General features: G+C 50.2%; 2 protein-coding genes across 4 annotated transcripts; one reads left to right on the plus strand and one right to left on the minus strand.

Moving 5' to 3' along the window:
- Positions 1 to 2,245: 2,245 nt before the first annotated feature.
- SYTL3 (synaptotagmin like 3) lies at positions 2,246 to 80,516 on the plus strand (the record flags this gene model as incomplete). 3 transcript variants are annotated; one of them, XM_080699900.1, is made up of 15 exons in its annotated part: positions 2,246 to 2,452; positions 4,577 to 4,795; positions 27,360 to 27,424; positions 47,336 to 47,387; positions 49,487 to 49,556; positions 51,100 to 51,178; positions 53,916 to 54,040; positions 59,425 to 59,559; positions 68,198 to 68,376; positions 72,287 to 72,389; positions 76,546 to 76,716; positions 77,527 to 77,632; positions 78,332 to 78,437; positions 79,291 to 79,496; positions 80,407 to 80,516. In XM_080699900.1, 15 exons carry the CDS (start codon positions 2,343 to 2,345, stop codon positions 80,514 to 80,516), a joined length of 1,836 nt encoding a protein of 611 aa, XP_080556026.1. The 3 variants fall into 3 exon arrangements, with proteins under 3 accessions (XP_080556026.1, XP_080556024.1, XP_080556025.1); XM_080699898.1 differs by having other exon boundaries at positions 2,343 to 2,452; positions 78,341 to 78,437; XM_080699899.1 differs by lacking the exons at positions 51,100 to 51,178; positions 53,916 to 54,040 and having other exon boundaries at positions 2,343 to 2,452.
- Positions 80,517 to 82,070: 1,554 nt separating this feature from the next.
- On the minus strand, positions 82,071 to 112,199 carry EZR (ezrin; the record flags this gene model as incomplete). The annotated part of the gene is made up of 15 exons (XM_080700155.1): positions 82,071 to 82,235; positions 82,332 to 82,583; positions 84,171 to 84,263; positions 84,603 to 84,763; positions 85,482 to 85,612; positions 85,870 to 86,033; positions 91,307 to 91,403; positions 97,789 to 97,935; positions 99,167 to 99,250; positions 99,989 to 100,263; positions 101,136 to 101,231; positions 103,653 to 103,736; positions 104,959 to 105,082; positions 108,335 to 108,386; positions 112,136 to 112,199. 15 exons carry the CDS (start codon positions 112,197 to 112,199, stop codon positions 82,071 to 82,073), a joined length of 1,989 nt encoding a protein of 662 aa, XP_080556281.1.
- Positions 112,200 to 142,567: the final 30,368 nt, after the last annotated feature.

Below are 142,567 nucleotides of genomic sequence, written 5' to 3' on the forward strand. Positions count from 1 at the left end.
GCCTCGTACACAAGGAAGCTCATGAAAACTATAAAAGGTCATAAATAATTGGTAGGTCGAGGTCGTGGTAATGCCACTTTACACTCCCCTAAGTGATTACAATTTTTCTTTTTTTTTTTTTTTGGTTTTGACATTACTTGTAAAAATAACAGAGAACAGTTGAGAAGATCACTTCTCCAATGTATTTTCAATTAGAATATACCGTTTGTCGTGGGCCACATAACAACGCTTCAGACACCATCACGGTCCCCTCAGATGGTACCGGAGCTGCAGCTCCATACCATGTTACTCGTGTGTTTGTGGTGAGGTTGGTAAGCACAGCTCCTGCTCTGCCAGTCATATGGAAATATAGCAGATACAAACGGGGAGTGGTGGCGCATGTTTGTAATCCCAGCATTTGGGAGGCCGAGACAGGAGGGTTGTGGTTTGCAGACAGCCTCAGCTACTTAGTGGGCACTTTGCAACTCAGTGACACCCTGCTTCAAAATGAAGAGTAAAAAAATAGGGCTGGGGTGTCGCTTGGAAGTAGAATGCCCCTAGTACTGAAAAAAAAAAAACTATATATATATATCTCAGATGCAATTCTATACAGTATGTGATACTTGATGGTAAATGACTGTTACTGACTTATGCATTCATTACACCTTTATTGTTCTTTTAGTGTTTACCTTCTGTTCATTAAAAAAAAAAAAAAAAGCTTACTATAGTGCTGGGTGTGGTGGCCCATGCCTCTAATCTCAGTACTTGGGAGGCTGAGACAGGATGATCGCAGGTTTGAGTCCAGCCTCAGCAACTTAGCAAGACCCTGTTTCAAAAGAAAAAATAAAAGGGTTAAGAGGTGGCTCGAAGGTAGAAACAAACAAACAGACAAACAAACAGACAAACAAACAGACACAGCCCCATCCATCCTTTTTTTGGTACTGGGGATTGAACTCAAGGGTATTCTACCGCTGAGCTACATCCCCAGTCCTATTTTATTTTTTATTTTGAAATGGGGTCTCACTAAATTGCTAGGACCTAGCTAAATTGCTGAGGTTGGTCTCAAACCTGCGACCTTCCAGTCTCAGCCTCCCAAGTACTAGAATTACAGGTGTGTGTCCCCACGCCCCGCCGTCCATCTTCTTTATTTTATTTTATTTTATTGTTTTTTGTGTGTGGGTCTGGGGATGGAACCCAGGGGCATTCGACCTCTGAGCTACACCTCCTGCCCTTTTTTTTTTATTTTTTATTTTGAGACAGGGTCTCACTGAGTTGCAGAGGGCCTAAGTAGCTGAGGCTGTCTGCGAACCGCGATCCTCCGGTCTCAGCCTTCCAAATGCTGGGATGACAAGCGTGCCCACCACGCGCAGCTCCGTCCATCTTCTTTACTGCACCTTTTGGTAGTATAATTTCCTCTGGTCCTTGATCTATCTGTGTGGTTTTGTTCATGATGAGCTTAGGAGCAGGAGGCCGTACCAATACACACATATTCCAGGTAGCCTAGGGCGCATGTTCCAATGGCCTAGGTGTGTAGTGGGCTAGATTGCCCTGAATTGATTAAATTGGTGAGCTCTATGGCTTGCCCCACAATATTGGCTAAGGGTGCGTTTTTCAGAACTTATCCTGTTGCTAAGTGGCATAGGACTGTAAGCAGACCTCTGTACCTCTGGCCACTGAAAACACAGAATTCATGTTAGGAAAATCCACGTTTGCTAGCTTTGGGAAGTTTTGAATATAAGAAATCTCATTTAATAAAATTTAAATTTTATTTAAAATTCACACCAACACCACTGTAAAAAAGGAAAGATCTGTGCGTAGAACATTTGGCCTTCTCTGAAGTAATGGTATAGAATTACTGAAGCTAGAAAAATAATACTTTTTTTTCCTTTTGGTCTTTCCTACAGATACTGAAGAAGCCGTACTTTTAATTGTCGTTTCTGCTGGACTGGAAACATTTAAAGGACGAGTTATCTTCTATAAATCAATGCTAGACTTCTCACTGCTATCTGTACATTTCCTCAGATCGGGGGCTGCTTCTGCTTTGCAGAAATTATCTGCTTGGAGGCATGCATAATTTATAACAATCTCTGGCAAAACCTCAGAAAAGAGATCTGCGCCCGTCTCAGGCGGATGTCAGAGGCAGGAGCGGGTGAAGACACTCCCAGGTGCCACCGCCGCCCGCCGGGAGCTGGCTTCTCCTGGGGAGTATGACCCAGTTAAGGACTCAAGAGCGGCAGCAGGGCCATCGCCAGTGAAATCCGAGAGGGGCTCTTTCTAGAACGTGGGCTTGCAGCTGGATCCCGGCGCTCTTCTTCGTGGACAGTGAAACGCTCCCAAATCGGGTGGAAGGAGAGAAAGAGGACATGGCCCAGGAAGTGACTCTGGATTTCCTCAAGGACTCGGAGTGCGAGGTGGTTCTGCAGGTTCTGTACCGCGACCAGGCTGTTCAGAGCAGGGAGGAGGAAAGGGTCAGGTGAGAGGCCGTCCGCACCGGGGCTGTGCTTGGGCGATTTGGCCTTCTGTCTGGAACCTGCTACATTGGGCTCTTTGCTACCTGCTTACCTGCTGCTAGCTCACTGCTGGGCTTCTCACTGAGGAGAGGGTCTGGATGAAGGCGAGGGGTTGGGGGAGATTGTGGTCGCTAGGAAACCAAGCTTGAAAGCTGGCCAGGGGGACGGGAGGCTGCACTTGTAGTTCATGCGAGTGCCGCCTTTGGAGACGTTTGCGGCCCGTTGACTTCAAGGGATGCTTTCGGACTTTGCGTTAAGAGTTTTCCTACTGGGTTTACTCGGTGTACCCAGAGGCGCAGAAAAGCTCGTAGAGACGGCGGATGTGATGGGGTCTGTGGCCCTCTTTTTCCTGCCACTTTTGTTTCCCTGGTGGTTGAGGAAGCAGGGAGCTTAGGACATGAACCTGCTCGGCCTGTTCCCCCAGTGCCTGTCAACACGGAGTTTCTTTCCTGTGCTGGGGCTGTTTGATAGGCAGTAACATTCAATAAGGCAGTGCTCAGTGGAATCAAAACTGTCCATTGTTAGCTAGCAAGATCCATCTTTAAACACGCTGGTGTTTGTGAATCAATGTTTATGGAGGACATAAGGTTTTGAAAATAAGCCAGCGGGCTGGGTGTGGAGCACGGTGATAGAAGAGGGCGTGCTTGGCATGCACAAGGCCCTGGGTTCAATCCCAAGCACACAGAAAAATAGAAAGGTTTTTTTTTTTTTGGTGTTGTTTTGTTTCTAATGGCAGAACTCTTAGGTAAGTCTGCCAAAAAGGAAAAATACACAGTATGAAACTGCATCACCAAGTGCTTGAGGAGTGAGGGACATGTTTTCTGGTCACTGGAAGGTCCACCGTTCTCTTCCCGTCCTCCCTTGCTCTTTCGAAGTGCTCGGCGTGTACTGGTAAGCCTTCTTCCAGTAGAAACCATAATGCACTGATGAAAATGGAATTTTCTTCAGTGATTAAAGATCTTTCAATGATTTGGAGACATCATTTTGAATATACAGTATCCAGTAACATGGACACAGCTGGAGGAAGTTTATGTTAGAAAATAGAGGGATAGCCGGGCGTGGTGGCGCACGCTTGTAATCCTCGCGCTTGGGAGGCAGAGACAGGAGGATCACGGAGGTTCAAAGCCAGCCTTAGCAACTTAGCAAGACCCTGCTTCAAAATAAAAATAAAATTGGACTGGGGTGTAGTTAAGAGGTGGAATGCCTCTGGGTTCTATCCTCAGTAACGTACACATGCACGCGCGCGCGCACACACACAGAGAAAAAAACAAACAAAAAACCAAAAATGTAGCAAGCTGGGTGTGGTTGTGTACATCCGTGATCCCGGTACTTGAGAGGCTGAGACAGGAAGATCATAAGTTTGAGGCCAGCTTCAGCAACACAGAGAGACCCTGTTTCAAAGTAAAAAGGGCTGGGGGTATAGCTTGGAGGTAGAAAGCCCCTGGGTTCAATCCCCAATACCAAAGTAAATAAAACATAAAACATAAAAAGTAAGCAAAGCACACACATATCAGTCAAATAATATTATTGGAAAACTGCGTTGGTGGCACAGGCTTGTAATCCTGGTACTTGGGAGGCTGAGACTGGACAATCACTGTTCAAGGACAGACAGCCTCAGCAACTCAGGCTGTCAGCAACCTAGTGAGATCCTAATTCCAAATAAGAAAATAAGAAATAAGATCTGGGGCTGTAGCTTGGAGGTAGGATGCCTCTGGGTTCAGTTCCCAGTAACACGCGCACACGCACTCACACACGCACACGAGTGATAAATAGATAATGTTTGTATCAGGTAACTTCCACCAACAGCGGTGAGCCGCAGCGGTGTCTGGTTGGAGACCCTTGCTGCCTCGCCTGCTAGAGTGAAAACCCTCTGCTGTTCTTGAGCACAAAAAAAGGAGAATAAACTTAGCCTCTCCCTCCTCCGCTAGGCGCTGCCTGTGCCTTGCCCTGCTGGCAAGCTTGGCCCCCCTCACAGCCCAGGACCCCTGGCCCCAAGGTGGGCGGGAGCCGCTCAGGCCGCCTGGCCGGGCCGGGCTGGGCCGCAGCCTCCTCCATCCTCTTTCGTCTCTCTCTCTTGCCTCCCCCAGGACACTGAAGACGCAGCTGCAGCAGCTGCGGTGGCGCGGGGCGAAGCGCGCCAGCCGGGAGTACGCGGAGCAGAGCTGCGCCCGCTGCCAGCGCGCCCTGGGGCTGCTGCGGGGCCGCGGCGCCGTGTGCCAGGGCTGCAGCCACCGCGTGTGCACGGACTGCCGCGTGTGCCTGCGCCGGGGCCGCGCCTGGAGGTGCACCGTGTGCTTCGAGGACAGGTGAGCGCGCCGCGACCACCGCCCCGACCTAAAGCGCAGCTGGGTGCCCAGCTTAGGAGTTACTTCTAAAACTCACTGGGTAAAGGGTTTCTTCTGAGCCGAGGCGTGGTGGCGCACGCTGCAATCCCAGCACTCGGAGGCTGAGACAGGAGGATCGCGGTTCACGGACAGCCTCAGCTACTTAGTGAGGCCCTCTGCAACTCAGTGAGACCCTGTTTCAAATTAAGGAAGAAACAATAGGGCTGGGCATGTAGCTCGGGGAATGCCCGTGGGTTCCATCCCCAGTACCACACACACAGAGAAAAAGATGGTTTCTTTTAATTTACAGAAGTTCCTAATGGCTAATGGTGGATTAACCAGGGGTTAAGGTTGGATTTCTTGTGGAGTGCCTTAGTTTTCTTTTTGTTTTCTTTTTCTTTTTAAATTTTTTATTGGTGCACTGTATTCATATATCATAATGGGATAAAAAATTTGTGTAGACATACATGCACACATCACCCAGTCAGCCCCTACCCAGTCCCCACCCCGTTCCCTCCCCATCCCTCCTTCCCATGCTTGGCTTAGTGGTTTACATCTAGTATTAGAGTAATTTATCCAAAATTAACAATGGTAATCTCACATAACATTCATTTGTCTGATAACAAGCTTTTGATGACTTAGAGGTAACATTTCAATATTTCTTTTTGCTTTCCTTCTTACCAGAGGATATTTTTTCTTTTTTTTTTTTTAAGGTGAAACTATCATACATTTATTTATTTATTTTTCGGAAAAAATCTATCCTAACATGAAATATGAACTCTATATACCCAAAACAATTTCAAAAAGAACAAAGATAGAAGATGTACATTTTCTGATTTCAAACCTTATAAAGCTACTAATTGAAACAGTGTAGTACTTTTATAAAGGCAGATATATAAACCAGTAGAGTTAAATAAAAAGCCTAGAAATAAATTATTTCATATATGGTCACTTTATTTTTCATAAGGTTTCCACGAACATTTGGTGAAGGAAATAATATTTTCACTAAATATTGTTGAAAAATAATAATTACATGAAAAAGAATAAAATTGGACCCTTACCTAACACCATATACAAATATTAACTCAAAATAGATAAAAGACCTAAATGTAAATCTTAAGACTATAAACTTTTAGAAGAAAACCTGGGTCATCAAACTTCTCAACATTGAAATTGGCAGTGATTTCTTGGATATGATTTCAAAGGCACAGACCAAAAAAAAATAATAAACAAACTTCCTAAAATATAAAATATTGTACATCCAAAGACAATGTAAACAGAGTTAAAAGTTACTGATAGAATGGGATAAAATATTTCCAAATGCTATGTCTGAGGGTATATTAGTATTCCAAATAGAAATCCTAAAAATTAGCAACAATAAAAGCAAACAATACAATTTAGAAATATGTAAAATATTAAAATAAATAATGAATCTCCAAAGATAACCAATCTTAGTTCTCTGCTGGGTGGAAAATCTTGTTTCTCTGGTTCGGGTGTGTATTACATATTTCTTCTTTGTAGTTAATTTCTTTGAGTATTTTCTCTAGCGCTGGTTTTGAAGACATAAATTCCTTCAGTTTCTGTTTGTCATGGAAGCTTCTTATTTCCCCATCTAATTTGATAGATAGGACTTCCAGGAAGATGGTGACCGAGAAAAGTGGGGCTTAAGAGCCCCGCTAACAACCAATCTCCATTACCACAAAATCAGCGCCTTTCATAGCCAGAAAACACCATCACCAGAGAAACAAAAAAATCACCAGGCTCCAGAGAGAAAGCGGACTGAGAACAGAGCTCAGAGCCACAGAGGAGATACACCGGCCTCACGCCCAAGGACACGGCAGCAGCGCCATACTGCCGGCAGCAGCGGCGAATTCACGGGACGGCTACAGCAAGCCGAGGTGAGCCGCTGCGGAACAGCCAGGCGGGATCTTTCGGCGCAGGGACCATCTAAAGCTCCCAGTGGCTGAGCTCAGCACACGCTGCTGGGACTCAGAGTGGAACTCAAAACCAAGAAGAAATACGCCAGCCTCACGGCCGAGGGCGTAGCAGCGGCGCCATATTGTCACCGGCGGCAGCAGCAGCAAATTCGCCGAGGCCAGTACAGCTACATTTGCGTACTCAAGAACAGTGAGTCAAATTGCGGGCCACAGAGAAGAAATCCCAGTACTGTACTCCCTGGGACTTGACCCAGTGGGGGAGGGGCGGTGGCAGAGATGTCACACCATAGGAGAACGTGCAACCTGGCACCCCCCATAGTCTAAAGCAGCCTCTATCGACTCCCTGGGTCAGAGACTCTGTGATACAACCCAGTAAAGGAGTAGTGGGGTCTGAGATACTACAGACTCAAGATCCAGAGCACCTTAAGTGAAGTCGTAGTGACCCAAGGGAAGAACCCAGAGAAGGCACAAACTTCCAAAATCATGGGAAAGAGGAATAACACTGGAGCAATGAATGCCCACAACCCCACAACATCAGAACCCGATAAAACAGAAAATCAGAGATTTCTAGAAGATCAAATCAGGAAAATAACTGTAGAAATAATAGAGGTGCTTCGAAAAGAATTCAGAGAGAGCCAAAAAGAGATAAAGGATGCAATTAATGAAGTAAAGGCCTCAATTCAAAGCACAACAACCGATTAGACCACATGGAGAACAGAATCTCGCTATTAGAAGATGATCATTCCAAAAATGAACGCATAGTTTCTAATCTAGAAAAAAATATCCAACAGCAGAAATCTGACATTGAAGAAATATGGGCCCATTATAAGAGAGCTAACCTAAGAATAATTGGAATAGAGGAGGGAAAAGAAAGTAAAACCAAAGGGATCAACAATCTCTTCAAGGAAGTAATAGCAGAAAATTTTACAAACATAGAGCAAGAGGTTGATACACAGATCCAGGAAACTTATAGAACTCCCTTTAGACAGGATCGGAGAAGAGGATCCCCACGCCACATAATTGTCAAAATGACCAATGTGGAAGCCAAGCAGAGAATCTTAAAGGCAACAAAAACAAAGGGCCAAGTGACATTCAGAGACAAACCAATTAGAATCACTCCAGACTTCCCAAACCAAGTCATGAGAGCCAGAAGGGCTTGGAGTAACATATTCCAAACTCTGAAAGAAAACAACTTCCAGCCAAAAATTTCCTACCCAGCAAAACTTTCTATCAAATTAGATGGAGAAATAAGAAGCTTCCATGACAAACAGAAACTGAAGGAATTTATGTCTTCAAAACCAGCGCTAGAGAAAATACTCAAAGAGATTAACTACAAAGAAGAAATAGGTAACACACACCAGAACCAGAGAAACAAGATTTTCCATCCAACAGACAACCAAGATTGGTTATCTGTGGAGATTCATTATTTATGTTAGTCTTTTACCTATCTCTATATTGTAATGTTTGCCTTTATTGTTGTTTATTTTTAGGATTTCTAGTTGGAATATTAATATACCTTCAGATATAGCATTTGGAAATATTTTATCCAATTCTATTAGTAACTTTTAACTCTGTTTACATTGTCTTTGGATATACAATTTTTTTGTTTTATTTTTTAGGGAGTTTGTATACTCTTCTGTTGCCTGTGCCATTGAAATCACATCCAAGAAATCACTGCCAATTTCAATGTTGTGAGGTTTTATGACCCAGATTTTCTTCTAAAAGTTTATAGTATTAAGATTTATATTTAGGTCTTTTATCTATTTTGAGTTAATATTTGTATATGGTGTTAGGTAAGGGTCCAATTTTATTCTTTTCCATGTAATTATTATTTTTTAACAATGTTTAGTTAAAAGATTATTATTTCCACCACCAAATGTTTGTGGAAACCTTGTCAAAAATAACTTGACAATATAGGGAAGAATTTAGCTCTAGGCTTGTATTTAACTCCAATGGTTTATATATCTGCCGTTAGAACAATACTACACTGTTTCAATTATTGTAGCTTTATATGGTTTGAAATAAGAAAATATATATCTTCTAGCTTTGTTCTTTTTCAAGATCGTTTTGGGTATCTAGAATCCATATTCCATATTAGGATAGATTTTTTTCTGAAAAATAAATATATAAATATATGATAGTTTCCCCTTAAAAAAATAGAAAAAAATATTCTCTGGTAAGAAAGAAAGCAAAAAGAAATATTGAAATGTTATCTTTAAGTCATCAAAAGCTTGGTATCAGACAAATGAAACTGTTATGTGAGACTATCAATTTTAATTTTGGATAAATTGCTATAATACTAGATGTCAACCACTAAGCCAAGCATGGGAAGGAGGGATGGGGAGAGAATGGGGTGGGGATCGGGTGGGGGCTGACTGGGCGATGTGTGCATGTATGTCTACAAAAGTTTGTATCCCACTAAGATGTATGAATACAGTGCACCAATAAAAAAAAAACAATTTGATAGATAGTTGTGCTGGGTAGAAAATTTTTGGCTGGAAGTTGTTTTCTTTCAGAGTTTGGAATATGTTACTCCCTTCTGGCTTTCATGACTTGGTTTGGGAAGTCTGGAGTGATTCTAATTGGTTTGTCTCTGAATGTCACTTGGCCCTTTGTTTTTGTTGCCTTTAAGATTCTCTGCTTGGCTTCCACATTGGTCATTTTGACAATTATGTGGCGTGGGGAACCTTTTCTCTGATTCTGTCTAAAGGGAGTTCTCTAAGTTTTCTGGACCTGTGTATAGACCTCTTGCTCTATGTTTGGAAAATTTTCTGCTATTATTTCTTTGAAGAGATTATTATTATTATTATTATTATTATTATTATTATTATTATTATTTTGTGGTACTGGGGTTCCTGGAAGCCTTTCTACCTCTGGGCTACACTCCCAGACCTATTTTATATTTTTGAAACAGGGTCTCTTATGCCAGCGCGGCTGGCTTCAAAACTGCGCGATGCTCCTGTCTCCACCTCCCAAGCACAGGGATTACAAGCATGCGCCACCATGCCCAGCTTTGAAGAGATTATTGATCCCTTTGGTTTCACCTTCTTTTCCCTCCTTTATTCCGATTATTCTTAGGTTAGCTCTGCCGTAAACCAACTCAGTCGGGGATTGGGGCGCGAGTCCACTCGCGATCGAGAATCTCAGAAAAGATGGGGAAGGATAGGGTGACGTACTGCAGATTCTTATCTGCAGCAATTCTTTCCCTTCTAGGAAATAAATTTCTATAAGTTCCTATTAGCAGCGCTTCTGAAAAGAACCTGACATGGATTAATGCTTCTTGTGCAATCGAACACTTTATTATAGACACAAGATTTTTTATATATTCCCATCTCCCAGTGATTCTCTAGTAAAAAAGTACAAAACACCCAAGGTACAATAGAGATATACACATGCAGATTACCAACCCTGAACAAGACAAAAGTAAGGCCTGTGATATCACAGGTCTTTGTGATTGAAATCAGTCCCATGACCCCAGGTGGGTCTTGTGCTCCAATTCAGCCCCTTTGGCCTTGCAGCTGCAGAAGCTTTTAGTGGGCTAATTCCAGAAGAACAAAAGTCACCCAAAATCACTTGAGGAGTCCAGTTTTTAAGAGTTTTCTTTAACCCTTTCGGAACTTTTATTCCTAGGGCTTAGTCCAATGTCCTTCTCTATCTAGAAACCTCCTTGAGCTGAATGGGGGACGAAGTGCGAGATTCCAGCTTTATTTCGATGAATGTCTGCTGGATTTTTTCTGCAATACAATCTGCTGTCTAAAAGCTTAAGCAAACTCATAACACAGTTTAGCAGGTAAACACCAAGAAATAACATGAAGTTTTTAGATTTAGTTGTCAAATATACTTCTCTAGCAGCTGAGTACTTTTCCTCAAACGATATGCTTATTAACTGGGTGGTGTCGCTCTTTCTCCAGGCAGCGCTATTACTAGGTGCAAAGGTCAAGATTCCTTTCAGCCCTTGGCTAATGAAGGTCAAAGATACTGGAATGCTGCCACTGCATCTGAATTCTAACTAAATTTTTATTACCATTTGAACAAAGCCGAGGACGTTTACCAGAAAGTTTATTTTTCACGGACTCAGTTTCTCTCACAGTCCTGATCTTACACCACCGGAGCAATTCGTGTGGAGAGTTAAAAGAATCATTACCAAAAGAATAATAGTTATGAAAGAATATCTAAGAGTAGAGGAGTTTTGGCCAGAGACGACACCCTCTCTCTCGGGGCTAATCGCCAATATGACTACGTGGGGTTTTTCACACGCAGATGCCGAGAGTAAGTGGGCGGTCTCGGCAAGCTCTCTTAAAATGGGCCCATATTTCTTCAATGTCAGATTCCTGCTGTCTGATTTTTTTTTCTAAGTCATAAATTATGCATTTGTTTTTGGAGTGATCATCTTCTAGGAGCGAGATTCTATTCTCCATGTGGTCTAATTGATTGTTTATACTTTGAATTGAGGCTTTTACCTCAATGATTACATCCTATATCTTTTAGACTCTCTCTAAATTTTTTTCGAAGGTCCTGTATTATTTCTACAGTTATATTCCTGATTTGATCTTCTGGAGATCTCTGAATTTCTGTGTTATCAGGTTCTGATAATATGGGGTTGTGGGCATTCATTGCTCTATTGTTGTTCCTCTTTCCCATGATTTCAGAAGTTTGTGCCTTCCCTGGATCACTATGACTTCACTTAGGGTGCTCTGTATCTCGAGTCTGTGGTAATCTCTGCCACTGCTACTCCTTCACTGGGTTGTATCACAAAGTCTCAGACCCAGGGAGTTAATCAAGGCTGCGCGAGACCGTGGGGGTGCCAGGCTGAGCGTTTTCCCACGGGGAGCTGCGACTAGGGTGTGGTATCTCTGCCACTGCTACTTCTTCACTGGTTTGGACTGCAAAATCTCAGACCCAAGAAGATTATCAAAAATGTACAATTCCCTGGGAGTTCAGTACAGGGATTTTTCCTTTAGGGGCTGCAATTTCACTCACGGTTATTGTGCGCGCTGATCAGGAGCTGTCATAGGGCGCGGTGAATTTGCTGTCACTGCTGGCAATATGGCGCCACTGCCATGCCCTCAGCCGTGAGGCTGGTGCTGCTGGCAATATGGTACTGCTGCCACACCCTTGGCTGTGAGGCTGGCATATTTCTTTTCTGGTTTTGAGCTCCGTTCTGAGTCCCTGGAAGGCATGATGAGCTTGACCACTGGGAGTTTTAGGCGTTCTTTGCGCTGAAAGAACTGCTGAATTACACCCAAATGCTCACTTCAGCTCCTTGTTTACCTTTCCTCTCTGGATCCTGGTGCTGTGAAGGAAGATGGTGCCGGCGTGGCTCCACTGCCTCATTGCAGGCTTGATTTCTTTTCTGGTCTCTGATTGTTCTAGTCTATTTTTATCTGTCCCTTGTGTTTACATTTTTTATTTTTCTGTTGCTAGTGTTTTCTGGCTATGAAAAGTGCTGATTTTGTGGGAATAGAGATTGAGTTTTAGCAGGGCTCGTAAACGCTGCTTTTCTTGGTCGCCATCTTCCCGGAAGTTGCCTTAGTTTTCTTAAAGCTTAATTTATAATTTATCCTCTTCAGTCAAAGTGAACAATGATGTAGAGACGGTTCCAGTCACCCTGTGCAGCGTCTAAGGAGAGTGTGCGTGTGTGTGTGTGTGTGTGTGTGTGTGTGTGTGTGTGTTACTGGGGGTCTTATTCTATCTCCAAGCTATACTCTCAGCCCTTTTAATTTTTATTTTTTATTTTGAGACAGGATCTTGCTAAGTTGCTGAGACTGGCTTTGAACCTGCAATCTTTCTGTCTTGGCCTCTCAGTATTAGGATTACTGATATGTGCCTCCATGTCTACTCCAATGAGGCCTTTTGGAAGGAGGCAAGCAGGCCTATATTTGCTATTCAAAAAAATTAATTTGCGTTGGGCATGGTGCTACACACCTGTAATCCTGGCTTCTTTGAAGGCAGAGGCAGGAGGATGGCAGGTTAGAGGCAAGCGTGGGCAACTTAGTGAATTCCTGTCTCAAAACCAAAAATAAAAAGGGCTGGGAGTGTCGCCAGTCCTTTTATTCCCCAGTATTTTGAAGAAACAAAAAAGCGTGATAGCACGAAGCATGATAGCATAATAGTTTATACCTATAATCCCAAATATTTGGGAGGCTGAGGCAGCAACTTAGTGAGACTCATAACCTAGTGAAAGAACAAAAATTAAAGAGGGCCAGAGGTGTGGCTCAGAGGTAGAATGCCTCTGCGTTCAATTCCTAGTAAAACACAAAAATCCAAAGCCAGGCATGATGGCACACGCTGTAATCCTCATGCTTGGGAGGCTGAGACAGGAGGATCTCACAGGTTCGAAGCCAGCCTCACCTACTTAGTGAGGCTCTCAGCAACTTAGTGAGACCCTGTTTCCAAATAAAATGTAAAATAGGTCTGGGGCAAAGCCTGGAGGTAGAGGCCCCTGGGTTCCATCCCCAGGACCACACACACAAAAAAAGAAAGAAAACCCAAACTCACATTCTCTTTCTCTCTGTGTCTCTCTCTGTGTCTGTCTGTCTGTCTGTCTGTCTGTCTGTCTGTCTCTCTCTCTCTCTCTCTCTCTCTCACACACACACACACACACACACACGTACCATAAAGGGGAAAAAAAAAGAAATGGATTTGCTTTCTCTTAGTGATACACCGAATCTACTTTTACTTTAACCTTTGGGTGGTGAGGTTCTTAAAGAAAACTTAACACAGCATTGATATTTTGAACTACCCATTTTGAAAATGTTGATGTATTTGCCTTGGACTCCTATTGTTCAAAGCAAGAATGGGCAAGTCAGGTCCTGGGTTCCTTGGAAACACAAGAAGGGCATCTGTCAGTCAGGGGATAGTCCATGCACAAGGACATCACAGAACCTATGAGAAGGGAGGAGAGGGAGGCAGGTGTAATCAGAGGCCTGTAAATGGCTTCTAAATATTGCTACAGATGCCAAGCATGGTGCACACGCCTGTAATCCCAGCACTTGGGAGGCTGAGACAAGAGGATCACAGGGTCAAGGCCAGCCTCTGCAACTTAGTGAGGCCCTCAGCAACTCAGTGAGACCCTATATAAAAAAATAAAATAGGTCTGGGGTATAGCTCAGAAGTAGAATATGCCTAGTTTCAACTTCCAGTACCACACACACAAAAAATTGCTACAGATAAGTGAGAGCCCCAGGGACAGAGATTTCTAGACGCATCTATGCGGTGTGAGGATGGTGGCCAGGGTTTCTTTCTTCCCAAATCAGGCGGGCTGTCTTCCCTGGAAACCCGGCATGAATCGACTTACTTTCCTGCCCCTTCACAAGCCTTAATGTATGTCAGTCGTTCAGCCGAAGGGGGCAGTGGTTTGGTGGATTCTTTACTCATGCGTCGCACGCCTCCCTCCCATAACAGGGTTGCCGCGGCTGCAACCAGTCACCTCGTTTGTTTGGCTGGCTGGAGCCTGCACCGTTCAGGTTTTCTTGCCTTGAATGGAAAGCAAAGCAAGGTTTTCATTCAGCGCAGGTGTTGGTGCAGACCTGGGCCCTCGGGACAGCAGAGAGGGATTCCAAGCCATCTCTAGAAAGATCCAACAGCCTTCTTGCTATAGACTTGAGATCTAATGATAAGCCTTGCCTGGTAAGGCACGGGGTCTCTCAGCAGTTCTTCTTCCTCTAATGATTCGCTGTAAGCTAAAAATCAAAGCATGGCGACGGGACTGGGCAGTCTCCCGGGAAGCTGCCCTCGTGTAGAAGCCTCCACCCCAGAGGGCACGGTGCCAGGTATTGTAACTTGACCCTCTGAGAACACAGTGTCGCTTCCAAAACCTCAGCTTCCTTATTTTGAAATAAGGATGTTTTTCAAAATACCAAAGAGAATTGCATTACTCCGCGTGCATTAACACGGGCAGTGTTGCGGGAGAGCTAATGTACGGGGCCGCTGGCTCGCAGCTTCCGTCCTCTCCCCAGCTCCGTCCACGATGGGCCGCCACCCTATTTAAGGACTAAATCAAGCAGAAGGCTCTGTGAAACTTTAGAATACTTGACATTCTTACAGTCTCACATGCTGGGACCTGGGAAAGGTGTGTGTGTGTGTGTGTGTGTGTGTGTGTGTGTGTGTGGCTGTTACTAGGGATTGAACTCAATGGCATTCTACTGCTGAGCTATACCACCAGACCTATTTTATTTCTCATTTTGAAGCAGGGTCTCCCTAGGTTGCTGAGAGTCTAACTAAGTTTCTGAGGCCGTCCTAATTCTGTGATCCGCCTGTCTCAGCCTCCCGCATACTGGGATTACAGGTGTGCGCCACCAGCTTCCACACTGATTTTTTATGAAGCAGGGAAGATTCTTTTGAACAGATTGTCCAGCCCTTTGAGTTTGCCTGTTTTTTTTTTAACCCAGTTAACAATTTCTTCCATGACATCTGGTTATTTCGTTTATTCTTCTATGCCATCTGCCCTAGCTTCTTTGAGAATAACTTTAAAAACACCTCTTTGTGCCTTGTGCTTTTATCTTTGCCTTTTGTGCTTATGAACCTCAGCACACAGGACGCTGCCCTGCGTCTGCACTCTCTACTGTTACTGCGCCACAAGATCCATCGCAGTGAGATCAGGAGCGATTCGCTCACCACGCGGCACCTGTCACTCTAAATCCCACCCCCTCCCCGTGCACAGTAGACCACTACTAGTACATCCGTACACGACCACGATGCCCTTTGCACTGGTCCCTCCCTCCAGCCTCGCTCCCCTCCCCGCCCTCCCACAATGCTCCTGGCCGTCCTCCTCATTGACCGAAGCCTCTTTTGTCTCCTATTTTCATTGTAGCCTCCACATGTGAGAGAAAACACAGGCCCTTTGGCCTTCTAAGGCGGCCGATCTTACCTAGCGTAATATCCTCTAGTTCCATCCGTTTTTCTGAAATGACATATTTTGTTCTTTATGGCCAAGTCAGATTCCACTGTGGCCTCGCACCACGTTTTCTTCATTGGTTCGTCTGTTGACAGACACCTGGCTGGGCCCACACCGTGGCTACTGAAGTCCGTTCTGGTGAGTCGCGGCTTCGCGCCTGGGCCCGGCCTCGCCCACCTTCATCTTCCTCAGCCTTTCATGTCTTCCTTTTGTGGAAAGCATCTCTACCCAGTCAGCCTCGCCACACTTTGGTTGTTAATTTCCTACATCTAGCCAGGAGCCCTGCACAGGCCTGCGATCCCAGTACCCGGGAGGCTAATAGGGAAGGATCACAGGTTCAGGGCCTCAGCAACTTAACAAGACCCTGTTTCAAAATAAAAAACAGCCGGTCGTGGTGGTGCACGCTTGTGGTCCCAGCATTTGGGAGGCTGATACAGGAGGATCATGGTTCGAGGACAGCCTCAGCTACTTTAGTGAGGCCCTTCACAACTTAGTGAGACCTGGTTTCAAAATAAAGAATCAAAAAACAGAGCTGGTGTGGTGGCGCACACTTGTAATCCCTGTGCCTGGGAGGCAGAGACAGGAGGATTGCGCAGGTTTGAAGCCAGCCGTGCTGGCTTAAGAGACCCTGTTTCCAAATAAAAATATAAAAAATAGGTGTCTGGGAGTATAGCCCGGAGGTAGAATGGTTTCCAGGAACCCCAGTACCACAAAAAACAAACAAAAACAAAACAGGGCTGGGGTGTAGCTCAGAGGTAGAATACCCCTGGGTTCCATCTCCAGTACTGCAAAAACAAAAAAGGGGGTGTAGCTTGAAGGTAGAAGGCTCTTGAATTCTAACCCTTGTGTCAAAAAAAAAAAAAAAAAATAGGGATGGGCTGCCGCTCAGAGAGAGAATGTCCCTGGGTTCAGTCCACACTTCCATATACACAGAGAAAATTATTTTTTCCTACATCTTCTTCTATTCTGCCCGTATCCCTTCCTGCCAACCTGCATCTTCCTTGCCTAACTCAGGGCCTTTCTTGTGGAGGTGGGTCTGGGGTTTTGGAAGGCCGGCTACTTTTTGAGTGTCACTCTGTCCCCACAGCGATGCTCGTGGGCCTGGCTGTTTCTCTGGCCTTCCAGATCCTGGGTGTCCGGCCTGTGGCACTTCACAAGCTGCTCTTACAGCCTCCTCCGTAGACCCCCAGGCTGAGGCCAGGCTACAGACAAGTGCTTGTCGCTGTGCCCTCTCGCGGTCCTGGGATAACGTGCGTCCTTTTCTTAGATCTGTGCGGGAGGCTGGGTTGATCCACAGCGGTGTCTACACACCTCCTGGAGCAGAGGCCTTAGGGACAGCTCCGTCAGCCACTGTGGAATCTCATCACATTGACTAGTGAGCCATAATGAACCAGGCGTCACGGCCATGGCTTTGGGGCATGCACAGTGTTTAATATTTATTATTTTAATGCCTGAAAATGGGCCATGGGCCAGATGTGGTGCTGCACACCTGTAATCTTAGTACTTGGGAGTCTGAGCTAGGAGGATCACAGGTCCAAGGCCAGCCTCAGCAATGTAGCAAGACTCCCAGCAACCTAGTGAGACCCTGTTTCTAAACAAAAGTCAAGGATTGGGTGTGGCTTAGAGGTAGAAGGCGCCTGGGCTCAATTCCCAGTACCAAAAGAAAAATTTAAAAAGGGTCATGGAAGCCAGGCGTGGTGGCGCACGCTTGTAATCCCCATGCTTGGGAGGCAGAGACAGGAGGATCACGCGGGTTCGAAGCCAGCCGCACTGGCTTAAGAGACCCTGTTTCCAAATAAAAATATAAAAATAGGTCTGGGAGTGTAGCCCGGAAGTAGAAGGGCTTCCAGGAACCCCAGTACCACCAAAAAATAAAAAAAAAGGGTCATGGGTTCACCACGGTGCCCACCCCGCCCTGACATTGCGGACCCAGCCCCCCTCTTGCAGTCTCTGCTCAGGGCCTGAGCACACCCCCATGTTTAGAGGACACAACTCACATTAAACTTCAGAGCACACTGCTGCAGGCTCTTCTCATTTGGGGTCACCAAACTCAGGTGCACCTGTAGAGCTGGAAACACCCATGCACCTGCCGCATGTTTCACCCAGCGCGGGCCTGCGACGGGCCCTGCTGTGACACAGAGGGCCTTCTCTGAGGTTAGGAAAGGAACGGTTGGCCGTGTTTTGCAAGAGGTGCTGCTGGCAGCCCGATGAAGCCATTTCTTTGTCTTCATCTTGATTCTCTGGCTCCTCTCATAGTTACCGAGGATTAATCACCGCGATCAGGCTTTTTTTCCTGTGAGGATATTGCAATCAGATCAGCTGAGTCGCGGGCACCCTCTCTCCCCTGCTGTTTTGCTTTGTAACTGCAGAGCATCTTAGATGTAAGATTATTTGAAGCCGAAGGTGTGTGTGTGTGTGTGTGTGTGTGTGTGTGTGTGTGTGTGTGTTACTGAGAATTGAACCCAGAGGCAGTCTACCTCCGAGTTAAACCCCAGGACCGATTTTTTAAATTTGGAAACGGGGTCTCGCTAGGTTGGTGAGAGTCTTTCTACTTGCTGAGGCTGTCCTTGGACCTGTGATCCTCCTGTCTCCGTCTCTCAAGTACTGTGATTACACGCGTGAGCCACCACGCCCGGCTGCCAAAGGAGTTCCAGCTGCACGCTGGTGCAGGACGGTTCCTCTGGGAAGTCCCGAGAGCCGGCCCCGCTTAGCACAAGGCAGCCAGGCCGCTCTCAGGCCTACAACAGTCAGCTCCTCTGAAGGTTTCGCAGCTCTGGAGCCACCAGGGGCCTCTGGAGGCTTCTTGCCATCAGGGCCCTGGTTGGCGAGAGCCGGGCACAGATGTGCTTGTTCAGGTAGTCCAAGGCTGTGACCAGGCAGATCGCCTTGCCACGTCTTGCCGGTTGGATGTGACCGTACCTTAAGCAACGGCAGCGAGGTCATGCTGATTTTCTGGGAGCATAAAGCGCAGGTGCCTTAGCTTGCCCACCTGCAGGTGCTGGTGCTAAGGATGCCCAACACGGTGCAGCCCAACTTGCCTGCTTGGCTCGCTGCTTGGTGATAGCAATGAAGTCGAAATATCTTTCTGGAGCCGAATGTGGCGGCGCCTGCCTGGAATCCCAGTACTTGGTAGGCTGAGTCAAGAGAATCGTAAGTTTGAGGACAGCCTCCGCAGCTTAGTGACACTCTCAGCAACCTACTAGATTCTGTTTCAAAATTTAAAAATAAAAATAGGGCTAGGAGTGTGGCTCCAAGGTGGAATGCCCCTGGGTCCGGTCTCTAGTAACACACACACACACACACACACACACACACACACACACACACACACACAATCTTTCTGGTAGGATCCTCCATTCACAGTATTACATTATTATTATTATTATTTTTATTATTATTATTATTTGTGGTACTGGAGATTGAACCCAGGGGTATTCTACCTCTGAGCTACAACCCCAACCCTATTTTAGTTTTAATTTTTAAAAATATTTTTTGCGGTACTGGGGATGCAACACAGGGGCATTCTACCTCCGAGAGGCACCACCAGCCCTATTTTTATTTTTTTATTTATTTTTTATTTATTTATTTTTTTTGGTGGTACTGGGGTTCCTGGAAGCCCTTCTACCTCCGGGCTACACTCCCAGACCTATTTTTACATTTTTATATGGAAACAGGGTCTCCTAAGCCAGCGTGTGCGCGGCTGGCTTCGAACCTGCGCGATCCTCCTGTCTCTGCCTCCCAAGCGCGGGGATGACGAGCGTGCGCCACCACGCCCGGCTGATTTTTTTATTTTGTTTTTTTTTATTTTTTATTTTTTTTGAGATACAACCTCATGCCTTTTATTATTTTTTTTAATTAATTTATTTTTTAAATTGGTGCATTGTAGTCATATATCAATCACATTGGAGTACAAGACTTGAGAGGATATACAAGCACACATCATCCAATTAGCCCTCCTCCAGCCCCCGTCCCATTCCCTCCCCCTCCCTCCGTCCCACACTTCTTTGGTGATTTACTTTGATACATTTGTTTATGTACCTCCTGCGTTTTAAAGAGGCTCCGTCCTCCAGTATTACATACCCTCTGATTGGTCACATTAGTTGCTTCACTATAGGGCCCTTTCTATAGCTCAACCTCTTCCTGTTGCCCTTTTCCTCCTAGTTATTGCTGATTAAGAGAAGCGTCTGATTTATATTTTCTGCGATATTTCTCTGTGCATGCTGCGTTGCAAGTACCAATCCCACTCTTGATGGTCCCAGTAGTGGCCTGGCTACTCAGTGGACTGATCCAGACCTCGCTGGCTCAAGCAGCGGCCTTGCCTCATGGGAGAACCCAGTTCTGGTCTCGCTGGCCCCTGAACCGGTCAAACCCCTAAGCTGGCTTTGGTCCCAACCTTGGAGGCCCCAACACTGGTAATGTCTCACAGCAGGCTCCGATGACGGCCTCACTGGCCCCAGCACCGACTTAACCCCTTGGCAGGCTCTTATCCTGGCCTCAGAGGCCCCAGTACCGGCCTTGCCTCAAGGCAAGCTCCGATGCCGGCCTAGCTGGCCCCAGCACCGGCCTAATCCCTCGGCAGGCTCCGATCCCGGCCTCGGAGGCCCCAGCACTGGTCATGCCTCAAGGCAGGCTCCGATGCCGGCCTCGCTGGCCCCAGCACCGGCCTAACCCCTAGGCAGGCTCATATCCTGGCCTCGGAGGCCCCAGTACCGGCCTTGCCTCACGGCAGGCTCCGATGCCGGCCTCGCTGGCCCCAGCACCGGCCTAACCCCTTGGCATGCTCCGATCCCGGCCACGGAGGCCCCAGCACTGGTCATGCCTCACGGCAGGCTCCGATGCCGGCCTCGCTGGCCCCAGCACCGGCCTAACCCCTCGGCAGGCTCTTATCCTGGCCTCGGAGGCCCCAGTACCGGCCTTGCCTCAAGGCAGGCTCCGATGCCGGCCTCACTGGCCCCAGCACTGGCCTAACCCCTCGGCAGGCTCTTATCCTGGCCTCGGAGACCCCAGTACCGGCCTTGCCTCACGGCAGGCTCCGATGCCGGCCTCGCTGGCCCCAGCACCGGCCTAACCCCTTGGCAGGCTCCGATCCCGGCCTCGGAGGCCCCAGCACTGGTCATGCCTCAAGGCAGGCTCCAATGCCGGCCTCGCTGGCCCCAGCACCGGCCTAACCCCTCAGCAGGCTCTTATCCTGGCCTCGGAGGCCCCAGTACCGGCCTTGCCTCACGGCAGGCTCCGATGCCGGCCTCGCTGGCCCCAGCACCGGCCTAACCCCTCGGCAAGCTCTTATCCTGGCCTTGGCGGCCCCAGTACCGGCCTTGCCTCACGGCAGGCTACGATGCCGGCCTCGCTGGCCCCAGCAGCAGCCTAACCCCTCGGCAGGCTCTTATCCTGGCCTCGAGGCCCCAGTACCAGCCTTGCCTCAAGGCAGGCTCCGATGCCGGCCTCGCTGGCCCCAGCACCGGCCTAACCCCTCGGCAGGCTCTTATCCTGGCCTCGGAGGCCCCAGTACCGGCCTTGCCTCACGGCAGGCTCCGATGCCGGCCTCACTGGCCCCAGCAGCGGCCTAACCCCTCGGCAGGCTCTTATCCTGGCCTCGAGGCGCCAGTACCGGCCTTGCCTCAAGGCAGGCTCCGATGCCGGCCTCGCTGGCCCCAGCACCGGCCTAACCCCTCGGCAGGCTCCGATGCCGGCCTCGCTGGCCCCAGCACCGGCCTAACCCCTTGGCAGGCTCTTATCCCGGCCTCGGAGGTCCCAGTACCGGCCTTGCCTCATGGCAGGCTCCGATGCCGGCCTCGCTAGCCCCAGCACCAGCCTAACCCCTCGGCAGGCTCTTATCCTGGCCTCGGAGGCCCCAGTACCGGCCTTGCCTCAAGGCAGGCTCCGATGCCGGCCTTGGTGGCCCCAGCACCGGCCTAACCCCTCAGCAGGCTCTGGTCCCGTCCTCGGGGGCCCCAACACTGGCCTTGCCTCACGGCAGGCTCCGATGCCGGCCTCGCTGACCCCAGCACCGGCCTAACCCCTCAGCAAGTTCCGGACCCGACCTCGGAGGCCCTAGCACAAGCCTTGCATCATGGCAGGCTCCAATGCCGGCCTCGCTGGCCCCAGCATCGGTCTAACCCCTCTGCAGGTTCCAATCCCGGCCACGGAGGCCTCAGTAGTGGCCTTGCCTCACAGCAAGCTCCGATGTCGGCCACTGGCCCCGGCGCCCGCCTAACCCCTCAGCAGGTTCCGATCACTGTCTCTGTGGTTATTATTTCAAAGGTTCCAGTTGTAATGTATCAGATCTCTGCCTCCCCCGAATATTGGCCACTGGCATTGCCACTGCCTCCACCGTTTCAAATCCTTCCCAGGCTCTTTTTCCACTCTGAATGTTGTCCAGTGTTCCTAAGCATGCGTGATGGTAGCATTCGACATTTGGTGTAATTTCTCCAAAAAAATAAAGTTGGTAAGATCCGGTTTCTGCTTCTCCTGAATACAAGTCTCCACCACCATAGCGAAGAACTCTTTCAACACCGCATTTCTCCTTGGTCTCCGCTAAACTCTCTCCTTATATGTGATGTCTGAGATTCTTAACAATATAGAGAAATAGCAGTCCTCTTTCACGGCGAATTTTTCCATAAGTTCCAGTGCATTTAGATAAGTTTTTTCTGCATCTCCAGTGTCCTGGCATCCATGATGGCTTTCTTACCACCTCTCCGATGTTTTTCTTTATCTTTTTCTGTTCTGGGCCCGGTTTCTCCAGGGGTCTGACGTGCTACTCGCAGTTCGGCCGGGACCCAGAGTCCCGCGATCCGGGCCCCTGGGTCCCAGCTGGCGTGCCCTGTGCTCGACCCCCGCCCAGAACCCAGCATCTTACTGGGCCTGGTTTCTCCAGGGGTCTGGCGTGCTACTCGCAGTTCTGCCTGGGGCCCAGAGTCCCACGACCCGGGCCCCATCTGGCGTGCCCAGCCCGTGACCCCCGCCCAGAACCCAGCGTCTTACTGGGTCTGGTTTCTCCAGGGGTCTGGCGTGCTATGCGCAGTTCGGCCAGAGCCCAGAGTCCCGCAACCCGGGCCCCATCTGGCGTGCCCAGCCCGCGACCCCCGCCCAGAACCCAGCGTCTTACTGGGTCCGGTTTCTCCAGGGGTCTGGCGTGCTACGCGCAGTTCGGCCGGGGCCCAGAGTCCCGCGACCCGGGCCCCATCTGGCGTGCCCCGCCCGCGACCCCCGCCCAGAACCCAGCGTCTTACTGGGCCTGGTTTCTCCAGGGGTCTGGCGTGCTACTCGCAGTTCTGCCTGGGGCCCAGAGTCCGATTTTTTTATTTTGAAACAGGATCTCACTGAGCTGCAGAGAGCCTCACTAAGCAGCGGAGATTGTCTGTGACCCGCAATCCTCCTGTCTCAGCCTCCCAAATGCTGGTATTACAAGTATGCGCCACCACACCGAGCATTAGTTTTCAAAGAGCGTCTCACTAAGCTGCTGAGGCTGGCTTTGAACCTGCGATCCTCCTGTCTCAACCTCCCAGGTACTAGGATTACAGGTGAGTGCCACCACACGCGACCCTACATTCCCTTTATCACTGAACACGTGTGTGCTGGAGTTTGCAAAGTGCTTCTCAACAATTATTTTTCTTCTCGGTGCTAGCACTGGTGGGGTTCAAGGCCCTGCGGTGGAGGCGGGAACCGGGCATGCCCAGGTGCTTGGCACTGACCATTCCAGCTGGTGGGGCGGCCGGGGGAGGCCAGGCCTCCTGACTCTGCAGCGCCAGCTCTCTCCACCAACCCGGGCTTCCCCTTTTGAGATGCATTTATGTTTCATCCATCGAAAAGCTTGAAAGGAGCAAGTCATAATTCTACCTGAGAACTTAAGAACGGTAGCCCACTGAGCTCATGCGATGTTCCAAGAAGCTTTGTATCCGGTTCTGACGTGCTCATCCGAGAAGTGCTGAGGCTTCCTTTGGTTGCTACGAGCCATGCGCCCTGCGTGGACCCTACAGGGGACAGAGCTTCAGGATCCACTTGCCTCTGTCGTCGGCAGCGAGAGCAGTCGGCCGTTTTCCATCTTCACCCCGGGATTGCGGTAGACAGAAGCTCTCGTGGAATTATCGCTTATGTAACATCTGATTCTGCAGGAGGAGGCGATGGACGGAGCTCCAGCTCAGAGGAAACAGGATTCCGTGCAAAGAGCCTTGGTCCTCACGTGGTTTAGGGTGGAGGCGTTTTATCCTTCTAATCTTTTAAAATCACAGATAGCCCAACAGCTCCTCAAGTGTGTGCTAGCACTGTGTGTGTGTGTGTGTGTGTGGTACTGGGGATTGAACCCAGGGGCATTCTACCTTCTAGCTCCACCTCCATTCCTACTTTTTAAAATTCTTTATTTTTAAAGAGGGCCTCGCTGAGTTGCAGAGCCTCACTAAGTAGCTGAGGCTGGTCGCAAACCTGCGATCCTCCTGTCTCGGCCTCCCAAGTCCTGGGATGACAAGCGTGCACCTCCATGCCCAGCTTGTGCCCACGTTTCTACGTGCTGAATTAGCTCTGCTTAAATGTCTCAGGACTCAGTTGGGGATTCAATAAAATGATTCGACAGTTCTATTAGGCTAAGGGATTCTTTCGGGTACAGTTTTTAAACATTTTTATTTATTTATTTTTGTGGTACTGGGGATTGAACCCAGGAGATTTCTACATCTGAGCTACACCCAGCCCTATTTTGTGCACGCACCTATGGTTCTTTGAATTGAACCTAGGGCATTCTACTGCCAAGCTACTCCCCCCAGCCCTGTTTTTTTTTTAAACAGAGTCTCAGCCAAGTGTGGTGGTGCACACTTGTAATCCCAGTACTTGGGAGGCTGAGACAGGAGGATCGCACAGATTCGAAGCCAGCCTCAGCTACTTAGTGAGGCTCTCAGCAATTTAGTGAGACCTTGTTTCCAAATAAAATATGAAATAGGTCTGGGAGTGTATCCTGGAGGCAGAAAGCCCCTGGGTTCCATCCCCAGCACCAAAAAAAAAAAAATAATAATAATAATAAATTAAAATAAAACAAGGTCTCAGTAAGAGGTTGAGGTTGGTTCTGAACCTGCGATACTCCAGTCTCAGTCTCCCATGTATGGGGATTATAGGCATGCACCACCACGGACAGGCATTCGCCACGTTGATTTGCTCAGGCACACCTGCTGTCGTCTCCTCTTCTCGTTGACGGTTTTTCTACCATTAGGACCGTGTACCTGTCTGTGTTCGCTCATCAGGGCTGGCCTGCGTCTGGCTGGCTCAGTTGATGACAGCAGGGCCTCGGGTGTGCAGGCTGTGGTTGCAGGATAATGAATCTGAGAGTGTGAGAGTGCATAGCTCAGTGCCCCCACCGCAGACAATCCAGGAAGTGCCGTACGTTGTCAGCTGGCGAGTGTGTCCCTGCCACCCTGCTGATGACCGGACCAGGAGGACCAGGTGTGTGGCCTGGGTGGCATCCTCAGAGACTGAGATATTGCTGGGGATGGCACTCCAGAGGATGCAAATTCACCACACAGCTCTCTGATCTCTCCGTGTGTGTGTGTGTGTGTGTGTATGTGTGTGTGTGTGTGTGTGTGTACTGGGGATAGAACCAAGGGCATTCTACCTCTGAGCTACAGCCCTTTATTTATATTTATATTTTTATTTGTTGAAACGGGGTCTTGCTAGGTTGCTGGGAATCTCGATAATTTGCTCAGGCTGTTCTAGAACTTGTAATCCTCTTGTCTCGGCCTCCCAAATACTGAGCACACAGGTGTGCGCCACCACACCTGGGTACTAAGGGCTGGGGGTGTAGCTCAGAGGTACAATGCCCCTGGGTTCAATCCCCAGTGCCCAAAAGAAAATACAAATCAAAAGACCTTCTTTTCTATTTCTCTAGGAACATTTAACAGTTAAATGTTTTATATATTCCTGGCTCTGAATGATAGTGCTGATTATCAAAATTCTGTCATAAAATTCTTAATATTCTGTGTTTTCCTTGTTCTAGCCACTAAACATTGGCAGTAATTATTTATGTAAAAACAAGAGAGTAATCGTTTCTAGTAAGATGTAAGGAAGTTGGTTGATGTCTTCTCGTGATAACTAGTGATCCACAGGGAAAGAGAGACCTTAAAAAAAAAATAGATGGATTGGAGCCAGGTGTGGTGGCGCAGGCCTGCAATCCTAGCACTTGGGAGGCTGAGGCAGGAGGATCACAGGTTTGAGACCAGCCTCAGCAACTTGGTGAGACTCAGCAACCTAGCAAGATTCTAACTTAAAAAATGAATAAATAAGTAAATAAATAAGGCTGGGGTGTAGATGTAGCTTAGAGGTGGAAAGCCCGAGTTCAATCCCCAGTATCATCCTCCCCCCCAAAAAATGTGTATTGGCACATACGTTTGATTTCATATTAAAAGCACTCCAAGCATTAACTTAACAGAAGTCCTTTTAAGGGCTAGAGGATTAATTCAAGTGGTAAACAGTAGTGAGAGGCACTAGGTTTGATACCCTGCTCCTAAAAAACGTTTTTTTTTTTCCTATTTAAGTCCAGATCAACCCACACCTAATGGGACTTTTATCAGTAAGTAATTTATTTTTAAAAAATTGTCAGCTAGGTGTGGTGGCACACGCCTATAATCTCAGTACTTGGGAGGCTGAGGTAGGAGGATCGCAGGTTTAAGGCCAGCCTCAGCAATTTAGCAAGACCCTGTTTCAAAATAAAAAATAAAATAGGACTGGGGGTGTAACTCAGAGGTAGAATGCCTTAGGTTCAATACCCAACATACAAATATTGTCATTAGTTGAGGTTTTAATTTTTCTTAAACCTGCATAACCAAGGAATTGACAAGTTTTATGACACATTATTATTAATAATAATTGTAGTGCTGAGGCTCAAACCCAGGGCCTCCTACATCCCTAGCGTGAGCTCTGCCACTGAGCTGCATCCCCAGCCCACCTGGCATATTATTTAAAATGTGTGAACAATTTATACTATCTCTGTATTTACCTCTTGGCTTCCTTTTTCTAATTCTACCTTTCTGAGGTTCTTTGACGTTGAGTTGGTTTCTGTAGAAACTTGGACAATACCAAGGTGGGACGGTGGGGCTCCCGTTTCGAGCAGTCAGCCCACACTACTCTGTGCTGTTCTGTGTGTGAATGCGACCTCAGGAGGTACCTGGGGAGCTGCCCAAGGCCCCGCTGGCCAGGAAGAGGCCGTTTCCGCCATCTTGAGTGGTCCACTCGGCCCCGGGCCCCAGATGCTCACTGAGGCACCTCGATTTCATATTCCAGACTCCGGCTCCACCCAGGAGCCTTCTCAGGCCACTGTGTTCTGTTGACTCTTAGTAAATACCCGGTAAACACAAACTGATGCCAACCCGAGGGTGACCTTTCTCTCAGCCCAAGGGGAACGTCAGATTTTCCTGAAGCTCATCCCTCGTGCCGTTGCTTCCCGCCACTGGACGGGCTCCACGGCAGATCGTCAGAGAGTGCCTGATATGTGTCGGGCACAAGCACATGTACACATAGCGTGTATACTATGTTGCGTGCTGGGTGAAATGTACCAGAGTGGAAGCTGAGGTTTGCTGTTAGCTGTCATGTCGCTTCTCCCCGATGGGAAATGGGAAACGGAGGTGCTTAGGACGAACGTTTTGTGACATCACCTCTCTACCGCCCCACCTCTCGTGGACCAGACACAGCGCTGCTCCTCTCCACCCTGTCTCAGATGTCTTTTCTGCTTGTTTTGCAGAAATGTGAAAATAAAAACAGGAGACTGGTTCTTTGAGGAACGAGCCAAGAAATTTCCAGCTGAAGGTAAATGCTCTTAAAATCTTTACTCAAATCAAACGACATATTTCTAGTTTTAAAATACTTGGTGCTGCTGGGCGTGGTGGCGCACACTTGTAATCCCCGCGCTTGGGAGGCGGAGGCAGGAGGATCGCACAGGTTTGAAGCCAGCCGCACACACTGGCTTAAGAGACCCTGTTTCCAAATAAAAATATAAAATAGGTCTGGGAGTGTAGCCCAGAGGTAGAAGGGCTTCCAGGAACCCCAGTACCTCCAAAAAATAAAATTAAAAAATAAATAAATAAAAATACTTGGTGCTAAGGCTTTTGTTGATGGACTTCGAGTTGTGAAGAGACAGGACCACAACACATTTCGTTGTAGATCTGCCTGGCTTGTATTCGCAGTTGATGCATGGATCAGCCTCCACCGTCTCAGACAGGACACCTCACCAGGCAGGGTAGGGCAGCGGGGTTGGGGTTGGTCTGGTTTTTGTTTTGTTGAGATGGGGGGTGTTGTAAGGTGAGAACAAAGAAACCAGCTGATTGGCTAACATTGGGTTACTCCAGGTTACTTTTTTGTAAGGGTTAAAGAAGAGCAGATGTCCGTATTACAGCATCTCAGGTAGACTTCCATTACCTGTTTGCAGGAAAACCGGCTCCGCTTTGGTAGCCGTCTGCTTCTTAGTGTTTCGGTTTGTGGGGTGTTTAGCACGAGTGCCCTGCTCTGGTTTGGCCGGGTCTGTGGGGGGCCTAGTGCAGGAGTGCAGTCCCGAACAACGCCTCCTGTGGTTTGGTTACCAGCATGAAGTCCCTGATGTCTGGTGCTCCCGTTCCTTGACTGGGCTTTGCCCCCTGGCACCGTATCTCACGCCATCCCTTACCTCTGCGGCGGCGGCTCTTTCCTCTCCCCCATCTCTGCTCCTGACAGGGGCTCCCTTCTCTAGGCTCCTGCTCCAGGAAGGTGCCCTGACTTCCTGCTCCGTGGAATGTTGTCTCCCTCTGGAACACCAGCAACTTCTGGTTTATACATTTCTTCTTCATGGTTGTAAAGTGCCTTTTTTGTTTTTTGTTTTTTGGGTTTTTTTTTTTTTGTGGTACTGGGGTTCCTGGAAGCCCTTCTACCTCTGGGCTACACTCCCAGACCTATTTTTATATTTTTATTTAGAAACAGGGTCTCCTAAGCCAGCGCGCGCGGCTGGCTTCGAACCTGCGTGATTCTCCTGTCTCCGCCTCCCAAGCGCGGGGATTACAAGCGTGCGCCACCACGCCCGGCGTAAAGTGCCTTTTATTATAGAATTATTTGTACATTTCTGTTTCTCTCCATATATAGGAACTGTGCTTTTTTTTTGTTTTGTTTTGTTTTTTCGTATTTGGGGATGGAACCCAGGGGCATTTTACCTCCAAGCTACACCCCCCCCCAGCCCTATTTTTTTTATTATTTATTTGGAAACAGGGTCTCACTAAATAGCTGAGGATGGTCATGAACTGCGATCCTCCTGTCTCAGACTCCTGAATGCTGGGATTACAGGTGTGCACCGCCACACCTGGCTCAGGAACTGTGCTTTAAAAATATCATTTCTGAGGCTGGCAAGTACTTGGGAGGGAGGATCGTAGGTTCAAGGCTAGGCATAGCAACTCAACAAGACCCTATTTGAAAATTTAAAAAGGCTGAAGGTATAGTTCAGAAGTAGAATGCCCCTGGGTTCAGTCCCTAGTACCCCCCCCCCAAAAAAAAAACAAAAAAAAACCCCAAAATACAATTTTGTTCACATCTGGGGATGATAACACATGCCCGTAATTCCAGTGTTTCAGACGTTGAAACAGGAGGATTGTAGGTTTGAGGCCAGCCTTGGCAACTTAACAAGACCCTGCTCAACATAAAAAAACAATGTAACAAAATGCCTGGGGATGTAGGTTAAAGGCAGAATGTCCCAAGTTTCAGTCTCCAACACGCACACTCACACACACACTCACACACACACTCACACACACTCTCACTCACACACACAATTTTTTTTTGTTTCTATAGCACCAAACATACTTTGTTCATCATTCTCAGTTAAAAAAAAAAATACTGAAGAACTGAGTGATAAGTAAAATAAAAAATTAAATGCGAGTAAAATAAAAATAATGTGCATACGGCGGAGTGTGAAAAACACGAGAGAGGTCCGGTACACGTGGCATGTAAAGTTTTAATGGCACGGCTCTCCCGGGGATCAGGGCGAGGCACCGTGGGGCCCGCGCACCTGTCCGAAGCTAGAGGACGCGGGCTCTCCTTTTAAAGGCATGCATCTCGCGAGATGGGGGTTTACTCGCGGGAATGCCCAATTCTCGCGGGGGTTTCAGCCCCTCCCTTGCCCTGCAGAGGTCTTGTGACACAAAGTCACACGAGTGCAGGACCCAACTTAACATTCCGGCCTTTTGATGGTAGGGATAATGGATGACGATTGGACCCTCTAGCTTCTTCCTGCTGTCAAGGGGCGTCGTCAGGGGCCCCAGGCCGGGAGGAGTCGGGAGTCCAGTCCCCCAGAAGGGGGTGCAGGTGGGTGCATAGCTGCAGTGCGAATTGGAGGTTACCCTGGACAGCTTAGTGATGTGCGCTTGAGGAGGCTTGAACAGGCAAGGGCTATTAAAGAAAAAAACAAATCATGAGATTGAGCAGGCGACCAAAAAGGAGACTGGCTTACTCAGTACCTGGAGAGCTACCCTGAGCTGGCAAAGAGGATGGAGGTTGAGGGATCCAGGAGCCGTCAGTCTTCAGCCAGGCTGAGTAGGGCCAGCGGCGGGGCCTGGTCTGGAAAGGTGCTCCCCCTGTGTTGAGGCACCTGGGGCTCACCCTTTTCCAAGGGCACTGTTCCAGTGGCCCTCCTGGCCACACGCCGAGCAGTCTGATTGGTAGGCGTGGCTTTGCCCCACTTGAGGCAGGCTCCTGGAGGTAGTTGTTGTTGCAGTCCTCCACACGTAGGTGGCGCTCCAGGGGGCTGAGCCGCCACCGCCAGCCAAAGGGCAGCTACCAGGGATCTGCTTTTTGGCAAAGTCGGAGTGTATGCTCCATTTCCGCCTGTTTCTCTCTGGAATTAAAACTTAGATGCTATGTTAAGGTTCTGTCAGCTGTGACGGACCTATACTCACAAAGAGCGCGTCCCGGGGCTGGTGTCTGGCAAGAATGGCAACGCAGACTCCCCACGGGCAGAGGGTGTCGCCCCAGCCCCGGCGTTTCCCACAGCACCTAGGGCGCGCCCACGCGGGCCGCCCAGCAAAATTGCAGTCTGGCGCGGGCCAAGATGGCGACTGTGACATCACCAGGCAGTGACTACGCGCCATCACAAAATGGCAGCTGGCGGGAAAATAAATGGAAGCTGATGGGGGAGAGCATTTGGAAGGATACCAGACCGCTTATAAAAGTTCCTAACTATTCCTGGGCCACCGCAACCTATTTCCCAACTCGTATCAAGGCAGACAGGCTCTCAGGGCATCTGCTAGTATAAAGGTTCGACTCCCCATAATTGGTTCGCGGGCGGAAATGAAGAACAGGAAATGGGCGTCCCCGATTTCCCTGCTCAATCGTTCGGAAACAGAGGTTAAGAGATAGGGAAGAACGTCTTCATTCCTTCTCAAAACCGGAGGATGACCTGGTCATCCACAGCGTGGTCCCAGTGGACCGGGGGACAATGGGTCACCAAGCGCTTGGATTTTTAGGTCCCAGTGGACCGGAAGACCCAAGTCCGGAACCCGCTAACCAAGGGAAGGAGGCAGTTTACCGGAGTGAAGTGTTGCCAGCCAGCGCTGGCTGCGACAGAAGTGCTGAGAAGCTGCTGGGAGCGTGGTGGAGCTGGGGCGCGTGGATGCCGGTGGCTGGTGTGGACGGCACTGGCGACTGGCGCAGGTGGGATAAGTGGGGGTGCGCAGGCGGCATGGCTTGCCGGGCCCGCGGCGTGGAGACAAAATGGCTTCCAGGCACACGCCAGACGTTGAGGCTGGGCCCCGAGGAGCACTGCCAGTGAGCCTGGCTCGGGGCGGGTGGGGCAAACCGGCCAGAGGTCCCGGCGGTGACCGGAGAACCAAGCTGGAACGGTGCTTTAGGAGGTACAAGCGGCAGGCAGAGGTCCTGGCCCGCGCAGGCGGTTGGCAGGCAGAGCAAGTGCCAAGCTGCCTGGCTCGGGCCGGAAAGATGGCCGCCGACTCCTAGGATTGGTTAGGAGTGGAAAGTGGGAGGGATTAAAGATTGTGAGGCCTCCAGTGAGGCCATGAGGTGGGAGGGGTTAAAGATGGCGAGGCCTCCAGTGAGGCCATGAGGTGGGAGGGGTTAAGGATGGCGAGGCCTCCAGTGAGGCCATGAGGTGGGAGGGGTTAAGGATGGCGAGGCCTCCAGTGAGGCCATGAGGTGGGAGGGGTTAAGGATGGCGAGGCCTCCAGTGAGGCCATGAGGTGGGAGGGGTTAAGGATGGCGAGGCCTCCAGTGAGGCCATGAGGTGGGAGGGGTTAAGGATGGCGAGGCCTCCAGTGAGGCCATGAGGTGGGAGGGGTTAAGGATGGCGAGGCCTCCTGTGAGGCCATGAGGAGGGAGGGGTTAAAGATGGTGGGGCCAAGATGGCGGCCCCCCAGTGATTCCACGTGTCCAAGATGGCGGGCCAAAGCTGGCGACCCCCCCCCCCAGTAATCCCATGTGGCTTCTTACCGGAATGGCCAGGCCCAGGCAGCAGGGGTGGGCAGGCACAGGGTGAAGGGCGCCAGGGCGCGAGTCCGAGTGGAGGAACCAGCTGGAGCGCGGGCTGGACTTGGCGGGCTGGGGGCTGTTTAGCAGAGTGGCGGCCACCTAGATGGAGGAGGCAGGCGGCCCCGGCAGGCGGGTCTAAGCAACGTCAGGCGCGGAGAAGACATAGGTACACGGCGTGGCGCAGTCTGCGGGCGGCGCGGTCCCATTCCAGCGGCGGGCGGCGTGGGCAGGCGGGAACGGTGGTTTTAGGAGGTCCAAGCAGCAGGCAGAGGTCCTGGCCCGTGCAGGAGGTCAGCAAGTAGAACAGGTGCCAGCATCACCCAAGGAGCCTGGCTCCGGGCGGGTGGAACTAGCAGCCTGGCGGCCGGTGGAGCCTGCACGCCCCAGCGGTGGTGGCCGCGGAAGATGGCCGCCGGCGCTCCGGAAGAGAGCACATGGGCGGGAAAAGATGGCCACCGGCTCTCAGCAGAGCTTGGGGCCAGAAAGATGGCTACCGGCTCTCAGCAGAGCGCGGGGCCGAAAAGATGGCCGCGAGCTCTCAGCAGAGCTCGTGGCTGGAAAGATGGCCGCAGATTCTCAGCAGAGCGCGGGATCAGAAAGATGGAGCGCTGGTGTGGGACCTCACAGTCGAGCTGCTGGCGGGTCGGAGAGTCCGGGGCTCAAAAAGAGAGTAAAAAGAAAAAGAGAAAAAACGAAAAAAAAAGAAAAAATGGGGAGGAACCCAAGAGTTCTCCTGGTTCGGCACCAAATGATAAGTAAAATAAAAAATTAAATGCAAGTAAAATAAAAATAATGTGCATACGGCGGAGTGTGAAAAACACGAGAGAGGTCCGGTACACGTGGCATGTAAAGTTTTAATGGCACGGCTCTCCCGGGGATCAGGGCGAGGCACCGTGGGGCCCGCGCGCCTGTCCGAAGCTAGAGGACGCGGGCTCTCCTTTTAAAGGCATGCATCTCGCGAGATGGGGGTTTACTCGCGGGAACGCCCAATTCTCGCGGGGGTTTCAGCCCCTCCCTTGCCCTGCAGAGGTCATGTGACACAAAGTCACACGAGTGCAGGACCCAACTTAACACTGAGGACCCCGGGGGGCTAGCATCAAGGGGAGCTGAGAGGATGAGGGGGCACACGGGTGAACAGTCTGAATAACACGGAAGTCTTTTACTAAAAAGTAAAAGAAATCTGCAAAGTATGATGCGGAAGTGGATTTGGTCGCTAAGACTCAAAACCAAGTTTGGCTATAGGAGTGAGCACACCTGAGCACCAAAAAGACCTGACAGAGGCGCACACGCGCGGCTCTGTGCGTTTTGTCTTTTGATTTTTGTTTTTTAGGTACTGGGAATGGAACCCACGGGCATTCTACCTCCGTGCTACACTCCCAGCCCTACTTTTTATTCTTTTTTGTTTGTTTGGTGGGTTGATTTTTGGTGGTACTGGGGCTGGAACCCAGGGGCTTTCTACCTCCGGGCTGCACTCCCAGACCTATTTTCTATTTTATTTGGAAACAGGGTCTCACTAAGTTGCTGAGAGCCTCACTAAGTAGCTGAGGCTGGCTTCAAACCTGTGCGATCCTCCTTGTCTCAACCTCCCAAACGCGGGGATTACAAGTGTGCGCCACCACGCCTGGCTTATTTTTTATTTTGAAACGGTCTCACTGAGTTACAAAAGGCCTCATTGAGTAGCTGAGGCTGGCCGCCAGCCTCGATCCTCCTGTCTCAGCCTCCAGAATGCTGGGATTACAGGTGTGTGCCAACACACCCAGCTCTATGCATACTCCCGTCTGGGTGCTGACAAGGGTAGCCGCCTCCTCCGTGGCTGGGATGTTGGGGACCTGGAACGCAGACTCACTAAGAAGACACGGGTGACTTGAAGCATGTTTTCTAGAAAAAGTGGCAGTTTGAGGTAGGGAAATAAATCACTTCACCTCATCTTAGATTCTGTTGGCAAGAAGGAGAGCCAGTGATTCGAGTGTTGATAGTCAGATTTCCTAAGGCTCTGGCGGCAAGGCATAGATTCCCTCAGTATTAAATTCTCTTCTGGGAGCTGGGCGTGGTGGCGCAAGCTTTTAATCCCCGTACTTGAGAGGCTGAGATAGGAGGATCACAGGTTCCCAACCAGCCTCAGCTACTTAGCGAATAGCCCTCTGCAACTTAGTGAGACCCTGTTTCAAAATAAATAATGAAAGATAGGGCTGGGGGTGTCACTCGGAGGCGGAATGCCGCCAGTACAACAAAACAAAACAAAACAAAAAATAGGGACAGTCACTTCACTTTTTAGCCTAATGTTCAAATCAGTCTCGAGACCCACACAGCAACTCTATCCATTGCCCCCTTAACCCTTAACTTTAAGATGATGGCTACAGCCAATAAGATGATGCCTGTGATTTATTAATTTCTGGTAAAATGCCTCTGGGTTCTATCCCCAGTACTGAAGAAAGAAAGAAAGAAAGAAAGAAAGAAAGAAAGAAAGAAAGAAAGAAAGAAAGAAAGAAAGAAAGAAAGAGGAAGGAAGGAAGGAAGGAAGGAAGGAAGGAAGGAAGGAAGGAAGCAAAGTAAATTCTCCTCTGGGTTATATTGCTGGGTCTTTGTGCTCAAGAAAAAGTGCAGCGTGCACAAGAAACCTGGAGGAGACCAGTGGGCAGGCGTGTCTGAGTTTGTCCGGCTCGTGTGTCCCAGGCCGCGCCCCGATGGCCCTCACCCCAGGGAGCCGTGTCCATACTTTCCTAGCTGCTCCGGGCCGGGCCACTTTGATATCCAGTTCATATATGTGACTGTGTGCTGAGGCCTTCTGGAGCCACCGGCCACCCACTGCGATATCTAAGATGTGTGCATCCGCCGTTCTCGCCTGTACGGCACCTCATCTAGGCAAAGCTGTGGCAGCGCGGGGGTAGTCTTTGCTTCTGCTGCTTTATTTTCCCTTCTTCTTTTTGTAGTTCTGGGAATTGAACCCAGGGTTGTCCTACCTCTGAGCTATACCACTAGCCCTATTTTAATTTTTTTTTTTAAATTTGGAAACAGTGTCTCTTCATGTTGCTGAGAACCTCACTAAATCGCTGAGGCTGGCTGTGAACCTGCGATCCTCCCTTCTTAGCCTCCCAGGTACTAGGAATAAAGGTTACAGATGGTAACTAGGGAGCGGGCAGCACCCTGTCCAGCTGAGTTGCTGCTGACCAGCAAGCAGGGGCCCCTCTCGGTCTGGTGTCCGGGATCCCCAGCAGTCCCTAGTGCACCCTCATAGGGAGCCAGCCGCAAGCTCAGCTCTCTAATGTTTGCAAGATGTCGGCTTGCTGCGTATCCTGCAGTTTCCTTGTCAAGGTATAAGTTTTCTAGCCCTCTTTATCCTAAGCCAAAAAACTAGCTGATGGCTTAAAACACGGAAGAATGTGGGGCAGTTCAAACCTGTGCCTTTTTTATGCATTGGTTACCTATTGCTGTGTAACAAATCACCCCAAAACTTAGTGGCTTAAGCCAGTTAACATTATTTTATGTGTCTCTGTTTTCTGCGGAGGGCTTCCCTGAGCTGGGCACTGCTGTCCTGAGGCTCACTCATGTACCCAGCCAGGTATTGCTGGTAGGAGGATGTGGCTCCTCACCGCTTCTTAAGGGCTGCTTGAGCGTCCACGTGACATGGCAGCCGGCTTCCCCGGGCACGTGGTTCAGGAGAAAGGCCGAGCCCCACAGCATCTTGTACAGCGAGTCAGAAGCCACACCCACTAAGTCTGCCCCCTTGTTGCTCACGCAGGTCACACAGGGTGTGGGAACAGGGAGCCTGAGTGGGGGGCCACCCTGAGGCAGCTACCACACCCGGATTCCATTCCTCATCCTCCCATTCCTCATCCTGGAGAGCAGAGCACCTCTCACTGGCCGCCCAAACCACAACCTGAGAATCCCCCTCCACACCTCCTCCATTTCACTCAACGACAGGTCCCAACACTGTCCCCAGGGCCTCTCACACTTGCCCCATGCATTTCACTTCTTCCCAAGCAGCAGCGCCCAGCTGTCCCCACCTAGCCCCCGCCACTCTCCTCCTCCAAGCTAAGCTCTGCAAAGAGAAGGAGCTGTTCTCCCACGCGTGCTGGGGATGGAACCCAGGAGCATTGTACCTCTCACCTGAACCCCCAGCCCTATTTTATTTTTTATTTTGAAACAGGGCCTCACTAAGTTGCAGAGGGCATCATGAAGTTGACGTGATCCTCCTGACTCAGCCTTCCAAGTCCTGGGATTACAAGCGTGCACCACCACGCTCGGCTGTCTTTTCTCATTTGAAAGTTTTTTTTTTTTTTTTTTCTTAAGCTCTGGTTATTGCCAGGCTTGGTAGTGCACACTTGTAATCCTAGTAGTTAGAAGGGTTGCAGGTTCGCCGGGCGTGGTGGCGCACGCTTGTAATCCCCGCGCTTGGGAGGCGGAGACAGGAGGATCGCGCAGGTTCGAAGCCAGCCGTGCTGGTGTAAGAGACCCTGTTTCAAAAATATAAAATAGGTCTGGGAGTGTAGCCCGGAGGAAGAAGGGCTTCCAGGAACCCCAGTACCACCAAAAAAAAAAAAAAAAAAGAAGGGTTGCAGGTTCAAAGCCATCCTCGGCAATTTAGTGAGGCTGTCAGCAACTTAGTGAGACCTTGTTTCCAAATAATAAAACTTTTTTTAAAAAAGGGCTGGTTATGTAGCTTGGAGGTAAAATGCCCTCAGTTTAACCCCTCACTACCACACACACACACACACACACACACACACACACACACACACAAACAAACATCTGATCATAGAAGGAATACATGCCTATTGCAGAAAATTTGGGAAACAAGATAAATCCAGAAGACATACAAATAGACCACAATCCAAAACTACTGTTCAGGCGGGCGTGGTGGCACATGTTTGTAATCCCTGTGCTTGGGAGGCTGAGACAGGAGGATCGCACAGGTTCGAAGCCAGCCTCAGCTACTTAGTGAGGCGCTCAGCAACTTAGTGAGACCCTTTTTCCAAATAAAGTATAAAATAGGTCTGGGAGTAGAGCCCGGAGGTAGAAAGCCCCTGGGTTCCATCCCCAGTACCACAAAAAACAAAACAAAAACAAAACTACTGTTCATCTCAATCTCTCTCCTCCCCCTCCCCTCCCCATCTCCCTCCCCTCCATTCTCCTCCTCCTCCTCCTCCTCCTCCTTTTCTTCTTCTTCCTCCCCCTCCTTCTCCTCCTCCTCCTCCTCCTTCTCCTCCTCCTGTCTGTCTGTCTGTCTGTCTCCCTTTCCAGGAGACCCGTGTACATATGCGTGTGCATATACAGATTCATCAATATTAAATATATTTGTGACCAGATCGTGTATAGTTTTTTTGGTTTTGGTTGATTGAACCTAGGACCCCATGCATGCCAAGCATCTCTTCTACCACTGAGCTACATCCTGGTCCCTGTGTATAGTTTTTATCTTGCCTTTTTTTTGTCGCTTTGTTTTTGTGGTTCTGGGGTGTTTGACACTGAGGATTGAACCCAGGGGCATTCTACCTCAGTTTCATTTTTTATTTGGAAACAGGGTCTGTCTCACTAGTTTGATGAGACTCTCACTACTTGCTGAGGCTGTCCTCGAACCTGTGATACTTCTGCCTCAGCCTCCCAAGTACTACGATTACAGGCTTGCACCTCCACACTCAGCTTTTATCTTGCTTTTAACAGCAGCCAGATGTGGCAGCACATATCTGTTATCCCAGTACTTGGGAGGTTGAGACAGAAGGATCACAGGTTCGAGGCCAGCCTCATCAATTTAGTGAGACCCTATTTCAAAATAAAAAATAAAAAGGACTCGGGATATAGCTCGAAGGTAGCTATACACTCAATTTACATCAACATTTTCCTATGTTGTTGAGTTCTTTAAAAATGTATTGATGAGCCGGGCATGGTGGCGCTTGCTTGTAATCCCAGCATTTGGGAGACTGAGACGTAAGGATCGTGGTTTGCGGATAGCCCCAGTTACTTAGTGAGGCCCCCCCGCAACTCAGTGAGACCCGGTTTCAAAATAAAGAATAAAAAATAGGGCAGGGGGTGTAGTTCGGAGGTTGAATGCCCCTGGGTTCCATCCCCATACCCTAAAAAAAAATGTATTGCTGACCCCATAAGCCTATCAAATACCGGCACTGCAATTGATCTAACCCGTTCCCTGTTTTCAGTGACTAGCCACCTTACTGGATTCTTCATCTTGCAGATCACTGCGATGAGCATCTTGTACAGGTATCCTGGCAGTTTTGTTTATTTCCTTTGGCTGGATTCTTGGAAAAGAAATGGCCGGCCAAATGTGCGCACACTTGAAAAGCATCTGATACGTTTTGCCAAACTTCCTTCCAGGAAGGGCACCTCCGTTTACACTCTCCTGGCACAGCAGGGATGTGAGCTGCCTTCTCCCCCGCTCTAGTGGCACCCATTTCATCTTTTTCTTTGAAGTATGATTTCAAATTATACTGTGATTTTGTTTCAAATACATTTATTCTTTTTTTCTGTCGGTCTGTGGATGGAACCCAGGGGCATTTGACCTCTGAGCTATACCCCCTGCCCTATATTTTATTATTTATTTATTTATTTATTTATTTATTTATTTATTTATTTATTTATTTATTTATTTGTGGTACTGGGGGTGGAACCCAGAGGCTTTCTACCTCTGGGCTATACTCCCAGACCTATTTTTGGAAACAGGGTCTCACTAAGTTACTGAGAGCCTCACTAAGTAGCTGAGGCTTGCCTCGAACCTGTGTGATCCTCCTGTCTCAGCCTCCCAAGTGCGGTACTGGGGATTTAACCCAGGGACATTGTACCTCCAAGCTGCACTCCCGGCCCTATTTTTTTTTTTGTCTTTTTTAAATGTTTAATTAATTAATTAATTAATTTGCAGTACTGGGGATGGATCCCAGGGGCATTCTACCTCCGAGCTGCGCCCAGCCCTGTTTTTTATTCTTTATTTTGAAACCGGGTCTGACTGAGTTGCAAAGAGCCTCACAAAGTAGCTGAGGCCGGCCATGAACCCAAATCCTCCAGTCTCAGCCTCCCAAATGCTGAGATTACAAGCGTGCGCCACCATGCCTGGCCCCACCCACCCCACTACTGGGGATGGAACCCAGGGGCATTCTACCGTCAAGCTATACCCCTAGCCCTGTTTTTATCCTTTATTTTGAAACAGGGTCTCACAGAGTTGCAAAGGGCCTTGCTAAATAGTTGAGGCTGTCCGCGAACCTCAATCCTTGGGTCTCAGCCTCCCAAATGCTGGGGTTACAAGCATGTGCTATCACGCTCGGCTGGTACAAAAAAATATTTAAAATATTTTGCTTTATTAATTGTTTTCCAACTATGCCCTGGGCTCTCCCCCCCCCCCGTTTCTATAATTATAGATCATTTTATGCTCGAGGTAATTTGCGATATGCAGCCACTGAGCTTCATTCATCCGCACTGCAGCAGAATTATCAAGATGTCAGAACCTCGCAGCCGCCCTGGTGTCTGAGCCCCCGGCCACTCTGGGGTCTCTGCAGCCCTCCCACAGGCCTGCGGCATTCAAGAGGGTTCCTAGCGTGGTTTCTGAGTCCCTTCTCCAGGGTTAACTGCAAACTGTTTCAAATTCCCAAAAGGGTATGCTTAGCAGTCCTCGGCACTGACTTCATGTGCTCAGTGTGTGGGAGCCTCTGGTCAAGGAGCCGAGTTAGAACAATTAGGACCAAGGTAGAAATCCAGCCTTACTGTGTACGCACCTGCGATGCAGATGGAGATGGCGCCCTCTCCTGGCTTCTGGCTGTAAGTGCATTTGTTTAGTCGACGTTTTATTGCTTGATACTCAAACTTAAAAGCAGAAAGAATACTAGTACTTCTAATACTAACACTTTTTCCAAATTAAAAGAAGATAAATGTAATATATAAATGACATACTCAGACTCCCTCTATTGACATAAATCGGAAAAAAAATTGGGAGTTGGGCGTGTTGGTGTACACCTGTAATCCCAGTACTTGGGAGCCAGAGACCAGAGGATCACAGGGTTTGTAGCTAGCCTCAGCAACTTAGTGAGACCCTGTTTCAAAATAGAAAATAAAAGGGTTGAGAGTGTATCTCAGGATAGAATGCTTCTGGGTTCAATTCCCAATACCCCACAAAAACCAAAAGAACCCCCCAAACAACAACAACAACAACAACAACAAAATTCAGACAGCTGAATTGTAACACAGCCTCTGATAATTCTCTCAACAACCCATCACATAGTTACCCAGATAAATATAAAGAAAAATAACTTTTAGCCTCCCATTCCAGTGGCAAATGCTCTCAGTCCTCAGAGTGTGTTTCCAAAGCTTTCTATGCTTCAAGGGTGCTTGGATCTCGTCCTGCTAGGCAAGGATCGTGAGGACAGACAGAACGGGGGCGAGGCACTCAGGCTCAGGGATGCGAAGAAGTCGGTTCCGGTCAGAATGTGGGCGACTCCATTCCAACGCCCTGCGGTTCCCTCCTGTCTCTTGTATGTCAGGAAGGACCTCTCACCAGGCAGTACAGCAGGTGATTCCACAGCGTGAGTCTGTAGAGTTGTCTCTAAGTTATAAATGCACCTCTAGTTTATGTGGGTTCACTCTCCACAGAAGGTGTCTTCATGAAGTCATGCTTATTTCCCAGGTATAAAATATAGTGTATCCTGTTATCATGTGTGTGTGGGGGGGCACTGGGAATTGAACCCAGGGACATCCTACCTCAGAACTACACCCCAGCTGCTTTCTGATTTTTTATTTGGTAAAAAGATCTCACTAAATTACCACTCGCTGGCCTCAAACCTATGATCCTTCTGCTTCAGCCTCCCAAGCACTGGGATTACAGGTTTGCACCACTGCACCTGGCTCATCTTATTTAAAAGAAAAGATGGAGCTGGACATGGTGGCGCACGCTTGTAATCCCAGTGCTTGGGAGGCTGAGACAGGAGGATTGCATTCGTGGACAACCTCAGCTACTCAGTGAGGTTCTTTGCAATTCAGTGAAACTGTGTTTCAAAATAAAGAATGGAGAATGGGGCTGGGGATGTAGCTCAGAGGTAGAATGCCCCTGGGTTCCATCCTCAGTACTGCAAAAAAAAAAAAAAAAAAAAAAAAAAAGAAAGAAAGAAAGAAAGAAAGGGAGGGAGGGAAGGAGGGAAGGATGTATCCTACTTTTGAACTTTTTTTTCCTACTTGCTAGGGGAAAGGCAAAAGAAACACACCCCCATGACAGGGAGCGTGTGCTCTGGCTCCAGGGTACTTCCGGGGGTTAAGGGGCGTGGTATCACCTCTGGAAGTCTTTAGAGTGATTAATTTAAAGTGGGTAGAGAAGACACGGTCAAACCAGATTTTACAGCTAATGGAGAGAGGACATTGGTTTTAAGACCTTTTTGCTTTCACCTCGTGTTTCTAGGTAGTAATCTTCCCAAGATAGATTCTTTATTTTATTCGTGTGTGTGTGTGTGTGTGTGTGTGTGTGTGTGTGTGTGTGTGTAGGGGATACTGGGGATGGAACCCAGAGGTATTCTACCTCTGAGCTAGACTCCCCCCAGCCCCTTTTCTATTTTTTATTTTGAATTAGGCTCTCACTAGTTTGCTGGGGCTGGTCTTGAACCTGTGATCCTCCTGTCTCACCCTCCCAAATTGTGGGATTACAGATCAGAGTGATTGATATCACCTCAAACATTTATTATCTGTCTCTCTTTGGAACACTTAAAATCTTCTTTGCTAGTTGTTTAAAATATTCAATCACTAGTAGCGAGACCTCATCAACCTAGTAAGACCCTTTGTTTTAAAAAATGAAGATGAAATAGAGATAGAATGTCCTTGGTTCAATCCTAGTAACACAAACACTTATATTGTGGTGTGTGTGTGTGTGTGTGTGTGTGTGTGTGTGTGTGATCTTTTTGTGGCATATTCAATCGACTGTTGTCAACTGTCGTCCAGCTGTGCTGCAGAACATTAGAAGCTCTCTCCTGTACCCGGTCACCATCTTCTCCACCCTTCCCTCCGTACCCCAGGCCCTGGTAGCCATTACAGATTCTCTACTTAGATGAGATTAACTTTTTAAAGCTTTCTTCAATTTTTCTTTCTGCATCTGACTTACTTGTCTTGACACGAGATCCTCCAGGTTCACCCACGTTGCCGCTAATGACGGCATTTCCTTCTTTTGTGGCTGAACAATATTCCACCGTGTGGAATATTTATCCATCAGTGACACTCTAGGTTGATTCTGTACCTTGGCTTCTGTGAAGAGTGTTACACTAAACACGAGAGTGTAGGTATCTCTTTGATAGACTAATTTTCTTTCCTTTGGATAGATACCCAGATCATATGGCATTTCTATTTTTAATTTTTGTAAGTACTTGGGGTCAAGGCTCACAGGAAATTGTTGCTGGCATGAGATTGCGGGCAGGCACCCGGCCTGGAGCCATTTAAAAGTATCCTTAGAGGTTCTGAGGTAAGATGGCGCCGGGCAGCCTATGGCCTGAGAGGGGAGACAGGCACTGCAAGGTGTGGTCTCCTACATAATGCGGTTCCCAGGCCACAGGCCCCAGCAGGCGTGGGGCTGGTCCCCGTCTCCCGACTGCCCACCGATCCTACTGACCCCCGTCTGTGTAGATGTGTGTGGCATTCCTTAATGAAGGGCCGGATACAGCCGTGCCATGTGGGAGGGGAAGTTAGTGGTCAAGTCTTGAATGAGGTCAGACCCATGCAGCTTTCAGGGTTCAGATGTGAACCCCTGGCCACCTTGGAGCAGCTGGTGCTTGGTGGTAAGTTGAGTAACACTGGGGCATTCCAGGACTATGGCCCTCTTTCCCTGTGAACCCAGAGATCCCAGAGGGAAGTGCTGGGGCCACGGGCCCTGGCATCTGTCGCAGGAGCTTGCGGTCAGGTGCAGTGAGGCTAGCCTCGAACCTGTGATCCTCCTGTCTCCGCCTCCCAAGTACTGAGATTACAGGCATGCGGCACCACGCCCAGCTCATGCCACTCTTTAATACCACCCACAGCTGCGTTCTCCGGGAGAGCTGAGGGGCAGTGACAGAGACGCTGTGGTCAGCAGAGTCTAAAATGCTTCCCACCTGGCCCTTGCAGAAACAGCCTGTCCCAGCTGAGGGGAGTGGGGCCGCCTGAAACCCCAGGCACTCAGGAGTCAGACAGGGGAAAACAAGTTCAAAGCCAGGCTAGGGAACTTCAGGAGACACTGTCTCAAAAATGAAAAGGTCTGGGCTGGTGGTATACGCTGTAATCCCAGTACTTGGGAGATAGAGCAGGAGGATCACAGGTTCAAGGCTAGCCTTAGCAATTTAGTGAGACTCTGTTTCAAAATTTAAAGGGGGGGGGGAATGGGCATGGTGGCACACACTTGTAATCCCATGCTTGTAAGGAGGCTGAGACAGGAGGATCATGGTTTGAGGACAGCCTCAGCTACTTAGTGAGGCCCTTTGCAATTCAGTGAGACCCTGTTTCAAAATAAAGAATAAAAGGGCTGGGGTTTAGCTCTGAGGTAGAAGGTCCCTGGCTTCCCTCCCCAGTACTGAAAAGAAAAAAAAAAAAAAAAAGGACCGGAGGTACAATGCCCCTGGCTTCAATCCTCAGTTCTACCTTTTCTTTTAGTTAATTAATTTAAAAGGGGGCCTGGGGATGTAAACTCAGTGGTAGAATGCCTGCCTAGTATGTGTAAGGCCCTGGTTCAATCCTCCATACTGCAAAAAAGGAAGGAAGGAAGGAAGGAAGGAATGGAAAGAACCAGGAGGGAGGACAGACAGACAGACAGACCACACACACACACACACACACACACACACACACACACACACACACACGCGCGCGCTGGCCCACGGTTGCCACAACCAGCAGGGGGCAGCAGAGGGCCGCGCGTGGGTGCCCCTGCAGCAAGACCATCCAGGGGGTTGCAGGGGGAACCTGAAGAAGGTGTCAGAGGACCCACAGCTGGAGTCTTCTGGGGGAGGGCCTGAGATACGGGGAGCAGCCTGAGAGAAGAGGTGGGGTGTCCGCAGGTGGAGGCAGCCCAGGTAAGTCGGGCTTGGAGAAGACTTGAGAGCTGCTGGCGTGGTAAGGGCCAGGAAGGACTGCAGAGGGGCCTGGGGCCTGAGGCCTGGGGCCTGGCCTTGAAGCAGGAGGCATCCTCGAGAGGGCTCTGGCTGGGGAGAGGGCATGGCTGGGTGGGGGGACTGTGCCGCAGGGGTGCTGAGGAGCAGAGGACAGGGGCTGGGGAGGCTAAATAAGGCCTGGCGCTGTTCCTGTGGCCAGCCTCGGGGGCTCAGAGTTCCTGGTGTTTCTGCACCAGGACTGGCTCCTGGATAAAGCCCCTGGGGCTTCCTGTCTTCTCTGCTGGGTGCTCACTGGGGGGCCGGGGCATGGCTCCCCTGCGGGCGTGGCTCCCCTTTGCCTCTGTGGTGCGTCAGAGTTGGGTTGCATCCCTGGGAGCTGGGATCCCACTGGTCTAGCTCGCTCTTTGAGCATCCTCTTTGGTTCTGCCTTAGAGAGATATCTCTTAATGGGCAGGGTCACAGCGCCCAGGCTCCTTTAGAACCTAGCGAACACCCCGAGGAAGCTTTGGAAACGCACACAGGAAGGTCAAATCAAAACTCCACATGCGATTTCCAGGGTCCCCGCCCTCCAGGAGGCCAGCCCAGCCAAGGACCAGCCTGGGCTCCTCCTGCTTTGAGGTTTGAGGCTTGGTGTCAAGGGCTCCAAGCTAGACGCCATCCACCTGCTCCCAAGGGCTTCCCACCCATCCCGATCTTCTGACAATCCCTGTTTGTGCATCCTTTGGAAGTAAAGTCAATTAATTCCTTCCTTCCTTTTTATTTTCTGGTAGTACTAGAGACTGAACCCATTCTGCCTCCAAGCTATACCCCCAACCCTTTTTGTTTTTTGAAACAGGGTCTTGCTAGGTTGCTAAGAACTTTGCTGTGTTGCCGAGACTGGCCTTATACTGTGATCCTCCTGTCTCAGCCTCTCAAGCACTGGGACTGCAGGTGTGTGCCACCAGGCCTACCTAATAATACCTGTTATCTTTCTTTGGCATGGATTAAACTTTTCAAACAGACCTCCCAGGGTGGCGACCCATTGGCCTGGACAAGGTAGAAGCCCCTGGAAACCTCTCTGCTCCAGGGGCCTGTTCCTGCCCCAGCAGACCTCTTCCTCTGCTTGTGGCCAGGAAATATTGTGGTCACAGAACTGCACCCATGCAGAGCTTCAAGGAGTCTTAATACATCATGAAAACCTCTTTTCTTGAAGCAAAAAAGGTAATACATTAGATGTAGTCAGAGTTTGGAAATCATTAGGCACAATAATTAGAAATAAGTAGATTGCATTTTTAAAGAGATTAACTTAATCTTCATCACAAGGAACATTTAGAGGAATGTATCCATTCAATTATGGGGAAAGTGGAAGTCTGGGCGCTTGAGCTATTTTTCAAATTATCTGGATTTAGAAAATCTAATACAACATCAACTTTGAACAAAAACGGTCATTCTCAACCATCATGGTCTCTGACTTGGTGTCTGAGTGTGTCAACAACAGCTCCAGTGGACTATAATCCCTACAGTGTAAGATCACCTGTTTTTAGCCAGGTGCGGTGACATACATCTGTAATCCCAGTACCTGAGAGGTTGAGACAGGAGGATCGTGGGTTCCAGGCCAGCCTCAGCAACTTAGTGAGACCGAGTTTCAAATAAACAATTTAAATAAACAAACAAATAAATATAAATGCTTTGTAGCTCAGAGGTAGAATGCCTCTGGGTTTAATCCCCAATACCAAAACAAATAAATAAATTAAAACACTTTATTTGTTTTGGTACTGGGCATTGAACTCAGAGGCATTCTACATCCAAGCTTTATCTCCAGGCCTTTCTAATTTTTTTATTTTGAAGCAGGGTGTCACTGAGTTGCTGAGGCAGTCCTTGAACCTGTGATTCTCTTGTCTCAGCCTCTTAAGTACTAAGGTTACAGGTGTGTGCCACCACGCCCGGCTGAAAATCAGGTATAAGTCAGTATCATTAGGTATCATTAAAGGTATAAGTCAGTATCATTAGTAAATTGAGAGCTGTGCAATTATCCTCATGATCTGACTTTTAAAGTTTATTTGTTTATTTTATTATTATTATTATTATTTTTGTAGTAATAGGGATGGAACCCAGGAGCATTCTACCTCTGAGCTATACTCCCAGCTGGATTTTCTTTCCTTCTTTCTTTCTTTCTTTCTTTCTTTCTTTCTTCCTTTCTTCCTTTCTTCCTTTCTTCCTTTCTTTCTTTCTTTCTGTGGGTCTGGGTATGGAACCCAGGGGCATTCTACCTCTGAGTTACACCCGCAGCCCTATTTTTTATTCTTTATTTTGAAACAGGGTCTTACTAAGTTGCGGAGGGCCTCATCAAGTACCTGAGGCTGTCCGTGAACTGTGATCCTCCAATCTCAGCCTCCTGAAGCTGGAATGACAAGCTTGCACCACCATGCCTGGCTCTCATGATCTGATTTTTTGAACACTTCTCTCTGTCTGTCTGTCTGTCTGTCTGTCTGTCTTTCTTTCTTTCTTTCTTCTTTCTCTTTCTTTTTTTTTTTTGTGGGAGCATTCTACTGCTGAGCTATACCCCTAGCCCGATCTTTCTTTCCCTTTCTTTCTTTCTTTCTTTCTTTCTTTCTTTCGTCTGAGGATGGAACCCAGGGACACTCTACCTCCGAGCTATACCCCCTGCCCTTTTTTTAAATCTTTTTTTGGAAACAGGGTCTCACTGAGTTGCAAAGGGCAAATAGCTGAGGCTGGCTGCGAACTGCGATCCTCCTGTCTCAGCCTCCCGGATGCTGGGATTACAAGCGTGTGCCACCACGCTCAGCTTCTTCCTTCCTTCCTTCCTTCCTTCCTTCCTTCCTCCCTCCCTCCCTCCCTTCCTCCCTCCCTCTTTCTTTCTTTTCTCTTTCTTTCTTTTTTCCCTTCTTTTGTATTGGAGATCAAACCCAGGAACATCTACATGTAGACTATACCACAATCCCTATTTTATTTTTTATTTTGAAACAGGGTCTCACTAAGTCGCTGAGGGTCTCACTAAACTGCTGAGTCTGGTCTTGAACCTGTGATCCTCCTATCTCAGCTTCTCAGATACACTCCTAAGGACTAACTAATTACAAGAAGTGGTATTAGAAAAATAATTTTAATTACCGATTTCTGTATCTGCATTACCTAAGTTATGCCCTCACTACCAAGTGACCTTTACTGATCTCCCCTCCAGGCAAACGCGAGACAGCTGGGACCAAGCTCCTGCAATCTTATCAGAGACTGAGGTGAGTGCTGAAAAGGACAGACTGTCCGGCCCGGGCAGGAGCACAGAGGACGCCCTGAAAGAACTTGTAGGTCTCCCGACTTTCAGAGGCCACGGCTCTGGAATGTAACTTACTTATTTCTTTTTTTTTTTTTTTGTGGTACTGGGGTTCCTGGAAGCCCTTCTACCTCTGGGCTACACTCCCAGACCTATTTTTACATTTTTATTTAGAAACAGGGTCTCCTAAGCCAGCGTGCGGCTGGCTTCGAACCTGCGCGATCCTCCTGTCTCTGCCTCCCAAGCGCGGGGATTACAAGCGTGCCCACCACGCCCGGCTAACTTACTTATTTCTTAGTGGTAACATGGTAACTTACTTATTTCTTAGTGGGCAAGGCTGAGTCCCAAGACATTTCTGGATTCTCAGGAGAACCCTCTGGTTGTCACAGTATTTCCTCACTCCGCGTTTTGTTTTTTAAATCCTCCTGAAAGCAAAGTGAAGTGTCTTTTTTCTTTTTTTTTTTTTTTTTTTTGGTGGTACTGGGGTTCCTGGAAACCCTTCTACCTCTGGGCTACACTCCCAGACATATTTTATAATTTTATTTGGAAACAGGGTCTCTTAAGCCAGCAAGGCTGGCTTCGAACCTGCGCGATCCTCCTGCCTCTGCCTCCCAAGCGCGGGGATTACAAGCGTGCCCACCACGTCCGGCTGAAGTGTCATTTTTCATTGCACTCTCTCTGGCGTTCTGAACCAAGCATTTGCTTTCAGCACGTCTTCCTCTCTCTAGCCCCTTACCCAGGGCCGGGCACCTTAGCAATGCTTGTGGGGTAACCTTCGGTGGCATTGCCCAATGGCCAAGGGACATTAGCGTCTCTGTACAAAGTTCTAGACCCCTCGCAGCCTCTAAGCCAGCAATGATTCACACGCCTGATTATGTTACAGTTGGAACGGCACTTTGGACTCTTCCTCCATTCAACTAGAATTTGTTGAATAGGGAAATTAAAACTAATAGACAGCTTGGTGCAGCTTTAACAATTCTTCTTATGATATCGGTAAGAAAATAGAAAAAGAAGAGAGGAAAAGCAGTATGCCTGGCAGGCACACCGGAGAGCCCCAGAATGGAACTCTGCTCCACTCTCCGCCCCTTTAAGTCCAGATTTTGTATCGGTATGTTCTTATCAGCGTTACCAAGGCAACCGGCTAGTAACGTACTTTTTTTGCCAGGTGGTGCCCACTGAGTGCAGGGGTCAGTAGTCTACTTTGTTCCCACCCCTATTGCACTGGGCAGTGCTGGCTGCTCTTCAAGTTCAGGTGCTCTGAAGCAGCACAGGGTTTACCTTTCTATACCCAGGCCCGTCACAAAGAAGAGGAGGTAAACGGAGGCACTGATGGGCTAAAAGCTTCAATTATCCCTAGGGCTTTTAAGGTTAAAGAACTTAATTTCCTTTCCATTCTCACTATAGGTTAATCATTAGAACAAAGGGCAGAGAGACAGAGGGGGAGCTCTGCCGTGTGGCAGCCGCCGCCCCTCCTGCCTGGTGCCTGTGTAGAACCTAGACTCTGACTGCTTTTTACATTTTGGAAATCAATACTGGAGCCATTTTCCAATCCCAGCACAGATTTCTACTGAACCGATGGACGTATCAGTGAGAGCTTCCAATAGCTGCTACCTTTTTGGCCCCCAGTTTGAACTTTAAGAACTTAAAGTCTCAGAACTTCTCTCTTTTCCTTTTTCCATTTGTTCCCACTTTCTGTGGCACAGGCTTCCAGTTCCTCTCGTGGATGCTTCTACATCCACAGCGTTTGGGTCCTTCCGCTGCTGTGGTTTGCACCGAGAAGACCTGGGAGTCCACCTGGAACCCCACACGTGAGGTCGGGGCAGCCCAGCTGTTTGGAGGGCATGAGTCCCACACACTGTAGCCCTCCTGCCTCATATACGGGAAACAAAACTCCTCACAAGGAGCAGGTCCAAGAAGGACGGCCAGGGCTTTATCTAAATAGCGAGGCAGTTAAAAACAAACAAAACAAGGTGGAGATCTTGAATTACAGAGCAGCGGTGCGTCTGTGCGCTGTAAAATGAGTAGCTTGCTAGTTCATGATCTGTTTCTTATTTCCCGTCATAGCAACATATCCGTGGTTCCTCCTACCCCACCTCCTCTCAGTGAAAACCAGTGTGGCCGCAGCCCTGGCAGGGTAAGCATGGATCTGCAGATAGCTGAGAAGGCGTGTAGACAGACAGGGAGGGGAAGCAAGGAGGCCGGGCCAACAGCCTTGGAGCCAAGAGACCCAACGTGGACTGGAGCGAGTCCCAGACTGCGGTGGAGAGCCCTGGTCCCTTGGGGTTGGGAAAGGCTTCCACCCTCTTGGTTTGGGGGTCTCGGACCGTCTTTCTCACCAGTGAGGCCCTTGCTGCGCACTGGGCCTTTGAGTGCATGGAATCTAGGAATCCAAATAGGATGTGTACAGGGCCTCTGGGCGGTCCGGAGACAATGCAGTTTTAGGGGGCGTGTGAGTTTTGAGTGCCCATGCGAATGAGTGTATCTTTTGAATGTTTGCAAGCTCTAAGGTAAGGTGGACCAGTACCATTTCCATCCACAGAAATTAGCTATGTGATCCTGAGGGAGTTACTGGGGTTTTCCATCTTTGAGGTAACAATAATTCTATTTGTCTGGCTGGTCTCCCGTGGCTATGGCAAGAATATTTTTTAAAAAATGATGTCTGTGTGTGTACTTAGAAACCATAAAGTGCCACAGAGACAGATGGTTTTAATTATCTTCATTCTTATATAAATTAAGGAAGCAATTATATCTGTGTATGTGGGAGAATGTATATGTCTACTGATGAGAAATAAAAAATATGTGTACATTATTTTCCAATTTCAAACTGCGGTTTTGGGGTAAACTTCAAAAATTGGTTCAACTTTCTCCTTGGGATTTTAAATTCTCCAAAGATTTTCTAGCACCTGTGTGCTGGAGACATATTTATCAGATGTCCGGCTAGCTGACTGGATGGATGTGTGAATGGATGGATGGATGGATGGATAGATGGATGGATGAATGGATGGATAGATGGATAGATGGTTAATGGATAAATGAATGGTTGTGGTTGAGCGGATGTTGGATTAGTGGCTGATGGATAATTGGATGGATAGTTGATGGATGGTTGGATAGATAGATGGTTGGACGGATGGTTGGACGGATGGCGGATAGATGGATGTATGAGACTGGGAAGGGAGTGATTTTCCTTATTTTTTCCTTTCTCTCTTTTTCTTCTTATTTCTACTTTGGGAGGCAGACCTCCTTGGCTCCAGGCCGGTTACCTTGGGCCTTGTACCACCCTCAGTTTCCACATCACTTGCATTTTGCCAGTGTTGACACCCTTTCTTCATGGAGGTAGGGTGAGGCCATCAAAGAAAGGAGGTTAAACAAACAGTGGTTTGGTGGGGGTACAATCCTTGCGTCACTGAAATGCCAGTCATCATGTAAGAGGTAGTTGTTATCTTGTAAACAACCCACTGATACTGCTCCTTTTAAAACGGGGCTATCAAAATGTAGAGGAGAAACGCTGAGTGCAGAGGCGCCTGCGTCTTGGGAGGCCTGCTTACCCATCCTGCAGACGCACCTGCACACTTCCACACCCGCACGTGACTGCAGCGTTTGGGGCTCGCAGCCTGAAGACTGCGGGGCAGACACAGTTCGTCAGACATAAGTTATTCTCTCTCCTGTTTGTCTTCCAGTTACAGGAACTTGGTCAGTTTAAAGGATTTAATAAGTCCGTGGAAAACTTGTTTCTGTCTGTCACCACCCACGTGAAGAGTAAGTGAACGCTGGAATATGTTTTTCCTACCCCTGAGCAAGCTGGCCAGGTGGCCTCAGGTGGGACTGTCCCTGCCCCCAGGGGACGGCCACAGCACAGCCCCTCGTCTCTCAGCCCCCAGAGCAGACTTCTGGTTCCTTGTGGGAAGGGAAGACGCCATGTCAGTTCATTAGTCTGGCTCAGGTTTCTCTTTTTCATGCCCAAATCCGTCCGGCTCAGCATCATGGACCAAGGGGTGCGACCCATGTAGACTCTCTAGGGGATCAGTGGAGAAAACAAAGTTACAACCGGGAGTGGTGGCGCGTGCCTGTAATCCCAGTACATGGGAGGCCCAGACAGGAAGATTGCGGATTGGAGGCCAGCCTCGGCAACTTAGTGGGACCCTCAGCAACTTAGTGAGACTCTGCTTCAAAATAAAAAATAAAAGCTGGGCATGGTGGCACACGTTTATAATCCCTGCGCTTGGGAGGCTGAGACAGAAGGATTGCACAGGTTCGAAGCCAGCCTCAGCAACTTAGTGAGGCTCTCAGCAACTTAGTGAGACTCTGTTTCCAAATAAAATAAAAAAATAGTTGGGAGGCTGAGACAGGAGGATCACACAAGTTCAAAGCCAGCCTCAGCTACTTAGTGAGGCTCTCAGCAACCTAGTGAGACCCTGTTTCCAAATAAAAATATAAAATAGGTCTGGGAGTATAGCCCAGAGGTAGAAGGCCTCTGGGTTCCACCCCCAGTACCACCGAAATAAATAAATAAATAAATAAATAAATAAATCATAAAATAAAAAATAGGTCTGGGAGTATAGCCTGGAGGTAGAAAGCCTCTGGGTTCCACCCACAGTGCCACCAAAAAATAAAGAAGGCTCGGAGGTAGAACAATCCCAGGTTCACTCTGCAGTACCAGACACACATAAAAACCATGTCCTAGAGAATAGATGCTTTCATGCCTCCTGAGATACTCAGGGCTGGCCAGGTGTTCAGAAGATGCACTTAATGGGGTCAGGGTCCTTGGTCACCCATTTCTCTTTCTCTGTTTGGCTTCTATTCATTACCCCTTTCTTCAGATTTTACTTGGTATTAAAAAAAGTTCATAATCTGGGAGCCTCTCATCTTCAAAGCAATACATGTATTACAAGACCAACCCATGGAAAGATCAGGAGGAACGTGGGCGCCATGGGGTAGGCGCATGAGCTGTATTTTCAAAGAAGTTTAATAAAAATGTCTTTGTGTTTTTTTAAAAAAAGTTCAGCCCGGCGTAGTGGCGCACACCTGTAATCCCCGCGCTTGGGAGGCTGAGACAGGAGGATCACACAGGTTCGAAGCCAGCCTCAGCTACTTAGTGAGGCTCTCAGCAACTTAGTGAGACCCTGTTTCCAAATAAAAACATAAAATAGGTCTGGGGGTATAGCCCGGAGGTAGAAAGCTCCTGGGTTCCACCTCCAGTATTACAAAAAAAAAAGTTCATGTATCTATTCATGAATAACTTCAATATTGATTACCTGTTTTAATAATAGTTTGGATATATATTTTTTTTTTATGTTACTGGGGTTCCTGGAAGCCCTTCTACCTCCGGGCTACACTCCCAGACCTATTTTTACATTTTTATTTGGAAACAGGGTCTCCTAAGCCAGCGCGCGCGCCTGGCTTCGAACCTGCGTGATCCTCCTGTCTCTGCCTCCCAGGCGCGGGAATTACAAGCGTGCGCCACCACGCCCGGCAGTTTGGATATATTATGATAAGTGAAATACAGGATAAAAATTCATGTCATCTGCCTCTTTATACTTAATGTGGCTAGGAGAAAAATTAGAATTACATGTGAGTGGTATCTTGTTCTAAGGAGACAGAAAGGCAGCCATGAAGGTATGTTGATACCCAGAGCTGAGTGGGGCCTCCTGGGAGAGGCGGCTGCCTGAGGAGGAAGTTATCTTGAAGGTGGACCTCTCTCACACTCCTTACGTCTTTCTTCTAGATCATGATTTTTTTATTAAAACAAAGAATCCTTTAAGTTATCTTTTCAGGGTAGCATAGTATAAGGACTTCTTAAGCCAGGAATGGTGGCACATGCCTGTAATCCCAGTACTTGGGAGGCTGAGACAGGAGGATCGCAGGTTTAAGGCCAGCCCCAGAAACTTAGCAACACCTCAGCAACTCGGGGAGACTCTGTTACAAAAAAGAAGGAAAGGGCGGGGTGCTCGCTTCAGCAGCACAGATGGTAAGACTGGAAGGAGACAGAAGGCCAGCACGGCCCCGGCACACGCGAATTCATGAAGCGCTCCACATTTAAAAGGCGGGGCCTGGGGCTGCAGCTCAGAGGTAGAATATGTTTGAACTCAGTCTCTAGTCATTACCGAAAGGAAGGAAGGAAGGAAGATGGATGCAAGGGCACCTCAAATCTTTAACTTTCTTTCTAAGAGTCACAAGAAATGGTATTTAGTCATAAAATCTTTGTCAGAAAGCCCGCAAAGCCCTTGTTTGGTGGGCTGCCGTCTTTGAACCTGGACAAGTACGTGCTCGTACGAATGACCCAGAACACAGGGGCCCTCGCGTTGGCTCTGCCCACGGGGGCGTGTGGCCAGTGTGACCCAGGGGGCCCCTGGAGGAGGGCAGCGCTCCCCTGCCCTGTGTCCCTGTGGACAGGCCACCCTTGCCCATCCGTCAGCCTGGCCCGGTGAGCCGCAGGGAATGGGGGGTCTCACCAGGCTGTGTGCTCCTGCCTGTCACCCTTGTATCTGTTTTCCAGAACTCTCCAAGTCCCAGAATGACATGACTTCTGACAAGCATCTTCTAACCATGGACCCTAGACAGTGTGCAAACCGGACGGAGAGACGGAGCCAGTCAGACACGGCCGTCAATGTCGCCGCCAGGGTACCCGGGCCTGCTGCCCTCTGCACCCCCGCCCCCCGCTTGTCGTTTTTCAGAGCTTTCCAGTCCTTTTCCCTGTAGATTCACTTTCCCCTTGATAGAGAAACATTAAGCAAGCCTGGCATGGTAGCACACACTTGTAATCCCAGCATTTGGGAGGCTGAGACAGGAGGATCATGGTTGGAGGACAGCCTTAGCTACTTAGGCCCTTTGCAATTCAGTGAGACCCTGTTTCAAAAATAAAGAATAAAAACTAGGTTGGGGGTAGAATCCCCCTGGTTTTCATCCCTAGTACTGGAGAAGAAGAAGAAGGAGAAGGAGAAGGAGAAGGAGAAGGAGGAAGAGGAAGAGAAGAAGAGGAGGAGGAGGAGGAGGAGGAAAGAAGAAGGAAGAAGAAGGAAGGAGGAGGAGGAGGAGGAGGAGAAAAAAACATTAAGCAGTCAGAAAAACATGGTCACGAGCTCTTGCCTTTGGGCAGGCCTGGCTGAGGGGCAGCAGAATTTAAGGTCACGGCCAGATGCAGTGGTGCGGCTCTAGTCCATGGCACTTAGGAAGCAGGAGGTTCACTTGAGCCCAGGAGTTCCAGGCCGGCCTGGGCAGCAGAGCAAGACCCTGTCTAAAAAAAGGTTGGCCTGGCAATCCATGTAGAGCAAAAACAAAGTAACAGGCTTTAATCTGATCCTAAATCCCACACTTTCTGTTACTCCTGGGGCCTCCGAGTCCCTTGCTCACAGTTGAGAGGCCTTTCTATTCTACTTTGGGCTGACAGCCTCTGCTTAAAAATCTTCCCACGTCTGTGTTGGAAACCGTAGAAAACATAAATGCTGAGTTATCGTGTGTATGCAGGCAGGAGGGGCGGCTTGCCCCAGGTATCTAAAGTAAGCCAGGGGCCGCCCAAGGAAGGCTTGTAGGAAATAACCACTCTGCTCACCGCCAGGATTAGCATGCACATGAGAAAGTGGCCTGGCTTCTGGTCCACCGAGGTGGCTCCCGGGGCATTTGTCAGCGCCTCTCATCTGCAGGGATGACGGGGCCGCTCTGCTCAGCTGCCCAGGACACGTGCCCCTTCCCTGCCACTGTGGCTCCACGCCCCAGCTGGCTGGCTGTTAGGTGAGAGTGCAGCTTAGCCCCGCCCTCCAGCTGGAGCGTCTACGCATGCTCTCCAGATTTCAAGTCCTGCTCTATTTCCTGCCTCCCACCTGAGCCCAGGATGCCCCTCGTGGAGTGAAGATGCTAGCGATACCTGCTGCGCCCAGCACAGGGTGCTTGTGGGCATCCGGTGAGATACTGTGTTGCCGAGTTTGCCATCGAAGTCGTCGAGTCTAAATCACCAGCCTGTAGTGCGATGGCCAGACGCTCCTGGAGTGTCACCTGGCCACGCCGTTTGGTTTGCGTCGCCCTCTAGGCAGTAGGCACTCAGGTAGGGATGCAGAGGCTCACAGAGGTTGAGTCATGAGCTTGCAGTTACACAGCAAAATGGGAGAGCTGCGTCAGGCTGACATAGTCCTGGCTCGGAGGCTGAGCTCTGAGCTCCACCATCTGCAGCTTCTGCACGGGGCTGGTGGGCAGTCACTGGGCTCCGGTGCACATGCTGATTCTGTGCCAGTGGGTCCTGAGTGGGCGCCAGATGCAGAGCTCCCCAGATGGATTCTGTTGAGCTCCTGGGCCTCTGGGTGCTGATGCTGCTGGGCCTGAGATTGCCCCCTAGGAGTAAGGCGTTTTGAGCATTTCAGGCATGTTTAGCAGGTCTCTAAAATTCTAAAGTACAGACAAGTGTTAGCTCACATTGGCTTCCCAAGAACCAACTCCTGTCCTGTAAGTGAACAGAGGGAGGGGTAGTTGGTGTCCATTCGTAAGGCACGATGTCCTGGGCACGATGGCAGCCTTATTTTTTTTTTTTACATACTTTATTATGTTTGGTTCTTACAGAAACACCAAGAAGCCTATTCTTATTCTCATGATAACAATCAAGACCCTGAGTTTTAGTGAGAGCTTAACTACCTTGTCTAGCAGCTCCTTTTAACAAACGATGGGGCCAGGAGCAGAGCCCGGACCACGATCCTCCGGTCTCTGCCTCCTAAGTGCTGGGATTACAAGCACGCACCACCACGCCCAGCTTAAAATTTTAACCTCTACATTCTATGCCCCACATAAGGACAACTGAAGGCCACTTGGTAAGAACGTCTGAAAGTGTTAACAATTCCCTTACTGGGTCCAATGAAGCCACTTGGAGTCAACATTGACTATGGGTTACAGCATGCTGGACACTGTTTTCTGCAGAGATTCCTTTCTTGGCGTTCAACCTTTGTAATCTTCAAAACAACCTGTGGCTGGGCACAGTGGTGCACACCTATGATTCCAGTATTTGGGGGTTAAAACAGGAAGATCACAGGTTCAAGGCCAGCCTCATCAACTTAGCGAGAGCCTGTTGTTCAAAAGTGAAATAGGGCTAGTGCAGCTTGAGGTAGAATGCCCCTGGACTGAATCTGCAGTACCACAAAAAGCCAAAACTACCTTGTGCAGGATGTGTGATGGCTGTCCCCATTACAGATGAGGACACTGGGTTGAAATGACAGGGCCAGGTGGAGCCTGCTCCAGGACCTTGCCCATGTCACCTGCTGGGAGAGGCCGTGCATGGTTCCATCTGTGGTGTGAAGTGGCTGCGCGGGCATCCCAAGCACCCACAGGCCTCCCTGTTGGTGGAGACAGTGGGTCGAGAGCCTTCGCCCAGTGTTACTCAGTGGCATTGGTTGCTGTGCTCTTGGCAGGACGTGCCCACAGCTTCCTGCAGGCCTTCTCTCTCCCGCCTCCATGGAGGACTCGACTGTTTTACAGGCTCAATTTAGCCAAATGTTTATACTGAGCAATCATGGCATGACCTATAAATGCTCAATAACGATCGGGTTGAAGGACAAGGAGTCCCTCTTTAAACAGGACGTTCCTCACACTGCAGTTACACATGCCTTCGCCAGTGAGCTCACAGTAATCGCTCATTTTCATCAGAACACTTTGGGGCATCTTGCCAACATTAATCTATGACACAGAGCCGCCTGGAAGGAGGGGCCGTCATTGCCCACCTCGCAGGCACAAGGGTAGTGGAAGACTTTCTTCTTTGTTCTTGGAGTTGAAGTTTTGCTATGTTACCTGGGTTGGTCTCAAACTCCTGGGCCCGAGAGATCTTCCTGCCCCAGCACCCTCAATGCTGGGGCCGTAGGCAGACCCTGCAACAGCTTAGGGAACTTTCTCATAGTGACTCGGGCGATAATTGGGCAAACAGCTCAGGACCTCTCCCACGCCACTTCTCTGATGATTAAGTCTGAACTGCAGGTTCTGAGAATACTCCTGCAGAGACCCGCACGGGAACGCCTGGGCCAGGATTTGATTTGTTAACAGTGAGTTCTCCCCGCCTGTCCCCGTGTGCGTGCCAGTGGGCTTTATTGCTCACCTTGTGAGGGTGTGCCTGATCCATATTGGCCATAAACACACGCACCCCTTAAACAGGAAGCATCATAGGAGGCTGCCAGGAATGGCTGTCTCTGGGAGAGGCCTATGACAGATGTGGAGGAAGAGGACTTTATTTCATTCTCTTCTCCCTTGTGCTTTGTGAAGCTTTTCCCACATACATCTGACACATAAATAAACAACCCACCCAGCACTTACTCCTCCCTGAGCATCTTCCTACCTGCTGGCTGCACCCCAAAGGCTGAGCAAGACAAAGCAGCGGGGGAGGGGCGGACAGCAGTGTCGCGTCTCCATGGTTAAAACCGCAGGTTGAGAGGCGGTGACCCTTCCAGGGGTCCCGGGAGAGGCGGGCCACTTCCAGCGGGATTTCCCCTCGCTCAGAGCATGTATTATGGACCAGGCCAAGTGTCAGTGATTTCCTTCCCCTGAGTCGGTATTTATGTTAAGAGGCGGCCCTGAGATGGAATCTTGAAGTTAGCGACAATTGAGCTTCCTGCTTGTATTTTCTACGTTCTTAACTATTTCAGCAAGAGCCGGGCGTGGTGGCGCACGCTTGTAATCCCAGCATTCGGGAGGCTGAGACCGGAGGATCGCGGTTTGCTGACAGCCTCAGCTACTTAGTGAGGCCCTCTGCAACTCAGTGAAACCCGGTTTCAAAATAAAGAATAAAAAATAGGGCAGGAGGTGTAGCTCGGAGGTCGAATCCCCTTGGGTTCCACCCCCAGACCCGCAAAACAAAAAAAAAAAACAAAAAAAAAAAACTATTTCAGCAAGAATCCCAAATGCAGCCGGGTGTGGTGGCGCACGCTTGTACTACCAGCATTCGAGAGGCTGAGACTGGAGGATCTCAGTTCGCAGCCAGCCTCAGCTAATTAATGAGGACTTTTGCAACTCAGTGAGACCCTGTTTCAAAATAAAGAATAAAAACCAGGGTTGAGGGCTACACTCCCAGACCCTTTTAAAAATATATATATATATATATATATATTTTTTTTTTTTTTAAACAGTTGCTGAGAGCCTCACTCAGTAGCTGAGCCTGGCTTCAAAACTGTGCGATCCTCCTGTCTCAGCCTCCCAAGCATGGGGATTACAAGCGTGAGCCACCACGCCCGGCCTTTATTCTTCATTTTGAAACAGGGTCTCACTGAGTTGCGGAGGGCCTCACTAAGTAGCTGAGGCTGGCCACGAACCTATGATCCTCCGATCTCAGCCTCCCAAGTACCGGAATTACAAATGTGCACCACTGTACCCACCTCCAATGGTGTCTTTTAATGAACTGTTTTTCATTTTGATGAGTCTAATTTACCAGACTTTTCTTTCTCGGTCCTTCCTGCATCTTTTCTGTCCATGGATCTTGAAGATAGTGTCCTGCCTTCATCTAGAAGCCTAATAAAAGTTGAGCTTTTATGCTTTGGTCTTGTATGTATTAGGCAGGTGTTCTATCACTGAGCTAAATGCCCAGCCCTTTTTGTTTTGGGGGCAGGGTCTGTTGTAGTTTCCTAGGCTGACCTTGAACTTGCAATCCTCCTGCCTCAGCCTCCCAAGTAGCTGGGATCACAAGTGTAAGCATAACAGCCACCTTGGTTCGTTCCTTCTTATGAGCACTTAGGGCTAAAACTGCTCATCAGAACGAATATTCTATTTCTTGTGACTGAATATCAGGATCACTATGCCAGGCAGAATTTGGACTTCTCTGAGATTTTTCCTAATCCATAAGGTGCTCGCCCCTCAGCGTTCACAGCTCCGTAATGCTTGATGGTGTCTGCCTCGGCTGTGCGGGTGTGTGCGTGCGTTTAACCAAACCCAAGTGTGGCTTCCTGCTTAGCCACTCGAACTTTCATCGCAGTGACACGGGATAGATGCCGGCTGTACTGAGTCAAATGAGGATGTGGGCTATGGTATTAATTTTTACTTTCTTTTCCCAGAAGGCCAGCACACCCGATATTCTGAAATCTCTCCATCAAGAGGATCCTGAGCGCCCCACCAGCCCTGCTATGAAGCATAACACGCTACCATCTAGTCCAACACCTGGCGCTTCATTCTCTGGAGGCTCGAGACACGTGAGTCTTGTCCCAATTCTCTTGACACAAGATATGTGATTACCAAGACATCAAATGGGGCCAGGCGTGGTGGCGCACACTTGTAATCCCAGCATTCTAGAGGTGGAGACCGGAGGATCATCGTTCGTGGACAGCCTCAGCTACTTAATGAGGCCCTCCGCAACTCAGTGAGACCCTGTTTCAAAAACTAAGAAGACTAAAAAATAGGGCTGGGGGTACAGCTTGGAGGTAGAATGCCTGTGGGTTCCATCCCCAGTATTGGAAAAAAAAAAGACATCAAATGGGCCAGGATGCCATGCAGCAGGACCGTGTGCTTAGCACACACAAGGCCCTGAACTCAGTCCCCAGCAGTGGCACCAACACCAAGGAAATGAAAAACCCCCACAGTTGATTGGTAGGTGAGGGTATGAGCGAGCTAAACCGGAGCTCAGAACTCTGAGGGCGTAGCTGACTGAGACAAGGAACTGGGGAAAGTCTTGCCATATATTGAGGGTTAGTTTTTAGTTTTTACCAAAATCTACATTTTCATACATGTAGAGAATAAGAAATAATAAAACAATAGTGACTTTTATTTTTTCTCCTTCTCTTTTTTTGTGGTACTGGACATTGCTAAGCCACTAGAACTTTCATTGCAGTGACATCAAGAGATAGATGCAGGCTGCACTGGCCGAGTCGCCACATTTGAACAACATCAAATGAGGGTGTGGACTATGATATTAATTTTATTAATATCATAGGGCATTCTGCCTCCAAGCTCCACTCCTAGTCCTTTTTAATTAATTAATTATTTATTTATTTATTTATTCATTATGTAGTACTAGGGGTGGAACCCAGGGGCTTTTCTACCTCCAGGCTATACTCCCAAACCTATTTTATACTTTATTTGGAAACAGGGTCTCACTAAGTTGCTGAGAGCCTCACTCAGTAGCTGAGGCTGGCTTCGAACCTGTGCGATCCTCCTGTCTCAGCCTCCCAAGCCCTGAGATTATGCGCCTCCATGCCCGACTTTATTCTTTATTATTATTATTATTATTTTTTTTTTTTTTTTGGTGGTACTGGGGTTCCTGGAAGCCCTTCTACCTCCGGGCTACACTCCCAGACCTATTTTTTATACTTTTTTATTTGGAAACGGGGTCTCCTAAGCCAGCGCGCGGGCTGGCTTCAAACCTGCACGATCCTCCTGTCTCCTCCTCCCAAGCGCGGGGATTACAAGCGTGCGCCACCACGCCCGGCTTTTATTCTTTGTTTTGAAACAGGGTCTCACTGAGTTGCGGAGGGCCTCACTAAGTAGCTGAGGCTGGCTATGAACCTATGATCCTCCGATCTCAGCCTCCCAAGTACTGGAATTACAAATGTGCACCACTGCACCCCGTTCCAATGGTGTCTTCTAATGAACTGTTTTTCATTTTGATGAGTCTACTTTACCAGACTTTTCTTTCTCGGTCCTTCCTGCATCTTCTCTGTCCATGGATCTTGAAGATAGTCTCCTGCCTTCATCTAGAAGTTAATAAAAGTTGAGCTTTCATGTTTAGGTCTTGATCTTGGTAGTTCTTAAGTGAATGTTATGAGGTAGATCAAGGCTACTTTTTATATGAATATGTAGCTAACCCAGTGCCACTTACTAAAAAAGGGCTTTTATTTCCTCCATGACTTTGGCGTCTGTGTTGAACCCAGGCACGCACCGCTGGGTGTGGGTGTGGTCCTTTCCTGGGCTCTTTTTTCTGTTCCACTGATCTTGGGGTCTCTCTCTGTGCCAAAAGCACCTTACCTTGTCTTACTGCAACTTTACAGTAAGTCTTGAAGTTGGATAGTGTTTGGTTTGCGATAGTTTTTTTTTTCATTCAAGATTGCTCTGTGATAGTTAAACCTATTCTCCATTTATAGACAGACTTTTTATTCAATTATCCATTCACCCATTTAAGACCATTAATTGACTGCCTAGAACTGTAAGGCAGGCGGAGCCTCGGGAGAGGGGTCAAGAGGCCTGGGTTAGCAGTTGACTTGGCCTGTTGGTGCTGCTGTGACAAAACCCCATAGACATAATCATGTATAAACGATAGGGATTTATTTTATCATGATTCTGGAGGGTGAAGCCAAGATCAAGGCCCCGGCAGGACAGGTGTGTGGTGAAGGCCAGGTCCTCACTGGTGGCTCTGTGACAGCAGAGGGCAAGGGGCCGGCGCTGTGTGGAGTCTCTTTTCCAGAGCCTTCCTCCCAGGGGCTGCACCCTCGTGACCGAGGCAGGCCCTGAAGCCGCCTCTTCACACTGTCTCACCCGTGATTACGTCTCAGCACGGGAGTTTTGGAGGCGACCTGAGCATCAGATCAGAGCAACAGTATGGCTCTTCTCTTATGGTATGACTTTGACAGTCACAGAGACTCTAACCCGAGCCCTCAGTCCTCATCTGGGAAACGGGTGTGACTTGGTTCTGTTTCATTGTTCTGATGGTAGAAATGGAGGCGTGGACTCTGTTTAATCGAGTGTCGAGACCCTTCTAGTAACAGACTTCCGGGTCATGTGCCAGCTCGTCCAGTGGCAAGGAGTGTCACCCCGAGTCACTCTCGTGAGGTCTCGGGGTGGTGGGCGTCATTGCTGCGTTCCACAAACAGGGAGCCTGGGGCGCCAGAGGGCTGCGACCCGGTAGGGTCCTGCGGCGGTGCCACAGCGTCCATGTGTGGGCTGCTGGTACTGCCCGCGGGCTGGCGCGCTCCCAGATGGCCGGGTTTCCCTGATCGGCCCCTCCGATCTTGGTTCTGCTCCCTGTACAGGGGGCCCATCCACGCGTGGGAATCCTCCGAGAGTTAGGGGCCGCGATGCTGGCTGAGGGAGGCGCGCTTAGTAGGTCCACCTTAGTCTCTCCTCGTCTGAGGACGGTTCCTCTAACTCGGCTCAAATTCAGTAGGGCACGCTGTTTTCAGCCCTTCTTGGGTTTTCTCTGTGCGCCCTTAAAATCATGAGATTGGATTATTGAGTCTTTTCCCGGAGACTAGAGTGGTGTGTGAGAAGCTTGAATCTGCAGGCACATGACTGGTGGCTGCCTCTTCTCTTAGGCTGCGGCCTGACTTGCTCGGCTTACAATAGGCAGCCGGGATTGTGCGGCATTGTCAAAACGCTACCGGAGCCTGTGTGTCAACGAGCAGGCAGATTCTAGGTCTCCGTGCGTCCTTTACGAGGTGGAGCTCACCAGACACTGTGAAGTAGACCCACCTCCTATCGATGAGGAGGCAGAGGAAGGCAGGAAGGTGCTCAAGACCGTGCCGCTGCCCAGGGCCAGGCACGGCCGACAGCTGTCTGTCCCCCTCGCCCACCGTCCTGAACGCTCTGCGGTAATGCCCAGTGTGTTTCTGATTATCAAGATTTGTTATGATTTTAAAAATATGCCTGTGGTTTCAGTTGACTCCTAATTTTCTGCCTTTGTAATAGGAAAGGGCATGATGGGCTTTGCTTATAGCTAAGAGGGCAGCGGTGTCTCCTGGCCAGTGCTCCCTGCCCGCCTAGGGGCGTTCTCTTCTGCTTTTGCCCAGTTCAACAACAACAACATCAACTCTTCTCCCTCCTCCTCTGCCTCCCCCTCCCTCCTCCTCCTCCATTCCCTCCTCCACCCATCCTCCTCCCTCTTCTCCCTCTCCTCCTTTCCCTCCCCCCTCCTCCCTCCTCCCCCCTTCTCTCCTCCTCCTCCTCCTTTGGGATTGAACCCAGGGGAATTCTACCTCCGAGCTGCTTCATTATTCTGAGCACCAAACTGGATGAGCCTGACTGTGTCCCTTCATCATCCCTGCCCCTAACAGCCAGGTACCCAAGGAGCGAGGCACACAGTAGGGCAAGCCTGATCCTGAGCACTGGCATTCACATGTTAGGGATGAGGCCTGTCCTGCTGTGTCCCCAACACTGCCCCGCAATCCTGACGTGTGTGTCTGGGTAACTCAGTTCTCCGTGTCCCACGATAGCCATTTCCCAGTCTGTCCATGATTTACAAACTTGTTTTTCCATGTCAGTCTCAACAGTTAATCTCCTTCCCTACTGCTCCAAGAAAAGGCAAGAGGAGAGAGACGAAAAGAACAGAACCAATCTGGGTGTGGTGACTCGCACCTGTAATCCCATGTACTTGGGAGGCTGAGACCAGAGGATCACAGGCTCGAGGCCAGCCTCAGCAGTGCAGTGAGACTCAGCCACCTAGAGACCCTGTTTCAAAACAAAAACTGAAAAGGGCTGGGGGTGTGGCTTGGAGGTAGAATGCCCCTTCAGCCCCAGTGCCACCCACAAGAAACACAAACAAGCTGGGCGTACGCTTGTGATCCCAGCACTCGGGAGGCTGAGAAAGGAGGATCCAGGTTCGCGGCCAGCCTCAGCTACTTAGTGAGGCCCTTTGCAACTCAGTGAGACCCTGTTTCAAAATAAAGAATAAAAAATAAGGCTGGAGATATACTTCGGAGGTCGAATGCCCCTGGGTTCCATCCCCAGTACTGCAATAAATAAATAAATACATAAATACATACATAAACAAATAAGCTTATGAAGGGAAACAAAGTTAGCCACACTTATTTATGGAGTGGTGGAACCCAAGTCCCATCAGACGTGTATGTATTATTAATACTAACACTCCCATGATGACAGTCGTTTACCTGTTAAACCTTCTGTGCGTCAGGGGCTGTGTAGAACTTTGCCTGCACTGTTGTTTTTAATCCTTGTGAGAACTGGATTGAAGCCCTATGAGAGTCGCTCTGTGCCCTTGCTTAAAGCCAATTCTTATGGGAAAATCTATGATGCGAATCTTATGAGGAATATTTTATATATGGCATAAATAAGACTTGTTAGTTGTATTGTTTAAAGTCTTTTCTGTGGACTAGCTGCAGTGACACACACCTATAATCCCAGCACTTATGAGGCTGGGACAGGAGGGTGCAGGTTCAAGGCCAGGGTGCAGTGACTTAGCAAGACTCTGTTTCAAAATGAAAAATAACAAGGGCTGCGGGCAGAGCTCAGATGAAGAATGCCCCTGGGTTCATTCAGTACCCGATAGCACTAACACACACACACACACACACACGCACACACACAATTATATCTTTTACTAATATTTTTATCAGTTTGGTTAGTCATCAATAAGCATGGTATATTAAAATCTCTATTTCTCCTTTTAGTTGTATTAAAAATGTCTTTATTTATGTTGCCAGGCGTGGTGGGCACGCTTGTCATCCCCGCGCTTGGGAGGTGGAGACAGGAGGATCACGCAGGTTCGAAGCCAGCCGCGCGCGCTGGCTTAGGAGACCCTGTTTCCAAATAAAAATGTAAAAATAGGTCTGGGAGTGTAGCCCGGAGGTAGAAGGGCTTCCAGGAACCCCAGTACCACCAAAAAAAAAAAAAAAAAAAAAAGAGACCCTGTTTAAAAAAAAAATTAAAAAAAATATATGTGTGTGTGTGTGTATGTATGTATATATGTGTGTGTGTGTGTGTGTGTGTGTGTGTGTGTGTGTGTGTGTGTGTGTGTATAATAGGTCTGGGCATGTAGCCCGGAGGTAGAAGGGCTTCCAGGAAGCCCAGTGCCACAAAAAATATTTTTTTCTTTATTTCTGTTATTGCAGTTGCTACCTCATTCAAGCGGGTTGACCCTTGTGTCATGAAATGTTTCTCTTTGTTTGAAAATAGCGCTTTTTAGCTTAAAATCTACTTAGAAATGAACCAATACAACTTTAAAAAATCTAGTTCAATATTATGATTACGTTTCCTTTGGGGTACTGTTTGATGGCGTATCGTTTTCTGTTCCGCTGCTTTTTACCTCTTTATATATTTATGCTCAAGCTCTGTCTCATGTAGACTCTATATAGCCAGATAGTCTTTGGTGGTCTGCGGCATGCCGTCCGCTCTGCTTCACCGTGGTTGCGAATGTAGTGGGGTTAAATGTGTGACCCTGTCTGCCTCTTTCTCTACTGTCTCCATGAGGCCTGTCTTTCCTCCGCTGCGTTCCTGTCCCTGTCCTCTTCTTTTCATGACTCTTGGGATCAATCAAATCTTCTGACTTTGTCATTTCTGTTGGGACATAAGCAGATTAAGTATTCATTTTTCTTCCATCAAAGATGACCTGCCTCCCCTTCCCCTGAGATTAACATTTCCATCTCTTTCTATTCTTTTCTCTTTCCTTTTTTTCTCTTCCTTCGTGTGTGGGAATGAACTCAGAGGTGTTGTACCACTGAGCTATACCCAGACTTTTTTTTTTCTATTTTGAAACAGGATCTTACTGAGTGGCTGAGGCTGACCTTGAACCTGGGATCCCTGTGTCTCAGCCTCCCAAGCACTGGGATTACAGCGCAGCCACTGCGCCTGCTCCGTGAATGCTCCTTCAGTGGCCAGGACTCCTGCTCCTCCATCCTCCCAGCGCTGGCTCCTCCCCGCGAGGCTCAATTCTTTTGTGACCCGCCCACTGTCCTCTTTTCCTCACTCTTTGATGCTGCCTCGCCATCTTTTATTTTGAAGCAGGGTCCAAGTTGTGTGTGTGTGTGTGTGTGTGTGTGTGTGTGTGTGTGTGTGTTACTCTACTGGGGGTGGAACCCAGGGGCTTTTCTACCCCTGGGCTATACTATTTTTTTTTTATATTTTATTTGTAAACAGGTTCTCACTAAGTTGCTAAGAGCCTCACTAAGTCGCTGAGGCTGGCTTTGAACCTGTGTGATCCTCCTGTCTCAGCCTCTCAAGCACTGGGATTACAATAGTGCGCCATCACACCCAGCTAGGGTCCAAGTTGTTGAGGCTGGCTTTGAACCTGTAATTCTCCTGTCTCAGCCTCCTGAGTAGTAGGATTACAGGTGTGCCTAGCGCCCATATGTTTTGTTTTGTTTGTTTTGTTGTTGTTGTTGTTTTTGTTTTTTGTTTTGTTTTTGTTTTTGTAGTACTGGGGATGAAACCCAGGAGCATTCTACCTCTGAGTGACACCCCCAGCCCTATTTTTTATTCTTTATTTTGAAACAGGGTCTCATTGAGTTGCAAAGGGCCTCACTAAGTAGCTGAGGCTGTCTGTGAACCTGGATCCTCCTTTCTTAGCCTCCCAAGTGTTGGGATTGTAAGTGTGCACCACACCTGGCACCCATGTGTTTTTGAGGGTGTACCATTTTAAAGTTGTGTCCCAGTCCAGCGCTCATGCTATTGACAGGTGCCCTACGTTAGAGCAAGCCGCTGTGTGTGGGAATCGGGTTTTGACCTTAGTTAATTCACTTTCTAGTCCCTCTCGTCATTTGACTTTCTGCCCCAGGATTTCTTAGTGTCGGGTATTTTAGAGTGTGGAAGAGCTGGTTGGGAATTGGAGGCTGATGTCAGACTTCTCTAGGCCTATGAAGTCAGCACCAAGGTTAGTTACATGCAAACAATGGCAGGTGTTTAAGAAAATCAGAGAGTGATAAGGTGACTTATTTTATCTTTTGGACACAGGCATCCTGTGCTACTTATGTCTATCATCAAAGCTTAGAGTCTATCTAATTTATAATGATAGTTTTTTATTTTATTTAGGTACCCATAAAAATTTAAACACAAATTATCATTACGTGTGTGTGTGTGTGTGTGTGTGTGTGTGTGTGTGTGTGTGTGTGTGTGAGCAGTACTGGGGATTAAGCACAGTGGCATTCTACTTCTGAACTACACGCCCAGCCCTATTTATTTTTTATTTTTATTTTGTAACAGAGTCTTGCTAGGTTGACAAGGGTCTCAGTGCTTGATGAGGCTGTCCTCAAAGCTGTCATCCTCCGGTCTCAGCCTCCCAAGTACTGGGATTACAGGCACACACTGCCACACATAGTTTATCATTACTTTTGACTGCACACGTCATGTACCTCACCGTACTCTGTGAGGCTATTAGAATTTTTCCCAATTAAACTTTTATACAGCTGATGAGTAGCAGAGCCAGCATATGAACTCCGGTCTAAGTCCCAGCTTCAGCCCTTGACCCCCACACACTGCTCTCTCCCTCTTTTTTCCTTCTTTCCTCCTCCTCCTCCTCCTCCTCCTCCTCCTCCTCCTCCTCCTCCTCCTCCTCCTCCTCCTCCTCCTCCTCCTCCTCCTCCTTCTTCTTCTTCTTCTTTTTTGTGGCAGCAGGATTAAACCGAAGGGCATTCTACTACGGAGCTACACCTCCAGCTCCCGCCCCCCTTTTTTTGAAACAGAGCCTCAGTAGATTGCTGAGAGTCTAAGTTGCTGAGATTGGTCTCAAACCTACAATCCTCCTGTCTCAGCCTCCTGAGTGCTGGGATTCTAGGTGTGCACCACCATGCCTGGCTACACTGCTTTCTGACCCATGGTGACCCTGTGATGGTGCTATCTGCCCCCCTGAAGAGTTATCTTTGCTGAACTGCACAAGAGACAGTTCATTTCATCCTAAGTGATTTGTGTTCAAGAATGCAGTTATGTAATCTTTATTACTGGGCAAAGGTCATATCTGGACAAGATAGGACCTTCCGAGGATTCTCTGTCTCCTCAGGACAGCCCGGGTGGCAGCTGACTCTGGCAAAGTACACACTGGTGCAGTATAACCTCGTGTGAGTCAGGACGTGAGCTCTGGGAAAATTGCAACTTATTCGGTATCTTGAAATCAGAACTGCGACAAAAATTATTAGCTGTGAAGTAATCTATTATATCTGTCATTCTTGATTTCAGGGAAGTTTAATTAGCATTAACAGCACTTGCACAGAGATGGGTAATTTTGACAGTGCTAACATCACTGGGGAAATAGAATTCTCCATTCGTTACTGCTTCAGAACCCATTCTCTAGAGATACGTATCAAGACCTGTAAGAACCTTGCTTATGGAGAGGAAAAGAAGAAAAAGTGCAATCCGTAAGTTGTGGTTTTGTTTTTGCTCTTAAGTTTTAACATAAGATAATAGATTCTACTGTTCTGTACAGATTCTAAAATTCATATGAAAAAGTAAAGGTCCAGTAATAACCAAGTTCTACTGGCATTTAGCGAGCAGAGGTCACAAGTTTCAGATTCTGGAGTGGGCTCACAGTTCCTGAATATTCCCCTGCACTGACTACTCCTTAAAAAAAAACAAATACAAGTATCTGGACCCAATGACAGTTTTATTTTACATTTGAAAGATACTTTTTGTTCTTACGTACACAGAATTTTTCAGATATGTAACCATTATGTAAGCCACATGAGTACCAAGAGCATGTACTTTGTTTTGTTTAGACTTTATCCAGATGTTAATTTATTCTTCATTTGGAAAATCATGTCACCAAGAGTACTGTGCTCATGCTGAGTCACCAACAGTCTACATGCATGAGGGTACAGCCCGCCAAGCCCCTGAGCAGATACGAGCCACTGGGCACTTCACACTGACTTTTAGCATAGCTGGGATCAAGTATTTGCAAATGGAATATATGTTAGAAGATTTCAGGAATTATTACAGAGCTGTAGTAATTCAAGCAATGTGTTATTGGTGCAAGGAGAGACACATGGTTCGATACAGCAAAATAAAAAATCTAAGCTAGGCAAGGCGGTGCACACCTATAATCCCAGGACTTGGCAGGCTGAGGCAGGAAGATTGCAGGTTCAGCAACTTAATGAGATCCTGTTTTAAAATAAAATAGACTTGTACCAAAAAAAAAAATAAAACCTAGCTACAGACGTAGAGTAAATGAGGACGTCAAGGGGCATCTTACCCATTCAAGTTGCTGTAATAGAAGACTATAGACTGGTTGGTCTATAAACCACATGCATGTGTTTGTCACAGTTCTGGGTGCTAGGAAGTCCTAGGCTCCGGTCGGTTCCATGTCTGGTGAGGGCAGGCGTCCTGGTTGTAGACGGCTCCATCATTACGTGGAGGAAGCGGGCACGGCAGCTCTCTGAGGACTGTCCAGTCACTTCCTGAAGTCCCCACCTCCAAATACCAGCACAGTGAGGGTGAATATTCAACACATGAATTCTAGGGGCCTGTTCTGGTCAGCATTCTCACGGCCATCAGCTAAGGACCTGGCCACGTAGCTCAGAGGAAGGAAGATTTATTTGCTCATGGTTCAGACCATGTGAGGCCGGGGACCGTGGATCTCAGGGCATGGCGGCAGGAGGTGGAGGAAGAGCATGTGGGCTGTGCTCCTCACATCATGGAGGCTAGAAGGCAGAGAGAGAGAGAGAGAGCGAGAGAGAGAGAGAGAGAGAGAGAGAGAGAGAGAGAGAGAGAGAGAGAGAGAGGAACCATATATGATCCTAAGGCCACACCCCTAGGGACCCACCCCAGCCACACCCTACGCCCAAGTCATCACCCAGGTAAATTTATTACAGTTATCCACTGCAGGGATTACAAACCTCATGACTCAATGACATCATCTCCAAACATTAATAAATTAGCTCTTTAGGGGACATTTTTATATCTAACTATAACAGGGCCATAAACATTCAGTCCAGAGCAAGGAGCCATCACAAATCAATAAGGAAAGGGTAGACTTTAATAAATGATACTGGCAATTTTGACTTTCTACACAGGAAAAAACACTATTCAAATTTAGCTCTATGTGATTCATAAACAGATTAAGCTTTTTCCAACCTGTAGTAAAGAATAACCTATCGGTATTACTTAAATGTATGTTTCAGCCTGGTATGGTAGCACATGCCTGTAATCCCAGTTCTTGGAAGGCTGAAACGGGAGGATCACAGGCTCAAGACCAATACGTAAATTAGCTAGACCCCATTTCAAAATAAATAAATATGTGTAAAATAAAATAAGTGCTGTGGGTGTCGCTCAGAGGCAGAAGCACCCTTGTTCCAATACCCAGGACTACATTCACAAAAAGGTATGTTTCCCTGATTACTAGCAAGGATGAACAATTCTGTGTGTGTGTGTGTGTGTGTGTGTGTGTGTGTGTCAGTGTGTAGTGAGTGTGTGTCTGACTGAGGATTGACTCCAGGACCTCACACATGCAAAGTATACAACATGCTCTACCATTAATATACATCTTTAGCTTAGAAAAATGTTTTTAAAAGCCTATTTTGAATGCATTTTTAAAGTTCTTTATGGGAGCCGGGCAAGCTGGCACATGCCTGCAGCTCCAGCAGTGAGGGGCGGAGGCAGGAGGATTTCTGAAGCACTTCAGTTCTCTACAGCTCCGTTATCTTTCTGACCTATAACTTCTATTATTTTATGACTTATACCATTTGCCCCAAGGAATTTGGAATAGTTTCTACTCTAAAAATTTCCCCTGACCTTTATATTTCAAATTTTGAAGGATGCAGTTAAAACAGTGTTTATATTTAAAAAGAAAGATTCAAAATAAATTATTTAAATTTTCACCTTGAAATGCTAGAAAAAATAAAGCAAACTACTTCTAAAGGGTGGAAATAGCAAAGATTAGAAGTCAATGAAACAAAAAGCAACAGAAAAAAATTCAATGAAGCCAAATGTCAGTTATTTGAAAAAATTAGCAAAATTGATAATTCCTTAGCTAAATTTATTGAGATTAAAGAGAATATGCAAATATCAATATCAGAAATAAAAAAGAGACATCTCGACAGAACTTGTAGACATCAAAGAATAATAAGAGGAACTATGTACATTATACCAATAAATTTAATGGCTTAGATGAGGTGTACACTTTTTTGGGTACTGGGATTGGAACACAGGGCCATTTTACCCCTGCCCCTTTATTTTATTTATTTCAATACAGGGTTTTTCTAGGTTGCCAAGGGACTCACTAATTTGCTGAGGTTGGCCTCGAACCTGTGATCCTCCTGTCTCAGCCTCTCTCAAGTACTGGGATTAAGGCACACACCACCATGCCCCGCTGAAATGGACATATTTCTTTAAAAACACAAATGATCAAAACTTGACATAAGATGAAACAGAAAACTCAAATCATTTTATGTTTTAAAGAGATTAATAATTTGATATGACATAGTAGAATTGAAAATATACATTCCAACAGGCGGCACAGCTCCGTTATAGTGCGTACCTAACATGCATAAGGCTGTGGGTTCAGGCCCCAGCACCACGCACATGCGTGCACACACACACGTGCACACACAGCATATATCCTGTCATGCCTGCTTTTGTGCCTGGAGAAACTCTAGCAATGTGCACCAGGATCATAGCAGAACAGTCATGGCAGAATTGTTTATAATAACAAAAGCTTAGCTGGACAGAGTTCCTCGGGAGGATGAATGATTGTAGATCCGTACTGTGGAATCGTGTGTAGAACTATTCGTGAAGGAACTCTAGCTGCACCTAGCAGCGCAGGTGGATCTCAAGTGGTCTTCTGAGAGAGAAAAAGCAAATTGCAGAAGAATGCATCTGAACACGTGTGGATATTAAAGTTCAAAACAGGACCCTCGTCAGTGAGAAGGAGTGCAGGCTCTTCCTTCCCGTGAGGAAGAGCCGGTGTCAGCCATGAGCTTTCCATTTCTACTTTATCCTCCTGGGTTGGAGGTTACTGACAGAGGAAGGAGGAGGGAGGAGAAGCTAACACCTGACCCAGCCTCTGATGTCACAGGGGAAGAGGGCTACACATTGTAAGAGCAGGGCACAAGCAATCCAGGGAGCGCCCTGCCCGGGAATATTCCAGAAACGACGTTACCATCATTTGGCCAAAACCTTGTGGGTCGGCAGCTGTCTACCCCGCACTGATATTCTTGTCGGCTGGCGTCACTAAGCCCTTTCTGTCCACTCAAAACCCAGCAGGAAGCAGAGACTGCGCTCTCCCGCAGGGTCTGCCCCTCGGAGCGCTCATTCTGTCCTGCATTTGGTCCCTAGGTATGTAAAGACCTACCTGCTGCCTGACAGATCCTCCCAGGGGAAACGCAAGACCAGAGTCCAAAAGAACACACTGGACCCGACCTTCCAGGAGACCCTGAAGGTACGCCCTGGACAGGCTCTTCATGCTTCGAGCCCTTCCCGTCCCAGGCCAGGCACACCGGCCAGAGTCCAGCAGGTGCCTCGTTCAAACTCTTGAGTCAGTTAAATATAAGTGCAGCTGCCTATACATTTCTTTGTGGCTCTGTCAGTCAGCGGCAAGCTGGCAGCAAATAGATCTCAGCCTTTGCACAGGAAAAGTGCAGAGTCTGCTGGACTCGAGATGACTTTGGACTAATGATTCCTAAGAAAATGGAGAACAAGGACCTGGCTGCCTCTTTGTCTCAGACTCACAGCCGGGTGCAGAGTGACTTAGAAAAATCCATTTGTCTGGTTGAATTTGTGTGCCTCTTCCAGAGACATTCTCAAGCAGGAGCCCTGAAAATTAGATGTCCGAGTTGCTATCTTTGTAGAAAAGCTTCTTAAATTATAATGGCTGACAAAAACCAGGTGTCTTATTTTATGAAAAATATCATTTTTATAACAAAAATTTAAAGGGATTGTTTGGATTTTCACTGTCTTTGATGCTGAGAAGTAATATTATGGCCTGGGACAGGTCTGGGCAGCGGCGAGAGGTGTCACAGAGGCCGAGAGCCCAGTCAGAAGGGCTGTCTAGCCGCTCGCGATGCCCCAGACAGGACCGGGCAGCCCCCAATTCTGCCCTCTCATACTGGCGAGTGGAGAGGGCTTTGTTGGCCGTCCTTGGCAAGTAGGGATGTCTGTGAACTGCCAGCCAGGGCCTTCTGGGCGGCTGGCGCAGAGCCTGTGAGCTCGTTAAGTAATAATAGCCATCGTTTCCTGGGGTAGGCATTGGATCCTCGTTCACTAAGGGGGAAACTGACACTTAGGGAATATTAAAAGCCTGGCTGGAAGCCAGGGTGCAGGAGTCCTCGGGAGTCCTGTGCTCGGAATCCCCCGGGGATCTCTACAGCCTGCAGGTTCTGACTCAGCAGGTGTGGGCGGGACCGAGGCCGGGCTCCAGCCAGCCCAGTCCCACGCTGCCGCTGTGCAGAGGCCTGGGCTGCACCAGCTAGTGCCGCGGCCTCGTCTGCAGGCCGCCTGCACAGTCACGTGCCTGCCGGGGAACTGGGAAAGTATGTGCTGTCTCACCCATTTCAAGTTGGTGTCTAGAATGTCTCATTGTAAGCTTAATGAGGATTTTGTACTAGACAGAGGTTTCTGAAATGAGATGAGAACTGTTTTAGATAAACATTTAATTATATAGATCACTTCCAAAAATTTGACCTGCCTTGTTTTAGTTGCATATAGAATCTCCAAAGAATCACTTAAATTTATTTATTTATTTATTTTTATTTTTTTATTTTTTTATTTTTGGTGGTACTGGGGTTCCTGGAAACCCTTTTACCTCCGGGCTACACTCCCAGACCTATTTTATATATATATTTGGAAACAGGGTCTCTTAGGTCAGCGAGGCTGGCTTCGAACCTGCGTGATCCTTCTGTCTCCGCCTCCCAAGAGAGTGGATTACAAGCATGCGCCACCACGCCTGGCGCTTAAATTAATTTTTATCTGTAGGTTTTATTGTGAAATATTTTGTGGCCCTGGGAAATTGTCCAGATATGTTTGAAAAATCACATTTCTAATCTAAACTCAGAGCATCCCAACATAGGCCAGACTTTTCCTTAAAGGAATTCATGTAAGACAGAAAAAAGGGAGGACGAGAAACTGTCAGTCATAATGAACCTTGCGGAGCAGGTGTGGCATCACACGCTTGTAATCCCAGTACTTGGGAGGCTGAGATTGGAGGATGGCAGGTTCAAGGCCAGCCTCAATAAGTAGTGAGACTCTCATCAACCTAGCGAGACCCTGTTTCAAAATAAAGAATAAAAAATAGGGCTGGGGGTATTGCTCAGAGGTAGAATTCCCCTGAGTTCAATCCCCAGTACCACAAATAAAAATAAAATAAAACAAACCTTGTGGAAACCAGCATTTCAAGTCACCCGCAGTCCGGCAGCAGGAGGTTGGTAGAGCCCAGAGCAGGCATCGGGGAAGGCTGGGGTTGGTGACCGGCTGTGAGAACTATCTCCAGCAAAGAGTGCGTGAGAAAGCTGAGGATGCAGAAATCAGTCCTCCAAGTGTTTTGGCGAGGGCACGCTTCGCACAGCCCTTGAGCTTGAGGGAGACTTGTGCCCCTTCAAGACCCTCAGGCCAGGGGAGACCGACTGAGACACCACCCCGGGGTGTTCTTGGTCCCTGCCTGCCTCTGTTCTCTGAAGCCTCTTATATGCCGGACCTGGTCTTGGTCTCAGGGTCGCTGGCGCAGGCCTTGTGGACTAGGGAGAGTGGGAAATCGGTCTTGTCTGGCGCGGTGGGATCAGGCGCTGGGGAGCAGGCCCCTTTGTCTGATGGGGCGACCCATCAGTAAGGACCCAAGGAGAGCGGGCCGGGTGTGCGAGGGGGCGGGCGGGGCTGCCCGCTGAGTCCCGTAGCACCGTGGGGCGGGGATGGCAGCCAGGAGGGGCACATGGCAGGGCACCTGCCCGCGTCCTCACGCTGTGGCCCGTGGCTCTGCCTGAGACAGCTTCCTTCCCAGAGGGCGACAGGCGCGGCTAAGTGGCCCAGGCTTGCCTGACCGGGCGCGGGGCGCGGGGGCCTGAGCGGCTAACGCAGAGCTGGTAGCACGAGGCACCAGGGGCCTCCCACAGGCCGGGGACTCGGGGGAAGGTACGGAAAAGCGGCCAAGGCTGGCGGCCCGAGAGCGCCCGATCTCACGGCCATGGCGATCCCAGCAGGAGGGGAGGATGGCCATGACAGGCCGGGGACGGTGTGCGTCCCCTCCCTTTGAGGACGTGAGGGAGGGAAGCAGTCCCATTTTGGTTCCTGGTTTATTTCTATCTCTTCCCTTAAATGGAAAGGCGACTAAGGGTCGACGGGGGAGATGAGACCAAACAAGCCCATCTCACGTCCAAGTGGCCGCGTGTGTCCGGCCAGAGGGATGGGCCAGGGTCGTAAGGGCCGAGACTCAAGGCACTGTGGCAGGGCTGGCAGGGGCTGGCACACCGTGCAGTGAGGGTCACACATTGCGTGTCAGAGCTGGCGGAGGCCCCACAAGTCTCTAAGCTGTTTTTACAGCAAATGGTGACTAATGATACCTCACAGGGTGCGTGGGAAAGCCCAAGGTCAGCATGTCTGAGAACTTGCTGAAAACATCTTCTAACTTGTCTTCATTACTGAGAAAATCCCACTGACGGGCTTAAGACCCAGCCCTGGGCAGCTGAGGCGGGTGGGCCAGCTCTGGGGGAGACCTCGAGAAGGCTGTGTGTCCTTTGTGGCGGGGCCTTTGGCCTCTGGTCTCCCTGGGCACAGGGACCACCTCAGGTGGGGGCTTCTTGTCACTCGTGGGCGCGCTGACAGCTGTGAAGGGGGCGGGGCGGCTGAACACTGCGGTGCCTCGGGACCTGTGCACACTGTCAGGGCAAACAGACTGGGATACGACTCATGCTTACATTTTTATTTATTTATTTGCTCACTTACTCCCTTACTTATTTAATTTATTGTGATACTGGGAATGGATGAAGCCCAGGGACGCTCTACCACTGAGCTATATCCCCAGCCCTTTCTATTTTATTTTTGAGGCACGGTCTTGTTGTTTCAGGTTGGCCCTGAACCGTGATCCTCCTGCCTCAGCCCCCTGAGTACTGGAATTACAGGCAGGCACCACGGTACTTGGCTTATTTTTTTTTTTTTCAATCTTTTGCAGTGCTGAGTAGCAAAGCATCTTGGTCATATGAGACAGAGACTCTGCCCCGTGCTACACCCCGGCTCTAGCACTTTGTGCTTCTAAGAGCGAACAGTCCTATTTTTAGTGTTTCTGGACCCACTGGTTGGGGGCAGACTTGGGCCTTGCCTTGGGTTCTTGGCTCCATTTCTAGGAGCCTTGGGCTGGAAGAGGACTTTCATCCTTCTGTTGTCCTGAGAAATGGGGTAGGGGGTGAAGTATGGGAGGAGAGAGGCCTAGACTGTCGGCCAGAGCAGGCCTCAGAGCCCTGGACATTTGAGGAGAGAGGTGTGCGCCTGGCCCCAAGCAGCTCGACTCCCTCTGAACACACCAGGACCTTGTCCTGGACCAAGCCCCAGGGAGGGCAGCTGGAGAGCTGCAGGAGGCCTGCGCCTGGCTAACCTCTGTTCTGCATCTGCAGTACCAGGTGGACCCCGCCCAGCTGGCGGCCCGGCGGCTGCAGGTCTCCGTGTGGCACCTGGGCACACTCGCCCGGCGTGTGTTCCTGGGAGAAGTGATTGTTCCTCTGGCCACTTGGGACTTTGAAGACAGCGAAACACAGTCATCCCGCTGGTACCCGCTCCGGGCCAAGGTGATGTCTCTTTGGGACCGAGTGTCCCCTATTCCCACTAGGAGGCGAAGTCCCCGGTATACTCTGCCTCTCCCACTGTGCTGTCAGCTTGAAGACAGGGCCTGGGACGGCTCTGTGCCAGCACCTGGCTTGGGGCCTGGTGTAAGACAGGCTGCCAAGGTTGTCAGACGGAAGCCTTGGAGCAGAGGTGCCGGGGGAAAGGCGCCCCTCAGAGCCATGGCGGATGGAAGTCCCACTCACAGGCCCACTCCCGGGCACAAGAGCAGGGCCCCAGGGCTAGTGCCTTGTGTCTAGATGCGGAGGACACCAGGGGCCAAGCGGATTGCTCCGGTACTGATGGGGGCCGGCCCCAGGAGTCCCGAGCCCGCACAGTACCATGAGTGTGGCTCCGCCGCTGACGGGTCAGTGGTCTATGTGGACCGATGAATCCAGACCTCAGCATGAAGGGTCGTCTGCATCCTTGTTGACCCAGAGGGAGTCGATGGGGTGGGGGCTTTATTTTACTATTTTCTCACACTTGGGCTGTGCTTGGGTTTCTTTTGGGGATTCTCCTGTTCCCCTGGGCTCCCTTGGGAACACCGGCCTGTTTTGCTGGCTGGACGAGCTGTTCCCATGCTGGGGGCAGTGACCGGCGAGCAGACGTGGAGGGAGACCGGCCCACCATGAACATGCCTGCGCCAGCCCTGCATTTTCCCCACCTGAGGGGCTTTGCAGGGGTGGTGGGGAGCACTTATAACAGAGATGAGCCACCTAGGGGCGCACAGGAGGTTCTGGGGGATCCAGCCTCTGAGCTCTGCCTCTTGCCGGCAGGCCGAGAAATCTGAAGACGGTGTTCCGCAGAATAATGGAGAACTTGCCGTCCGGGCCAAGCTGGTCCTCCCCACAGGGCCCAGAAAGCTCCAGGAGGCTCAAGAAGGTAGGTGACCTCCAGCCCTTGAGCACGTCTCTGTGTCGCTGTCCCCAAAGCCCAGAGGGCAGGCCATCCAGGAAACAGGCAGCTTTTCTAGCTTTTCTAGCACACACCGTCCCCGCATGCCCCAGTGACTCTCACCAGGAGAGCCGTGGCAGCCCGGGGGAAGGTTCTCTGGGACAGTTCGCCCAAGGTCACATGGTGAGCAGAGCCCAAGGCCTTGGTGCCCACTTGACACCACTCTGGGGACACTGCCCAAAGGGCCCCTCAAGGGCAGACTGGGCTGATTCTAGTGAAACTTTGGCCCTTCTGAGAGAGGGGATGTTCCATGATGACCTGGCCGTGGACCATGAGCCTGCTCCTTAGCAGCCAAGGAAGCTCCCAGGATCCTGGTACTGTTCAGGCCAGAGGAGCAGGTGCTGCCCGGCGACATGAGGATCAAAGACAGGCCCCGGAGAGCTTGTGGAGCACTGACTTCAGTAAGGCTGGACACCCTAGGGTTTTAGCAATCCCTTCCTCACGCCGCCCAGCGCCAGCTGTGCGCTGAGCGGGCAGCGAGTGAGCAGAGGCGTCTATGGTACCTACGCCCACCGCCTGCTCTCTGGGGTCTGGAGGCCGGAACAGCCCCCTCACTGAGCTCTGTGGCGGGACTGTGTACTGAAATATCTGGAGATGTGGATTTGACCGTGTCGGCTTTCCTTCCAGGGACAGGAGATCAGTGGTCAGTCAACGGCCAACTCTGCTTGGTGGTGCTGGGGGCCAAGAACTTGCCTGTGCGCTCAGATGGGACCTTGAACTCGTTTGTTAAGGGGTAGGTGTTCATGTAACTAAACCCTGTTTACAGACTGTCTAGCATATGCACAGGACCTGTAGGGAGCACCAGAACAGGCAAGCCAGCTTACATTTATCTTCTTTGAGCTGTCTTATAAAATTCAACCTAGCATATATCAAGGACCCTGATTTCCAAGAATTCATGGGATTTGGGCATGCTGAGGCTTGATTTGGAACAGAACACTTCAACCTGCAACCCAAATCCTGTCCATTCTTTGTTAGAGCCATAAATCAGTTTTGAAATCAAATATGAAAAAGGAGTGCACTCAGTAAATATTTCCTTAGCTTTAACCTCCTTCTGGATTAACTGTCACATGGCTGAGTCTCCACGTTGCATTTTGAGTCACTGCAGGTGTGCTGGTATCTCCAGACGTAAAGCAAACACCTCCGATTAGATTACTATACTGAAGCACTAAGTCCCCAGGCACTGGGATGGTACCTTGTCAAGACAGAACCAAGCTTGGGGCCTAACCCTTCCACTTCTGTGTGGCCTTGGGCAAGTTACTTAGCCTTTCTGCATGTATTTTCCTGAGAACAGGGTAAAATAAGATCACGTGTACCCAGAGCTCCGGTCCCTGGGTCGTGCCATCGAAGGGTAATAAAGAGAGATTATGATGAGATTCATGGTCTCAGAATTCCAACTTCCCCTTAATACCCTAGATAGAATCCAGCTCTAAAAGTAATGTGGGCCATCCCAGCGCGAGGGCCCGCAGCCAGGCCTTGTGATCCTGCCTCCCTGGCTTGCAGTGTCTGTGTTGGGCACAGCACCCATGTGTCTATCCACAGGGAAGGGAGGAGGCGCTGATCGCGGGGCTTGTGTGTCTCCTCTTCAGCTGCCTCACTCTGCCAGACCACCAAAAGCTGAGACTGAAGTCTCCTGTGCTGAAGAAGCAAGCTTGTCCCCAGTGGAAGCACTCCTTTGTGTTCAATGGCGTGACCGGGTCCCAACTGAGGCAATCCAGCTTGGAATTGACTGTCTGGGACCAGGCGGTCTTTGGAATGAGCGACCGCCTGCTGGGAGGAGCCAGACTTGGCTGGAGTAAGTCTGTTCAAGGTGTCTGCTGGGCCCTCGTGCATCCCAGTGCTATCACAGAGGGAGGCTCACAGCCTTGGGAGGTCCTTAGTGATTACTGTCTTATACATGGGCCACGGAAAGAAAGTGCTTCCCGACAGTAGCCATTTAGCTGGCTTTGAAGGCTGAACTTGCCATGAATGGGAATTCCTAAGTCTAGACCCAACTCTGCAGGGGAGCGCTAATACAGCTAAGTATTTTGATAATTTAAATCAGATTTGGACCCACCGAAGAAACAACTTACAGGCTTCACAACGGGCACAGTGTTGGCTTTTGTTTTTAATGTCACAAGAGGATTATTTTCTTCAGGGAAAATAACCCAGACAAATGTCAATTCAGAAAGTACCTCACTGAGTGGACAGAGACGCCGGCCAGTCGCCCCCAGGGGAGTTGCTGGCCTGTGGGGCGGTTCTCAGCCCCAACCGTCCGCTAGCTGTCCCAGCGGAGACAACCCAAACACCTGCACACATCGCTACAGCCTGGGAATCATGAAAGATAAGGCTACTCCAGTTTCTCAGAGGCACAGCTCTTTCCTCTAGGCCCTCCCTTCTGGAAGGCAGCTTTGCTCACGAGGAACGCCCTTCTGGGAGCAAACCCGGTTCCCAGTCTAAGATGGTTCCCACCATCCATGGCCTTGACATTGATTCCTCACGGTGAAGAATCACACCACCAAACCAAGTCCTCCTAACTACAGGACAGGAGGCCACGCCTCAGCAGGCCCCTCTCGGCCGGGCTTCCCCCTTGCCCGAGTGGCTGGCATTTTCGTGGTCCCCAGTTGAGGTGAAATACCTTCCTTGCTGGTGCTGGCTTTTAAAGAGCGGAGAAGGGATGAAGTGGCGTCGGCCTCCATCACTCATCTGCCTGTCTCTCTTTGCAGGGGGAGATGCATCTGGGGGTGCGGACTCCTGCCCACAGTCGAGGCTTCAGTGGCAGAAAGTGCTTTCCAGCCCCAACTTGTGGACAGACATGACACTTGTCCTGCACTGAAGGTCCAGCTTTGAAACCCAGGTGGCGACGGGCGCGCTGATAGCCGCGTTCTGGGGGCCAGCTGGACAAGGCCCCCGGATCGCCTGCGGTCTCCTACTGCGTGATGGCCCAGAACGCCCCTCAGTGGCGTGTGCATTTAACAGAGCGATGGGGATGTTCATGAACAGGTCCCGGGTGGGTGAGTTACTATCTGTTCAGCGCTATGGGAAGAGCCATAGTTCAATAAATGCTCCGCAGCCACCTGTGTCTCCCGGTGCTCTCCAGCTGGTAGAAACCTCAGCTTTGGGAGGTGCCTGGTGAGTATGGGCCCCTTCTCCCCTCCCCGTGTGGGAGGCTCCTGGGGTCGGTGACTGGCTGCAGGGCGCTGGGGAAGACGCCTGCTCTCAGGTGGGCAAGCCCTGTGGCCCCGAGGATTTGGGGCCCTTCAGACGGCCCAGGTGACGGGGCCGCCGAGTCCCTTCCTGACCCCCACACGCAAGCAGACACCCACTGCTGCACGTTGCCATGGACAACTTTTATTTTGCGCATCTGCAGTGTGGAATTCACCCGCACAGGACGACTGACAAGAGCAAGGCAGCGTGGGAAGGCAGGCTGAGACGGGCCCGGCGGCGGCGGGCGGCGGAAGTGGGCAGAGAGGCTGGAGGTTGTCCTGGTGGACAGGCCAGAGTCCCTTCATGGCTGGAGTCTGAATGGTCTTATTGTTTGTATTTTTCAAATAAGAAGCTTAGAAAACTGAAGTGTGCAATTATGTGCACAAAAAAAAAAAAGCTACAAGAAAAAATTTGTTTTTTTACAGATGTGATTACAGCAGGTCGTCAGTTTCATTACTGCCCCTCGTCACATCGGATCAAGTGCCGTGCTTACATGGTTTTTAATATGCAATTATTTTATTCTGTAAAAGGTAACAAAATATACAGAACAAAACTTTCCCTTTTCAAAACTAATGTTACAAACCCATATTATCACTTATATATAAATACTATACTCTATGGCTGATGATTAGTCAGGAGAAGTCCAACAAAGTACCATTCTAACTACGAAGCAGAAGTTTTATAGGCGAGTCCTCCTGCACGTTCACGCTGAAGGACCACTGCGGATCTGTGCCCGCTGAACTGAAGGGCAGGAGGGAGGACCGCGGTGTGCGGGGAGAGCGCTTTAGACTCAATTTCCAAAATCATTTTCACCCCTCAGAACACAAATATAGAGCTGGATCCTTCATAGAAACCAAGAAAAAAAATCAATCAGTGTGAGCTCATTTCAAAAACAGAGCATGGCACAGCTGTAAGCCGCGGCGACCACCGAAGATCCTGAGGCCGGGACCACACGGGCCGGCGCCAAGCTGGGACTGGGACCCTACACACCTTCCCACAATTCCATCAGTCCTGCTCCGAGCGTACACAGGAAGTGATTCAAGAATTTTCATCAAAATCAGGCCTGTTTGGCACTAGGATACAAACGGGAAAAAAGTAAGCCAGAGAGGCCAGAGCACTCTGCCGGGCGCCGCTCTCCTGTGGCCCGAGCGTGCTCGCCAGCCCTGGCGTGGCGGCCCGGCCTCTACATGGCCTCGAACTCGTCGATGCGCTGCTTGGTGTTGCCCTGCCGGATCTGCCGCAGGGTCTTGTACTTGTCCCGGCCCTGCCGCATGTTCTCGTTGTGGATGATGTCGTTGTGGGTCCTCTTGTTCTCGTCTCTGGCCTGGGACAGCTCGTTGCTCAGAGTCTGCAAGGCGAAGGGGCATCAGTCAGCCACCCGCCACCGGCTGAGCCCCGCGGGGGGGGGGGGCAGGGGGTGCTGGGCGGGCCCCCCCTCGCTCACCAGCAGCTGCCGCTGCACGCGCTCGTTCTTCTCCGCCTCGGTGACGCGTTTCTCCTCGTTGCGGTCGTCCAGGATGCCCTCGCTGGACAGCTCGGCGCTGTAGCCTGTGGACTCCGCGCCCTCCTCCTGCGGGCTCTCCTGCACGTGGTAGCTCACAGGCTCGTACACGGGGGGTGGCGGGGGCGGCGGGGCCGTCATCACCAGGTGCAGCTCCTCCTTGGTCTTCACCAGGTCGTCCTGGGCTTCTTTGGCCTGTGGAGAGCGGGGCGATAGATAGGTGAGAGCCTCTCCCCACAGCCCTGTGTCGGTCCACTTCTCTAAGACGCAGGCGCCGTCTCCTCGGGGAGCACGGGGGCCCCCGCCCCTGCTCTGCTGGGGGTGGACACACACTGCACGATGCAGAGGCGCCACGTAGCCATCCTGGAGAAAGTCAACTGGCCAGATTTTTTTTTTTTAGTATTGGGGAATGAACCCAAGAGCCTTTAACCTCTGAGCTACACCCCAGCCCTATTTCTTCTTCTATATTTTAAAGTAGAGGCTCACTAATTAGCTGAGACTGGCCACGAACCTGCGATCCTCCTGTCTCAGCCTGCCAAGTGAGATTACAAGCATGCGCCACTGTGCCAGGCCTGGACGTATTTTAAAGTTCCGTTTCTTTTCTTCTATCTATAATCATAGTATATGCTCCTTGTATATACATTTATGGAAAAAATTAAATAAACCCAAATGCCCCGCAAGCTAGAGAGCACCACCAGGAACGCCCTGGCGTGCAGTCTCACTCTGAAGGCTGTGTTTATCAAGGACCTTCCTACCCGTCACCTCGAATCTGCCCAACGTCTTCACAGGGCACGAGCCGGGTTCCACCCAGCCCCACCTGCTCCCTGGACAGGGGCTTCGTCTGAACTGCTTTGCAACTAGCTTTTCTCCTAGGACTTGGCAACAAAACCTCCTTGGGCTGCAGATGGGCTCAGTGGTCGAGCACTTGCCCAGCACATCATGTGCAAGCCCCGAGTTCAAGCCCAGCACTGCGAAAAACACACGCATAAACAAGTACTTCCTCCAAGAACCCACGAAGTCTGCTTGAGCAGGCTGGGGAACAGGAATGGGTTGAAAACATGCAGGGAGAGAAGCCAGGGGAGGCGCCAGGCCCCAGGAGGGACCCTGGAGGTGAGCAGAGGGGCCTCCCCCTGCGTTAAGTCCACGTGAGCCAGGCCTGGACCCTCCGCAGTCCCAAAGGGCACACGGGAGCGCAGCAGAGAAACAAGCTCTTTGGGCAGGTCTCTAGCGATGACAGCTCCAACCTATCAGACCCCTGTGAGGTCCATGCTCATGAGCTCTCATGCACAGGGAAAGTTCCAAGGTGGGCACTGCCCTGCTGTGACAAGACACCCAGCTCAGCGGCGAGGCTAACTTTCCAGGCTACAGGGCTGAGCACTGAGCCGGGCCCTCACCCGCAGCTGGAGGCCCTGCACTCCCCAGGGCCCTTGGATCCCAGGAGGGCTCGCCGCAGGCCCTGCGACTGCCGCAGGGGCAACGTAAGCACTTTAGTCCAGCTCCTGATCAGGGCTGCGCAGGTCAGGGTGGTGGGAGCGGAGCGCAGGAAATGAATAAGCAGGTCTTTGTTCCCCTCTGAACCCAATAGCTGCACTCATTAGCGTACAAGGTCAGGCCCAATCCGCTGGGATTTCTGCTATAGCACTGCAGGTATTGGCCAAGGCTGGAGAAATGTCCCAGAAACTCTTACTGCAACCTGCCAGCTGAGCCGGACCCTCCCCCCTTCCTCCCCCAGTGCAGGAGCACGCCATGACCGTGCAGGGGAGGCCCCGCAGCCAGACTCACCCGGTGCTGCCACTCCTCGACCTCGTCCTCCTTGCGCCGCCGCGCCTCCTCCAGGAGGGCGATCTTAGCTGTGTACTCTGCCAGCTCTGCAGCCTGCAAGGAAAGGTGAGGCTACAGCGGCTGCCCGGCTGCCCTGGCGGCGCCCATTTGTGAAGGGGCGTTCGCGCGTGTTGGTGAATTGCCTCTGCAGTGACACGCCGCATCCTTCCCTCTCCCCACGCCCAGCGGGGCTCCCCCGTGCCGCACGCTGGACAGCCACAGCACCTGCCTGACTGGGGATCCGGAGGCCAGTCGGTCCCCAGGCCCGCCCCCGTGGCTGCTAACGGCAGATCCGCTTACAGCCCCAGACGGTCACTACGAGGCAGGTGCCACGTTGATTCCCCAAAGCAGCCTCTCCATAATTCAGCATCTTGAAACCCAGGCAGTCCCTACCAGCTGCTCCTGGCTCTTGATCTGATCCACCGTCTGTCGCTCCAGCTCCTCCTTGGCGCGCAGCGCGGCCACGCGGTCAGCCTCCAGGCGCTCGGCCTCCTCCTGGGCCCGCCTCCTCTCGTCCTCCAGCTGGAGGGCTCTCTGGATCTGGTCGTTGAGTTCTGCAGAGGATGAGAAGCCAGAGCTGCTGGAGGCCCCAGGCCAGCTGGGTGGGCGGAGGTCCGGAGGGAAGCCAGTCCCAGAACCCCGGCGCCCGTCACAGGCGCTGGCGGCCCAGGGGGCCCGCGCAGCTCATTCGAGTCGTGTTTCTAGACAACTCCTCTAGATGTGAGAAACCGCTGTGCAGAGCTGCTCAGACACCTGTCTCTAACAGGGGTCTGCCCCCTGTGCCCCGGATGGCCCCACCATGCCCACGCCCCCTGGCTTAGCTCAAAAAACACCCTGCCCGCCAGTCTCTGCAGGCTGCCGGCAACACCCACACGGGCGGTTGACCAGGTGACCTTGGGTGTAGCTGTGAGGCTCTCCCAAAACCCAGCTGCGCTTTGTACCGCTGCAGATGTCTGGGGGTCTGGCTTTTAGAGACCCCTGGCTCTGCCTCCCAAAGGTTGGGGAGCCGCACGACCTGTGTTCTTTGGCTGACTACCTGCAGCAGCCTTGCTGTTCTCATTGGGAAATGTGGAGACTCGGTACTTACCTCAAAGTGCCACAGGAAAATTTAAAACAGCATAAAAGTTAATAACGTACATCGTTATTTTCTACCCTAAATAACTTATTTCTCTGTCTACTTGGGGGCGCGGTGTTAAAGCGAGGGTGAAGTCCAGAGGGAGGCTCCCTCCCGGCTGCGCGAGGACCTTCTGCCCCGTGTGCGGCGAGGCCCACCTTTCTCGGCCTTCTTGGTCTTCTGCTCATAGTCCTGCAGACGCAGCATCAGCTCCTCCTTCTCCCGCAGCATCTGCTCCTTCTCCCTCTCCACGGTCTCTCTCCTCTTCTTCTCAGTTTCCAACTGTTGCCTGGCACAGGAAGGAGGGAAGAGCCACAGGTTAGGCTGGGAGCCCGGCACGGGCGCAGCAGGCACCCGGAGGGGCTGGCGTCTTGTGTCTGGAGCCAAGTGGCAGGGCCACAGCCCGCAGGGACGGCTCGCGCCCAACACCTGGCCTCCGAGCCGCTCCAGGGCCTGCCGGGCCGAGGCCTGCACCAAAGATGAGGTGGCGTGTCGGAGCAGAATAGCACGGGGCTCGGGCTGCCCGCCCACCCTGCCGGCACCTACCGCTCCAGCTGCTTCTGGTGCTTCTCCTCGCGCGCCTGCGCCTTCATCTGCTGCACCTCGATGGTGTCGGGCTTCCTGCGGCGCATGTACAGCTCGTGGTTCCCCATGCACAGCTGCAGGATGCGCTTGTTGATTCTCAGGCGGGGCGCATAGAACACAAAGTCCTACGAAACAGAACAGGGCGTTCTGGGCTCAGCAACAACTCTGCCGGCTTTGCAAAATTCTGAGACCTTTTCTAAAAAGATAACCATTGACAGAAGACGGGCCAGAAATGTCCGTTCTCAGCAGCAGACACATATGTTCTCTGGGATGGGTAGAGGCGTGTCTGAGCCATGTGTGCAGGTACACACGTGAGTGTGTGCATGCCTGGTCTTCACGTGTGTGCAGCCACTCTAAAGCATGTCAGATTCCACGCTGCCTCACCTCTGGGGCTCATCTCTGGCGTCTGTCCTCTCCAGCCCTGCCACCTCCCATCCTGCAGGGCCCCTCTCATCTTCCTGAGCATCCTGTCTCCTCCATAGCCCTTCCCACACTTCCCTGGGCACCACGCCGCCATAGCCCTCACCTCCACAGCTCCTGCCGCAGCCCCCGGGACCTCCCTGAGTCCTGCAGACATGTGCTGTGCCATCTCCCAGAGCCCCGGCCCTGCAGCCGCCTGTGTGTGTGGCAGCGCCCAGCACAGTATGGCGACAAGCCACTCCCCGACCCTCGCCAGCACCTCTCGCCCCATTAAGCCACCGGCTTCATTCAGCGCTCACTTCCCATGACCAAGCCGGCGCCGCGTGCTGGCGCTCGAGGGTACGTGCTGTGTGACCCCATCTGCTGTGCCTGGCCACACTCGAGCCCGCCAACGTGAGCGAGTCACTGTCAGCTGCCTGAGCCGCGAAACGGGGGTGATGGTGTCTATGTGGTCACGCCCCGGCACGCGCTACCTCACAAACACACTTTTGGAAAGGGGCGGTAGACCGCGGCATTCGGGAGTGTTTGACCGGTGACCGCCCAGGTTCAGTGTGGGCAGCAGACCAACTTAGCCCTGATTCCTTGCTCCTGCCAGGGCTAACGTGGGGACACAGAAGGAACACAGTCCAGAAACTCCAAGGCGTTTCAAATGCCTCTTCTGGTTTCCTGGGGTTCCTGGCACCCGGGTCCCTTGGCATCCAGATGGAGCAGCAGTGTGACCCGCCCCAGCGACGACAGGCCTACCGAGCTCACAGGGCCAGCCGCGCAGCGCACCCAGAGCACGCCCAGCTCCTCAGACCTTCAGTGGCTCCAGAAACCCTGGGGTGAGAGGCTGAGGCCAAGCCGGTGCCCCTCAACTTCCTGGGTGGGGCTCCGCGGGGGGTTCCACACACCTGTTATTAACTCACAGGGTTTCCCAGGGTGGAGCCATAGAGCAGGGAGAAAGAGGAACGTTTATTACCCACCTCTCTCTTCTTACACAACCCTGTATTATAGCTTCAGAGGCACACTGCCCATGTGGGTTCTGCTATGACTCATAAATATTTGCAAAGAATTGCTGGTTAGCACCAATTCCCCTTTAAAAAAAAAAAAAAACGCTGGGCGTGGTGGTGCACACTTGTAATCCCAGCATTCAGGAGGCTGAGACAGAGGATCACAGTTCACAGACAGCCTCAGCTACTTAGTGAAACCCTCTGCAACTTAGTGAGACCTTGTTTCAAAATAAAGAATAAAAAATAGAGCAGGGGGTGTAGCTTGGAAGTAGAATGCCGTTGGGTTCCCATCCCAAGACCTACAAAAAAAAATAAATAAATAAAAAAAAAAGAAAGAAAAAAAAAATCAAGCCGGGCGCAGTGGCGCACACTTGTAATCCCGGCATTTGGAAGGCAGAGAACGGAGGGTCTCAGTTCTTAGACAGCCTCAGCTACTTAGTGAGGCCCTTTGCAACTCAGTGAAACTCCTTCAAAATAAAGAATAAAAACTAGGGCTGGAGGTATAGCTCAGAGGTAAAATGCCCTGGGTTATAGCCCTAGTACCACAAAAAAAAAAAAAAAAAAAAAAAAGAAAGAAAGAAAGAAAGAAAGAAAGAAAAGAAAAAAGTCAAGGGTCCAAATGTGTGGGTGTTTTCTTCTTTTGTTTTTGGTACTGGGGATTGAAACCAGGGTCATTCTACCTCTGAGTTACTCCCCCCAGCCTTAGCCTCCCAAGTACTGGGATTACAGGTGTGTGCCACTGTGCGGGCTCCAGTTGTATGTTAACAGGAGAATCCAAAGCACTTTTGAAGCCTGTTGCTTAGTGAGGAAGGAGGGAGGTAGAAAGGAAATCCCCCACCCCCAAGTACATTTGAAAGAAGTCAATTACTGACTTCCAATTAAAAACAAAAAAATGTACTTAATGGTTTCTAAGTCCACGCCTCCCAAACCTCATGCGCTTCCTCATGAGAAACCCATCAGGGTAAGACTCGGGGCAGGCCTTCCAAACTGGTGGAGAACCCGCGTCCTGTCCTAGAAACGGACGCCAGGCTTGAGGGACGCGCAGGGAGGGGCTTCTCGAGTCCAGGTGGCTTCTCGGGCTCCAGGGGGTTTGGGGAAAGTCCTCACAAGGCCCGCCTCCACTGGGCCAGCTCAGGACAGGAGGTGGCAGGCCCTGGTAGGGCTCCCGAGGGAGCTGCTTGGGCACCAGCTGAGAGCCCGCTGCCGCCGCCTCGAGGGCACACGAGTGGAGCCCAGGCCCTGTCTGGAAGGGAGGTGTGGCTGCTGCCTCTGACCCCCGCAGGCTCAGATCCGAGTCAAAGCATGGTCCCCGACTGCCCTGGGCACCGTGGTAGGAAGGAGAAGCTGGCTTTTTTTTTTTTTTTTTTTTTTGGTGGTACTGGGGTCCCTGGAAGCCCTTCTACCTCCAGGCTACACTCCCAGACCTATATTATAATTTTTTTATTTTTGGAAACAGGGTCTTTTTTTTTTTTTTTTTTTTTTTTTTGGTGGTACTGGGGTCCCTGGAAGCCCTTCTACCTCCAGGCTACACTCCCAGACCTATATTATAATTTTTTTATTTTTGGAAACAGGGTCTTTTTTTTTTTTTTTTTTTTGGTGGTACTGGGGTTCCTGGAAGCCCTTCTACCTCCGGGCTACACTCCCAGACCTATTTTTACAGTTTTATTTGGAAACAGGGTCTCCTAAGCCAGCGTGCGGCTGGCTTCGAACCTGCGCGATCCTCCTGTCTCTGCCTCCCAAGCGCGGGGATTACAAGCGTGCGCCACCAACCCCGGCTGGAAACAGGGTCTCTTAAGCCAGAGCGGCTGGCTCTGAACCTGAGCGATTCTCCCGTCTCCGCCTCCCAAACTCAGGGATTACCAGCTTGCGCCACCACGCTCACCACGCCCGGCTGGAGCTGGCTTTTAAACGGAGCTCCTGGTCCCCAGGGCGGGAGGTGCCCTCCACTAGCCACAGCACATGAGGTGTTTCATGCCTCTTGACCTTTGGGGTCTGTCTTCTACATTTTATGTAATTGTTTAAACTTGACTATTTGGCTTTCTTCTGCCCAAAGTGAAAGACATAGTCTGGGCAGGAAGGCCCTGGTGGGGTGTGGAGGGCGCTGGGGGCTGCCTGGCCTCGCCGGCCTCTGGAGAGGGTGCCTCCGCCCGCCCGGTGCCTGCCTGCCATGTGCCCTCAGCTGCTTTACTCCACCAGGGCTGTGGCTGCGTGGTTGGAATCTCCACCAGGAAGCCTAGGGGCTGCCTGGCCTTGTCCCTCTGGTCCACCTGCACGTGGCCTCACCGTGGGGTCAGGCCCTGTGCGATCCTGCCCGGCCCGCGGGAGGCAGCGGCGGCCACCCTTTCTCTTCTTACTTGAGGCTTCACGGAAACTCTTCTGTGGCAAACTCGATGCACTAATGCACCCGGGTGCACTGCAATGGCCTCTGCTTGGGAGTTAACGAGTCTGGGACAGTCTTCAGCTTTTCAAAGTGAAGTCTACACTAAATTACACACACCCGCAGCATCTGCCCACCCTCTAATTCTTAAGCAGTCTAGCCCATTTAGAATTTCTGCTCTGTAGCCAGTTGAATTTCTAAAAGTATAATTTGAAACATCAGTGGCACCCCACCGAGTGGGCAGCTGCGCCGGGGACCCCGTGGCTATCTTGGTCCTTGCCCGGCGCCCAGCTAGCTGCCCATACGCCATGGGCGTGCATGACCCTCGGCTGGCGGCCGCATGTTAATGTGACCCGTTTCCACGGAGCTCGGGAGTCTGTGTTAAAAGTGGCTTCCTGTGGCGCAAGAGTCAAGAGTCTACAAACAGCAGGGAACATTTCAATAAAGAAGAAAATCCTTTCACAACGGCAAGACCTGCTGACTTCAAATTACACCGAACTAACTCAGATGTGGGGAAGAGCAGTCAGTCTACCAGACCGCGCTCCGGGAGGGCCGAGGGCGCCATCCCACGGGGCCCAGCAGACGCCCAGGGCCTGGACCAGAGCCCAGGGCCACCTCTCTAAGCACATCACTGTGACCAGGAGCAGAGATGTGAGAACACCAAGTCTCTTCCCATCTATGATTTGGGCAAAATTCAGAGCACGCTCTGAGGAGGGTAAGAGAATTTCTTCAAGTGGCATTTTTTTAAAGGGTCAGATTTCTGATTAGAAAACACAATCCTCACGGTTCCCACCACGCTTCGGTCGTGTGTGTGTGTGTGTGTGTGTGTGTGTGTGTGTGTGTGTGTGTCTGTCTGTCTGTCTTAGGTATCTGGAGCAAGTGCCAGCTGGAAGTTACATTCTGTGTGGATAAAAACGAAACCAACGTCCAGGACACGCTGGCCCTGCAGCTCTCGGCTAACAATCCTGTGCCTCAGCTCCCAGGGGTCTCAGACCCCCTTTCAAGCCGTGTCCTCCCGAGGAGCGCTATGGGCTCATCTGCGAGATGCCCCTCCTATGTGGGCAAAGCACGGGGCGCCTACCTGAGTGAGCATCATGTGTGGGGCACAGTGACTGGAGAGCCGGAGGCATGTGTGTATAGAAGTCAGGGGGACAGCCTGGGCACCAGCTGCTTCAGGTATATTTGGAATTTTCTTAGCCTGATTAAGTTAGTTCCAGGGAGCTCCAAGATCCAGCCTGGCCTCTCAGGTGAGAGTCCTCATGGCCAGGTCTGCCTCGGCCCAGGACGGCTGTCCACGTGAACAGACATTTCACAAACTGGGCACTCTGAAGGCAGAAACGGGACCGTTTAGGAAATGCCTGTCCTGTGGCTAAAGCCAGCGACTCAGATGTGCCCTGTGTCCACAGGGATGGAGGTGGTTTGAAAGCTCTGGTTCTGTTCTGCAGAATGACCTGCTACGGGGCTGCTAAGAGCCTGAAGGCTCCTGACCCGCAGCGACGGGGTTCTGAGTACCACTGGCTCCTTCGCACACAGAATCCCAGCGTCCTGGAAGCTCATTCAGCTGTAAGAACCGCGAGCGGTAACCTGTGTAGAAGCCATCTGAACTTACAGGCGCCTTCTTGTCGATGGGCTTAATGACAAACTTTTTGTCATTGAAAGAGATGTTCCTGATTTCACTCCAAGGGAAGCCAATCTTTGGAGTCAACCTGAGGTTAAAAACAGAAAGGTGGGCTGGTTAGATACACATTTATCCACGTGTTTGGCCTAAGACATGCACATCTAGTCTTAATTGCTACAAATTCAGCTCACAAATGTAAAGATAGTCTAGGAAGCATAACAGACGGTGATCAAGTGGCCTCTGCCCACTTGAGGTTGACCTTGGGATGCCCCACTGCTGCACTGCGTCGTCCCCGGGGACGTGGACACTGCAGCCAACTGAGTCCTGACCAGCTGCGTCCTTTGGTCTGACTTCCTCCCCAGCCCCCGTGCCTTGCACCCACACCTCCATCCGCCCGGCTCTCCACTGCCAGAGCACCACTTGCAGTGTGCTGGTCTGATTAATTCCCTAGCAGTCAACCCACTGCTGCCTTCACATATGTCAGCACAGCATCCAAGAGCCACTGCGTGCGGTCCTGGACCCGCCACGTCAACACGGTCCCGGCTGCCGCCTGCCCCTGCTCCCAGACTTCCTCCCCTTCCCTCGAGCCTTCCCCTCGCCAGGCGGATCCTCTCGGCATCACTTAAGCTACCTGCTGTATAAAATCCAGCCCGCAGAGAGCCCGCCCTGTGTATTTTTAAAAAAATGTATGGGTGCACTGCCATCCTACATCTTAGTGGGGTACAAAACGGCAGAGGCACACATGCGCACGCTACTCATCGAGCCCTTTCTCTCCACACGCCTTGCTCGGGGTGGCTGCGTGCTGGTGGGAGTGCACGGGGGCTCCCTCCAGGTTCTTCCCCCCTGGTTCTCATCCTAGTGATGGCCCGCTGCCTGGCGGTCCAGACACTGTCCTGTGTCGCCCTCCAACTCCCAGGACGGCCTTGAAGCTGCGTGAGGCCCTACTTCATCAATGCCCTGCCTGCGTGGACCCCTCACTCAGTTGCTGAGGCTGGCCTTGAACCTGTGATCCTCCTGTTCCAGCCTCCCAAGTGAACTCCAAGGAGAGGCTTAATTGCAGGATTTCAAGCCCACACTGTTCTGTCACCTCAGCCCCCCTCCCCACTCTTTCAACAACCAGGAGAACTCCGTTCTAGAAGTCAGGACAAACCCTCATACCGCCCTCCAGTACTACCACTGCAGACGGTCCTGCCCCGCGTCTGTAACTTCCTACAGAAAATGGCAGGGGTGGGAGGAATTTTTTGCCTATTGACAGGTTTCAATCAAAACCAATGGATGATATAAGTCTTGCTCTAGTGACACAAGCCAGGTCAAGGTGGTGGTGGGCTCTGAGGGCTGACACACGCCCTGGGCCTGGCTGCAGGAGGACGCAGGCCATGGGCCAGGCTGGTTTACGAGGCACAACTCGCGGTGTGTATCCTACTTAACGGCTCCGTCCTAGAGGACCACCAATCCTGTAAAGACACGGCTGGCCAAGCCGCTTCACAGCTCAACCTTCAGAGCTGGAGCTGTCATCTACAGAGAGTGCTGAGGAGCTCAGAACATGGCCTGGCCCTGCCTCGGTCTCAGCTACGTGCTCCTTCCGTGAAAGGCTGGAAGAGTGCCGGGGAAGGCGGTGTTGCTTGGGAGCCCTCCCCCTCACCTCCAGGGCAACACACAGGCAATAGGGGCCGAGAGCCTTTCCGAAGCCTCTCTTCCTGGATCCTGTCGTCACCCAGGCCCCTCAGCACAGTTTCCCATCCTAAAACCCTCAGGTCTCTGAGCTCCGGGGGCAGCTTGCTTTCAAGGGCTGGGCTCGCTGTGGCCTCCAGCCTCTGCTTTCTGGTGTGTCTGGAAGGCTCATCCTTTAAGACCTGGAAGCCTTGTAACACCCACGGCCACTCATCAGCATAATTGCAGTATCAGAAGACGAGGCTCCGCACAAGGGTCACGGCTCACTTGTGTGTTAAGAGCTGCCCTTGACTCAACCACAGCTGGAAACAGCCTACCAGGATCTCTTGCCCTTTCATTTATTTTTATTTTTTTGTGGTACTGGGGATGGAACTCAGGGCCCTTCTATGTCTAAGCTACACCCCCAGACCTGTTTTATCTTTTATTTGGGAACAGAGTCTTACTAAGTTGCTGGGGGAGGCTGGCTTCAAGCCTCCTGCCTCAGTCTCCCAAGTACTCCACCACATCCGTGCATCGCCACACCTGGCTCCCTTTTATTTGTTAAAAGATCACATATAGGGCATGAACACGGTCCACCCAGAAGATTGCTGCAGATTTATGTTATATGTGTCCTTGCTAGGCCACATCTTTAAAAAAAAAAAAAAAAAAAAAAAGGAAGAAGCAGGAATCTCCAGAGGTGTCTGAAGAAACGGCAGATTTCAGGGCGCCCCAAGGCTGTATCTCAGTTAAAATAAAACAGATGGCAACACAAAGACTAAGATAAATATTCAAGAATTCACATTAGTGTAAATTAGTTTAATAAATGGAGTCAGGAGATATTGGAACCTTACAGTAGAATTTCAATTAATACACATAAAAAGTGTTTTTTAAAAAAAATCACCATTTCACGCTGGGCGTGGTGACGCGCGCTTGTAATCCCCATGCTTGGGAGGCGGAGACAGGAGGATTGCGCTGGTTCGAAGCCAGCCGCACTGGCTTAAGAGAGCCTGTTTCCACATAAAAAAGTATAAAAATAGGTCTGGGAGTGTAGCCTGTGGGAGTGTAACCGGAGGTAAAAGGGCTTCCAGGAACCCCAGTACCACCAAAAAAAAAAAAAAAAAAAAAAAAAAATCACCATTTTTCAAACATCACAGTAACAATTATTTCATGTAAGTCTCACCAGTGGATACTAGAATTAATGAAAGTGGGATTACATAGCTTCCTGGTTTCCATGGGCACCCTGACAGAGAGACCTCACCTGGGGTCAGCACCAGGGCCTCCAGGGACTGCTGGTCTGGGCGCTGCTCTAGGAGACCCTGGGAACAGCGCAGGACTTCTGTGGGATTCTCAGCCAAAGTGCAAAATGCAAATTTATAAAATGGGCGAGTAAGTATCAGACAATTCCAAGTTAGGGGCTTCCTGAAAAGTCAATGGCTGGTACTCTTAAAAAACGCCAAGGTCAGACTGTGGGGCTGCCCAGGTCAAAGGAAACATGGACACGTGACGACTGAACGCTGCTGTGATTCCAGACAGGCTCCAGGGCAGAAACAGAGTCGAGTGACACAAGGTCTCCAGATGGCCACCACTACGGTATCGACGCCAACTTCCTGGCTCTGGCACTTGGACTCCGGTGTTGGAGAAAGCGGAGTGAGGGGCACGTGGAAATTCCTTACACCATTTTTAGAACTTTTAAAAAGTGTGACTTAAAAATCAAAGAATGAACAGTTAAAAATTTTAAATCTGACGCCGGGCATGGTGGCGCACGCTTGTAATCCCCGCGCTTGGGAGGCGGAGACAGGAGGATTGCGCAGGTTCGAAGCCAACCGCACTGGCTTAAGGAACCCTGTTTCCAAAACTAAAAAAATAGGTCTGGGAGTATAGCCCGGACACAGAAGGGCTTCCAGGAATCCCAGTACCACAAAAAAAAAAAAAAAAAAAAAAAAAAAAAAAAAAAAAATTTAAATCTGAAGCCTACAGCTGAGGGCCATGGTGATGCCTTGGTGGGAGTTTGCCATGGTGATGCTCTACGCCTTGGTGGGAGTTTGGACTTCGTATTTACTTGCCAAAACTCAGCAAAGGACCACTCAAGACCACATTTAATTGTAGTTAAATTTTACATCAAAATGTCCCGAGCTCTCGACACTTATTCTGGGGGAAATATACGGATGCCACATTTACTTTGAAATGTGTCACCACGAGGCCAGAGGGCGACAGGGTCGAGGACCCGAGAGGACCCGAGAGAGGTTAGGTGTGTGTCCCGTGCAAGCACACACACAGGGTCTGAAGGAAATGACACGTTCCTTGCTTGTTCCAGCCCCAGCGTGGCCACAACCTTCCGCCCAGCATCCTTCCCTGGAAGAGTGAGAGCCCCGAACCCAGCCAGTTTCAGAAACTCCCGCCTGTCCCAGTACTTTGATGGAGGAGTAAGCCTGAGAGGGGTAAAGTTAAGGGGCAAAGGGGCTTTCAAGGGACTGAAGAATCTAAAGACAGGATCTGTTTCCTTCTGTTTTTGTGTCTGGTCTGAGAGTGCTAGGGAGAATTATAACCAGCCCAGCTGGACCTCTGCTGTTCACCAGCTAATTGTCAGTAAAAGGTTTTCCCTACCTTCCCCCTCCTCTTCTGGGCTAAGGGTTTAAAGAAAGAAAGGGGAGGGGACACATGCCTTTAGCCCTCCATGCTCCCAGGGAAGGGTTACATATACCATGAAAAGAGGACCCCAGGAGACATTTCCCAGTCAGAGTCTCTTTAATACCAAAAAGGATAAAATAAAGATGCATTTGTTTACTTGAGAATGCACTGAATCTCTTATAGCTCACCTTACACACTCAAGGTATTGGATTTCTCCTGGAACAATGTATCGGGACTATCTAATCCTCACCATTAGCTCTACTAGTAAAGATGGCAACTCAACACCAGCACGGCGGTGGCCAGTGCTCGGACCTCGGTGACCACCTCTCCTCATGCCAATAACCACGTGTCCAACCTGTTCTGAATAATGAGAGCTGAGAGGGTGTGCACGGGGAGGTGGGAGGCGGCGGAAGTGGGGAGGGGCATGCGCGAGGGCCGAGGGAGCAGTGCGCTTTGCTGCCCCCGAGTCCCTGAGTCCCGAGTGCGTGGAGAGGAGGGCAGGGCTGACGGGCATCGGCTCAAATTTTACTTGGAAGAAATGAATATTTCCAAGCCGACATTAGCAAGTCCCTGCCTATGGCTGTTTCTTGAAGCTTGAAAAACCTGTTTGGACAGTCCCAGCCATGGCTCTGTTACAAAATCTGGCCATTCAAGAAACAAGTTCAAAGACAGAGGCAGTTTCCCACGAGGACGGGGCTCGCTTACTTGGTACATGGCTCCTCTGCACACTGTGCTAACAGCTGTGGCCTCCAAACCCAGGGCGTCCCCAGGTCTGTCTAGTTCTTCTCCCAAAGCTGTACCCAGCACCCTGGGGCAGGGGTGAGCCTCGACAGCTCTTTGTAGGTCCCCAAGAGGCCCTGCCAACGTGGTGGCAAGTGTGTCATATAACGCCCCGTAACTTCGTCCATCCCTGGTGGGCACCCGTCCTTCTGGTGGACACGGCCTGCCTTGGCCTGTGGGCAGGCTCACACTCTGGCCCTAAGCAGAGGGTGTGGGGACGCGGTGTAGGTCCGGCGGCCCAGTGATACACCGGTACTCTGGCCACCTGTCCAGCCCTCTGCGACTCCAGAGAGGAAGGCTGTGGGAACGAGGTGTGGGGCTGGGAGAACACCAGAGAGCAGGTGTGGGGCGAGTGCAAACGGGGGGCACGGGATAGTGTCAGGAAAGGGCTGGCCTGCTCTGGGATGGACCACGATGCATGTTCCAGGACTCAGACACATCTGGATGCCGGGCCCTGTGCTGCAAGGCAGGTCAAGGGGCCATGCAGAGACCCTGGAGCCCTGTGCTCACGCCTCTCAGCCAGGGCTGCAGCTCGCCTGCCAGCCCCTGACCCCAATACCACTGCAGGGCTGAGTGGGGACCCCTTCAAAGAAAGGAGGCTTGCGGGGCCCTCGGAGCAGAACAGGGACCCAAGGAGCCTCGCTTTGGTCTTCCTAGAGGAGGTTCCCTGTTGCTTCTCAACTCCAGGAAGCTTCTCCGGAGGCATCTACAACCTGGGCCTGTCCCGAGCTCGGCGCACCACCATGTAAAGCGTTCCACTGAAGTGGGCACGTCTTCCTGCGTGTCTGCTCCTGGCAGAGCGAAGGCACGCTTGGCCTCTCAGCCTACGGCCACCCTGGCCAACCCGAGGTCAGGATCCCTGTGCCAGGCGGTTCTATGGCTGCACATTCCCAGAGTGCGCAGGACAAAGAAACCCCTGCGAAGCAATCACAGCCCGTGTGCAGGCTGAGAGGACTCGGCTGCTTCTCCACACAGGCGCTGGCTACAGGATATTCCAGGACCTGAACGCACCGGCAATGGTTCTGGGTAGATTAGCACAAGTCACGAGCCCAGAGTCTGCCCCGGCTGAGCAGTCATGGGACCTGTGGGCAGCTTGGGGGAGAGGGGTCAGCAGGAGCAGGGAGCCCCTCGCTTACTTTCTCTTCATGGCCCTCAGGGCCCCAAGGTCACTGTCCTTCCCAGGTGTCCCCCATCATCCCTGTGCTGCAGAGCAGACTCGGTGACGCGGGCAGGAGACAGGCGCTCCAGACTGACCTCTGAGAAGGCCGCAGCATAGTCCAGAAGCCTTAGATCCCCACCCTGGACAAGTGCTAAATACATACTTCAAAATGAAGCCCTCGCACGCACATGCCACCCTCACCACCGTCGTCAGGACCCGACCCCACCAGCCAAAGACAGCGGCGGCCGCCACTCACTTGTCATCCTTTTCATAAATATTCAGCCCGAGGGCATCAACGCCAAGCCAGAGGTCTGTTCCTTTCTTGTTTTTGATCTCGAAATAGTTGATTCCATACATTTCCAGGTCCTGCGCAATCTTCAGATACTCCAGCATGGCGCTGTCTCTGGCGGGACAGTCAACACGGGCACAGTCATTAGTGGCGTCACGTGCCACGCAGACCATCACCAACACTTAAAAACCAGGCCGATCGGGCAGGACTGCCTGACAGGCGAGCAGAGCACAGGCGGCCAAGGCCCTGGGTGGCCCACGGTGGGGCAATGAGGACCAGGGCAGCTTGGAAGCAGGGCCCGGGTGGGGTCCGTGCTGTCCTGGGCTCTGACCAGGACACATCCCACCCACTCTGGAAGAACCAGCTGGTTCACACTGGATTCTAGGAAAGACAGATTTTTCTCCTGAATTCTAAAGCTAGACACAATCCTCTTTTTCTTTTTTTTCTGCATGCACAGAGCTCTTGGGGTCTCCTGTCTTCCCCACTAGCAGCCATGGCTACAGGTCAAGTTACTCTCCCTCCCTCCTGTCCTGGGCCAGAAGCTCTGGAATAGTCTGAGGCCCGAACTGCAAGTGGAGCTGTGAGGCTGGCGAGTGCACAGAGCTGCCACGGGGCCGGGGAAGGCTCAGGAAAGCGCCCAGCCCAGTCAGGGGAACTGCAGATTCTTACACCTAAGTGTACATGTGTGTGCACGCGCATTACTGGGGACTGAACCCAGGGTCATTCAACCTCTGAGCTATGCCCCAATCTCTTATTTTTTATACTGAAACAGGGTCTAAGTCACTGAGGCTGGCTTCAAACCTATGATTCTCCTGTCTCAGTCTCCTAAGTACTGAGATTACAGGTGTGCCCCACGACACCCGGAACATCTAAACTGTTTTAAAGCCACATGTAAGCCTGTCCCTCTTCATGTGTCGTCTGGGACTCAGTGTTTTCATTTACGTATACTTTTGAAAATAAAGACCTTGAAAACAAGAGCAAACCAGAACCTCTTGGGCAGAGATCTAGAAACTTCCATTCTAACTACTGGTGAGCAGCGCTCCCCACAACTGAAAAGAAGATCAGACAAGATTTCCTCTACTCTAGAAGAAGGGACAGAGCTTCGAGGACCTAAGCTTACAAGCCACTCTTTCCCCAGCTAAGAACATTTGGTTTTCTTTAAAAAAATAAAAAATAATACATAAACAACTCAAAAGCCCAAAGCAAATCTCCTCTGCGTCCCCAGTGAAGCCCCACTTCTGACTCAAGTGGCACCCTGTACCTGGCCTGGGCCCCAGAGGAGGCGCCACGTCGATTCTTGCACAAAGACAGGCCGGGAAGGCCAGGCCGCCCGGCTGGTACTCACTTGAGCATCCCGCGGTGCTCCGCGTGCCACACCTGGATCCGGTCCTCCCACTGGTCCCTCGTGAGTTTGTGCTGGTCCATGACTCTGGGAGCGAGAGGACACACACAGTACTGTCACCTTCAAGGGCTGGGAGATGTGGGCCCTAGGGCCGGACTTTCAAATCAACAACAACAGACAGCTCTTGTTTCCCCTTCCACATGTATGGCATTTTTATTTTTGAGGGTTAACCTGAAGAGTTAGCTTTTTTTTTTTTTTTTGGGGGGGGGGTCGGTACTGGAGATGGAACCCAGGGACATTCTACCTCCGAGCTACACCCCCAGCTCGATTTTTTTATTCTTTATTTTGAACAGGGTCTGAGTTACAAAGGGCCTCACTAAGTAGCTGAGGCTGTCTGCGAGCCATGATCCTCCTGTCACAGCCTCCTGAGCAGTGGGATTACAAGCGTGCGCCACCATGCCCGGCTAAACTTGAGCATTTTGAACAAGATAGGTGAGGTCCTGATGATAAAATTTAAAAAGGTGTTTGATTTTAAGTGATCTTTTCTTCCAAAAGAGGTAACATTTATGACCGTTAGTGAGTAAAGACAGACTCTAGGAAGACCGACTGCCAGGACCCTTGACCTGAGTTACGTGTTTCAGATTCCAGGTGGGGACCCCAATGACAAGTCTGCGTCTCATTGAATCATCATGGCCTCGGGACGCTGGGGCTCAGGTGAGCACCCAGGAGCTCTTGCCTTGCTGGAGCCCCCCTTCCTCTCCCTTCACCACTCCCAAGGACACAGGTGATGCCTGGCTCACCGGGACCAGGCTACACTCTGCTCACCTTTGGGGGATCAGCCGCTCAGAGCTGAGGTACCCAGACTTGTGTGTGTCTTTGTTGTAGTCTCCAAACTTGGCCTGCACGGCGTAGGAGCCCAGGAGCACAGCCGTCTCCGGGGGGCAGTAGATCTCGTCACTAAGAATCCCCTCCTTCACCTGGAGGAAGAACAGCTTCTGCGTGATGTCCTGAATCAGCTCTTCCGACACGTCCTCGGGGTAGAACTTGGCCCGGAACTTGAACTGCAGCGGGTTCTCCTTCCTGACCTCCTGGGCAGACACCTGGGGACAGAAGCCAGCCCGCGTCACAGACTCAGAAGCCACTCCCAGACACAGTTCTCCAGCACAGGATGCTGACCCGTGGCACAAAAGGGGCCCTGGGTCCAGTGTTCTAAGATGATATTTGTTCTCAAAGTTATCTTGTTAGCATGTGAGACAAAAAGGTCCCTGGAAAGTTCTAGTGCCCAAGAATGCTCCTGCTGGAAACCCGAGCCACTGGCCTGCCAAGCCGCACCCCCCACCCCTGCCCCCTGGACTCATTTCCAGGGATATTGCTATCAATCCCAGAGAACTCAGATTTGGACGTTACCCCACCCCAAGTGACCTGCAATCCTGAACCTGCCCAGGGGCCAGTCTGGTCTTGGCCCTCAGAACATACCTCCACATACCCTCCTGCTCCCACCCCATCTGCTCTAGTGACATGGGGCGGGACTGGGGAGCAATTTTCAAAGTCTGAAGAAAATACATTTGGCTGAGGGCTTTTCTTCATAATTGTTAATGGAATCGCCCAATCTTTTGAGTTGGAAGATCATCTATCACAGGCTCGGACACAGCAGTAACAGGTTCTTACAACACAGTGGGTGATTCATGGGTTCTAAGATTAACAATCTCACTGGAAAAAAAAAAAAAAACCCCTCAGGTCAACTACAAGCTAGGCACTTAACATCATCTGCCCTAGTGAGGAGGACTACCAGGATCCAGTTTCTAACCCGTATCCCTGTTTACTGGAACGCTGCAGCCCTTCTGTTTGTAAAAAATTTCCACACAAATAAAAAAGAACAAAAAGACAAGGGAGTCGAGGTGTTCCGGTTCTAATGTCAACGGAGCAGACCACACCCAAGTTAGTAGCCTGTAAATAGTTAACCCTGACTTACCTTTTTATCGAGTTTCAACCAGGTAGGAAATCCTTTATTGTCCACATACTGGAGGCCAAAGTACCACACTTCCCGGAGGCCGATGGTCTTAACCACCTGCGGGAGAGACAGCGAGAGTGGCCCAGTCACGAGACTCTCCTTCAACGGGCCACAGGCATCCACCTTGCATCCAGCAGCCCCCAAGAGGCCAGCTGCTGGGTCACGTCCTCGGGGCCCTCCCCTACGCCTGCTCAAGTAATCTGCTCCAACAGAGGCGGTTTTGCCAAAGCCACGGCGGGTGTCCTGTTGATATAGATCTCAACAGATTCAGGGCTGTCACTAAATCTTATAAATGGTCGCTGCTGCGTCATACTGCAGGACGCTTTCCTCAGTGAAAACCACCAGGACGGGCTGTGGCAAGCACCCAACACCCACCGCAGCTGTGTCCAGGTGTGCCGTCCCCATCAGGGGGTGCCCAGGTGGGGGAAGTGGCTGGACACAATAGGGCAACACCTGGGCCTCCTGGGACTGCCCACCTCTGCCTCTCAGCCAGCTGGCACAGGAATCCGGCTTCCCAAGGGACAAGCCAGCAGCGGTCCTTGGCAGGCAGGGAGCAGGGGAGCCAGCTTCGAGCTAAGGGCTCGATGGCGTGGGAGTTCGGGTGTGCACACACCAAGCTAAAGTAGGAGCCCAACCCTAGCTCCCCTCAGGGGCTTTACAGTTTAGATTTACTCACAGGTGGATCACAGGTTTGAGGCTAGCTGCAGCAACGTAAGGCCCTGTTTCTCTGCTTTAAAAAACTTTGGCTTGAGGCCCATCACTCTTTTATAGGTAAGGACTACAGCGCCCAGAGGGTGGCCAAAGACCCGCTGGTTGGAGGCATCGGCTCTAGAAGCCAGGGCACTTCCCAGGCCCAGGACCGCCAGGCCACATGGGTGCAGCCGGCCCCACTCAACTCTCTCTGAGGGTATCTTTCAGGAGAAGACTTTAGATTTTCCTTAAAGCCCACCTCACCCAGAGCTGTAAACATCTTTATCTGTGCTGGGTGAGGTGGACCCAAGGAACGATTTCAAAACAACATGCTGACGGCCTGGGCGCGCCCTGGCACTGCCTGGAGCTCCGTCACAGGAGGAGCTGGAGACCCAGTCAGGCATGGGTGGAGCCTCAAACCACGCCAAAATCCTCCCTCCCAGGTTTCCCATCACCGGCCATTCTTGGATCCGGTGCTTGAATGTGGAACAGGAGGCGCTCAGGAGAGCAGGCTGCAGTTCAAGTGCCTTGCAACTCACCTCTGGCCCCGTGCCCCTGGATCTTTGCCCCTGAGCAGAACTCACTCAGCCAAAAGGAGATCCCGTTCTCGAGAGATTGGAACTGCCCCATGGAAAAGTATCACAACCTCACGGAGGCTCGGTGTTCTATCCAAACCTTCACCACAGGCTTTGGGGACACACCTATGCCATCTTCTCCGGAAAGAGAAGGGCCAGCTGGGAACCACGCTGCTGGTCAGGGCCAAGGGGCGCCAACAGGTGCTTCCCTCGCCACTACCCAGGCCCAGGAGGTCGGAGGTCGACAGAGAAGCAAAAGGCAGACAGGGAGGAAGAACTGGACTTTCCAAGACCCGCCATGAGGTGGACAGAAGAAGAGCCAGCCCATTTCCATCCCACACTAGAAAACCTTACCCAGCATGCGCATTACGTGGTTAGATCTGCCTTTGGGGCCGAACATCTAATGTATCTGGTTAGGAGACAACAAAAGCCGGGCAGAGCGGTGCACCCTGGAATCCTAGCCACTCGGGGAGGCTGAGGCGAGAGGTTCTTAAGTTCGAGCCCAATCTGGGCAACCAGTGAGATTTTGCCTCAAAATCAAATGGGTTTGGAGTATAGCTAGGTGGTAGACTGTGGGTTGACCCCCACCCACACATAACAGAGAACACCAGTTACCAAGAAGGAACGAGGAGGTGGGGAGCTGGACGCCCGCCCAGCCGCGGCGCCTGCCTGTGTCAGTGCTCACGCAGGACAAGTCAGCTCTGTCTGAACCACAGGAGTTTTAAACAAAGGTTTAAACAGGTTTTCCCTGGGGAGGAGCGTCAGCTCTGGCCTGTGGGCCAAATCTAGCCTGCTATTTGTGCAGCCCCCAGGGTAAGGAGGAGTTTCTCACAAAGGTTCCGTGTCCTATGTAGTTTGATTGGCACATGGTCCTGCTCTCTCATTTACGAGCTTATAGTTGCCTTCAGTACTACAATGGCAAGGTTAAAAGCTGGACAGGGACTGTGTGGTCTGCAAGCCTAAAATATTTACTACCTAGCCCTGTGCAGAAAAAGCTTGCTGATCTGTGACATCAAGCTTGAAAAACAATCCAGCTAAAGGTTCCCAGTTCCACCCTTGACCGGGGAAAAGACTGAGCCATTACAGTGCTGCACTCGGAGCAGCTTTGAGAAAAATCCAAATATTTAATAAATATCAACATCACTAATAAACATTTAACAAATGTCTCCTGACTTTAAAGGTTTGTTTTTTTTTTTCAAAGCCCGAGACCAACCTGATCAAACAGCTGCTTCCCGGTGGTGTTTGGCTGAATGGCGAACTCCAGCTCCGCGTCCATGGTGGTAACGCGCACATTGATCTGGAAAACAGAACATGCTGCCTGAACCCCGTTCCTCTCCCTCGAGACCTCCCGAGCCTTCCAGGGGCGTGAGGCCATGCGCGGTGCAGCAAGAGTGCTGCGCTCCCACATCCACGCTGCCGCGCTGGTCACAGCCGTGCAAACCCCGGCAGGCGCGGGTCAGGGTTCAAACGCCTGGCCGCTCTGCTTTCTAATAAAGCCCATTCACACCTAGGTCTGAGCAGCTTCTCTATAAAATTGCTTTGATAACCGTGAAGGTGTCTTCTATGCATCTTCTCATGACCTCACAACGGCCAAGGGCTGGAGACTGAGTTCCTGGGACACCAGGGGCGTGGCTCACGCCAGGCCAGCCAATGGAGGAGGAGGAAGGGCCAGGTCGAAAAGGATGGGCAACACCAGAAACCACCTCAATACTGAAGAAAGAAACGGAAGCTCACTAAAGACACATCAAAGAGGCTGTCTTGAGGCTAAGTAGGAAGATAGTAGAAACAAGGAAAATTGCTTCTAAAACAATATATGAACAGCAAAACAGTATTTCTGCTATCAATGGAAATCTGAGAAGAAAGCAGCCAGGTGTGGGAGCATATGGTGGTAATTCCAGTACTTGGGAGGCATAAGACAGGAGGATCACAGGTTTGAGGCCAGCTGCAGCAACGTAAGACCCTGCTTCAACATTTAAAAAAAGAAGAAAAAAAAAATAAGAATTCGAAATGCCCACATTCAATCCCCAGTTACAAAGCAAAAAGAGGAAGGCAGAATGGCAGTGGTATTAGCATGGTAAGATCACAGGGGCTTTAAGCCGGGCGTGGTGGCACATGCTTGTAATCCCTGCGCTTGGGAGGCGGAGACAGGAGGATCATGCAGGTTCAAAGCCAGCCGCCCTGGCTTAAGAGACCCTGTTTCCAAATAAAATATAAAATAGGTCTGGAGGTCTGGGAGTGTAGCCCGGAGGTAGAAGGCCCCTGGTTTCCATCCCCAATACTACAGAAAAAAGAAAAAAAAAAAAAAAAGATCACAGGGACTGGGATAGTCCAGTGATGGGAGGGCTATAAAACCTTTTCTAATGTTACCAAAATTGATTTCAGGCAGTTTTCAAATCTCTCCCTGATTTACTAGCATATGAAAAGACTAGAGTTGGCTGCTTTAAGATACTGCCAATGGGAAAATGCCAGCGCACACAACCACAATGCTTAAAGTGAACGAAGCGGTGGTCCCTTCTCACCAGTGGAAGCGCCGCCCTGCAGGGGTGGCCCATCCTGGGTCCTCCTGACACAGGCAGAGCACGGGCCGGGGACACCTGGCCCACCGAGGCCCGAGCGTCCAGGCAGGGCACCGCCGAGGGGCCACTTCCGACTCAGGAGCAGAATGGGTCTTTACGAAACATGTCCCCCAACATTCAGGACTGATGGGGACGGATGGCGTCATATGCCCAGGAGGCTTCAAGGCTCGCTTCATGCCACTGCTGTACACTTCCTAGAGACTGTGGAAAAGCACTCTCCCAAGTCCACATATTAAAAAACTGAAGTATACTAGGAATCAAGATTAGACCGTTTTAAAGTCTTCACGTTTCTTTTATTTCCTGCTGGTGATATTTTGTTTCTAAAATATAGTTTAAAATGACTAAAATGTATAAAGTAGAGCAAGTATCTTTCTCAGTTATATTTTTTTCCTTTGGTGGTACTGGGGTTCCTGGAAACCCTTCTACCTCGGGGCTACACTCCCAGACACCTATATTTTATATTTTTTAAATTTGGAAACAGTGTCTCTTAAGCCAGGGAGGCTGGCTTCGAACCTGTGCTGGCTTCGAACCTGTGCAATCCTCCTGTCTCCGCCTTCCAAGCACGGGGATTACAAGCGTGGCCACCACGCCTGGCTCAGTTATGTTGGGCACATACTAGAGGTGGGAAAAGCCTCAGGGTCAAATATTCTAATAACAAACAGCTTTGGACTACCCGCACAGCACCAACAATGACACGCAGCAGACTCTGGGCAGGGCGGGAAGACGACGCAGGGCCCGCAGCTGCTTTCCTTTCTCCACTAGTTACGAATTTCGAAACTGAACCACCAGGTCAACAGGATCAACTGCCATGACCTGCTTCAGACACTTGGGAAAGACCGGATTCTACGCAAAGGAGTGTTCGGACCAAATCATGATGCTTTGACACTGGAGGGCAGGGAGGTAATGTGTCCGAAAAGCATCCCCGGACAGTTTCCATAAAAAGTAGATAGTAACCATTTGGCAAACCAGATAAAGCACATGAAGAGAAACAAACAGGAACTTAAAAGGTACTATTTTAAGGTTCAGAATCAGGTTCATTTTGACTCAAAGTTCACACAACCCTTCGAAAAAGTAAGCGAGTCTTCTAATGAGTACTTTTCTGAGGTTGGCTGTCATGACCCAGTCCTGTAGAAAGTGAATTTAACTACTGGGCTTACTGAGGTCTGCATACACCTGCCGTCTACACCTTCCGTTCTCCAGCATAGCTAAGCAGCGCGACACAAGCCCTCTTGCCACGTTTCAGTCCCACAGCTCCTTCCACAGAACCCTCTCCACGGCTTAACACCCTGGGAACCATGGCTGGTGGAGGGCCTCAGACGTGGCAAGTCGGCTGACCACACACTGCAGTGACGCTTAGTGGGAGGATGCTGGCCTAGCATGTTTGCTGGGTTTGCGTCCAGCAAAAAGAAAAAAAGTGGGATCAGCAACAGGGAACAAATGGGCTGTCCCTCCACTGCTCAGCCCCCCAAAGAAACAGCCCCGGGGAGCAGGGTGGGATGTGTGCTTTTAACACATGGAACCTCACCAGGATGAGCAATTGAACGCACCAATGTAAAACCAGCACCAGCAGATTTTAGTATATGTATAGATTCATAAATAGTGCCTGTCCACAATCTTTCTGTCAAGGGTGGGAGAGGAGTGTTAATGAAATCCAAGTGGCAGGTGAAAGAATACCTGGTCGATGCCTGGGCTGCTTTAAAGAGAGAGAGAGAGAGAGAGAGAGAGTGTGTGTGTGTGTGTGTGTGTGTGTGTGTGTGTGTGTGTATGAGACTCATCAGTCACGACCCACCAGTGTTTCCTGCTGGGTGCTACTGGGTTCTGCGAGGCCCGAGTGCGCAATCTGCGAGGCCACCATCGTCAGCACTTAGCATTCCCGAGCCCAGGACCAAGCGCTGTGTCCCCAGGCACCGTCCCCTCAGCAACACATTTCTAAATGCTCCAGGGAGCAAGGCAGGGGCACCCCATCCACGTGGGGAACCCAAGCCCTGCTCTAGCGTGCACTGCAGATGCTCTAGGTTTAGAAAGACCATAAGATTACTTTCTGTTTTAAAGAAGCTTTACTAATATTCTGCAATGTAGCATAAACTTTCATCAGTGTAAAATGAGATATTTACCAGGAAAACAGGACCACTTATATACACATTTTAGGGCTTGAAAGAAATCAGGCTTGAGCAGCTGAGGAAACACCTGAACACCAACTCTCCCTTCTATCATCTTGGTGCTAGGTTTCCATGGTGAGCAACCAATGCACACACTCGGGTGCAAGGAGGCTTCTCCAGCACCAGAGCCACAGGAGTAGAGCGGGCGGCGGCGCCGAGGCACACGAGGACGGTCCCACGAAACCCAAGGGGAGGCGCCTGCCCCTCACTGCGGACAGCCTGGCTCAATCCTCCATCAAACCCTCTGTCAAGAGTAAGATGGCAGCTCTGTCACGCTAAGACGCACGTGTGTGCGCGCGCTATGCAGATAATCATTTCAAATCTACCCCCAAAGGGGCAGAATTGATCTCTGGGAGGGGCGTAATAGTGGTGATTAAAGCTCAATTGTGCCAGCCTCAGCAATGAGATCCTGCTTCAAAACACAAAGTAAATAGGGATGGGCTGTAACTCAGAGGCAGAATGCCCCTGGGTTCAATCTCCAGTACTACAAAACAACAAACAAACACAAAAGAGGTTTTCCCCAATGAATATGTGTTATTTTTTATACTGGTTTTATTTAGCAGGAAAAAAATTTTCTTTCTGCCCTAGAAGTAGCTTAACTTAGTAGGTAAGCTATTTTTTATTTCAGTAGTGAAGGTGAGTTTTTAATCTGTTACCAGAGTATCAGTATATGCTATCAGTCTGTTTAAAGAGAACTGCCTAAAAACAATAATAGGAATAAATTTTATTTCTAAAAACAAATGGGCCAGTAAAATTTAGATTTAAGCAAAGCTGTGCATTTTTAAAAAATGAAAAACAACCAGCTTCAAAGGTATTTGCAGCAAGCCACTGTATATACGTGTATGTTCAGACATTTAATACATAAACTTCTCCTTGCCCTAGTTAAGTTATGAGAACCCAATCAATACCGACTCTACCGGCCCTTTGTTTAGTAAATCTTTTAAAAACATTCTGTGTGTCACTCCTACTCTAGGTTGGCAGGGCTCGAACCCAATACAACTATATCCCAATGTTCCACGGGCCTGTCCCCTGCGGCAGGCACCTCCCACGCCCTGGGACTCATTCGGTCTACCCACCCCAGATGAGCAGGAGGGGCGCAGGCACCTGTGGGCACTGTGAATGAGCAGGGCAGTGAGACCTCCCCGTCCCAGAGGCCTCACCAGTGAACAGGGATGGGTGGGTCGCCATGGCTACCATACGCCACAGCAGTTCCTGAAAGGGGAACAGATGAAGCACCCTGCATCCAGCCCTCAAACGCCCACATCCAGGACAGCCAGCCAATCCCTGACCCCCCCAAAACTGGTAAAGTGAAACAGCTGGAAACATCTGCCCATGTGGAGCTCCCAGCCTGTGTGTCTACGGCTCTTAAAAACCATCTCACCAACCCCATACAGCAGGAAAGGGATATGTGGGGCTGGAGCCAGGCTTTGCTGGCACAAGAGCCTGCGGTAGCCACACTTCTTTCTTTATTTAGCTGGAAAGCTTCTGCATGTCTTCGCTACAGTGATGCTAACTCAAGTCCCAGGACAGCCTGGTCCAGGCTGCGAAACGTCCTGTCCAAGGGGCTTCCTGTCCAAGGGGCTTCCCAAGAGCGTGCCAAGGAACAGCATTCCTCAGAACACACTTTGGAAAACGTGGTATTGGAGTCTTTCCAGTTTAATTATGCAAATGGTACCTAGAATCTAAGATTCTGAAGGAAGGAAAGAGAATGGGAGGAGGGAGGGAGGAGAGGACTGAGTTGAGGATGAAACCTTGTACCCCACTTCTAGCCCATGCACAGTTGCTGGGTTTGGGGCTACGTTGAGTCATCTCCCAGTTCTTTCCCATATTTTGTAAATAAATCTGGTTAAGCACGCTTTCCTTTGGGAAGAGTCATTTTCTCCTGGATGTTTTAAAGTTTTAAGACTTTAAAACTTAAAGACCTCTTCTACACTCACACTTTATATAGAATAAATACACTTTCTACTAAAAGCTCGGTCAGGAGGGGCAGGTCCATGACTGATTCCTCCACCAACTTCCAAGTGTGCAGTGATTTTCTTATATACACAAGAATCAGGAAAAGCACTTAGAACACAAAGGGAAATTCAACTGGTAGGTGTGTCTGAGTCTCAGGCAGGGGTTCAGTGATAACAGATTAATTAATCTCCACATGATCATACCTGCGCTCACTCAGGAACAGCCGAGTGGACTACCCGGCTGGCCCACGATCACGCCAGGGCCGGGGCCGGGCCCTCGGTCACTCAGTTAAAATGCCAGCGTTGTTTTCCCACCCTCCTGCCCTCTTCCAAAGGTGCCACTTCAGCAACTTGTAACAGCTTTCAAATATTTGGATAAGACCTTCCGAACGAATGCACAGAAAGGCCCCAATGGGAGTGGATGCAGTGAGGTTAGTGCCAGGGAAAAGCGCTCAGGGCGGAGGAACCACAAACGCTTCTTCAGATGCCCTGGGGTTTTTTGTTTTTAGATCTTTGCTCATGTAACTGAATAGTACAGAGAAAACACTGGATTCGTTTTCATGTGGCCGTTAGTACTTTCTTAGAGTACATTCACAGAACGATGCAGCCAGTGCTCTTGAGCTGCAGAACATTTCGCCACGCCCACCTGCAGGCAATCGCAGCGCTACTCTCAGACTCCGAGAACTTGCCTCCTCTGGACAATTCACATGAGTGGAATCTTACAACGACCTTGTCACCTGACATCGCATCCGTGTCGGGGCATCTGTCGGTACTTTATTCCTCTCTCTGCCCACAGCATCCGCCCTGTGGACGTGTCCCCCTTGCCTGCCATTCGCAGGCGGACGGACTCCGGGCTGAGCATTTTAGTAACTCGCTCCCTGCTGCTTTTGTGGTGGCAAAAGGAAACAGCCAAAAATACTGTCATTCAAGCTACAGTATCTGTGGTCAATTTAAGAAGAATAAAAAACATCTTTAGGAGGAAACACTGATAGAAATGGGTTAGTTTTTAAAAATTGATTTTTACATTTAAATTTACTGTTTGCTAGTTCTAAATGAAAATATGCTACATTCTTGGGAAGACAGGACCAGAGGCCAAACACACTGTGGAGACCACGGCAGCATGACACTGGGGACCCCTCCTCCCCGCAGTTAATGCCAGCCCCTGCCACTCCGCCCTGTGACCTGAGCGACGGCGCCCCCTTCTCTGGTGCAAGGCTGCCCCACCAGGACCAGGCTGGGACGCCGACCCTTTGCGGCCCCCCCTCACAAATCCTGCATCTCCCTGGAAGGTGGCTAGATTCAGGCTGTGTTACTTTTAACTCAGGGTCCTCTCAGAGGCAACACTCAACTTCATTAACCAGAAATGCTAACTGGATGCTCCCTTCAAATCTTAGACCTTCCGGATTAGCACGCCCCTCCCCCAAGCCCTGCTCCTGCCAGAAGGAAAAGGGCATTATTAGACATGTTTATAAAGTCCTCTGTGAGGACGCGGCCTGGGCCACATCCCGTCAGAAGTGTGGCCTGCGACAGTCACCAGCCACAGTGCTGCTCGTGGAGACTGGGGCTCAAACTGGAACATTCAAAAGAACCAGCAATTGGGAGGTTGAGACAGGAGGGTCACGGGTTCAAGGCCAGCCTCAGCAACTTACTAAGACCCTATAGTGAGATGCTTATCAACCTAACAAGATCTTGTTTCAAAATAAAAATAAAATAGGGCTAGAGGTATAGGGGTATAGCTCAGAGGTAAAATGTCCCTGGGTTCAAAACCCAGGATCACAATAAGTAATAAAAAAAAAGGGGGGCTGGGGTGTAGCTTGCACGTAGAGTGACCCTGGGTTCAATCCCCAACACTACAAAAAAGTAAATAAAAAATATAAGATAAAAGCAAAAGAATCAGTTGGAGAGCTTATTAAAACTTTCCTGGGCCCTGGCCGGAGCAGCAGTTGACAGCTATAAATTTACACCTCCCAGGCTCAGGGTGAGGCGAGTGAAGAGCCCTGTGAAGAGCCCTGCTCAAGGAAAAGCCACTCTCCATTTATCAAGAGGTGCACTGGCACCACCACCTATGACCTGCTGTTGAGGAGGTAGAAAGGAAGTAGGCAGATAGGGAAGAGGCCTCAGTAGAAAAACTTAATTTCCTGAGGGGCCACGAATACTAATTAACTCCCAAGGCTCCTAAAAGAGACCAGCTCTTCCAAGGTTCAGAGATAAGAATGACCAAAGCTTCACAAAACCATCTCTTTACTAATCAACAAACCCCGGAGACATCACTGGAGCAAGTCTGACACCCCTACTGAAAGGAGACCCTCAAAGGACATGCAAATACCCTATGCAGATCTTAAGAACTGCCTTCAAGACTCCAACCAACAGAGGACATGCAGATATATATAAACCCCTAGACCAGCCACCAGGACGGTTACCCACTCTGGGAACCCCTCCCTGTTGGGAGCTTGTCTGTCTGTCTGTCTGTCTGTCTGTCTGTCTCTCTCTCTCTCTCTGTCTGTCTCTCTCTCTCTCTCGCAGGTCGCGTTAGCTTTGAGAGAAGGTGGGGTGCAATTGAAGGCACTTGGCCCGGGCTACACTCGGGTAGTGACCTGAAGGCCTCCACTGGACATCAAGGCCAACCAGGACCCCTAGGGGTGACCTGCACTTCTTTTCTGGCACATCGTGTGGACTTTGGGAGAAAGCAGCTTGTAACTGAAGGCACTTGACCCGGGCTACACTCAGGTAGTGACCTGAAGACAGCTGCTGGACACCAGAGCCCCGATAGCCCTTAGGGGTGTTTGGCCACTTTTTCCTATTCCCTGTTGCTTCCAATAAACCTTTTACTCCCCTTCCTGCAGTCTGCGGGTGTCATTCTTCGCTCACCACAGACAAGAATCTGGTAAGGAAACGCCGAGTTTCTTCTCAAGAAACCCTGTTTCACTGTGTGACTACTGTCCTGTACCTCCACCCACCAGCACTGGAGTTTTGAATCTTTAGTGAAACCCACATTGGGTGGCTTACCTTGTAGAACCCTCTGAATCCTGACCTCCTCCTTCTTATCCTTGAGAAAGGTAAAAACCACCATCTCTATAAACAACGTGGCCCGTCACAGCACTTGTGGCTTTTTCCTACAGATGTTGGGCTAACAAATAACCAACCTCTGTAAAACATTACCAGTAACTTAGCAAACCTCAACCAGCCAGGTGCAGAAAGGCAGGTGCGGGCAGAAGCCCCAAAGGCAGGCGGAGGGTCAGTGGGGTGTTGTGCATTTTTTATTAGTATTGTTTTTTATACTTTTATTGGTGCATTATAGTCTCAAATCATAACGTAGTTTATAGTGGGTATTTTGGGGGGTTTTTTGTTTTTTTTTTTTTTTTTTTTTTGGTGGTACTGGGGTTCCTGGAAACCCTTCTACCTCCGGGCTACACCTCAGACCTATTTTATATTTTTATTTGGAAACAGGGTCTCTTAAGCCAGTGAGGCTGGCTTCCACCCTGCGCGATCCTCCTGTGTTGGAGATTACAAGCGTGCGCCACCACGCCCGGCTATAGTGGGTATTTTTTAAAGCTCTTCTCCACCCACCCACCAACCCTTCCAAGGGTGTCACAGTAATAGCTAATTCTTAAAAGATAACTTTGTTTCCATCTATTATACCAAGTGAACCATCTTCCTTGCACATTCAGTGCTATTCCCTGTAACAATTGTTTATATATAAATGACTAAATTACAAAAAGTAGTTGCCACCCAAACCCCAAATGACCATGTTTTACATTGTTACAGTTTTTAGCAAGCAGCAGAGTTGGAAGTATCCAATTTTGACTCCAGGAAGGCAGTAAAACCTTCTTGTTGTACATCATTCCAACCAAAATAAGAACCAGAATGCTGACCAAATTCTGGAACCAAAATTCCAGAACACTATTGTACAGAGAGAGGATGAGTAACACAAAAATGTAGTCCTTAGAGTATGGCCTTTCAGCTGGGCGTGGTGGCACACACCTGTAATCTCTGTACTTGGGTGCCTGAGACAGAGGACTGCAGGTTCAGGACCAGCCTCAGCAATTTAGTGAAACTTTCAGCAACCCAGAAAGACCCTGTTTCAGACAAAACATTGGCGGCAGGATTGCGGTTTGCAGACAGCCTCAGCTACTTGGCGAGGCCCTTCACAACTCAGTGAGACCCTGTTTCAAAAACTAAAAAGATGCCTCCAGGCATGGTGGCACACGCTTGTAATCCCCTTGGATTACACTTGGGAGGCAGAGACAGGAGGATCTCGCTGGCTTAAGGGACCCTGTTTCCAAAAATAAAAAAGTATAAAATAGGTCTGGGAGTGTAGCCCGGAGGTAGAAGGGCTTCCAGGAACCCCAGTACCACCAAAACAAACAAACAAAAAAAACCCTAAAACTAAAAAGATTAAAAAATAGGGCTGGGGTGTAGCTCGGAAGTAGAATGTCCCTGGGTTCCATCCCCAGTACTACGCAGAACACACACACACACACACACACACACCCTTTCATTAAATGGAGTAAAGTTCATACACATATCAGTTACAGCACTAACCTGATACTGGGTGTGGCAGAGGCACCTCACCACTTTCAGCTGAGAGTCAGCATCGATGGCTCTTCCCTGAATGTCCCACCCACTGCAGCCAGCGAGCGGCCCAGGGCAAGCTGGGCCAGGAGAAACTGCAGGGATGGACACTGCAGCTCTAGCTCTAGTCCTGCTTTGCAGTGGTGTGGAGAAGGTGGGAAATCCCAGAAGCAATTTTTTTTTTTTTTTTTTTTTTTTTGGTTGCAGTACTGGTGATGGAGCCCAGGGGCATTCTACCCCGGAGTGGCACCCCCCAGCCCTATTGTTGATTCTTTATTTTGAAACAGGGTCTCACTAAGTTGCAGCCGACCTCAAACTGTGATCCTCAGGTCTCAGGCGCCCAAATGCTGGGAATATAAGCACGGCCACGCCCAGTTAAGATGAGCACTCTTGAAATAGCCCAGGGCCAAATCAGCTGCCTGGGCCAGAGGGTCACACTGCAGTTGTTTTCTACCAAGCTTTGGGTAGCTCTCAGTTACAACTGATCAGTTCATCCACCTCCTCCTCAAGGTCAAAGATGAGCAGGAGACTGAAGGGAGAGGCTCCATCAATGCTCAGGAAACCTGTGGACTGCTGGCGGGCCAGCCTTGACTTAATTACACACAACAAAAGCCTCAGGAGGGGAAGAACTGGGGTGGCAAGTGGGGAAGGGCAAAAGGAGTGCTGTGTGCATGTGTGCCTCCACCATCTTGTACTCCATAAAGATGGATGATTACAATAAAAAAAAAAAACCCCGCAGGCAAATCAGCAAGCTCCCTGTGTCTTCTCTGTCACACAACAAACCAACAAAGACACAGGCAGGAGAGATCCCGTTCTCCTATTCTGACAGAAATCCCCATAGAACTATGCAATACTAGGCCACACAGTAATCTTGTTGCCTGTGTAATGAGAATTATAAAACCATCGGATGTCAGAGCTGACGAGAGGCCACTTCTGCCGACTCTGCCAACCACTCTGGGGCCCCCTCCGGAGGTCAGAGCGCGGCCCAAGTTCTGTTGCCGCCCCTTTAACTTTCCTAGGGGCCGTGCCCAGGATAGGAGGCCACTGAGAAATGGAGTTGGTGGCAGTGTCACAGCACAGGCCCGTGTTAGTGGCCCTGGGACCTCCTGGTGTGCCCGGCAAACTTCAGACCTCAGCTGCAGACACCATCCTGTGAGGGTGGCCGTCTCCCAGCAAGAGAACTCAAGTTCAGCTGCACTGGGCCCTGCTGCAAGCAGACGGGATGACTACTTTCCTGGTCGGTACTGTGGCTCCAGAAACTAACTAAGTGAACCCCCACCACGCAGCGCCCTCTGCGCTCAGCCTGGTGCTGCCTGCACCTCGCAGGAGGCGTGAAGGAGCTCTCTGGCTGGCCTGTGCCCAGGGGCTGATCACTAAGAAAAAGCCAGGCGGAACCTCAGAGGTCAAAGCAGCCAACTTCACGCCACTGAAAACAGAGCTCTGAGCCTCCTGTTCCTTTGAGCACAGTCCTCCCTAAGCTCTAGGAAACGCGAACGAAACTTTAACTTGAGTAAAAAGAGACTTAGACTAGTCACCGCCTCCATTTTTAACTGCAAGCCAAGTCTGGCAAAAAAAAAAGGGGGGGGGGTGATGGTGGTATCAAATCCTGTGCCCAATTTCTAAAAAAATGCTTTTTAAATGGTGCGTTTCTCATAGTCACATCTACATCTAATTGTCTACTAGAGGCTTATAGTTTCATTCTGGAAATCTGCGTACCTGGCTATGACAGCTTTGTTTGTTTATTTGTTTGTTTACTGGTGGTACTGGGGGTGGAACCCAGAGGCTTTCTACCTCTGAGCTATACTCCCAGACCTATTTTATACTTTATTTGGAAACAGGGTCTCACTAAGTTGCTGAGAGCCTCACTAAGTACCTGAGGCTGGCTTCGAACCTGTGTGATCCTCCTGTTTCAGCCTCCCAAGCGCGGGGATTACAGGCGTGCGCCACCACACCAGGCTGACAGCTTTGTTTAAAGCACAAAATCCACACACTGTTGTCCGCAGCACATGCAGCCAGCGTGCGAGCCCGTGTCCAGGGGCCTGGGGTAGATGTGCCCCTGGCCCCGCGACCCTCCTGACAGTGCGGGCAGGCACCAGTCTCATTTGACAGAAAGACCAGGAGCACTGTAACAAACTTTGGGGGGTAACTTTAGTTATGAGGACCAACCCTACACCCCTCTCATTTCCTTTTCTAAACTGTTCAGGACTGGGTCACCATCATCATTAGGCTAAACTCAAATGTAAATGAATTCTGCGGTATTCTACCTCTCGGCTAGACCTCCAGGCTTTTTTTGTTTTTATTTTGAAGCAGGGCCTAAGTTGCGGGGGGTCTCACTCAAACCTGTGACCCTGCTGTCTCAACCTCCCACGTGTGTGCCACCAGGCAGGCTAAATGCTAAATTTTTTTTTTTTTTGGCAGTACTGGGGTTCCAGGAAACCCTTTTACCTCCAGGTTACACTCCCAGACCTATTTTTATATTTTTTAATTTGGAAACAGGGTCTCTTAAGCCAGGGAAGCTGGCTTCGAACGGCTAGACCTCCAGGCTTTTTTTGTTTTTATTTTGAAGCAGGGCCTAAGTTGCGGGGGGGTCTCACTCAAACCTGTGACCCTGCTGTCTCAACCTCCCACGTGTGTGCCACCAGGCAGGCTAAATGCTAAATTTTTTTTTTTTTTTGGCAGTACTGGGGTTCCAGGAAACCCTTTTACCTCCAGGTTACACTCCCAGACCTATTTTTATATTTTTTAATTTGGAAACAGGGTCTCTTAAGCCAGGGAAGCTGGCTTCGAACCTGTGCAGTCCTCCTGTCTCCGCCTCCCAAGAGCGGGGATTACAAGTGTGCGCCACCACGCCTGGCCCTAAATGCTAAATTCTTTTTTTTTTTTTTTTTTGGTGGTACTGGAGGTGGAACCCAGAGGCTTTCTACCTCCAGGCTATACTCCCAGACCTTTTTTTATATTTTATTTGGAAACAGGGTCTCACTAAGTTGCTGAGAGCCTCACTAAGTAGCTGAGGCTGGCTTCGAACCCGTGCAATCCTCCTGTCTCAGCCTCCCAAGTGCGGGGATTACAAGCATATGCCACCATGCCCGGCTCTAAATGCTAAAATCTTAATACAGAGCAGACACCACCCGGGCAGAGCAGCAACACAGAAGCTGGGTCTGAAATTTCCTAATAACTTTTCTGTTGCAGGTATTACAATGTTATCATTTTGTTACATGAATGTATATGCTTTAAGTAAAACAAACACTACCATCTGAATGGGCATTATGTGCGGTAAGGGTATCCTAGTCCATGACCTCTTTGTTTTTTGGAGAGGGGTCCTGCTGAGTTGTTCTGCAGGCCTCACACTCGCAATCCTCCTGCCTCAGCCTCCGGGGTAGCTGGGATTACAGGCGTGCAGCACCACACCCGGCCTGACAACCTTTTTAGTGGTCCAGGAAAGTCACGCCAAAAAGGTTTAGCAACTTCCTCAACTCCTGGTAATAAAAAACATTGGTACCTGTGGTACTCTTTTGTTAAACCTTAGGTTACATATTCATATATATGCCAATGGTTTTATGCTTCTGAGTTAAAGAGTTTGTATTTCTAAATACCAGGATGAAAATTGTTGGAATTCTATGCATATAAAAAGGAAGCACCCAGATCAATTAATATGTACCCCATAACATGTAATGAAACCGCAAGTCCTTCTAAATAACGCCTTTTTGTCTCTTCCAGTGAGCCACTTCCTGTCCCCAGGCCCACTTCCTGTCAGCCCAAGGCTGCTTAACAAACAGAAGAAGCAGACAAACCAGTCCTGTTTGTGCTCATTAAGATCACAGAAAATCACGACCTTAGAACCAGAAGGGAACTTTCTGAGCATTCACATGAGAAAGAGGGTCAGTTCCCTCCGCTTCAGAACCTGGCTGGGAACGGCCTGTGCCGGGCCCTCCTGGCTTCTGAGGCCTGGGTGCTGCTGCAGGGGCAGAGAAACTGAGCTGAGGCCAGGAGCCACGTGCAGTGCTGCACGCGGGGCACTTTCAGATCTGCTAACAGCCTGTGAAAATTCTGCTCAGAAACTACTACCTGATAACTGTCAAGATCTGTTTGCGAGTGTGTTAAGTAGAGACCCACTTCTTCCAAAACAGAGGTGACATCAATTGTGTGTACAAATTCAATATGGAAATTCAGCTGGAATTCCTAGGAACGCTTTGCAAAGGAGAAGGGAAGGAAATAAAGGATGTTGCATTCTGCAAAATAAATTACTCTTTAAAGAAACTCATGTAAGCCAGGGGTGGCTGCACAGGCCTACAATCCCAGGGCTTGGGAGGTTGAAACAGGAAGATCACAGGTACAAGGCCAGCCTCAGACACTTAAGACTCTGTTTCAAAATTTTAAAAATAAAATAAAATAAAACAGGGCTGGGGGTTTAGCTTGGAGAAAGAATGTTCCTGGGTTCAATCCACAATACCCCCACAAATACACGCACATACCCAAAGACAGAAACAAGTAATCTGCATCCTTCTCTTCCCCAACCCCCAAGGTAGGCAAAATAATTCTCATTCAAGGTGGTTCTCCCTTTCATAAACTTGGGGAGCTGTGATTCTGTAACATGTGAGTCCCTTTTACTAGGTGGGTTGAACATACTTTAGCTCACTGAACTGTGTAATGGCACAAACACAAACTCAGGGTCCCATAAAAGACAAAGGACATGACCAAGAGGGCTGTCACGTGCTACAATGACTTTTAATTCTAGGCTCATAAACTGTAGGAAACTAAATACCTACGGGCTAAAATAAATTCACTGTCCACCTGGCAGGGACTATTTTCTTTGTAAATGTAGAAGCCCTGAAGAGCTTTGCTTTTCAACCTGGTGAGGTGCAGGGAGCCTGGGAAACAATAAAGATGTCGAAACAACAGAATTCCCTCGCTAGCTTGTAGTTTTAGGGCAGGGCATATAAAAGAAGCCATTTTAACCCTAGTGCTGCTTCTGAGCTCAATCTCTGCCCCTAGTTAGGATCACATGAGCAGAAGGCTCTTCGGTCTTAAAGAATACTTCTTCTAAGAGAAGTTTGGGCAAAATGGGAACTTGCCCAGAGAGTCTTTTCTTTTGCCATCTATCAAATATAATTTGAGAGTAAGCTTTACTTTACAAAACTCCACACTAAAAGCTGGGCCCACGTTGTAGGCACACCTGTAATCAATCCCAGGACTTGGCAGGCTGAGGCAGGAGGATGGTAGGTTCGAGGCTAGTGTGTGGTCATTTAGCAAGATACCATTTTCAAATAAAAGATAAAAGCTGGGCGTGCTGGCACCCGCTTGCTTGTAATCCCAGCATTCGGGAGGCTGAGACAGGAGGATCTCTGTTCATGGCCGGCCTCAGCTACTTAGCGAGGCCCTTTGCAACTCAGTGAGACCCTGTTTCAAAATAAAGAATAAAAAATAGGGCTGGGGTTTGTAGCTTGGAGGTAGAATGCCCCTGGGTTCCATCCCCAGTACCACAAAATAAATAAATAAATACATAAATAAATAATAAAAAGGGCTGGGGAGAGTGGCTTAAAAGTAGGCTGTCCCTGGGTGCAATCCCAGGACCACAAAGGGAGGGCGGAGAAACTTCAGTTCATACTTTGTCCCACACTGGGATTACGGCTATGTACATAATTACCTGACTGTGAGCCAGAAGAGGACATGATGGGCCCTCACAAGCCCGACCCCTGCTCCCGGCTGCCTAGACCCTCCCTCCCCACTGGCTCCGGCCCACAGGACCAGGGCACAGACTGCACACGGCCTCTTAAAACAGCTCCATGACGTCCCAATTGGCACAGGCCAGGGATTCAATTATGTCATTTCCAATTATGAATCTGAGAAAGTCGCTATGGCAACAATGTCCTGTTCCCAGGTACGTTATGTCACCTCCCTCCTGCCCCGGCCCCCCATCTTGGGAATGTGAGTTAGAGCGGAAGAGCTGGGAATCCATAGTCCCATGGATTTCCGCGTCAGCTGCAATTTTGACCAGAGACCTCCTTTCCAGCCTGTGAGCGCGGGGCGAGGCACTGGGTGGGGCTAGATCAGCCTCTCACTGATCCAGAATGCCAGGTCTCCCAGGACACCACCACTTCAGGAAGGGGTGGAGAGGCCCTCCCTGGACCCCAGCTGCCCGGCTGGGGGGGTGGGGGGGCTCCTGGAGGCAGGCCCCGCCTCCCTCGGGCTGGCTCCTCCCCTTGAAGAGGCAGCATTTTTCAGGTCAGAAGAGCATCTCCCTCTTTCTACCCCTGTACTGTCTTCTAGGAAGCAAACTCTCCATTTCAGGAAGTTTGGAACGTCCACAGCAGAGAACCAGTGCTCCAAGGGCCGAGGGACGCATCTTTCAGCTTCAACACCGCCGGCTCCACCATTCTTCTCCCAGCTACTCTTTCTACAGCTTAAAATGTATGTTTGTGTGCCTGTTAAAGGCCATCAGGCCTCATTTCACCTGTAAAAACTTCAACATGGAGCACTACAGGACCTTGAAATGTATGCAAAACCACAATACCTCTATCATACCCGACAATTCCAAACGTCTTCCTTAAGATTTAAAACTCAAGCCAAGCGGGGCGCGGTGGCGCACGCTTGTCATCCCAGCATTTGGGAGGCTGAGACAGGAGGATGGTGGTTCGCGGACAGCCTCAGCTACGTAGTGAGGCCCTTTGCAACTCAGTGAGACCCTGTTTTGAAATAAAGAATACAGAAAAGGGCTGCAGGTGTAGCTCAGAGGTAGAATGCCCCTGGGTTCCATCCCCAGTACAGCAAAATACAACAAAAAGCTCAAGCCAATATTCACTCCCCCGCATCATTCAAAAATATCTTTCTACAGCTGATGAGCTCGAAGCCTATACTGCACGCGGTAGCCTCGTCTCCACACTATTTCCACATCGCCCTGTCCAGCCAGGTTCTAAGACACCAAGTTCCCCCCATGCTACCTCCTCTGAGGTACACTAAGGAGTCTCACCCAACCAGCACCGTATTAGGCAAGCAGATACTCCGGCACCCAGATGCAACGCCCTTCCTTACGTAACTGAGGGGATGGAGCACCCTAGAGAAAGAACCCACGCTAACACACGTGACGAGGCTCCCCAAGATGGAGCCCGACCTGACAGGTGCCAACGAGCAGCCTGCTTCGGTCTCCTCTTCAGAACATCAGGAGCACGGCTGGATCTCCTTCCGAGACACGAAAACCTACAGACACAGCAACAGAGCGAGAGGAAAAGGCGTCCCTAGAGCGCGGCTCCCAAGGAACGATGGAAGAATCTAGAAGGCCTGGCGGGTGATAAACTTGTTTTCACCATGGAGAACGATCACTAGGGTTAGGTGTTCAAAACAAGACTGATTTTACCAAAAACTAAAAAAGAAAATCACATTCTGCCCACTCACGACACATTTGCCCGATGATTTTAACACTTTGTTGGGCAAAGAGTTAGTTACAAAAATAAAAATAACCACCAGTGGGGCATGGCGGAGCGCGCCAGTCATCCTAGTACTTGGGAGGCAGAGGTTTGAGGCGAGCGCACAATAATTTAATGGGATCCTGTTTCAAAATAAAAAATAAAACAAGGTTGCGGGTGTGGCTTGGAGGTAGAAAGCCCCTGGCTTCAAACCCTGGTATCACACACACAAAATAATAACTAAAATAAATCAAAACAATTCTCCCTTCTGGTAAAGGATGGAAGAAACTTTAGTGTACTGCTCCCGGACATTAGCTATTTGTCTCCACACTACAATGTAGGGTCTGGAAGCCGGCCCTTCCTTTGGAGGGAGTGAGGAAGACACCACCCTCCAGACTCCAGAAGGAAAGCCCCTGGACCCGCGCCTGCTTTGCTCGGCAAGGTGCGCAGGAGTTGGCCAGGCGCGTGGGGAGGGGTCTGCCTGGCTTGGAGGGCTGGGGAGTGTTCACTGTGGCCGACTACTCGCTGCAGCACCTCACGGGGCCGTGTGAGCCAGAGGGGAAAGAAGGAAGGCCATCACGAGACGCGGAGCTTTTAATCAGCTCAGAACTGGGAGGTGCATGGAGGGTGCCCGGCCCTTGCTGCTCAGGCCCCACCAGGCCGGGCGCTCCCAGATGCCAGCTCCGCGGCCCTCACAGGCAAGCAGGCGGGGGCCGAAGAAACGCCGAGATGACCAGCTGGAGACAGGCACGCTGCCCACCTGGCTGTCTGTCCCTCGGTATCTGTCAATAAAGCAAGAATCTAAACTTTGTTCTTCTACAAGCAGAGAGCGACGCTCCTTTGGGGAAACCACCTTGCCTCCTGCTTGGTAGCCAAGGAAAACCAGGCCGCAAGTAAGCACTGGGCATCACTGAGGGCAGACACGCTGGATACGGTAGACAAACGTGGCGAGGGCGGACGGCAAGGCTGCTTGTTTAATGGAGCCGTTTAAACTTGGAATTATCAAACTGTCAGAGATTCACACAGTAAGCCAAAAGTTAACTTATGATATCAGTAATAAAAAAAAAAAATCAATTCATTTGTTTCTCTTCCTAATTCTATCAGGTACAAACTGCTTTCTTTTAACATATGCCAGAGATCTGTTATTTCAGGATAGCTTAGCAGGCGGGACACAAGATCCCGCCACTTTCTCTATGAAACAAAGAACAGCCGCGAACAGCAGCCTGGTTTAAAATACCACCTCATCTCCGGCCTCGCTCGCTCTTCGGTGACAGTTTTCACAATAGACACCCATGCCCGGGCCTACAGTGCACTGCGAACGGCTAACAAAACGGGCTCTTTGTTCTTTGCAAACCGTTTGTTTTTTTTTTAAACTGGAACCAATGGCGTGGCTCTGTTTCCCAATATTAGCCTAGCCATAAAATATACACAAGATTCTAACAAAGGCCTAACAATAATTACCTTTATTCTAGAAGCAGGGACTGGCAAGTATTTTCTGTATGTGGCCAAAGAGTAAACATTTTAGGCTTTCAGGGCTTTACTGGGTGTCTGTTGCATATTGTTGTTGTTTTAAAAACAACTCTTTAGCCGGGCGTGGTGGCGCACGCTTGTAATCCCAGCATTCGGGAGGCTGAGACCGGAGGATTGCAGTTTGTGGACAGCCTCCGCTACTAAGTGAGGCCCTCCGCAACTCAGTGAGACCTGGTTTCAAAAATAAAGAATAAAAAATAGGGCAGGGGTTGTAGCTTGGAGGTCAAATGCCCCTGGGTTCCATCCCCACACCCGCAAAAAATAAATAAAAAATAAATTAAAATAAAATAAAAATAAAACAACCCTTTAAAAACATAAAAGCCATTCTTAGCCAGTAGACCTTAAGAAAACAGGCTACAGCCAACATCGGCCTGCATACAAGCGACCCCCTGCCAATCCTTAAGTGAAAACAGTTATTTACACTGATAGGACAACTGGCGGCAGAGCAATGCTACATTGGTCTTTTCTCAGGCAAAAGCCAGAAAACAAGGTTGCAGAAAATAACTTCAAACTCAACAGAAAGATAAGCACAATCCGATGCATCTGTACTGACTGCCGCGGCTCGACCACAGGTGGTACCCGCTCCCCTCTCACTTTTATCAGTAAACGTTGGGTCAAAGTCAGAATTTTTATACAATTTTGCCTGTAAAGTTTGTTTCCTCAAATATATTAGATTAAAAAGGCAACTATGAGCCGAGCGTGGTGGTGCACGCTTGTAATCCCCACGCTTGGGAGGCTGAGACAGGAGGATTGCACAGGTTCGAAGCCAGCCTCAGCAACTTAATGAGACCCTGTTTCCAAATAAAAATATAAAAAATAGGTCTGGGAGTATAGCCCAGAGATAGAAAACCTCCGGTTTCCACCCCCAGTACCACCAAAAAAAAAAAAAAAAAAAAAGGCAATTATGGCGTAGCACAATGGTGCACACTTGAAATACCAGTACTTGGGAGGTTGAGACGGGAATTGAAGGCTTGAGAGGAGCCTCAGGTACTTAGTGAGGTCTCTGCAACTTAGTGAGACCCTGTTTTAAAATAAAGAATAAAAATGGGGCTGGAGTGTAGCTCAGTGGTAGAATGCCTCTGGGTTCTATTCCCAGTGCCACACACACACACACAAAATCTTATGGCTGGGTGTGGTGGTGCACCACTGTAATCCTAATACTTGGGAGGCTGAGATAGGAGGATCACAGGTTTGAGGTCAGCCTCAGCAACTTAGTGAAGCCCTGTTTTAAAATAAATAATAAAAAGAGCTGGGGGTGTAGCTTAGAGGTAGAATGCCCCTGAGTCCAAGCCTCAGTACTAAAATTCATTAATTAATTAAATTTACAAATAGAAAATATTAATGAGGTGTTTTCCATTCCATTTAAAATGGCATTACCACTTATCTGCAGGTGATTTAAAAAAAAAAAAAAAGCCTAGTCAATAATGGAAAAAAAAGGGAACTGACCTCTGCTGCTGGAGATGCCCTCTCTCCTGGCGCCCTTGGGGAGCCTGTGTCCTCCCACCTCCTGGAGCACCTCCTGGAGCACCTCACCAGCCTGCCCTTGTTCCCCCTTCCTGCACTGTGTGGTAATTCTCTGATCACACAGTCACTCCCTCCACAGACCCAGAGCTCTGGGAGGCAAGGCCACACTCCCTTCTTTTCACGGTTTACCACACAACACCTGGGCTAGGAGCTCTGGAGCTACAGGGGACCCACAGCTCCAGCACACAGGAGTCAGGGAGTCAGGGCCCTCAGCTCAGCGCTTCCCTGGGCGGGTCTGCAATCTTTTTCTGCCTTGCAGGCAGGCAAAGACATCCTTACTATCATTTTTTTGTGTGTGTGGGTCTGGGGATGGAACCCAGGGGCATTCAACCTCCGAGCTACAGCCCCTGCCCTATTTTTTATTCTTTATTTTGAAACCGGGTCTCACTAAGTTGCAGAGGGCCTCACTAAGTAGCTGAGGCTGTCCGCGAACCGAGATCCTCCGGTCTCAGACTCCCAAATGCTGGGATTCCAAGCGAATGCTGGGATTCCAAGCGAATGCTGGGATTCCAAGCGTGTGCCACCACACCGGCGTTCCTTACTCTCATTTTATAGATAACACGACCAAGGGTCAGCTACTGAATGGCTTGCCCAAACGCAGGTGAGTGTATTATGAAGCTATTCCTTTATGGCTCTTGAAACTTTTGGTTTATTTGGAAAAATAATGCACATTAACTATATATTAAGCATTTTATTGTAGTTAAAAGTTTTTAAGTCAAAACACCACGGCTTTGTGTGATTCTTTTAAAAAACTACTCACATAAATCTGGAATATATTCTGTCAACAGATAAGGATAGTGAATATATTAGGTGAGAAATAATACAAGCTTCTAAGTGAGAGTCTTTTTCTCTTCTTTCTTTCTTTTCTTTGTGGTGCTAAGGACTGAGTGCCCAGGGGCACTCTACCCCGACCTGCATCCCCATCTCCATTTTTTATTCTGAGATAGGGTCTTGCTGAGTTGCCCAGGCTGGCCTCTAACTTGGGATCTTCCTGCCTCAGCCACCCAAGTGCTGGGATTAAAGGCTTGTACCGCTGCACCTGGCCTTTTCTGGTCTCTTCAATAAATATTTCATATTTAATTAGAGGGAACAAACATTACTTTAGTGCTTAAATTAAAAACTATCCAGAGTAGCTAAGGAGTCCCAATGTAGTTACTATTGAAATGAAATAAAATATGAAGGCTAATTCAATATGCGTTCCTGGCTTTGAAAGCAGACTGAATTTTATTGTTTCCGATTAGAGTTGAAATATTCAAGTACTAAAAGAAGCAGGTGCACCGAACCATCTCTAAACTGTCAAAGATGCAAAAAAATTTAAGTCTAAGGAAATACAGATTTAAGAAAAAGAACTACATACAATTCACTAGGTGATACCCATTTTCTTTACCCACACTATAAGCATCAATAAAAGTATTCAAAATTTAGCCAGACGTGGTGGCACACGCTTGTAATCCCGGCATTCGGGAGGCCCAGACAGGAGGGTCGCGGTTCATGGACAGCCTCAGCTACTTAGTGAGGTCCTCTGCAACTCAGTGAGACCCTGTTTCAAAATAAAAATACAAAATAGGGCAGGGGCTGTAGCTCGGAGGTCAAATGCCCCCGGGGTTCAATCCCCAGACCGGCAAATAAATAAATAAATTATTCAAAATTTTGTTAGAAGTCACAATCACAAATGTTTCAGGGCAGTAACCAACAAAGAAAGGCCAGTGTGGAGGGAGAGAAAAGGAGACTGAGGAATGGCTTCATACATCGAGGTGCTTTTCCACCCTTTAAACACAAAGACCCCACGGGTCACTGCCAGCTGAGGCTCTGTGGCTGGACGCCACCGAGGGGGCAGCTCCCGACCAGCCACCGCCTTCCACCTGAGGGGCCCTCCACCCTCTTTCCCACCCCCGTAATGGTGTCACGGTGCTGAAGCTGGAAGTCTAGGAAGGCGAGGGCTTCTCTCATCCATCACAGACACAGATTAACAACACGGACAAAACCGGACACCCCAGCCTCCCCTGCAGCTGGTTCTTCTCCAAGTTCCTAATCTCTGGGACGGTCACATGCTCCAGTTAGTTGTGCGAGCCAGAAAAACACAGAATTCAGCCTTGGACAGCCCCTCGGCCCTGCCTCCACTCTGCAGAGTCCTTTCCATGACTCCCCAGCGCCCCAGGATCCTCCCCCACCCTGCTCCCGCCCAGGCTCCCGTTAAGGGCAGCGGTCAACTTTTCCAAAGGTAAATCTAATCATGCCACCTCCTTCTAGAAGGTCGAACCTGAGTTCAGATAAAACATGGCTGAGTGTGGCCTGCGAGACCCGGCCTGCCTGATTGGCCCGCTGGCCACCTAGTGTTCTGGGGAGTTTCCTCTTGGAGAGCTCGCTGCCCCTCCTCCGGGGCCGCCTTCCTAATCTCCTTGCCCCCCAGGAGCCCCTCTTCAGACACAGTGCCACAGTTCTGCACGTACTATGACTGTCTGCCCTGGATCAGGCTGTGAATCTTTGGCAACAGAGGCTCTATCTGCATCTGCCACGCAGGAGCCTCGCAGCCCCCACCGTAACTCTGCTGAACTAATAAATATTCATTTATTAATAAACTATAAATATTCATTACGCCTCGCAGCGTGCTGACAGCCAATCAGCGATCCCAGCCAGCACTTCTCACCACCCCATGCCAAACCCAGCTACCCAATTCACCATCTGCCCTTGGTGGGGAGGAGGGGTAAGACTGGTCCCCTGTGAAGAGCGGACAGGCGCTGGGGTGAGACGTTATCCATGCATTACTCAGTAAATTCTGTCCCTGTTAAAACATTTAACGGAAAGGCATGTGTTCCCAAAGAGGTACGGTTATCTCAGAAACTGTGTTAAAAGTTTTGTCACAGGGTAGAACTCTGGACACATTTTTTGAGTTCTCCTAATGGAGAGTAAACCTTGTATAATAGAAACAGATCACTGCTTCAGACATGCGCAGTAACGGGCCCCCAGGAAGGCAGTCCACCTCTGTGCTCTCTCGGAGAGCGTCAGGAACTCTTAACACACGAGAAAGCAAGTGGGGCAGGAAGGAGGGGCGGAGGGACAAGCTGGGTACAAGGGCCACTCCCTGAACCCGAACCCACTGCCCAAGCACCAACCCCACCCCATCCCCAGGAGGCCCTGAGCAGCCGCTGCCTGGGACAGCCTGGCCAGCCTGGCGGAGGGCACCTTGGCCTCAGCGCCCTCCTCCACAGCCCACCAGTCCCACTGAGGGAGCCCCGGAGGAGCCAGGGAAAGCAAAGCAGCCATCAGGCCACATCTGTCCCTCCCAAGCGCCAGGTCTTCCCCTCAGCCCTCTGGTCACCAGCCTGCAAGGCACCCTGCTGGCCAAATGAATTAACACCCCATTTTCTTAACTGGGCAGCACTTTAACCAGTACTAAAGAAGGTATTTAAATACATACTAGTTTGTCTATACTATCTTATGAATAAATTCAGACAAATGGCTCAGCAGGTAGAAGCCCCCAGACCTCAACTATTCAGACGTACCCATTTTATTGGCGCCGGACTGCCCCCAGTCCTGTCGCTAAACATCCCATCCCAGGGAAAGCACCTAATGAAATCCCGCACTTGGGCTTCAGTAATCACAATCAGTCATGCTTTGTTTAAAGGACATATCTACTAGAGAGCTCTGTCGGTGAATGTTTCACTTGACATTTACCTAGGCAGGAAAGACAAAAAAAATCCCCAAACTCAACTAAACCAACCAACTACATCCCCCCTCAGCCTTGGCAATGGCCTCAGGGCAGCACAGAGGCAGGGCGCGCCTGGCCGACCATACTCCATCTCCAACTCCCTCCCCACCCAGATAAGGGCAAACTGGGGTTTCCACAGTAGGCAGCGTGGCTCCCCTAAGAGGGGCTCTCTCAACAAAGCCCAGAAATCGTGACAGGAGCTACTTTCAGTCCTTCCGTTGCTGGCTTCTGAGGCTGACACACGTGGCCACGCTACTGCCCCCCCCCCCGCAAGAGTCCCACGACGGTCTCCATCTAGTCAGGTCTTGTCCACATGACTCTAAGTTCCTGCCCATCATAAAAAGCCTTTAAGACAAAATGTAATCTGAACAGCCCTGCCATAAGAAATAAAAGAGCCTTAACGAGGCAGGGATTCTGGCACACACTGCAATACCCATGGACCTGCCGATCGAGAAATGAAATAGCCACAGAAGGACAAATGCCGCAGAGCCCCACCCACGCGCGGTTCCTGGGGTGCTCGATTCTGGGAGGTAGATGGACACGGCTGCTCGGGCTGGGAAGGGGCGTCTGTGTTCAGCGCGCTTGAGAGTCAGTCTGGGATGTACGGTCTGGAGATGGGCGATGGCGGCAGTGGCTTAACAATGTGAATATACTGAGTGCCCAATGAACAGACCCTTTAAAATGGTCAAGATGACGAACGTGTTACGCATATTTCACAATTTTAAAAAAAAGGAGAAGAAATGACAGTTCACGAAGAGGAAAGAGAAGTTAAAATAGTGACTGGAAACAGGCTATTGACTTTTTTTTTTCTTTTTCCGGGCACTATCTTAACAGCTGGACTCTGCGTCTTTTAGTGAAATTAAGAAAAAAACACACCAAAAACAAATCTCTCAGCAGGCGCTGCGCTGTGTATAGACCAGTTCTATACCACAGGCATTGGAGAGCTTGGCTGGCATGTATCATTTTTAACTTTGGGATGAAAAGAATTTTGTGTAGAAAAAAAAAAAAAACAACTAACTCTGTCTTATAAGCCAGTCCATCTTGAAGGTGTAACTCAGGCCAAAAACTATACTGGGTCTGAATATATGAGCATATGAACACAGCAATTTCTTTAACCTGGCAGTAAAATAAGGCGTCTTATTCTTAGGAAGAACTCCTTCCAGAGAACATAAAATTAACAGTAGAAAAAAGGCACATACGCACTGATTACAGAACTGAGTTTCTGAAAAACTGGAAGTAAATTTCTTATGTGTCTTTAATGGTAATTTTTAATGACTTCTGACATTCATGATTCAAAACCCAGTTAAAAAGCGCAAAGTCCTCTCGTCAGTGTCTAGTCGCCAGTTCACCAGTGTTAGAGCAGGCGGGATATACAACCTTCTAAGAAATGCCACTCCTAAGAGCCCGCAGCGCCCCCCACCAGAGACAAAGCACCCAGGCCCGGCCAGGAATCCGGAATCCCAACACCAGACTCGGGGCAGAGGCGCAGGCCCGCGGTACTGCAATCAGTTCTCCGCAGAGTGCACAGGAGCCTTATCTGGAGCTTCCCTGGGCTGCCGACCCTGCAATCCCAGACCATCGCTAACCCTTTCGGAGAGGAATCTGCTGAAATGGGAAACCAGCAAATCCCCGGGTTAACAGGGCAGCGCCTCCCGGGCCCGGAGGAGAGCGACCGTAAAGGGGCTGCAGAAGCAGAGCGCTGCCACCTCGCCGAGTGCCCTTCAAGTCTCCCCGGGGAGGTGTGCCTGCCAGGGGCTTCCGACACTTGGGAGGGCAGGTGGGTCGGAAGCCACCGAGCCTGCCATTTGCACTTTTTAACCAACTTCAAAGTTAGTTTCAGACGCTTTTCAAGCCCACGGAAGCGGTGTAAAAGGAGCGTCTAGTTTTTACGAAAGCCCACAGCTCTGGGGGAGGAGGCTCGGGGAGAAAAGCACCAAGGTTCGTCCTGGCATCCCACAAAGGGTCGCCAAGTAACAAGTGGGCGAGCGGCCGGCGCCGATTCCCATCCCCATTACCGCCTGAAAAGAAGAAAAAAGAGCCCTTTCCAACAAAGAACCGCCCGGCACTCGGTGCGGGTGACCCCAACCCCCGACAAGCCGCCCCCCGCGAGCCCGGCCGCGTCGGGGACTCACGGGCTTCGGCATGGTGGCTCCTGGCGGCGGCCTCGCTCCCGGGACTCGGCGGCTGCTGCGGCTGGACGGACTCGCGACCTGCGGGAGGAGCGGGGCTGAGCGCCTTAAGGCCGGCCGGGCGGCGCCGGTGAGTCAGCGGGGGGGGGGGGGCGGCGGCACCCGAGGGCGATCGCGACCGTCGAGCCCTTCGGAGAAGCACGTCGAAAAAGCGGTGGCCGCCCGGGGGCCCAGGCTCGGCGCGGCCGGAGGGGACGGGGATCGCGGGGGCCGCTCCACCTGCCCGGCCCGCCCCGCCCTGCCCGCTCACCCGCGCTGCTGCTGGACTGCGCTCCGCCGCCCGCGAACGCCGAGTGCGCCCGCCGCCCGCGCGCCCCGGAGGCCCTGGCGGGGCGGGGCCCCGAGCCGCGCCCCTTCCGCCCCGCCCGCCCGCGCCAGGTGGCCCCGCCCGCCCGCCGGCCCCGCCCCGCCGGGCCCCGCCCCCCAGGTGTTCACGCCCGCGCCAGGCGGCCCCGCCCACCAGGTCTCGGCGCCCGCGCCGAGCGGCCACGCCCCCGCCGCCAGGTGGCCACGCCCCGCGGGTGGCCACGCCCACTCCGCTGCGGCCGCACCCCCGCGCTCTGCGGCCCCACGCTCCTCGGATCCACTTTGCAGACTTGGCTTCTTCCGCACCGAGATGAAGGTGTGAGGTTTTTCCACCGCGGACAGAGAAAGATCAAGGAAATGAAAAGTGAACCTGGCGGCGTGAGCGGCACTCGCCGGGCCTCTCTGGGGTGGGGCTGCCCCCGGCGTCCTCGGGCAGGTGGGTCCGGGCGGCGGACCTGGCCGCGGCGTCTCCACGCACGTGGTCCGCGCAGCCTTGGCCTCCCTGCGAGAAGGACGCCAGCCAGGGAGGCCCTCGGTCGCCCCAGGCTTTGGTTAAGAGACTCATTTGTGGCCTCGTCTGACCAGGCTCGCGAAAAGTTCCACGGAGAGATGTTTGTCAAACTATAGGAATTAATTTTAAAATTTCGGCTAATAGTTCTCAGAATCTTTTGAAACACTGGAAACACATGTGCCTTGGTGACCAGTAGAATTTATCGTGCGATGATGAAGAGAGCTCGCGCTCTTGAAGTCGGTTCAGCATTCCCTGGGAATCTGCAGACTCGGACATTCACAGGTGCTAACCCAGCTAGGGGTTCAGACACCGCCCGGGCTGGAGCCCAGCATCTATCAACAAGCCCCCAGGTGGCTGTGATATTGGCTCCGGAGACCTGGCTGCTCCTGCGTTCCTTTCCCGGGCTCGCCCTTATCCCCTGCGGGAGCTGGGCGGGGTGTTAAATCCCTGTAGTGTAAAGTTGCCCGATTACAGCACCTGTTTCACAGGTTGTAATGAACATTAGATGCATTGACACAGTCAAACGCAGAACAGTACCGTCAGCCGCACATCTGTCCTGCAGAGAGGAGCCAGTGACTTTGGACAAGGTTCCAAACTCTCTGACTCAGTTTCCCAATTAGAAGGACGGAAACACCAGCGGCACTTCCTACGTGGATTTGGCACTAAAAGAGAGTGTGCTGAAGAACTCAGCACAGTAAGGGCCAACCTGGCACCGGGCAGCAGGCGGCTAGGGAACCCTGCCAGCACCTAGATCCTTCTCCCAGCTGCGGCCCACCACTTCAGGGGCCTGTGCAGGAGGGAGTGTTCCGCTGAGATTTTGTCCACAGTCAGTAAAGTCTGTTCCCTCTGGAGGATGGAATTTTTTAAATTAAAATGAAGATATCTAATGACAACTGCAGTAGGAAGGAGATTATGAAAGATATTTCAATCACCTACAACAACCCTTAACACACCCTATCTACACACTTTATCACCACCATTTGGGGTTGCTAACCCCACTGATAGTACAAGCTTCTAATCTAATATTTATCTCGCTCACTTTACAGTATATTGTCTTCTTAAGTGGATGTTTAAAATAGCTGTGGCCCGGGTGATTTCGTTTGAAGCACCCCCCTCATGAGGCTGTAACTGTCTTCTGTATTTCTATCTTTTTAATAAACTTCTTTAAAACTTCAAAAAATAAAAAATAAAATAGCTGTGGCCCAGTACCTTCTAGAGTGAGCCTTTCTGAACTTTACCCTTCAGGGAAATACTGAAAAATGGCCTGTGGTGTTAGTGGCCAGTGTGGTAAAAATCAAGATAGCCGGGCGTGGTGGCGCACGCTTGTGATCCCAGTACTTGGGAGGCTGAGACAGGAGGATCACACAGGTTAGAAGCCAGCCTCAGCTACTTAGTGAGGCTTTCAGCAACTTAGTGAGACCCTGTTTCAAAAAATAAAAAACTTTTTAAAAGTCTGGGAGTGTAGCCTGGAGGTAGAAAGCCCCTGGGTTCTATCCCCAGTACCACACACACACACACACACACACACACACAAATCAAAAGCCAGGCATGGTGATGCACACCTGTAATCCCAGTTCTTGGAAGTCAGAGATTTGCAAATTTGAGGCCAACCTCCACAGCTCAGCATGACCCTGTCTCAAAATAAAAATAAATTAATAAGAAGGACTGGAGATGTAACTCAGTGGTAGAGCACCCCTGGATTCAAGCCCCAGAAACACACACACACACACACACACACACACACACACACACACACACACTGCAGATGTATAGGAAGAAATGAAGAAGCCGGGCGTGGTGGCACATGCTTGTAATCCCAGCATTTGGGAGACTGAGACAGGAGGGTCGTGGTTGGCAGACAGCCTCAGCTACTCAGTGAGGCTCTCTGCAACTTAGTGAGACCCTGTTTCAAAATAGGGCAGGGCATGTAGCTCAGAGGTCAAATTCCCCCCGGGGTTCCATCCTCAGACTTCAAAAAAAAAAAAAAAAAAAAAAAAAAAAAAAAAAAAAGGAAGAAAAAGAAAAGAAGAGCACCAGAAATGGTAAGTATCTGGATAAATGTCAAACTGGAAAGATGGCAGGTATGGAAATAGCTGAGGCTGAATCCAGCCCTTCCCGGCTGGTCACTTTGGACAAGCCACACACCTGAGTCTCAAGCTCTTCATCTGTGCGGGGACAACGGATAGCGCCATTTCATGGAATTCCTGCACCGCTGGATCACGCAACGTGAGCCTTTAACTTAGCCAGATTCAACTTACATTCTACTTTCTTACAGGAGATAAGATGCAGAGCCAGGTTTTTCAGGTCCCCTCCAATAAAGCCACTTACACTCTTTTTTTTTTTTTTTCCTTTCAGGGGCATGCTACCTCCAAGCTATATCCCCCAGCCCTATTTTTTATCCTTTGTTTTGAAACAAGGTCTCACTGAGTTGTAAAGGGCCTCACTAAGTAGTAGCTGAGGCTGACCTCAAACCTGGATCTTCCTGTCTCAGCCTTCTGGGATTACAGGCGTGCGCCACCACGCCTGGTTTACATTCTTTTTTATGAGTGCTTAAGTGGATTTTTCAAGGGTGATTTATTTTCACCTGCCTTTAAAACCTAAGCCCCCCTTCCCAGCAGTCTCAGAAGCCTGGACTCTAAGGCAGCCTGCAACACTTGCACGGGAGAGGGGCTCTGGAGCAGGGTGTGCAGCAGGACCCCTCAGCGAGCCCCCACGGAGCGCTGATCCAGGGCGCCCACTGACTTAGGACACGACAGGACCCTGACACAGGCTACTTACCAGGCCCTCTCTTCACCATTCAGTGTGTGTGTGTGTGTGTGTGTGTGTGTGTGTGTGTGTGTGTGTGTGTGTGTGGTGCTAGGGACTGAAGCCAGGGGCTTTCTACCTCTGAGCTGCACCCGCAGCCCTGCATTATTTTTTCACTTTGAAGCAGGGTCTCACTAAGTTACCATGCCCCAAGTTTGAACCTCTGAGCCTCCTGTCTCAGCCTCCCGAGCACTGGGATGACAGGCGTGTGCCACTGGGCCCAGTTTCATCCTTCTCGTCTGAAGCTGTTCCCTGTGTTTGAAAGTCATGCTTTTGTTCATATATGCTAATCAGTTCCCAGGAAGGAAGCATGGAGCCAGGAGTCCTAGATACTCTGCTTTCCCTTAGACTGGTCTGGAACTTGGGATCCTCCCGCCTCAGCCTCCAGAGTAGCTGGGGTCATCGTCTGCGCCACCATGCCCAGCCTTGCTTGAGTTCCTAGGCAAGGTTAAACCCAAGTGAGAGGGGCCACCCTCAGGACACGCAGCTTCTGGACAGTGTCAAGGACTAGAACGCTGTCCGGAAGTCACATCCTCAGATACGCCGTCTAGTCTTCCTATCAGGTCACCTTGGAGCCTGGCTCCCTGCGGGTGCCAGGTTAATCTCAACCAATCTGTAAAAGTCCACAAGTGTATGACAACCTCCAGCCTCACTCGCCTCGCAGAACAGTCAGTAGGCAATAGGGAAATGCATGCATCGTGCCCTTGGCAGAGCAAGGGTGGTGGTGATTTTTTACCACTTAACCTTGGGAACAATTCAAGACAGGAACGGTATCCAGGGCAGGGGCTGATGCAATCAGAGAAACCCTGGGGGTTCACCTGCCCTGTGACCTTGATCAAGGCGAGTGCTGGTCCATGGCACCCTTTATCACCTCCTTCTGCCACTCTGTGGGGCTGAAATTTTTAGTTTAAACCTACCAGTAGGGCAAGGTTCTCTGTGGCTGAGATGACAGCTACAGAGAAATAAACATTTCATGGACTCTTATAAGTTCCATGAACTCAATATGCAAATGTTTCTGACGTCATTGAAAGAACATTTCTTCCTGACCTCCAGAAGGGTGACTAGTCCGAGCAGGGAGCTTAAACAACCGAGGATAGCAGCTGGGCTCTGTGGCACACGCCTGGAGTCCCAGTACTGGGGAAGGTGAGACAGGAGGATCGCAGGTTCAAGGCCACCCTCAGCAACTTAGGGAGACCTGTTTAGAAAGAAAGAAAGAAAGAAAGGAAGGAAGGAAGAAAGAAAGAAGGCTGAGAGTGTGTCACTCAGAGGTAGAATGCCTGGGCTGCCACACAGCCCTCTGTGAGTGTCCACTGCATCTAGAACTAATTGTTTAGGAATTTTATGCCTGGTAAGCTAGGGAGAGTGTCTTGGCTCTATTTCAGTGGTGGCTTGTATAATTGGGGTGTGCTAAGAAGAATTAATAATATGAATATATCTATTTCCTTAATAATTTTTATATAAAAGGATAATAATGATCACGTAATTTGTTTGATTAATAACTCCAAATAACATAGTTTCCTATTTTATAGCTTTTTATCTTCTTTTGTGTGTGTGTGGTACTGGGGATGGAACCCAGGGGCCTTCTACCTCCGGTCTAACACTCCCAGACCTATTTTTATATTTTATTTGGAAACAGGGTCTCTTAAGCCAGCTGAGGCTGGCTTCAAACCCACGTGATCCTCCTGTCTCAGCCTCCCAAGCGCAGGGATTACAAGTGTGTGCCACTATGTGGCCCTGTCTATCTTCTTTCTTTTTCTTTTTTAGTGGGGATTAAACCTAGGTGCATTCTACCTCTGAACTACAACTTCAGCCCTTTCATTTTTTATTTTGAAACAGCATCTAACTAAGTTTCTGAGAGTCTCACTACATTGCCAAGACTGGTTTCAAATCTGTGATCCTCCTGTCTCAGCTCCCCAAGTACTGGGGTTACAGATGCAGATGTGCGCACCTGCACCCAGCACTAGAGATTTTTTTCTTAACCCTCATCATTTTTCTTTTTTTTTTTTTTTTTTTTGCGGTCTGGGGATGGAAGCCAGGGACATTTGACCTCAAAGCTACACCCCCTGCCCTATTTTTTTATTCTTTATTTTTATTTTGAAACAGGGTCACACTAAGTTGCAGAGGGCCTCACTAAGTAGTAGCTGAGGCTGTCTGAGAACCGCGATCCTCCGGTCTCAGCCTCCCAAATGCTTGTTTTTCCTTTTTGAACAATTTCTCCCCCATTTAAAGCATATGGTACAGGGGGAGAGAGATTTGTCAGAGGAAACGCTTCATTTGGCACGATGTACGTATACAAAATCATCGACGACAATCCCAAGATCGTGTATTGAGGAGAGGAGGGTGGCAGGTGGGACAGGAAAGTCCAGCAAGTGCTGTGGGCGCGTGATGATGTGCGCTTACAGTGCACCGATGGAAAAACTCTTAATAATGAGGTATTCTGCCAGGCGTGATGGGCACGCTTGTCATCCCCGCGCTTGGGAGGCAGAGACAGGAGGATCATACAGGTTTGAAGCCAGCCACGCGCGCTGGCTCAGGAGACCCTGTTTCCAAATAAAAATGTAAAAATAGGTCTGGGAGTGTAGCCCGGAGGTAGAAGGGCTTCCAGGAACCCCAGTACCACACACACGCACACACACAAAAAAGTGGGTAAATAATGAGGTATTGAAAGACATCTCAGGTTTTGTTCCGATGCCCTCACTGTACAGAGGAAGCAGGCCCAGAGCTTTAGAGGAACTGTTCCCCTTCCTATACCAGGTCTCTCTTGTCTGGGTACCACGCCTCCCTCCCTCCCTCCCTCCCTCCCTCCCTCTCTCCCTCCTGCTGAGTGTGGGGACCAGACCTCAGCCTCCTCTTACCTCCTCTCCCACACACCCTGTTCTTGGGGCCCTGGGTTCTGTCTCTGCCCTGGTCCTCCTCCCCAGGCCCGGCCAGCTCAGCTCCGCGCGGCCTGGCTCTAACCTCTGCACGCTCCTTTCTCAGCTCATCCCATCTCCGGCCCTGACCCAGGCTTCTCAGTTCTCGATTGTTGGAAACAGCCCTGTGCGCGCCCCCACGGTGCTCAGCTCCTGACCGCGAAGTCCACCTTAATGCCTGCCTCTCCAGAGGCGCCTGCTCGCCCTCCCGGCCTGGGCACCTCCATCCGGCCTCACAGCCCATCTCCAGAACACCGCAGACTGGACCCTTCCCGTGCTGCTGGGATCTAGAGCGGAACCTCAGCTCCTCCGTGGCCCTGCATACGTGCAGGGCTTCCCGGCTACGCCTTCCGCCACTCACTTCCCGCACCGGCGGTCTGTTCCCACCGAGGCCCGGCCTTTTTGTTCCCTGAACACAGCAGTCCCATTCCTGCCCCGGGGGGTGATGCTTACCGGGGGCGCATCCCCGCCCAAGGGCGCCGGCAGACCTCTGCAGTGCCAGCCTCCCCGCTCCTCCCCGCCTGAGCCCTGCAGCTGTCTTGCCTGGTGGCTCCTCTGCTCTCACCCCACGAGAGAGAGTTCCTGTGTGTCTCGTTTCCTGCAGGGCCCTCAGCAGCTAAGATAGCGTCTGGTGGGCAGAAGATGTTCAACAAATATTTCTTGCATGAGCAAACGAGTGCACTGCTCGTTAGTAGCACAGTGGGTGCACAGGGAAGTTTGATTTCCCATACCCATGCTGCTATCTCACTGTGGCATACCTTGCCCAGGAGGCTTTTATTTAACTACGCCAACTGCCCAAAACATCATCAAAGCCAGAGGTTAAAAGCAAAAACTCGTGAAATCTTTTCAGGTTTCCCTTAAAATTGATTCCTTTGTAATTTTTTTTTTTTGGCATTCTACCTCCAAGCTACACCCCCAGCCCTATAAATAAATAAAGAATAGAGATATTCTTTATTTTATTATTATTATTATTATTATTTATTTATTTATTTATTTATTTTGGTGGTACTGGGGTTCCTGGAAGCCCTTCTACCTCCGGGCTACACTCCCAGACCTATTTTTACATTTTTATTTGGAAACAGGGTCTCCTAAGCCTGCGCAAGCGAGGCTGGCTTCAAACCTGCGCGATCCTCCTGTCTCTGCCTCCCAAGGGCGGGGATTACAAGCGTGCGCCACCACGCCCGGCTCTATTCTTTATTTTGAAACAGGGTTACAAACGACCTCACTAAGTAGTTGAGGCTGGCCTTGAACCACCATCTTCCAGTCTCAGCCTCCTGAATGCTGGGATTACAAGCATGTGCCACCACTTAAAATTTTTTTCATTATTTTGGTACTGGAAATTAAACCCCGAGGCAGTCTACCTCTGGGCTATACCCCTAACCCTTTTCATTTTTTATTTTGAAATAAGGTCTCGATAGATTGCTTGCTGAGACTGGCCTCGAACCTGCGATCCTCCTTTCTCAGCCTCCCAAGTATTGGGATTATAGGCCTGTGCCATCCTGCCTGGCTCATTCATCTTTAATATTCACGACAGTTCTAGCAAGTGTGATGAGCTGCCTTCCCAGGACGCAGCAGGTTAAGAGAGAGGGTGCAAGGTACACGTAGACACACTGATAACAGTGAGAAGCACGGCCGGCAGGGAGGCGGGAAGCTAGTGAGCAGGGCCGGGTCACGTATGCACGCTCACTCCTCAGAGCCCGCGGCGGCGGGGAGTCGGCTGATGCGCACGCTGATAGTTTCTTTGGGAAAAAGGTTTATGTCTGCTTGTTGCTATCAGAAAACATGTTATTGTGTAACCTTTTAAGTTATGAAATGTTTTAAATCTTCGGGAGGGAATTCAACAGACAACTATGTGCCCACTATCTAGAATGAACAACTTTATTGTTTATTTTATCCCATTATCTTCAGATTTTTAAGAAAATAAAGCAAAACCGAAAAACTAAAGCTTGGCCTGCCCAAGGACAATCACGAGTCTCAAGATACTATGTTTTCGCTACCCGAGGGGTGTTTTATGAGAAAAAGAACCCACTTATTATGAGAAACAAACTATTTCCCAAATAAACATGATATTATTAATTAGGTGTTTAGCTGCAGACTATAAACATTAAACATTTAAAAATCATTAGTTTTCCTATTTCTTTCTTTGTCTCTTCTCCCCTCCACCGAAGGTAAGGCCAGCATCCGCTGGTCTCAGTGTCCCAGGACTGGGAGTGGAAGCTTGTACGTGACAGGGCACAGGAAAGATTTGTGGAAGCCGGGCGTGGTGAGCACGCTTGTAATCCTCGTGCCTGGGAGGCTGAGACAGGAGGATGCACAGGTTCCAAGCCAGCCTCAGCTACTGAGTGAGGCTCTCAGCAACTTAGTGAGACCCTGTTCCAAATAAAGTATAAAATAGGTCTGGGAGTATAGCTCCGAGGTAGAAAGCCCCTGGGTTCTACCCCAGTACCACAAAAAAAAAAAAAAAAAAATTTGTGGAACTAAATTGACAGAGCCCTGTGTGTTCTCTGCAGCACAGGCAATGTCTAAACATGTAGTTGTCTGGATTCTACAGATCTGATGTGTAAACTGGTACTTAGCATTATTTTTTTTAATTAAAAATAAAATCCCACCTGGGCATGGTGGCGCACGCTTGGAATCCCTGAATTTGGGAGGCTGAGACAGGAGGATCACGGTTCGCGGACAGCCTCAGCTATGTAGTGAGGCCCTTTGTAACTCAGTGAGACTCCGTTTCAAAATAAAGAATATAAAAAAAAAAATAGGGCTGGGGTGTAACTTGGAGACAAAATGCCCCTGGATTCCATCTCCAGTACCACAAAAAATAAAATAAAATCCCAGCATGGTGGTGCACACCTGTAATCCCAGTACCTGGGTGGCTGAGACAGGAGGGTCGCAGGTTTGAGGATCGTCTCAGCAATACAGTGAGACTCTCAGCAACCTAGTGAGTGAGACTCTGTTTCAAATAAAGAAGTAAATAAATAAATAAATATCCCTGTAGCTAGGAATGATGGTGATATACACCTATAATCCTGTACTTGAGAGGCTGAGATAAGAGGATTGCAGGTTTGAGGCCAGCCTCAGCAATTTAGTGAGACCTTGTTTCAAAATTAAAAAAAAAAAAAGGTTGCATGTATACCCGGGAGGCAGACGGCCAAAACAAACAAATAAAACCCCTTTAAGAACTGGGGCCAATACATTTCTGTTGCGTGTGATACGTGTTCTGTGATCCGCTTAGATTTCACTGAATACCAAAGACCTCGCTCCAGAATGGATTCATCTTCACCGCGTCTTGAGCAATGCTCTACCCTGGGCTGAAATGTGAACCACATACTTCACTCGACAAATATTTCTTGAGCTGCTGCCACTGCCCCTCGGCCACGGGGCTAGAAGGAGGGGTCTCTGAAGCTTACACTTCGTTAAAATGTGGCCTTTAGCTGTTTGGGGTTTGCCAGACTTCCTCTGATTTCCCTTGGCTGAGCTGTAACTCCCAGCCTCCTTGGGCTGGTCCTCAGGTGACCCCAGCACTTTATGCAGGAATGCGTGCTGGGCAGCGGAGCCCAGCGGCCCTGTCCTACTAAGCCTGGCCCCAGTCCTCCATTGACTGCGGGGTTGGCAGGGATTTCAGGCCAACGCGGCTGCTCCCAGCAGCAGGCGACTGAAGGGCTCAGGGACCCGGGAGACAGGATGGCCTGGAGGGCTGTCACCAAGCTGGAATGTGGGGCCTGCCCTGCCGCGTGTCTCCTTTTCAAGAAAAACCTGAAGTCCTGATGTTTGTATGAAACTTCCCAGTGGCTTAATATTGGCAACCAGTTAAAGATGTTTTCCCCAAACCCTCTGCGGGCTAGACAAAACACGTCCGCAGGCCAGGTGTGCACCTCAGGAGCCCTGCCGGATCTCTTCTGTGTGTTGGGTCTGGCCAGGTGACCTTAATGCCCCCCTGGACTCTGGGGGGCTGCCACTCTGGGCTTGCTGGGCACTCCCAGGCAGCACTGCGGGCAGGCCTGGCTCCCCATGCTCGGCAGGCCGTGGCCGTCAAGAGCACTGGGCTCGCTGCAGCCCATCCGCACAGCCTCTCCCTTCTCCACATGCACACAGGCAGGGCTTGTGGCTGCGCCATCTATCTCGGGAATCGACACTGTGGGTAATGCAGGCCTTGGACGTAAGGGATAGGAGAAGGGATTTCCTGCTTGTGCTGTTTACGCCCTGAACATCTGGCCATGGCTTTTCCTCTCTGGCAGGTCCCATCTGTGCTCAAACCCCTGGCCCTGCCTTCTTCCCCACTAAGCGGCAGAGTGGCTTCCAGGTTTCTGCACATTTCCTTGTCAGCAAAGCTGTGTTCTGCTTTACGGCTGGTTGGGGTGGGGAAGCTCTTTCAGACTGTGGCAAGTGCGTCTAGTCTCTGCCCACCTTGTGGCTTGCTCTGGAGCACCTCCGACCAAGCCCCGCCCACCTGCTCACCCCTGCCACCATCTCGGGCTGCCAGACCTATTGAGTTATTGAGTCCCGGCTGATCCCCGGGAACCCTGATGGATGTTGGGTGCAGCAGAGACTCTGCCCCTCCCGGCAGCTTGCTTCTAAAGCACACCTAGCCAGGTGCAGGGGCACACAGCTGGAACCCCAACTACTCAGGAGGCCAACGCAGGAAAGCAGAATTACAAGTTTGACGCCAGCCTGGGCAATTTAGGGAGATCCTGTCTCAAAATAAAAACATCAAAAGGGCTGGGGGTATAGCTCAGTGCTAGAACACTTGCCTAGCATGAACTTGTATGAGATCCTGGGTTGGGTTCAATCGCCGGTACTGCCAAAAAAAATAATAATAATAAATAAAACAAAATATAAAAGCACACCTAATCCTTAGAACATGTTTCTCAGGCATGTGATAGTACATGCTTGTAATCCCCGTACTTTGGAGACTGAGGCAGGAAGGGTCACAAAATGGAGGTCAGCCCCAGCAATGCAGTGAAACTGTGTTTCAAAGAAGAGTGGCGGGTGGTGGGGAGACCTGGGGGTATAGCTCAGAGGTAAAACAACAGTTCAATCTCTAGTACCAAAAACAAAACAAAGCAAAAACCCACATTTCTTTTTTTTGGTGCTGGAGATTGATCCCAGGGGCATTCTACTTCTGAGCTACACGCCCTCCCACCCGATCGATTTTTTTTTTTTTTTTTTTGAAGCAGGGTCTCACTAAGTTGCAGGGGCCTCACTAAGTTGCTGAGGCCGGCTATAAACCTTAGATCCTCCGGTCTCAGCCTCCCAAGTCCTGGGATTACAAGCGTGTGCCACCACGGCTGGCTAAAAACCCACATTTCTTTTCCTGAATCTACAGCTAGCTGGGCACGAATCTCCTGAGACGTGCTTCCGGTTTGAAATTATTAAGGAATAAAACAGCTCACCCCATTCAGAAAGCTCTTTGGCACTGCGGAGTGGAGTTCACCGGGCAGCCTCAGCCCTGCTCCTGGGCGCTGGGGCGTGTGCTAACCAGCGGGTGGGGCGAGGCTCAGAGGAATGTTGACCAACTGGGTCCTGCGAAGCTCCTAAGCTCACAACTCTAGTAGTGTGATTCCCCTGGCTCTTCTGCTTCTCTTCCCTTTATTCCAAAGACAGGACATAGTCTTCTAGAACTCAGAGGACGCCTTAACCGAGGGAGACCTCCCTTCCACTGGGGGACAAGCTGCTTCCTTCCCTCTGGAGCGCTGTGTAGGGAAACCCTTCCTGCCCTCGTGGAGAGAACTCACCTGGGCCCCTGGCCTGCCCTTCCCGTGGATGCCAGCCAGCCAGAACCACGCTGCCTCTCCGGACCCCGTGTACTGAGGGCCCGTCCACCCACGGGAGCCCCGAGCTGGCCCAGGGCTGCCTCCCACCCGGGGACTCGCCATCTCGTTCTGCTGCCCGCCTGCCTACGGCTCACCTGCCTACGGCTGCCTACGCTCCACTGGCGGTTTTATCTGCAACAAAGCTTTGGGTTTTTGTTTTTGGGTTAGTT

Source organism: Muscardinus avellanarius (assembly GCF_963383645.1).
Source record: "Muscardinus avellanarius genome assembly, chromosome: 8".
Classification (NCBI taxonomy): Eukaryota; Metazoa; Chordata; class Mammalia; order Rodentia; family Gliridae; genus Muscardinus; species Muscardinus avellanarius.